The 109,795-nt window shown below is 41.6% G+C and overlaps 4 protein-coding genes across 8 annotated transcripts; 1 reads left to right on the plus strand and 3 right to left on the minus strand.

Annotated features, from left to right (window-relative positions):
• Positions 1-11,571: 11,571 nt before the first annotated feature.
• Positions 11,572-12,774, plus strand: LOC307139040 (uncharacterized protein; the record flags this gene model as incomplete). The annotated part of the gene is made up of 1 exon (XM_079837823.1): positions 11,572-12,774. One exon carries the CDS (start codon positions 11,572-11,574, stop codon positions 12,772-12,774), a length of 1,203 nt encoding a protein of 400 aa, XP_079693949.1.
• A 3,225-nt stretch (positions 12,775-15,999) lies between these two features.
• LOC307139238 (uncharacterized protein) lies at positions 16,000-21,709 on the minus strand (the record flags this gene model as incomplete). Its single annotated transcript, XM_079838127.1, has 6 exons — positions 16,000-17,308; positions 17,410-17,529; positions 18,988-19,188; positions 19,475-19,531; positions 21,373-21,435; positions 21,536-21,709. 6 exons carry the CDS (start codon positions 21,707-21,709, stop codon positions 17,231-17,233), a joined length of 693 nt encoding a protein of 230 aa, XP_079694253.1. The 3' UTR covers positions 16,000-17,230.
• Positions 21,710-28,958: 7,249 nt separating this feature from the next.
• On the minus strand, positions 28,959-33,917 carry LOC307138156 (uncharacterized protein). 3 transcript variants are annotated; one of them, XM_079836319.1, is made up of 8 exons: positions 33,824-33,914; positions 33,619-33,696; positions 33,195-33,419; positions 32,599-32,712; positions 32,438-32,494; positions 31,865-32,095; positions 29,724-29,843; positions 28,970-29,615 (listed from the first exon to the last, which is right to left on the minus strand). In XM_079836319.1, the coding sequence occupies exons 3-8, from the start codon at positions 33,366-33,368 to the stop codon at positions 29,559-29,561; spliced, it is 753 nt and encodes a 250-aa protein (XP_079692445.1). In that variant the 5' UTR covers positions 33,369-33,419; positions 33,619-33,696; positions 33,824-33,914; the 3' UTR covers positions 28,970-29,558. The 3 variants fall into 3 exon arrangements, with proteins under 3 accessions (XP_079692444.1, XP_079692445.1, XP_079692446.1); XM_079836320.1 differs by having other exon boundaries at positions 33,195-33,412; positions 33,824-33,896; XM_079836318.1 differs by lacking the exon at positions 33,619-33,696 and having other exon boundaries at positions 28,959-29,615; positions 33,824-33,917.
• Positions 33,918-37,291: 3,374 nt separating this feature from the next.
• LOC307138158 (1-phosphatidylinositol phosphodiesterase-like) lies at positions 37,292-70,118 on the minus strand. 3 transcript variants are annotated; one of them, XM_079836323.1, is made up of 8 exons: positions 70,024-70,104; positions 64,247-64,299; positions 49,028-49,252; positions 46,703-46,819; positions 45,669-45,725; positions 45,370-45,594; positions 38,121-38,240; positions 37,292-38,012 (listed from the first exon to the last, which is right to left on the minus strand). In XM_079836323.1, the coding sequence occupies exons 3-8, from the start codon at positions 49,199-49,201 to the stop codon at positions 37,956-37,958; spliced, it is 750 nt and encodes a 249-aa protein (XP_079692449.1). In that variant the 5' UTR covers positions 49,202-49,252; positions 64,247-64,299; positions 70,024-70,104; the 3' UTR covers positions 37,292-37,955. The 3 variants fall into 3 exon arrangements, with proteins under 3 accessions (XP_079692449.1, XP_079692450.1, XP_079692448.1); XM_079836324.1 differs by lacking the exons at positions 64,247-64,299; positions 70,024-70,104 and adding an exon at positions 49,785-49,827; XM_079836322.1 differs by lacking the exons at positions 37,292-38,012; positions 38,121-38,240; positions 45,370-45,594; ... (1 more) ...; positions 46,703-46,819; positions 49,028-49,252 and adding an exon at positions 50,440-51,952 and having other exon boundaries at positions 70,024-70,118.
• Between the last annotated feature and the right edge of the window lie 39,677 nt (positions 70,119-109,795).

Here is a 109,795-nt window from a genome sequence, read left to right on the forward strand (position 1 = left end):
AACACCGCTCATTATTTTCGTTCGGGCCGAAACAAGTGATTGGCTTGGGCGACTGTCACTCTCTCTCGCTACCATGGCTACCACCACTTTTGCTACAGGATCTGCCCACATGCGCGCACCCCAGTGTTGCCAAGTCGGGCTACTTCAAACACTGTTGCCGCGGGCTGTTTTTCATGTCCGCGGGTTGAAGCGACCCCAATTATATGATATTTTGCCCCGGGATTTGCGAATTTTAGCAGGCATCCCTACCAAAAAGACACATATTTTATCCCCCAAATTACCGGAGAAACACGATTGGGCTTGTTTTGGGCTAGTTTTGAGTAGCAATTGGGCGGATTTTTTTGTGAAAACCTGGCAACCCTGGCGCACCCGTTTGATTTGAGGAGTTCAAGAGGCTGTATTTCTGCTGGACAGGTAATCTTTCATTTTGATTATACATTTTTTTGGTTTATGTTTTCATGAAGCATGTCTCACTAGCACACGTAGCTGCCTAATATAGCTAACATAACATTACTTAGCATAAAGTTACAATGTTATACACTTAGCGAGCCATTAGTAGAGATGATAAATACTCAATATGCTTAGCTCAAGTTGATCGCTGTCGTGTTGAATTTGCAAAATGTAACTTTAGATAACAAAATGCATGTGTAAAAGCTAGTACACTGCATCCAGGAACTTTTTTTAGAACTAAGTTAGCTTTAGCTACTACCCTCTGTCTAAACTCTTTTACCATGTTCACCGGGAACTTTACCTGCACGTTTATTTCGGCCCTTAGTTTGTTTTTATATACTCTACCAATGTTTACTGATGTTTTTATCTTGTATCTGTGTGTGTTGTAGACACTGTGTTGTGTGTGTATTTTAAACTTTACCAGTATCGTTATTCTAGCTTGATAGTGAGTACTAAAATACATCTTATTTGTTTATATTCATTATGATAAAGTTAGATTTTTTATTACATGTGATTCTGACATGATGTCACTACATGCACTTCTCCGCTCGCCTCAGGTAAATAATGCGTCTTTCAGCTGAGCTGATCGTGGTCGGCGTAGCGCGTTCATGTGTTTTGGGGGCGTGGCTTTGGAAAGAGCCCAGAAGGGAGAAGGTGGAGTGAATGGAAATAATGAGCTGTCTTTAAAACAGACGTGAGAGGTCTACAGACACTCAATTTTTATACTTTCTTTTTCAGAGTACTTACATTTTAATTATGTATTGATATATAAAGAAAGTTTAAACAAATTTGGAAAAAAAGTTTTTTAACCAAATCTTACCCACCCTACCTTTAAGCAAACTAACCCTGGACACTGGAAACATGAGCTGCTCTGGAGTCCCTTACAAAAATTTACCATGGTTTTACTACAGTAAAAGTGTAGTAACCATGTTTTTTTGGCTAATTGTTTACCCTTTATATAACCACAGTTTTACCACAAATACCATGGTTAAACTATGGTAAGAGTAGCAAAGCCATGGTTAATTTGTGGTTACCATGGTTTAACTATAATAACCCTGTTTTTTTTGTGGTTTTATTTGTAGTAAAACGTCTCAGGTTATGTATGTAACCTCTGTTCCCTGAGAACAGGGAATGAGACAGGTGTCTGAATCTCTATCAAATCACGTCAATCCTGAATTGACTGGCGACAGCCTATGACGTCATCATTGTGCGAACAGGAAGAATATAATAGGGGCGCCGTGCAAACATGACACTATCTTTTTCGTCTGAAGGGACTGTTTGGCAGGCAGCCCGAGGCATGGCAAAGAGACGCAGTGTCTCGTTCCCTGTTCTCAGGGAACAGAGGTTACATACGTAACCTGATACGTGAAAACTCGCACTGCGTCCTAATGCATATGGGGAACGATATACCCACGCTGCCATGCTGAGTGGTGACTACTGTCAGGACAAGCAAATTCAACTGAAATGTCTGAACCACTCCCCCTCTGGTCACACTAGGCTATTAGTGACAGCATTCCCTACGGTCATAGCCCAAGCTATAAGCCTCAGGAGGAACCTTCACCACTTAGGTGCACCACTGGCCTGAGCGGGGCGCTCTCACGGACCAAGCCAGGTGGGCCATCAGAGTCTCACATCCGCTCATCACGGGCCCAGCCCGGCCTGATGTAAAAGATGTTCGACGGAGGTGCCGAAAAGTTCATAGGGTGAAACCGGGGCATCGAGGAGAAAGGACTTCTCTTTCTCCCTGATGTCCACCAGGTTCAGCCACAGATATCTCTCCGTGGCCACCATAGCCGCCATCAAATGACCGTTTGCTTGGTGGCCCGGAGAGCGAGATCTGTGGTGCGGCGGAGCTCGGCCATCACATTAGGGGGTTGGCCCTCCCCCTGATCGAGCTCCTTCAGCCGATCAGCCTGGTAGGCCTGCAGCACCGCCATGGTGTGCAAAGCCGCCACAGCCTGACCCGCTGATGTGTACGCCCTGCCGCTAAGAAGAGAGGTCGTCTCGACAGCAGGGTGGGAGCCCTCAGTGTCGTGGCCGCCCAGACGCGAGATAGTTCGCAAACGTCTCGTCGACCGGCGGCATGGACATATACCCAGCATCGGCCAACCCCTCGACATCAGCGAAGTAAGACCGCTGATATCGATGGATACGGGTCAAGTACGGGTTCTTTCATGCCCCCGCAATCTGCTCGTGGAGATCGGGGAGGAATGGAAGGCTCCCAGGAGCTGGGCGGTCATGGCCGGAGAGAAACCGATCATCAAGACGGTTTGTACGAGCAGTCTCTCTCCTAACGCGCTGCCACGAGGCAGGATGGCTGAGAGGATTCGGCCTCGGCCGGATCATCACCACCCTCCTCAGCCATCCTTTGCTCATGCGGAAGAGCCGCGGCTGTTGATGAGATCCGACTCCTCCCCCGGCAACCGCCTCTCATGATCTGGATAATCATCCGAGAGAACAATACCTCTCTCAAGACGATGAGCCAGATCCATCTGGGAGCCCCAAGACGAACGTCGCCGCTCAGCCTCGGCCTGAGCGGGATCGCTCCCAGATGCTGGGCCCTCTTCCCTCGAGAAGAGGGCCAGATGAAAGCAGAGCGTCCTTACCGGAAAACGCTCACAGTTTGCACAGGCGGCTCCCTCAAGAACCTCCCATGCGTGCTCTTTTCCCAGGCAGAAGACAGAGCGTGTGGGTGTCCTCAGGCGTGAGAAACCTGGGACACGGATCAGCGGATTTACAATAATTGCGCTTCTTCTCTGTGCATTTCATCTTAGCAGGATTGCGGATATTTCTATTCGACTGAGACAGAACAGTCCCTTCAGACGAAAAGGATAGTGTCATGTTTGACACTTATATATATACTTCCTGGTCGCACGACGATGACGTCATAGGCTGTCGCCGGTCAATAGGATTGACGTGATTTGATAGTAATTTAGACACCTGTCACGCTGGAGGTGTTCCCCACATGCGTTCTAGGACGCAGTGCTAGTTCCTTTCAAAAGGGAACCATGGTTCATTTTCGTAAGGGGTGAGCTTCTGTGGCTAATTACATACCCTGAAAGTTACCTCCGTTTTTGGAACTGAAACTTGAGGTTATCCGCTTACTTACTCTTAAACACCTGCTTTCTGGAATTATCCCAGTGCTCTGGAACAACCATTAACACAACACAGCAGCTTATTTACATTGGATATTTTCTCATTTGTAGATAGGCCTACATTAGATCTTGTTTGCCTCAGATGACAGAAGTAGCTCGTTGGCACATTTACAAAGAAGCATGCTCCAATTAAATATTTCGTCAGAACACACTTCAATTTGATAGCTAACACAAACCACATGATTAAGTTGTTCTTGGAAGACCCACCTGAATATTAATTTAGTTTCCGTTAAGAGGACAAACATTTCTGAATAGTTTCAATTTAACAGTTAGTCAACATGACCTGCAGCTAATTCCCACATAAAATATTTCCCACAGTTAACTTTTGCAATTTCCCAATAGCCATGCTTGTGTAAAATGTCATTGTCTGCTAACAAGGAATCTACATAAACCAAAGTGACATTTTGTGGCTACATACATAAACACTTTACTACTCAGTAAACATCACAGATTAGCATGATAAACACTACCAAGGTTTTACTAATACATGAAAAGGGTTTTGTATATAAGATAAGATAAAATAAAAAAAATCTTGTGGCATAAAAAGCTTATGATGTTGTGCTATTTAGTGGCTTTACTAAGGCAAGCAGCTCGTATCTGTTTTTCAAAACCCCTAACCGTAAGCAATAACTTGTGTTGGGCATAAATCACGCCTCAAATTTTGCATTTAATTCAACACTCAAATATTATTGCTGATAATTTCATCATGACGACATTGCAGTGAACTCTACTGCCCTTTTTTGCACACCTTGCATAACTGTCAAGCATTGTGATGACAGATTTGTTGTTGTTCAGATGAAATTAAAAGCCTAATCCATTTATTAACTTTAAATCATGACTCTGCCATGTAAAGTTGTGTGACGGAAATGACTAAGAAGCGTCGTGTCCCCAAGCGCTGTTTTCACACTAATTTCAGATTGGCAAGTGTTGCTTCCCCAAAGTCTCCTAAAAGGACAATTTAAAGACTACTTATTTATTTGCAATAATAATTTAGCTTTCTAATGCATGGTATCCACTACTGTTTGGGCCATTCAGAGTGTGATATATGCAAATTACTATGGGTAATTATCACACTTCTACAGTGCATCTTTATGTCACTGTAATTTGTATCTATGCCATCACAAATATAGCAACATTGCAACATTGTCTCGTGAGGTTTTTGGTTTTAGATCATTTCCTTGAACTCTTAGATTGTATATTCTTGTTTTCCTATTTTTGGGATAGTTCACTCAAAAACAAAACCTGCTTGACACGTAAGAACAAACCTCACAAACAAACCAACTGATTCTTGCACGTCAAGCAAACATGCTTGAGCTTCCGTTTACCACGACTGATGTCTGAGTTAATGAATGTTTATATATGAATGAAAGCCTAAATTCAATCTGTTCATCATAAAATTTGGACTAAACCGCTCAATTCATATGGATTAGTTTTACAATCTTTTTTTGAAGCGTCAAAGTTGTAGCTGTAGCTGTCAATAGAGGGACAGAAATCACTCAGATTTCATTAAAAAGATCTTCATTTGTGTTCTGAAGATGAACGAAAGTCTTACGGGTTTGGAATGACATGAGGATCCAGCATGCCAGTAGATGTAAATGATGACAGAATTTTCATTTTAGACTGAACTATCCCTTTAATAATTTCTACAGGTGCCTGCTACATGACAAACGTGGCATTTATTATTTATATATACAACTAAATGCTGATTTTCTCAAAGAAGGAATGTTTACAGGATGTAATCTGTCCCTGTCACTCATCTCTTCAGGGGCTTCAGAGGAATACCTGCAGGGGATGGAGTTAATCGGAAGGGGGAGTGCCGCAGAGGAGACTATATATATATACACCTGTGGACCCTGGGAGACTACAGCTTTTAGGCACAGTTGGACACTGTCGGAACACTAGAGAACACCTCTATACATTTCAGCAGACTAACGGTGAGTCTCCTTTTTTTGCTCTTTGTCTATTTACATTTACTATCCCTCCCTTTCTCTTTTTTCATCTTTTGTTATTTTTTCTGCACAACTTCAAAAACGTAATATAATCAAGGATGAAAAGGCACAAAGATATATATTTTTTAAATTACACAATTAAAAATAGTTGGTCTGTGAGCTATGCTTTTTATTAACATTTGGCACGAACAGTTGGAGATGACACTTGATGAAGGAAAAAAAAAGGACGTTTACACGGCACCCCTGCTCTCGTCAGTTTTTGTTTCTTTATTAGATTGTCATAGGTCACTCTGTGTTTAATTTTCAAGTGGTTAAAGGGTTAGTTCACCCAAAAATGAAAATTCTGTCATTAATTACTTACCCTCATGTCGTTCGACACCCGTCAGACCTCTGTTCATCTTCGGAACAGAAATGAAGATATTTTAGTTGAAATCTGATGGCTCTGAAAGGCCTCCGTTGGCACAATGGCACAGTTCACTATCAAGACCCTTAAAAGGTACTAAAGACGTCGTTACAAAGTCCATCTCACTACAGTGGTTCTAAAATCACTTTATGAATCGGCGATAATAGTTTTTGTGCGCAAAAAAACCCCTAAATAACGACTTACATAGTGATGACGATTTCAAAACACGGCATCATGAAGCTTCGAAGCGTTATGAATCAACGAGTAGATTCAGTGGTTTGAATCGCCAAATTTCAGCAGTTTGGCGGTTTGACACACGATCCGAATCATCATTCGGCTCAATGATTCATAACGCTTCGAAGCTTCATGATGCCTTGTTTTGAAATCGTCATCACTATGTAAGTCGTTATTTAGGTTTTTTTGTGTTTTTGCGTGCGCGTTTCATTCAGAACGCAAGACAAAATAAGAGTGTTCTTGCAGAACTGAACATGGCAAAATAATCGTTTTTTCTCGATTGTACTATTTTAGTGATCGTTGGGAGCCAAAATCGAAATTGAAATCGAAATTCAATTAATTGCACAGCCCTAATCTATCCATCATATAACTGCTCCACATGGCTTAATAAAGCCCTTCTGAAGGGAAGTGGTGTGTTTGTGTGAGAAAAATATCCTTATTTAAAACTTTATAGACTAAAATAACCAACTTCCGGCGGATTGCCGTACGCATTGTTACGTAGCGCCATTGTTACATGTACTTACCATAGTAATAACAGCAATAACTAAGTCAAACCCTTCTCCTGTCCTAACCCTATAGTAAGTACATGTAGTTAATTAATATTACTCAGTACTTAAACAAATAATTACACTTTAAAGGTCCCATGGCATGAAATTTTCATTTTATGCGTTTTTTTTAACATTACTATGAGTTCACCTATAGCCTGTATATGGTCCCCAAGTGGCTAGAAATGTTGATAGGTGTAAACCGAGTTCTGACTGTCCTGCTCTGCCTTTGACAAAATGAAAGCTCAGACGAGCCGATCTGGAATCTTCCCTGTATGTCGTCATACGGGGAACGGTTACCTCCCCTTCCTCTGCTTTGCCAGCCCAGAGAATTTGGAGAAAATGGATTCAGTTTATCAGTCACGATGTCAGCACAGGCTTTACAAACAGACTTTTACCATATGGATTCGACAGCACCGCCACAAACAGTGAGTAACAGTGTCCATTAATGCCTGATGTCCATTAATGATTTCTGATGCATAGCTAATCATTCGAGTTCACACAGACTTTCTTTTTCAATCGTTTAATACTGTCAGTCCCACCGCTGGCCGTCTTGATGCCCTAAGCGTAATGCATCAGTGAATCAAGCCAGTGACTAAAACAATAAACTTCACATAGTTTCTGTTAGTAGTATGAAACAAATCCGTTATTAAACTACAGCGAGCGATCGAAGAACACTGTCTTTATAATGTTCGGAGCTGTCAATCACACGTCACTAATGTATCTGCACACTTGCCCAAACTGCCGTTATAATGAATGACGATGCAAAACAAAGCTCTTACTGTATTCATGTCGATGTCGTGTTTGCTGTTAGTTGTGGTCAAAGCATTTTGTGAGAGAAATAACGTTGCAATGATGAGATCACTGCATTCACGTGATCAACAGACCATCTGTCTACTCAATGCTCAATACTGCAGCTTTTCATGTGATGGGGAAAGATCTAAAAATAAAGCTATAATCAACACTTTCACGATTCGATCATCTTGATGGCTGTGATGGTAAAAAAAAAAGTAGTAAAAGTATTCGAGAGGGGTTCCACACGTTACAAAGTTCGTGGAATAAGAAGGAAGAAGACCGGGTTGGCGTGACTGGGACTCGTGTTTATTCAGAACTCTCAGATACAAACAAAATAAACTTGCGCTCACAGCGCTCTCAACGACTCAGTACTATATAACTTTCTCAGCTATCTTTCTCCAGCTCTTCGTCTTTCTGGTCTACGAGTGCCCCGTCCGTCTCTCTCTGGACTGGCAGTGCTTGCACTCATTTCAAATGCAAAGATGTCAGCCAATTACCAGGCCCTGATTAAGAACATGTAGGGCCCTGGGGCTATGACAAACCCAAGGGCCCCCATAGTAGCTGATCTTAGTGCCACAACGTTTTCTACCACAGAAACAATTAGTATTTTTCAAAAACTAAATCTTCAAAGCACAGAGATACAATGAGTATATACTGTCTGAATTTTCCATTTTAATATTCAAAAGGCCTTATATATAAATATTCCAGGCTGCAACACATTAACAGCATAAATGCATTAACTCCAGATATGAGGTCAAAGTAAACCGGTTTCCAGAAAAAGCAACAACTTTTGAGTATATACAACTGCCTTAAGGAGTTTTAAGACCTGTGAGGTCCCAAATAAGAGGTATTTTGGGGGGTTTGGGGGGCATGGTCCCCCAAGAAAATTTTGATTTCTCTGATCTATATATGTGCATTTTAAGATGTTTGAAGGCTAAAATGTAATAATAAATAGCTTTCAAAACCATGTTAGTGGGCAGTAGATTATCTGTCATATACCCATAGTTGCCAAGTCTGCGTATAACAAGCGACTTTGGGCTTCTTTTTATGGCAGGTCGTGTAAAAAAAATTCACGTGTTGCAGTTTTTTGGGCTTATTTTAAAAAATGTGGTTGCTTGTTAGGAAAATATGACAAGCAACTTCGTTTCTTTACATTTATGGTCGCTGTTTTGTCCAATACATTGACTGACACTGTCTTCTCTCAGCTAATAGCCAATCAGTGCAATGATACAAGTGCTGTAGTAATTTGACCTCACATCCTGCCTCCTTCTCCCCCTCATTGAAGAAAAATTGCGTTCAACGTGCAGGCATGTGACGTTATAAATTCACGTAATGATAGTTAGTAGACGTAAATAGACGTATACATTTCCACAAACAATGCCACCAGGAGAGATGCACAGAGATGGAGAGGAAACAGGGAGGACAGGCACCTCATTTAATTTTTTAAATATTTGTGTAACATATTTATCATTACAGGCTATAATAAAAATAAAACAAGTATACTAACAGTAGGTATGGTTCCAAATTATTTTATTATAAATATGTGGCTATATTGCAGCACTCCCTTAGTGCTTGCATGCATCCCAATGTGCATACTATCCATCCTGAATAGCATGTGACATTAGTAATTTTCAATACTATTTAGGGCAGATAGTATATGCACATTGAGATGCAGGGCTTGTCTTTTTCACGGTTTGCAGTGCGTGTTCACTACTCTGCACCTATGTGTGCACTAACTCGGAGTTAGTCGGAGGATATTTTGTGCCCTTTATTGCAATTTGATGATTTTTGTAAAATCACATCTGTTTTCAAACTCAGAGAGGTTTCAGTTTAATATGTTGCAGGCTCATTTATTGATAAAAAATAATTGATAATAAATGATATTGATGATAATAAATAATATAATAATATTGGGCTTGTTTTTGAAGCTGTGGTTGCTTATTTGTCTTGCGAGCGTTGGCAACACTGGTCATACCTGCTCTCTCCTCATTTCATCACTCTCTCATTCTCATTTCCATTACTCTTTCTTTTTCTCTCAGTCTCCTTCTCTTGCCCTCTCTCTTCCCCTCCTAAAGCTGAGCTCTGGCTGATAGTCTTTTCCTTGTTTAACATTTCTATCCTAAAACAGCTGTCAAATATGAAATGTTTAGTTTAGCTACTTAGCCTACATCTCACACCGTTTACTGAAGCGTCGCGTGACTCCCGCAGCAGCTTCTGTGTACATAAAGCACTCTATTGGTGGTCAATTATTTCACAACATTTATTAGCTATGCAGCCTACTGCTCGGAAAAATACAAAGGTCCGGACCTCGGAGATCTCATAGCTGGCTACGGCCATCGTGTAGACAGCCTATATTTACCTCAACACTTCAGACATGGTCGGAGCTTTTCAGTCTGGTTCAGCCAGTTTCACCACAGAGCCTTTACTGTACACATGATGTTGAGCTTGTATCAAATTCAAATGGATAAAGCGACTGCCTGGTGCTCGTTATGACTTCAAAAGAGCGGCGAAAGCGCCAAACGAGTTCGTCAGCGCTGTGCGTGAGACGACCCAGCTGCTCTCGCGCTGCGACTGCTGGATGCGCACACGGTTTATTCAGCGCCGTTTCTTCACCTGGCTTTTGATTTTCCCATGCACTCGCAGCACTCCAGTAGCCTAAATAATATAACAGCGCTTAATATGTGGGGGCGTGGTGTGGTTTAGCGAGCGGCCCAAAAGGAAAACTTTAGGTGCTCCCGATCGATTGTCAATCATTTCCTCGGCCAATCACGGGCCCCTTCCGTGCTCGGGCCCTGGGGCTTCAGCCCCACCTAGCCCTTATGTTAATCCGGCCCTGAGTGGGCGTTTTCACTGAAGTCTTACATCAGACACGCCCCTTGAAACAGAGCATTCACGCCAGAGGGCTAATATCAAGACATAGAAAAAATGCCTTTTATTTCTAAATTATGACTTTTTTTATGTAAACACCATACTAATAATATAAGTACACCTCAGGAAACATTATAAAATAATAAATAAATAAATGCCATGGGACCTTTAACAATGACACCTTACAATAAAGTGAACCCAAAAGTAGTTTACGCTTTATTTTGATGTGTCCTTGTTACAGTGTAATTATACATTTGAGTACCGAGTAATATTAATGAACTACATGTACTTACTATAGGGTTTGGTTTAGGTTTACTTGCATGTAACAACATAATTTACTGTTATTACTGTAGTAAGTGTATGTAACGTGTAACAAGGATACTATATATGTATATGCAGTGATACAACTAACAACACTTAGCAATGATTGACAGAATGAACAGGCTTATATAGGGTGAGCTAAAAAGGTAAATGAGGAAATCAGGAAAGATATGTCCAGGCAGTGAGTATTGTGGGTAATGTAGTCTGTGGTAATATGGTAATAGTTGAGGTGGAGTGCCCTGTGGTGGACTTTTTTTTATATGCAACAATTTTGTTTTAGTTTGCACACTATGCAATTTGAATTAAAATAGATATTGAAAAAATATTGAATCTGGCTTTAAAGGATTAGTTCTCTTTAAAATGAAAATTAGCCCATGATTTACTCACCCTCAAGCCATCCTAGGTATATGACTTTCTTCTTTCGGATGAACACAATCTGAGTTAAATTAATAAATATCCTGATGCTTCCAGGTGTTATTATTGCAGTGACGGGGTGACGTTTTCTTTTTAATTTTTAATTTTACTTTATAAAGGTTTAAGTATGGATATTTTTCTTATAAAAATCCACCGATTTGCTTCAGAAGGCCTTTATTAACCCACTGAAGTACTTGGAGTACTTTTTTGAGCTTCAAACTCAAGCCCCGTTAACTGCCATTATAAAGCTTGGAAGCATCAGGATATTTATTAATATAACTCCGATTGTGTTCATCAGAAAGAAGATAGTCATATACTTATGATGGCTTGAGAGTGAGTAAATCATGGAGTAATTTTCATTTTAAAGTCAACTAATCCTTTAATAGTAAAATAAATAAAAAAAATGTTGTTGTAATTGCTTTTCTTTGTTTATAGAAATGTCCAGTCCACTAGAGAGGCTTGTAGCCCAGAAGAAGGGGGCCATTGAAGCAGTAATGGAGATGTTTGCGAAAGGAGCCGAGGTGCTGGCCAGCAATGTTGGAGGACTGTGTCCTCTGTTTGAAGCTTCTGCACCAGTTTTGGCGCTGGTCTTGGACAATGTGGAAAGCGAGGAGATCACATATGTCAAAGATCAGTTTCTAGTTGTTAGGAGCAAACTGGATGTCCTCTCATCTCAAATGGCGGACATCATCTGTGAGATTAAAAAGGGACGCTTGGATTCTCAGTTCTTCAAGGTGGAGGAAGATCTATGCAACCAGTTTAGAAAATACATTGATATTCTGGAGGTCCAATCGGGGAATAAAGAGGTCAAACAGGGGTGTAAAGAGGCCAGAAAATGCATGTTCTTGCGGCATTTTTTCAAAACAGGAGAAGAGAAGAACCTCAACATGCTTTATGATGCTGTGATGGGGAACAGCACTTTTGGGGAGCCAATCCTGGAGGTTGTGGAACAATACGAGGGCAGAAACAGAAGAGTCCTGGAAGACTTCTGCGTCAGGATGAAGGAGCTGCTCTGCCTGGGAATAATCGCTCTGCTGGGATATTGTTTCCTTACTCAGGGCGAAGAGGCTGTGCAGAAGAAGATTCAAGATTGGACCGCAAAGATCCAAAAAATTGAGATTAAAATGAAAGAAATGATAGAGAAATGTGTGCATTCGTTTCCAGAGCAAGCTGAACTGGACATCAAGAGGCTTGTGAAGGAGAGAGAGGACGGGAACCTCCAGGAAATGGCCATGGAACTGCTGGACTTCCTGGTGAAGAAGTACGACTGGGTGAGCTGGTCCATCAGAGTTGTTAGTAACTTGGGCACAATTAGAGACTTCATAGCTGGACAGAACTTTCAGTGTGTGGCCGGACAGAGTTACTTTGAAGTATCTCAAGGAAATGACATAAACCTGGTGGTCTCGTTCTGCAGCGCCCCTCAGCCTGTGCCCAATGAAACCATAAAACAGATGATGGACGGTCCTGCAAAGAAGGGAGATGCCAAAGCTGTCGTGGAGCTTCTGGAGAAGCAGTTATCCGGGTTTCTGGTTCATGCTGTCAGTCGTCACAAGGAGAGCTTTGCTGTGTCGAGTTTTCCAGAAGAATGTCATTACTGGGACAAACACAAGGACGGCAATGTCTGTGTGCATGCAGAGTAACTTGTTAGCCTGCACCACCGCTTTAAAAAAAAGAAATGACATACCGGGACTAAAAGTCAAAATGTATTGTCATTAGGGGTGTAACGGTACACAAAATTGACGGTTTGGTACGTACCTCGGTTTTGAAGTCACAGTTCGGTACGGGTTCGGTACAGCAGTTTTACAAAATTCCTTTTTATTTATTTTTATTAAACAGTGGTTTACTGGAAAAAAAAGTGTCTGTCCTTGAATTAATTAAATGACAACTAAAAGTTTATTGAAGATATTGCTGTAAATAGGGAACCCTCACTTGCACATTAATATTAAAGGTTAACAACAGAGCCCAAACTATTAGCCTAAATTCAGTTGCTATTTATTTATAATAAATCAACACTCAAATAACACCGTATGCAAACATGTAAACTTCACATTAGGCAGTTTTTGCATTAACTTCTAAATCTAATTATGAAATAGTTTTTTTCTCCAATTTGTTGCTGAAATATAATCATTTATACACAGTGGCTGTCATTTTCATGATTTATTTAAACATACATGAAATAATCAAGACATCACTAAGTAGAATACAGTTAAGTAGAATATAATGAATATAAAGGCTAATATAGAGCATATATTTAGTGAAAGAGTTGATTTCTCTAGTGAATAAAATTCTGTGGACACTGAATGACTGCCTGAGGTCATGTGATGCTGACATTGTTTAGTTTACATCAGTTATATTGAGGTCTTTCCGCCATTGAAACACTGATTTAGCAATTACACCACATTTGATACTTTGACAGTAAGTTGAAATTTTTCCTCAACACACCTTCAGATGTTCATTCATGTTTATTCTATAGGATGAGATGATCGATCGCGTTCACGTGCGCGTCGCGCAGCCACTTGAACTGTGACCAGTCGCCACATTAAAGAGCGTCAAAACGGCATTTATTGTTTGAATTTCAAGATAAAATGGACTGGATAGATACTTAATATGTTTGTGTGGGAACCTGGATTGAAGGTTGTCCCGCTCTTAAAACAAGCCGACTGTGAACTGTTAAAGTTTGCACTCGGAAACCGCACTGAACCGAAAGCCCTGTACCGAAATGGTTCGGTACGAATCCGTGTACCTTTACTCCCCTAATTGTCATTGAAAGGTGATTCTGAAATCCACTGCCGCTTCATTATAATTATATATGTATAATCTGGATTAAATTCATAATCAAAGCCTTAATCAATATTGATATTTCTATATTATTATAACGATTTTTAATGATTCTTTCCAGTTATGATTTTGCTCAATCAACAGGACCATTGATTGTTTCTTCCTTTATATTTTCTAAAGTTTGTATTTGGTCTCTGAGTGGTGCCTGAGGGTCTGTCCTAGTGGTGTGTGATGTGTCACTACACACTTGATTTCAGTCATGTGTTTGGATTTTGGAGGTATCACACACCCCTAACCAGACAGGAGTGCAGTAACAGTGTTTGCTCACTTAGCCCGGCTTCCAGATATGAAATATGGATTTGTCTTTCTATTTTATTTTTTATTTCATTTTATATTTCCTTTTACTGAAACCCTAAAGTATGAATATGGCCTGTACTACTGTCTGTACCTCTCACTGAGAGAAAGCACGTTATCAGTTTGTTTTGGGAAACTTTTTCTTGTCAGCACTAGAGCTCACCAACTCCAACCTTGGAGAGACTGTGTGTGTGCGCAGTATTCTTTGTTACAGATCACTATTGGATGTGGATTACGGGCATCCTAAGAGATGGGTGGACTCTGTGTGCCTAATTCCGGGGTGAAAGCGTCAACAAGTGATATATGTACGCGCAAATCTGATTAACTGACAATGTGTGGAAATTTACCATGACTTTTCATTTTCTCTGAGCCAATCAGAATCATTCAACCTGCAGTAATGATGTGGCTAGACCTTGAAAACAGTATAACTGTTGAGAAATTGTATGTACGATAGGCGGGTAGAGAGGGAGCGGAGCCTACGAACTCCTTGTGAGACTTGAAGCTGGCTTCTGCTGATGAAACTGCAAACTATTCTTCAGTAAATTTCTCTTTAATTAATTGCACCCCTGACTCTTGGTCTTCATTTTTCACTACTGGTCCTGGGTCCTAAGCTGTTATCCCAACATCATAATGATACAAATTGTTATAATAAGCTTCAAATTTTTGTAAAGTTATTAGAAATTTACTTTTGTTAAATATCTTTCTGAAAATAAAATTGGAAGATGGCCTTCTAGAAATACACTGCAGCTGAAGCCACATGACCATGTTATATTTCAATTCTGAAGATGATAAGTCTAAAACTCTCAATTTTATTAAATGTTTTTCAAGATCATATCGTTACTATAGGGTTAGGAAAGGATTAGGGTTTGGTTGAGGGTTAGTTTTATGTAATTATGCATAATTTAGTGTTGTTGCTATGGTAAGTACATATGTAACAAGGACACTGTAAAATAAAGTAAAAATAAAAAACTTACTGTAGTAACCATGTGTCCAAAATTAAAGCACAAAACTTCAATTATTTTAAAATAACAACAAAAAGTTTGTTGTTATTGTCAAATGAGTTTCTTTATTGGGAAACTATGGTTACTGTGGTAAATTCTAAAGAATACAGGACAATACTTCAGTCATTCTCTTAACAAAAATTGTACTATGGTATTTTGGTGTAAATTTTGTAAGAGTTAAAGGAAAACACTTAAATATTTCTCTTATACCATAAACAAAACATATACACTGGAATTTTATCCACTGGTATAGGTGGATAAATATTGATTAATGATTTGATTATAATTAGGATATATAGGTATATTGAAGCGGCAGTGGATTTCAGAATCCGCACCCTTCAATGAAGATTGAAATGGCTCATTCTAAGGTAATAAAAACAACGGTTCATAATGTAAGGTTTTTATACTCCACTAAAAACATAGTTATGTAAATTATATTGCATTTCTGTCAATAGATCCAATAAATATTACACACTGCACCTTTAACAAAAACTATAAAATATTAAAGTAATTTCTTTTAAAGACCACAAGCAAACTATTACACAAAAAGTAGTTTTAAATAAAACAATATACTGTTTAAAGTTTTTGGATACTTTCTGGTCAACTGATGAATTACATGTGGCTACTCTACCTAAATGTTCAAAGAGAAGGTTTGATCTTTAAAAGAATAAAAAAAGATTAAGATATAAAACAGGATGTGTAATCTACAAAAGAAAGATAAAAGTAATTGTGCGTAGTTAAAAGTAGTTATGCTCAAAGTCATTTATTTCAAAAAGCAGCCATTTTCTTTCTAAAAGTACAAAATATATTTGTGAAAAGACTATAATAACTTCACATCTATGGTGCAGATAGTAACATAAATCATTTCACTTTCCATTACCAAAGCAAAGAAAATGTGTTCAAATAAAAACAAGTGTTTATCTTGTCTTTCAGGAGCGGCTTGTGAAGTTCAGGATCCTTATCCGACTGTTGATTATCAGTTGAAAACGTTTGTTAGAAATGTAGAAAAGTAACCAAAAAGTAATCAAATGTAATCAGTTACATTACTTTATGTGTACTTTATTGTCCTTTTCAGGAAATTTGTTTTGGACTCAAAGTTGCAATAATACACAACATACATTCGCACAACATTAAAGAAAGAAATAAAAAAAACATTCAAAGGAATTCATACCAATGACTACATCTTGCTGTTTAAAATATTAATAGATGCAGGTATAAATGATTTTTTGTAACGGTTGCTCTTACAAAGTGGGACACTACAATGTTTCCCTGATGGCAGGAGTTGACAAATCTGAAATAGAACGTGGCTTGAATCACTCACTATTGTCTGTGCATTCTTAAGAACCGACGACTCATAAATGAATTGAAGTGATGGGTACTCTCGTACACATATAAATGTCATTTGGCATTTATATGTGTTTATATGAGGGGCACCAATACTAATAGATTTGACATCAGAACGTCTATTATTTACTTTAACATATTGAGTATGATTGGTTAAAAAATTTAAAGAGCCACTAAATAATAAAAAGGTTAACATTACTCTTTACAAGCTTTCCCAGGAGTAACTGTGGCTGAAGCGTGTTAAAAGCGGAGCTAAAATCTACAAAAAGTAGTCGTGCATAAGCATTAGAGGTTTCTAAAAGCTGACGAGTCGAATGAGTGACAGTATAAACATCATCAACAGTCCCTCATAATCTGTAACCTATTACATTTGCAAAGTAACCTTCCTAACACTGAATATATATCATGATTCCTGCAAAGGATGTCATTGTAATTGTTAGGTTTAGTGAGAAACAATATTACAACTGTAAATTGGGATTTTTTCCCCCCTAAAAGCAGCCCTTTTCTTTCTAAAAGTGCCAAATATATTTGTGAAAAGACTATAATATGTAACTGAAAGATGTGAATCTATGGTGCAGATGGCAACAAAAATCACAAAAACAAAGATAAAAATACATGTTTAAGTGCTCATCTTGTCATGCAGCACCAAAATGGCGTCCTCCAGGAGCGGCTTGTGAAGTTCTGGATCCTCCACCGACTGCAAAACAAACATGAACACACAGAGCAGCTCTCAGAATCTGTCATGATCACAGTGGATTTGACTGATTGATTGATGTGATTGTGGTGATGATACAGTACCTTTTCTTCCTCATCCTTCTTGCACAAAGCTTTCCTGGTCAAAATGCAGAAACTGATCGTCACACAGAGCAGAAAGACAGACAACACGATCATCATGACATCTAGTCCTATGATGATCATCTAGAGGTGGGTAAAGATCAGAGTCACTTGAGGAAGAAATAGTCAATACAGTCTATAAGAAATATAGTAGTAACACCAGCTCTAATCCAATTTGAAATATAATTCATTCAATAATAATTCATTCAACAACCCTCACTGTTTTTGATCAATTGCTCTGAATATTGCTCTGATTGAATTGACCTATCGGTAAGCCCCGCCCCCCTTAGTTACTGTCGCTAACTCGGACAAACAAACGGAGTTACTAACAGTCTTACAATGACAGCTGTCAGTGTGAAAACCTTATCCCAAGATGTTTTTGGACACAGAATGTAGCGGACCCCGTCTGAATGATGTCCAAACTTTACTGATGGTTTATGAAGTTTATTACATCATTTTTTACTCCAGAAAAATCACCGCAAGAGCTGAACAAACAAAGCATAGTGCGCATTAACGTCTCATACACAAACTATCTCTCTCCGTTGCATTATCATTAACATACACAGCAAATTATACAAAACACTCATACAACTAACAATAAACAAACATATACAGACCGTGTGCCTTTTCGGGGGTGCTAATAAACTGTAAACTTTGTATCTGAAAACAACTTCGATAAACTGCTAGCTCTCCCTTTCACTAACTGTAGACTATAATACCCATCAAGATAGGAGTCCTCCTTAGTAAAACAGATAATGCAGACCCTAAACATATCTAAACTCACAGAAATATAAAAAATATATACAAAAACAAATTAGACGATACATCACAAAGTCTGTCTGCATTCAAGTGGGACTTAAATATATAAAAGATTTTAAAATAAATATAGTGGGAGATTAATTTGGAAGCTAGGGTTTACATATCTCAACGTAAGTGGGAGAAGCCTCATTACAGTCGTCACAATCACAGATGACAACATCCAGGATCAACCCTGTTCTATCGCAGGGTAAGATTACATTCATTTACATTTAAGCAGTTTAATATGGAGAGGCACTGAAACGTAGACCTTCGCTTATGTGTTTTTGACCTACACTGTTAACGTTACATGACGTGAGCGTTAGTTATTTCGGTTCGTATGTAACTTAATGAGAGTATGACAGCCATAAAATCCTCTCAGGATACAGGCACATCGTTTTACCATTTTTGTAGCATAAACACCATCAAACCGATGAGAGCTTTGGATTTTCCAATGTTTCTCTATGGCGCTGAAACCTAAAAATGTCTCAGTTCCGGTCTCAGCGCAACTGATGCTCAACTGCAATTGGCTCATCTGCGTTCGAGGGGCGGGGCTTACTGATAGGTCAATAGTAAATATAATCCTATAGTTATACATTTTCAAATATAATACTTTGAGTGGGTGAAGAGGTAAATCTAATTACTTTTTCAAACTACTTTAGCTTGTTAAATTACGAGCTTCCCCAAGACTGAAATTTTGATCTTACACCATTTAATAAATAAAACAAATATAATAATTATAATTACATGAACAAGATAACTGTAGTGCATGCAGATCTCCATGCTCCTCTCCTGTTCAGGGGAAGGCATTGCAGGTTCACCGTAAGATGAATAATAATCAGGATTGCAGTATGGACTATATCCCTTAACCAGGTCCACTGAATACAGCACAACAGCTGTGATGGCCATTGCAGCGCTGATGATGTTCAGAAACATTGCCATAACCAGCTATAAAACACAAGAAATATGAGGGTCAATGACATGGCGTGTCAATTCTGGTGTCCAATGCATATTCATAATATAAAAATAATAATAATAATAATAAATAAATATATATATATATATATATGAGGATTGTAATCCTGAAAAATATTGCAGAATGTCATACACAACACTCTATTCTTTCACATTTTAAAATCCTTATCCGTCATTCACCCATGAACTGGTGATGCTCAAAATAATTTAAATAGTTCAAAAACACAGATAAAATTATATGGCTTTGATAGACACTTACCAGACAAGGACTGGGAAACTTGGCTGCAATAATAGTCACGATTCCAACTACAAGGACCTAAAAAGCAAACAAATAAAAATGCATCCAAACATAGTCATTCAAATGAAGGTGAAATTTAGGTTTAGTGACCCATCAGATCTTCATGTTATCCTGAACAAAATCATAAAAATGCATCGCATCCACCAACACTTGCAATGAAAACTCCCAGCCGGGTCAATAACTCAACACTAATTTACTACCAGTATCTAAGTTCTTCATAAATAATAGAAAATGTAATTCAATCAATGACTCAAATATCCAAAAACCACTAGAACAGTTATATATTTTGTTGACTTGTGTACTTACATTATCACAAATGTTTCCAAGAATGTTTAAATCCAGAGAAATAAGCAATTTTAACCAGGACACGTACCGTGTCCGTGCGTCGCCCATCAATTATAATAATAATAATAATAATTTGTTACATTTATATAGCGCTTTTCTGGGTACTCAAAGCGCTTTACATGGAAGGGGTGAATCTCCTCAACCACCACCAATGTGCAGCATCCACCTGGATGATACGACGGCAGCCATATTGTGCCAGAACGCCCACCACACACCAGCTCACCACCAGAGGAGACGAAGCCAATCAGTATATATGGGGATGATTAGGAGGCTATGATGGACAGAGGCCAATGGGCAAATTTGGCCAGGATGCAGGGCTTACAACCAAGCGGCAACCTCCCGCAGTTTCTCTTGAAGCCAATACGGAAGTGCCTTAAACTGCAATTCATCGACTGGCCGCTAGGGACAGGCTCCAGAAGGGAGCAGAATCTCATTGAGCCCCATGTTAAAATGCCCAACTTTACAGCAGATTAAAACATGTTTACGGCCTGGTACAAATTGTGGTTTTGGTCTGTAAGGCTAATTTTGCACTTCATGACAACTGTGAGGTGGGTGAATTTTTTATAACTCATTCGTTTACATTATATAAAGCATTAAAGTTCTGCATAATTAAGAGAGTGGCCACTTCGAGTGACAGGTGGATAGCCATTTATCTGCTGTCTGTTAGTCATCGCGCCACTTCAGCTCCGTCCATTTTCTGTTATCCGGGAGTGACGCGCGATGACGCGCTGCCAAGATGGCAACGGCCAGCTCGTCTCTACTTTGCGCTTCAGAACGGCTCATCAGAATCCTATGGGTGACGTCACGGACACTACGTCCATATTTTTTTACAGTCTATAGTTACAACCCTACTTTTATCGAAGGACATCCTGGGATTTTTAATGACCACAGAGTGTCAGGACCACGGTTTAACGTCTCAGCCGAAGGATGGTGCTTCTTACAGTATAGTGTCCCCATCACTATACTGGGGTGTTATGACCCACACAGACCCCCTGATGGCCTCACTAACCCCCGCGAAATCAAGGCGTCATCAAGCTACGGCTTTGTTTTGAATAAGCGACCTCTAATGGCAAAAAAAATACATATTGTGGCTTTAAATATGCTATCGTGCTTTTTGTGTTTGAAATGTACTTAATTGTGTGTGTATTTTTGAGGAAAAATATGATGTTTGAAAATGTGCAAACTGCAAAGATGTTTACACACTGACACATGTAAGGTGTAAGGAAAGTATTTTAGACATTCTTAATTAAATCTAATGTTTTTCAAAACACATGACAAATATGAACTAATATGAATATAAAAATGCCATTTCAAATATCAAAAAAGTCTGCACATGTATTTTAAAATGGATTTCTCCTTTTCATCATCTCAAACATACTTAATTGTTACAAAGTCATTTATTTTTTTTTGAATGTACCAACTAATTTTACTAGAAACATAAGGATGAGCAAAATAATTCTTACCACACCACCGATTCAAAAAGCAGCTGCACACTCTGAAATGAGGTTCCATACCCAAAATCTGCGGAGCAAAATCCCCAACACAATGTTGATGACTCCAACCATTATCTGCATAATCTATGGGGAAAAAAAAAAAAACAATTTAGTTTGCACCACCTCAACTAAAAAAACAACTTTACATGCAAAAGTCTTCAAAAGAAAATATTGTTTCACTCACCCCAAGAGCTGTGTGGATGTTCGTCAGCTTTCTTTTCATACTCTGAGATACGAAACACACTGGACTGCAGCACAAAAAACCCAGAATCTGACACAGAATGGGCCATTTGCTCTTTGGGTTTGAGGTGACGGTGATGACCGTCAAACCCTCACCCTGAGACACTGTCAGAGACATGCTGCAGACCGAGGTGATGGACCTCAACAGGTGATAAAGGCCAAACTTCCTGTGTAAAGACAAGCAAATCATCATTCTAGTTAGTACATCATATTTGGGTCAATACATCAATTCAAATCAAGTGTCAGAGGAGAAACAAAGAAGCTTGTTCTCCCAAAAGGCACCTTAAAGCCCAGGACAAAAAGATACAGTTCAGTTAACAAATGATGGCATAGCGGGGCATGTCACAACAGGCCTTTTTATGATAAAGTGTCATAACGCTCTTTATTGTTGACACTTTTTGAAAATATCTCCTTTACGTGGGATAGTTCACCCAAAAATGAAAATTCTGACATATTTTACTCACCCTCAAATTGTTCCAAAACTGTATGAGTTTCTTTCTTTCTTTTTATTTTCATTTTTGGGTGAACTAACGTTATGCCTTTAAAATTTAAACAGGAAAACAATTCAGATTTTAAAAAAATCGGGTGATCACAATTTGTCCAACATAACTTTAAAAAAATAAACTATAATAAACTGTACTGTAACTTAGTTTGTTTATTAGCAGAAACTGGAACTGCATACTTCAACCGTGACGCAAAATGTACTTTTCATATAACGTTATTATTTCAGAGAGCTCTTAAGAAACAACTCAGACTTACCCTGTGACAGACAGTCAAAAGTTCAGGAACTCGATTTTAGGGAAATGTCGAAATTGAACTAACTGTTCGACAGCATAAATTAATTCCGCTAACCTGGGACTGGCCTAAACAGCGGTGTCGGTGAATCGTTCTTTTGAGTCGGATATTTTAAATGAATCTCCTGAACCAGTTCGATAGTGTCCAGCCAAAGATTCGTTCACGCATCAAACTGAATCTGATCGAGCGGTTCTCACAACACTCTCACTGAACCGAGAAGAGTCGTTTATTGCAATTTATTTTAACACAAGAACAAAACGATTTTCATCCAATAGATGTACTATTAATTTGATCATTGTTTAATGTGAATACAAATTATATTTAGGTTCTAACTGACTTTATGTTTTGATGCAATGTGAGATGTCATTGATCACGTGGTGACGCATTACGCGATGACATAAATTAATCACTGAATCAATTTTGTGAGCCGGTTCTTTAAAACGAACTGTTCTTTAAAACGAACTTCCCATGACACCCTTTCCCGTCAAAGGCGGAGCTGTTCTCCTGCCAGTGTTGTAACATGTTTTTGCTTGTGTCGGTAATAAAAAACACTACGCCTAAATGCTGCAGGAAAAATAAAGAAATAATAATAGCTACAGGTCGTATATGATTTGAAAAGGTGGTTTAGACACACAATTACCTTTGAACATTTTAGCTCAAGGTTCTGAGTGGACTGCTGGTGCTCCTTCCTCTCATCCCTGTCGTCATGCCTTTCTGCCTCTATATCTCCATTTTTTCCTTAAAAATAAAGAAATTCTATTTTTTTTTTAATGTTTTCATTGGTCCTATTTCCTGTATCTGTCCGTCTGTCTCCCTGTCTGTCCCTGAAGAAATAATACTACATTTTTCTGTTGCTTAGTCAAGTCACAAAATATTTTTTTCTAAAGCTGAATATTGTCACTAAAGACAACAACAACAACAACAACAACAACAACAACAAAAAAACACTGTTGACATTAACAAATATTACGTCTTTTTAAAGTAGGACACGTCTAAAAACACATGATCGATGCATTTCTGTTCAATCACTTGTGCGTTCTTTTTCATCATCTCATGTTCAAGATCCCCCTAGGGGAAGGGCATCCGTACCTGACCTCTGCAGAAGCATCCAATTGCACCAAGTCTGACAAGACAGGCAGGATCACGCAGCCAATGCCCGGTAAGGGCATATATAGCCTGCATGTGCTACTGTACAGCAGTTGGCATTCGCTTTTTGCGATCTCTGCATTGACAGAGCTCGGTCGAATTTGCGCTGCTCACTTATTGTCTGCAAGAGGAAATATCTTCAGATCAGCCTCCGCCAGGCGTGACAGTTTCTATTCTGCCAGCTTCTCTGTGTCTGCTCTCGGAGCCGCCCGCGCTCTCGCTCGTCTTTCCTGTTCCACGGCTGCCGCCATGGATTTTTCTGAGTTCTTCGCCGGTGTGCCGTTCTCTATTCCTGCTTCTTCCGGCACTAGCTTATCACGGGCCTGCCCGGCCGCGTGTGGTGCTCTTATCGCCGCTACGGATCTTCACCCGTTCTGTGTGGTTTGCTTGGGCCTCAAGCACGCAGAAGAGGCCATAGAGAATCCGGAGAACTGCAGTCACTGCCTGGTGCTGCCTAATAAACTTCTGCGACGCCGCCTTAAAGTTGCTGCCAGTGCAGCAAGCTCGATTTTTCAGACTCTGATGTGGGACACAACGGTGACGACAGCCCACCACCAGGGACCTCCTGGGGCGCGACTGCTCTTGTCTGGGCTGACCAGCCCAATCCTGAGTTCCCCGAAGAGGACATCTTCGCGGGCAACCCCCCGCTCGCCGACGATCCGGCCGGGTCCGGTGATGACGACGACGCGGGCCTTCTCGGGGTCTCAGAGGACGAGGAGGCCATCCCGCCCTCTGGTATTCCCCCGCGGCCTTGCCTTAATCCATCCTCCTGGATGTGTGTGAGCGAACGGCCACTCGTCTCAACATTGAGTGGCCAGCTCCACAGAGCGCCACCGACCAGGAGAGGGATATTTACGAAAGTGCTGGGAACTCCCCCTGGCCCGAGGAAACAACTCTTTTCTGTTTTTCCAGGGTGCGCTAAGCACATGAGGCTCTACTGGAGCGACCTGCTCGACTTTAAACATGGTCTCGCGGGTCTGGAGGTTAAGGATATGGTGGCTCACGGCATGGGTGAACCGCCCGCTATTGAGCCCTTGATCGCCAGGCACCTCAACCAAGTCCAGGGAGGGCTGCTCGCCCCCCTAAGCCGGTCCTTCCTAACAAGATGAACCGTTTTTCTGCCTCGCTGCACCAGGCCGCTTATAAATCCTCGGCCTTGGCTGTTAGGGCCCTTAACGTCTCCTCCCTCCTCTCCGCTTACCAGGCGGAAATTCTGGATGACCTGGGCCAACAGCTGGACAAGGGATCTCTCTCTCCTGCATTATGGAAGGAGATCATCACAGTTAACGACCTTGTTCTCCTTAACGCTCGTCAGGCCGTCTAAACCTGCGGGCGCTCCATGGCGCTTTCCGTGGTAGGAAAGTGCGCGCTCTGGCTCAATCTGTCGGGCCTCCTGGATAGCGAGAAAAGACGTATCGCAGGCGCCCCGGTAAAGCCCGGCCGGGCTCTCTTTGGCCCCACCGTCGCGCTGATGCAACAACGATGCGACGACAAGAAGGAGGACGTGGCCTTCAAGTTGTGTCTTCCTAGGAAGGCAGCCCCACGCCAGGCGCCCCCTGCGCGTTTGCCTAATCCCCTGGCCCCGGGAACTTTCATCAAAGCAAGGAAAGGCCCTGCAACAAGCCCAGCCCATGTGTTTAGTGGACGATGTGTGTTTCCCCCCGTTCAGGGGGACTGTTGTGAGGAAAAGTGCAAAAGCAGTGTCACCACAACCGCTCCACACGTCTCTCTTTCTGATAGCGCCCAGGTGGCCCAAAGCACCATGGCTGGTGGAGATAATCCCTCTGTTACATGCCCAGCCATGGCGCCTCCCCCTCCTCACAGACTTATTGTCTCAAGCGAACGGGGAGATTTGTCACCCACACCTGGACAGGGTACCTCTCTAGCGCGTTAGGGCTTCCCCCGCGCGTGGTGTCTACTATACAGATTGCTAGGGCCGTTTTTACGCGGCCCTTATATAGCTGGAAGTGGCAAGTGTTCGATGAGTGGCGTGAGGGGCGGGGTCTCACTTCATATCAGTGCGCAGTTTCTGATATTTTGTGTTTCTTCCAATACCTTATGGATAAGGGCAGGTCCTTTTCCACTATTAAGGTCTATCTGGCCATCATATGGACTTTGAGGGCTCAACGGTTGGGCAGCATCCTCTAATCCACAGATTTTTGAAGGAATGCCCGTCACTCTTTGCCAGTCATTAGGAGAACGATCCCTGAATGGGACCTCTCCATGGTGCTGGAAGCTCTGTCTCAATTCCCTTTTGAGCCTCCGGGGAATATTTCCCTAAAGTTGCTGTCCTTCAAGACAGCCTTGCACTTGGCCTTGGCGTCAGCCAAACGTGTCAGTGAGTTACATGCACTCTCGGGTCACCCCTCGTGCATTAAATTATCTCTAGGTGGAGAGATCAACTCTTTGTTTCATGGGCTCCTCCCCACAAAGGGGATCCACTGTCTAAGCAAAGCCTTTCACATTGACTTGTGGACGCTATCATTTTTGGCTTGCAAAAGGAGTACAACCTTCAGGGGACATTAGAGCTCATTCCACGAGGGGCTTAGCCGCCTCTTGGGCTCTGTTCAGGGGAGTATCACTGCAGGATATCTGCTCTGCTGTCAGTTGGGCTTCTCACCATACGTTTGTGCGTTACTACAGGTTGTATGTCACCAGAATCTCAGTAGCACATTCGGTTTTGGGGGTGGGGTCTTCCTAACCCTGCCTTCTGTTGTGTGTGCCACACACGTTTCATGTCCTGCTTTCACACCGCAGTTACGTGTCTACGTCGGTGTGGCGGGTTCATGATTATGAGACGTGTTAAGCACCGCCCCTTCTGGTGACCGTCTTTTTCTGGCTAGCAGGACCTCACTGTGAGTGTATTGGGCAATCGGGGAGTTGTCCCGTGTCTCTCCCATAGGTGGATTTCGAACACGAGATGATGAAAGAGAACAATAGGTTACTGTCGTAACCCCGGTTCTCGGAAAAATCGAGTGGAGAGATCCACCAGCTTTGCTCTGCTTGCCATACGAGAAGCGAATATACTTACTGATGTACAGTAGCGCATGCAGGCTATATATGCCCTATATGCTATATGCTATATATGTAAGGGGTGTGGCCTTGCCGGGCATTGGCTGCACGCTCTTGCCTGTCTTGTCAGACTTGGTGCATTTGGATGCTTCTGCAGAGGTCAGGTACGGATGCCCTTCCCATAGGTGATTTCTAAGCAATTTTGTTTAATTTATGTAGCCTACTTGTTGGGTAATGTTTGGACTGTTTATTGGGATTGTACAGAGCCCCTTATGATATGATGATGGGGAAAATATGAGATGGGAGGAAAACTGATAAGCATAGGCTATTTCAATAAAATTTTGCGAAACTTTGTCGTTGTCTCTAGCAAAAGAAAGGCATTGTTTTTTCCTCCCATCTCTTATTATTTCCATCACAAAAGTTTTTCAAGCGAACACAAAGTTTTTACTGACATCGACCGTCGATGACGTCACACAGAGTAGTACAACCATAGCCTACTCCAAAATACATGACAGGGGGGACACAAAAGTTTTGCGAAAGAAAGCCCTCAAATATCATATTTCCTCCCATCTGCTAGAAACAGTCCCTCTGTTTAGAAACATTTAGAATTTCCAGGCTTTCTGGCAGTTTTAAATTTGATGAACCAGGAGGTGGCGCTGTTGTCGATGCTCCAAGGCATTCATGATGCTTTATTCCCCACACTGTCCTGGAATTATTTAGTTAATTACAGGGTTTAAACCCACACAACCACCCTTTTCTCCCGCATGTTTTTTTTATTAAAAAATAAGTGCATCTACTCAATGTTTTGTCTTGCCCAGGCTACAAATAAATGGTTACATCCTACTATTACTAGAATAAACTACAATTAAGGTAATCAGTTACTTTTAGGTAATCCTGTCACTATTAATACAAATCTGGTTTATGTTTAGGTCAAGACAAGATATTTAGAAGAATGTTTTTATCCATACAATGTTAGAGTCCAAAACAACATTATATATTGTTGACTTTCCAGATGAAAGAAATTCATACAAGTTTTGAATGATATGGGGGTGGGTAAATGATGACATGTAAATAATGAATCACCCTTTTGAGCTCCAATGTTTTAATTGATTGTGCCAATCAAAATGTGACTTTGTTAAACTGTCCTTAACAATATTTTTCCTATAGTGGCCTAATATTAACGTTAGACAGCCTATCCACTTGGCAATTGTGTTTATTTAAATAGTCTATTCAGTTTCACCATTTAAATCTATTTTGACATGTATCTTGACTGAGGGGGCAGGATATAGTCTGGGTGAGAATTTCAGCCTCAAATAAAAATTGAGGTTGACTTTTTTCTGTATGGACAGAAACTATATCTTTTTCTTATTCAACAGAATAAAGGTTTGGAACATTTGGAATCATACATTTGGATTTGGAATCATATTAATAAATAATGACAGACTTTAAATTTTTGGGTGATCCATCCCTTTGAATTAGTTTGTGCTCAGAGACTTGATAATTTTGACTAGGAGGTAGGCCAATGCTATACTGGTTGCTTTGATTTGATCAAAGGAGGGATATATTTGATCAAAACTTAGGACTTTGGGTCTGAACAGTTCCCTGTGCAGCTGGATTCTGGATTTCTTGACAGAAAGACAGCAGGTGATCAGAGTCGGTAGAAACATCTCCTCCCCACTGACCCTTAACATCGGAGCTCCACAGGGCTGAGTCCTCAGTCCACTCCTAAACTCCCTGTACACGCAGGATTGTCTCCAATGTCATTGTTAAATTTGCAGATGACACAATGGTGGTAGGCCTGATCACTGACAACAACGAGTCAGCCTACAGAGAAGAGGTGCACACTTTGACATACTCTTGCCATGATAACAACCTCTCTCTGAACATTAGTAAGACCAAGGAGCTGGTGATGGACTTCAGGAAACAGAAGAGTGTTCACCCCTCCATCATCATTGACGGGACGTCAGTGCAGCAGGTAGTGTTCATATCAACAAGGACATCACCTGGTCGGTTCATACGGAATCAGTCGTGAGGAAAGCCCATCAGCGTCTTTTCTTCCTCAGGTGATTGAAGAAATTTGGTATGAGAGCATCCTTACTGGTTGTATCATCTCCTGGTATGGGAATTGCACTGCTCTCAACCGAAAAGCCCTGCAGAGAGTGGTTTGGACGGCTCAGCACATTGTTGGAGGTGAGCTTCCCTCCCTCCAGGATATTTACACCCAGCGATGTGTGAGGAAAGCACAAAAGATCAATCGAGACTCCAGCCATCCGAGCCATGATCTGCTTTTACTGCTGCCGTCTATCAGATGGTATCTCAGCATTAGGGGCCGTACCAGTAGACTTCGATACAGTTTTTTCGCACAGGCCATTAGACTGCTGAACTATAGCAATACATCGTAGAACACTTCACTTACCCTCTCACTGCACTTTATTAAATGTTTTTATTGTTATTTATATTGTTAATTGATCATACTGCCATGTAAGAGAGACATTTGTAAGAGCATTTCACTGCCAGTACACTTGTGTATATGATATGTGAAAATAAAAGAGAATTGAAATTGAATTGAATTGAGGTACTAGACTTTAGATATCCTTGAAAGGGACTTTGGTGGTACTTGGCCTGAAAAGTTTGCAAACCAATGCTTTAGATAAATAAATAAATATATTTTAATTGTTCTACAAAGTTGTAAAAAAATATATGTAAAGGGTTGATGCCAAACTGCTCCACTCATTTATTTGGAAAAAAAACAGCCCCAAAGATCACAACAAAATTGAAAAAAGGCAATAAAAAGTAACACCCATTAATCTATATATAGAAAGATCAACTATTGTTAAATTGTAATTGTTACCGGGAAAAAATAAGTGTAATTAAGCATGTAATTTAATGAGTACAGTGTTGCAGATGGAGGGCATCTGCTTTAAGTCATTTCATTACAATATTGAGACATGAAATGCCATTCCATTACAAAAAAAAGAATAACTGTTTTTTTTGTGTGTGTTAATCTTGTCTCTCTAACATTCAGGAGCGACAATGGCGTCCTCCATGAGTGGCTTGTGAAGTTCTGGATCCTGCAAAACCACAAACAAACATGAACACACAGAGCAGCTCTCAGAATCTGTCATGATCACAGTGGATTTGACTGATTGATTGATGTGATTGTGGTGATGATACAGTACCTTTTCATCCTCAGCCTTCTTGCACAAAGCTTTCCCGGTCAAAACACAGAAACTGATCGTCACACAGAGCTGAAGGACCGACAACACTATCAACATGACATCTAGTCCTTTGAAGGCCATCTAGAGGTGGGTAAATACATACTATTTTAGATATACAAAGAGTGCAACATGCAATATGGAGCCAGTTGCCAATTGGTAAAGTCATTGTGTTACTGCAGCTAAAAGCTACAGTTACTAGAAACAGTAGTTGTTTCCCAAATTACGCACTATACACTGTGCACTTATGCACTATGTACTCAATCATGTAGTGTATGAATTTTATAAGGTAATTTTTCATCCAGCATTGGAGTCTGATAGCCCCTCCCCCTCTGCTACATAATTAAAGCCAACAGTCCACACTTCGTTTTTCAGTTAACTACATGCATCAACTGGGTATTTAAAGTGCACTTTTTCATTTTGGAATTTTCAGTGAACACATTATTTGTACTATTTATACTACAAAATGGCATAGAGTGCATAAGTATGCAAATTGGGACGCATCTAGTCAAGCTTGAGACGCGTGCATGTGCGCATTGGCTGGTCTAGCCTGAAAAAGAAGCATTTTTAACACTATTTGAGCAAGAGAAACCACATCTAAATGACAGTTTGTGTCAGATTTAGTTGCGGATTTGAAGGGCTGCAACTAACAATTCTTTTGATAATCGACAAAGAAATTCCTTTTTGCCTTTTTGGAAAAAAAATGTCTCGGGTCACAACTGTAACCCTGGTTCCCTGAGACACTTGGGAACGCCTCAGCATGACTGGTATCTGAAGCAACTGTAAAATCATGGCAATCGGCGACAGCCTATGACGTCACTACTAGCACGACCAGTTTGTCATGATCCTGTCTCTCCCTCTCTTTCCCCCCCTGCTGGTCATTTTCACACTCACGCTTCCCTCCGGGTACTTGCATTCATTCATTCATTCACAGGCTCATTCATTCCACACCTGTCCCTCCTTTCCCCTCTGATTAGCGTCTCTATTTCTAGTTCTTGTCTATCTTTTGTTCTCTGCCAGATTATTAATTCTGTTTGCAGATGTGTCGCCTCGCTATCTTCCTCTCGTACTCTGTCTTGTCCTGTCTGGCACACGCTGATATCGAACCGATCTAACCAACTACTGGTGCTTACGTTAAGTCTATGCTCTACCCAGCTCGCCTGCCGTTGAATGCTGTGACCAGGACTCTCAGTGGGCATCACTATCTACGGCCGTCAACCACCTGTTTTGGATTTGTTTGAGAAAGACTTTATGTTTGACGGCTCAGCGGCCGACTTGCTTATTTACTATTAAAAGACTGTTAACTTGCCTTCGCCTTTGGATCCTTTCTCTCGTCTCGTGACACAGTTAGTATATAAGGGGCGCTTAGAGAACATGTCATCCACTTCACCATCTGAAAGGACTGTTCAGGAGGCAGCCCAGAGGTATGGCATGGAGACGCAGTGTGGCACCCTGGGGAGCAGGACTCAGCATAGTGCTTTCCAAACACTTACAAACAAGGGGAGTTACTCTGCTCGGCCCTGGACCTACAGAGCGCTTCTTTTTCAAAGCACTATGGAGCACCAGCTCTATCAGGAGCTGATCTACGAAGGGGGTTCACAAGAATCTCTCGACCTTTCAGACCAAACTCGGGGATCAAGGTTCTCTATAGGACGATCCTCTCAAACGAGGGAGTACCTACATCTCTAAAAAGAGGCCTGATATCGGGGCGGCCCAAAAATGGAGGGCTGGGCACACACGCATTTATGACCTTCCTGGAGCTCAGTGGAGCGGTGGTTTCAGCCTAATGACTCTCTAAGCAAGAGGCCGACTCACTCACTTCAGGGGAACTGTCCACCTGGAGTTCTGTGAAGCGGCGGTCTCAGCATAACAACTCTCTAAGCGGGAGGAGACCAGCTCACTCACCCCAGGGAAATTACCAACGTCGCCTTACCACAGGCCCGCGCTTGAGAACATCATCCACCTGGAGCTCAGTGGAACGGTATTACATATAACGGAATTCAGCGAATTCCCTTTCAAAAGGGAACTAATCCTTAAACTGAATATGTTTGGAAAAAAGTTTGATAAACAGTAGCTTGTCTTACCACCATCCAAAGAATCATTACCTCAGTGAGATTCTTGTAGTACAGACAGGTCTCCGTTGCCCTTCTCTCTTCAGGGGAAGGCGTTCTGTAACGATCATAACTATCATAGCCTGAATAATAATAATTGCTGCTTCCGGGACAAGGATTGTAGTAGCGTCCAATATAATAACTTGCAAAGTCCAATGAATACAGCACAACACCCGTGATAGCCAGTGCTGCACAGACTACATGCAGAATCATTCCGATGGCCAGCTGTAAAACACAAACAATATTTATACAGATATATATATATATATATATATATATATATATATATATATATTATATTATATTATATTATATTATATTATAATATAATATAATATAATATAATATAATATAATATAATATAATAAAATATAATATAATATATATATATATATATATATATATATATATATATATATATATATATATATATATATATATATATATATATATATATATATATATATATATATATATATATATATATATATATATATATATATATATGTATGTAAACTTGCAAAACTGGAACTGACAAAAACACAGATGCCTTTGATAGAAACTTACCAGACAAGAGGTGGGAAACTTAGCTCCAAGAATACACACAATTCCAGTTACAAGGAACTAAAAGACAAAAGAAAAAATATCTGTGCATTTTTTTTCTTTCAAATTTTTGCTTTAGATTTGAAGAATCAAACGAATGATACAGAATGAGATCCAAGTTTTACCATACTACCGAGCCAAAAGGGTCCCATGGCCATCATATATATGTTCCATGACCCAAGGCATAGAAACATGATCCCCACCACAATATTGAGGACACCAACTATCATCTGCACAATCTACGGAACAAGAGAACAATATTTTTTATGCCACCAGCTATCAAGAATCTTAAAATAAGAATATGCCTAGCTGGCACTATGACATTGTAAGCAAACCAATAAAATTTTGGCTTTCAGTGTGGACAGACTTTAGGTGTTTTTAAAATGTTTAAAAAGACATTGTACTGACAAAACCAACTGCAACCAAACTGTGAAATATTGTAAAAAAAAAAATGTAAGCATCTGAAATCTTAAACCTAGTCCCAGACTAAAATGCCTGTTTGCGTTGTCTTAACTGAAAACAACTTGAGTCGACAAATCTTAAAATATATTGGTGCCATTTTGTTCCAAGGTGCAAACAAGTGATGTTTTTTTATGCACATTTAAAATGCTACTTAAATGCCCTAATCCCTGTTTAAATTAAATCTATCCAAAGTAGTCTAAAATGACAAGGCCTGAAAATCAAAAAGGTTTTTTGCAATTAAAGTAAGTTTCTGACTCACCCCAAGAGCTGTGTGGATGTTTGTCAGCTTTCCTTTCATAGCCTGAGATATTGAACACACTGGACTGTGGCACAGAAAACCCAGAATCTGACACAGTACGGGCCATTTGCTCTTTGGGTTTGAGGTGACGGTGATGACCGTCAAACCCTCACCCTGAGACACTGTCAGAGGCATGCTGGAGATGGAAGTCTTCCCACAGCTAACAATGGCTGATCCTCCTGTTTACTGCATTAAACAATAAGGACAACAAAAGATTACAACTCATCATTTTTGAATGTAAATAAATTCATTATATCAGGTTTGGAGGATACAAAGCATTGACATTTATCACTTTAAATAGACTCACTAAATATTTTAAATTATAATGATAGTATGTAAATACAACAGATGATGAATATGTTTAATTATCGAAACAAATTTAGACCTGAATCAACGTTAGGAGGAGGAAACTGCAAAAATCCAACTGCTTATGTTTCCAATAAGGAAGTTGTGGTACTGCAGGCTGTTTAACCATACACAGTTTGTTCATTAATATTAAAATTGTCTTTTCATTTGTTGTTTTTTATGTTCATTATATTATTGTTAATTATCTTAAGAAACACAGTGTTAACTCAAAGTCTCAAACTCACCTTGTATGGCACGTCTATGTGATTCTTAGTCCAGAATAAAGATGGCACAACTCTCTGCAGGGTTTTTTCGAAGGCAGTTGTTTTTCCTGTCAGTAACTTCCTCAAGTTCAAACAGGTATAACAGGAATTTGTTCATGATGACGTGTCACGTGATACATGTTATTCTCACTCCACAATGTTGAATCATATAAGAGAAAGATTTAATGGATTTAGGGTGAATTTGAAATGCACTGATATAAAATAATTGATTTTATATATATCTGCTGTTTATTGCTACGGTAGTAGAGTGAGACTGGGGATTCACGTGTAATGTTTCCAAGTGGTCAAAATAGCTTAAATTTACAAATTACTACTACATTTCAGATTATCTATGAACATGTTAAGTGTCACAGTTATATTCAGATTGTTTTAGTTTTCATGGACATTCAGTTTGTTTTATTAATAGTTTTATTAGTTGTTTATTGATTAATAGTCACATGTATTCCTCTGTTCTATCTTGTTTAGGATTGCGCATTAGCTTTGTCCAGACTGAAAAATGTTTTTTTTTTTGTCACGATTCAAGCATTTAGAAACAACATTTATGAGACAGTTGTTGTCAGATTTCATTGGTGACTTTTAAATATGAAATTTAATCGTAAGCTTGGTGAAAAGTTTTGGAGAATTTGATGTTTTCTTCATTCAAAGAGAGAGGAGCTTCACTTGCATGCCTGCGTGGCATTTCAAAGATGGCCGAATATAGAATAAAGCACCCAGGGATGCAGACGCTTCTACAAACATTTGTGAAAGAATGGGTCGCTCGCTCTCAGGAGCTCAGTGAATTCAGGTGTGGTACCGTGTAGGTTGCCACCTGTCCATTTGTGTAATTTCCTCACCACTAAATATTCCACGGTCAACTGTTAGTATTATAACATAGTGGAAGCAATTGGGAACAACAGCAACTCCGCCACAAAGTGGTAGGCCACGTAAAATCATAGAGCGGGGTCAGCGCATGCTGAGGTGCACAGTACGCAGAAGTTGCCAAATTTCTGCAGAGTCAATGGCTACAGCATCCAAACTTTGTGTGGCCTTCAGATTAGCTCAAGAACAGTGTGTAGAGAGCTTCATGAAATGGGTTTCCATGGCTGAGCAGCTGCATCCAATCCTTACATCACTAAGTGCAATGCAAAGCATTGGATGCAGTGGTGTAAAGCACGCCGCTACTGGACTCTAGAGCAGTGGAGACGTGTTCTCTGAAGTGACCAATCACACTTCTCTGTCTGGCAATCTGATGGATGAGTCTGGGTTCGCGGTTGCCAGGAAAACGGTACTTGCCTGATTGCATTGTGCCAAGTGTAAAGTTTAGTGTGAGGGTGGATTAAGGTGTGGGGTTGTATTTTAGAGGTTGGGCTTGGCCTCGTAGTTCCAGTGAAAGGAACTCTTAATGCTTCAGCATACCAAGACATTTTGGACAATTTCATGCTCCCAACTTTGTGGGAAAAGTTTGGGGATGGCCCCTTCCTGTTCCAACATGACTGCGCACCAGTGCACAAAGTAAGGTCTATAAAGACATGGATGAGCGAGTTTGGTGTGGAGGAACTTGACTGTCCTGGTCACTTGACTGAGTAGTGACCTCAACCCGATAGAATTACTTTGGGATGAATTAGAGCGGCGACTGCGAGCCAGGCCTTCTCGTACAACATCAGTGCCTGACCTCACAAATGCACTTATAGAAAATGGTCAAAAATTCCCATAAACACACCCCTAAACCTTGTGGAAAGCCTTCCTAGAAGAGTTGAAGCAGTTATAACTGCAAAGGTTGTGCCAACTCCATATTAAACCCTACGGATAAAGAATGGATGTCCACTAACTGCCCAGTTTGACCTCCATGCCCAGCGGTGAGGACCATCCAACTCCGTCCTAAAATTACTCCGTAAAGGTGACGAGTGGAAAACCCCCTTTGTGACCCCCACAGGGCACTATGAATATCAGGTAATGCCCTATGGCCTGTCCAACTCTCCAGCCATCTTCCAAAACTACATGAAGTCTTCTGAGATTTCCTCCAGAAATTTGTCATAGTATATATTGACGACATCCACTCCAGAACGCTGGCCGAGCACCATCAACAAGTTAAACAAGTTCTTCACCGTCTGCATCAGCACCAGCTTTATCTAAAGCTTGAGAAAGTGTTCCACACCCCCTCCGTCCAGTTCCTGGGGTACATCATTGACCAGAGTGGCATGAAGATGGACCAGAGGAAGGTGATCCACAATCAAAGAGCTCCAAAGATTTCTCAGCTTCGCCAATTTCTACCGCCGCTTCATCAAGAACTGCAGTATCCTCAGTGCACCCCTCACTTCTCTCTTGAAAAACCGGCCCAAGTCTCTGTCCTGGACACCAGTGGTCACCAACACCATCACAAAGCCACAAAGCTGCATTCGTCTCCGCCTAGTCCTTCATCATCCCAATCCTGACCTGCCCTTCGTCGTAGAAGTCGATGCCTCATCCACGGTGGTCGGAATGGTGCTCTCCCAATGGCAGGGTGATCCTCCACGACTCCATCCATGTGCCTTCTTCTCCAAGAAGCGGTCCCTGGCGTAGCAAAATTATGAGATCCTAGCCATCAAACTAGCTCTTGAAGAGTGGATGACCCTGGACCTAAACTGAAATCACCAGTTTGAAGTCTTCAATACTTACGCGAGGCCAAGCAACTCAACCCAGGTCAAGCAAAATGGGCATTATTCTTCACCCAGTTTAAATCCCTAGTCACATACCGTCCAGGACACAAGAACTGTAAAGCTGACACGCTCTCTCGTCTTCACACACCTGATCCTGAATCTTCCATCCCTGAACCCATCCTCCAGCCATTATAGCTAGTCCCATCCAGTGTGGTTACCTCGTTTTTCAAATAGCCTACATTTTCTGAATGTTATTTATATATAAAATCATTTATGTTATTCAAGTAACGTCTTTAATGGGAACTTATTTTTATCATTAGTTACGTGAGGCAAAAGTAGTTAGAATGAAGAATAAACTGAAAAGCGCGGCATTTCAACAACTTACGATAAAATAATTTCCTCTTTGCTTTCATCTGACCGTTCTGGCATACTGGCACAGCAGCTGTCCACCAAGTTGAAATATTAAGGTTTAAACAGTCTGAACATTCTTTTTAAACAGCAACGGTGTTGACTGATGAATTTGCACATGGTTTCTCTTTGTCGCGTATTAAAACACCACATAGACATAGACAAACAACATTGAAAAACTTGATTTTCACCTTCTTTAAGATCCAGCAGATGGCGCTGTTGTCTATGCTCTGTGGCTTTGAAAATCTGGTTCATGTTTGGAAAGATAATATATTTATAAGAATGTTTTTATCCATACAATGTTAGTGGAGTCCAAAACAACATTCTCTATAGGGTTGACTTTCATTGTATGGGAAAAACAAACAAAAAAACCCACTAATACTTTTTTATTTTTATATCTTCTTTTGAATTCCAGTTGAAAGAAATTCACACAAGTTTTGAGCGACATGAGGGTGACATGACAGACTTTTCATTTTTGGGTGAACTATCCTTTTAAGTTTACACTCAAAGGTTTTACTTGGTTGCCATGATTTGATTGAAGGTGGTACCAGAAGAGGTGTTGTGCTGAATTTGGAATTAAATTAGTTAATAATTAAGGGCTTTTAATTTTTGGGTGATCTATCCCTTTAAGTTTGTACTTGGCCTGACAAGTTTGTGCACCACTGCTTTAGATGACATGTATCTGCTAAATTAATACATGTATGTTTGTCTGGGAGTTGTTTTTTTGTTTGTTTTTTTAAGTTGAAATAAATACACAAAAAGGATTGATGCCAAAGTGTTCTAGTCATTTATTTAAAAAAATAACAAATAAAAACAGCCCCAAAGATCACAACAAAATTGAAAAGGGCAATACAAGGTAAGACCCATTATTCTATATATAGAGAGAGAAAGATCAACTTTTTTAAAGGGAACAAAAAATAAGTGTAATTAAGCATGTAATTTAATGAGTACAGTGTTGCAGATGGAGGGCATCTGCTTTAAGTCATTTCATTACAATATTGAGACATGAAATGCCATTCCATTACAAAAAAAAGAAGAACTGTTTTTTTGTGTGTGTTAATCTTGTCTCTCTAACATTCAGGAGCGACAATGGCGTCCTCCATGAGTGGCTTGTGAAGTTCTGGATCCTGCAAAACCACAAACAAACATGAACACACAGAGCAGCTCTCAGAATCTGTCATGATCACAGTGGATTTGACTGATTGATTGATGCGACTGTGGTGATGATACAGTACCTTTTCATCCTCAGCCTTCTTACACAAAGCTTTCCCGGTCAAAACACAGAAACTGATCGTCACACAGAGCTGAAGGACCGACAACACTATCATCATGACATCTAGTCCTTTGAAGGCCATCTAGAGGTGGGTAAATACAATGATTTTAGATAAACAAAGACAGTGCACTCATATTATTTATGAATAAAGTGCAACATGGAGCCAATTGTCCCAATGACGCACTATACACTATGCATATATGCACTATGTACTCAGCCTTGTAGTGTATGAATTTTATAAGGTTATTTTTTCATCCAGCATTGGAATCTGATAGCCCCTCCCCCTCTGCTACATAATTAAAGCAACAGTCCACACTTCGTTTTTCAGTTAACTTAAAGTTAAAGTGCACTTTTTCTTTTGGGAATTTTCAGCACACTACTCGCAATATTTATATTACAGAATCGCATATAATAGTGCATAAGTATGCAAATTAGGACACATCTAGTCAAGCTTCTGAGACGCGTGCTTAGGACTGCATGTGCACATTGGCTGGTCTAGCCAGAAACAACCAATTTTTTAAACACTATTTGAGCACAAGAAACAACATTTATGGGACAGTTCATGTCAGATTCCCCTATTCAAGTAGATACGACTTGGTCTTAGATTCCCCAAATAGAGTGCAACCATCGGGTTCCGGAAGTAAAAACTCCATTCATTTTCTCCATAGGGCAATCAAGATTTTTAACAATAACTTATAAACCTTGAAAGACAGACCTAATGTGAGCTACAAGGTTGTCAATCGGTGGTATTTGCGTCTGTTGAAGACATTACACTGCATTATTTCAACTTATTTTTAAAGTAATCGTGTTTAACAGATGAATTAGTGGTGAAAAACTACATTACCCATAATGCTGTACAGCAGTGGCTCTCAAATTGGGGAACGTACCCTTGGGGTATACGTGAGGTGACGGGGTACGCAAACAAAATGCTGAGTTTCGCTGTTCATTTAATTCTACCCCACCTTAAAATAACATTAAAACGGAGCATGTTTTCTAGCAGATAATAGGCCATAAATACATGACATCCAATCAAATTACCTCATCTTTGGTGATCAAAACCAATAGGTTGCGTGCACATTATGATGCCTTGGCAAATCGCGCTACATTACTTTGTAAAAGTGGGGATTTAACACTTACTAGAATGAAGAACAATTATAGAAACAGAACGAATCTGCGACTTTGAACAAATTGAGAGAAACAATGATTAAATGACCCATTCCTAAATACAGCCACTTGCTTCACTACTGAATGAATGAATGATTCGATGATGATGACTCACTCATAAATGACATGAGGCAAGTGACTTGCCGCCACCTACTGGCGGTTCATTTAATATTTAAGAGTATCACTTAGTTTTTACCATCATTGCATATTTCTCTATTGGACATTTTTAAATGCACTGAAAAAATCTATTTAAGGGGGGAAATAGTGTTCCTTAATGAAAAAGGTGTGACTGAGGGAAGAGAGGGGGTATGCAGAAAGATGAGAACTGAAAAATTCCACCAATCAGAGAGTCGAAACAAGCAGCTTCACTTAATCGGTCTTGTAAATATTTGTGTAAATATAGCATATTTTGCAAATAAACTTAAAATATATTGTTTTTATTTATATAAATCAACATTATGTTTTGTGACGTGTCCACCCAGAGGAATCAGCGTCGCCCTGGCAACAACACACCTGCACGTCATCACCATGGGCTGATCGGTCACAGCTGCACCGCATCAGCTCGGAGACACAAAAGCAGCTACGGCTGAGCATACAGACAGACTCTGGTCTCGAGCTGAATGTACTGCTGGACTAACCTCTCTCTTTGTTCTCCTAGAAAGCAGCGAGTGACCGACAGCCCACTTCACTGGAGCACGTTTGGGACACCCACTTTCACCAGGATCGAGCACCACACGGGACGAGGATTCACCAGCCATCACACACCGGCTCACGAACTGTTTTCACGTTTATCACGAGCACTGTAAATAAAACCCACCCTCCGGGGCCTTTTCACTCCACCTGCCTTGTCGTGTGATTCCTCACCCCGTGACAGTGGTGGAGAATGCGGGCAGAAGCGTGAGGAATCACCGACAAGTTCACCGCACCCAAATCCTAATCTTCTCTGTTTGTTTTTTTTTTTCTGCACGCCAGGACCCGGAAGTAGCGCGCTCGCTCCCCGAAGATGGAGGAAGTGTTGCAGCGCCTCACGGAGGTGAGCATCCGCCAGCAACAAATCGCGGAACACCTCGCCACCCGCCAGGGCAGGACGGAAGATGAACTGACCGCCATCCGTCTTGCCGCTGCCCAGCGCGTTCCGCTACCTGATCCGCGTGCCCAAGCCACCCGCCTACTGCCGAAGATGACGGCGGATGATGACGTGGAGGCTTTTCTGCAGGTCTTCGAGACCACTGCCCGGAGCGAAGAGTGGCCAGAGGGCGATTGGGCACGCGCGCTGGCACCTTTGCTGACTGGAGAAGCCCAGCGGGCTTATTTCTCACTTCCCCGTGCGATCGCTGAGGATTATGACGAAGTCAAGCGGGAAATCCTGGCGAGGTTGGGGCTCTCATCTATCTGTGCCGCCCAACAGTTTCATGAATGGGAATTCAAGCCTCGTGTGCCAGCCCGTGCCCAAGCAGCCGACCTGAAACGCATCGCGCATCACTGGCTGATGAAAGGAAGTCCTACGGCAGCTCAGGTAGCGGAACGGGTGGTGGTCGATCGCCTCCTCCGTGCTCTTCCCCGTTCCATCCGGCAGGCGGTCGGAATGAAAAACCCGGCCACCACCACGGACCTCGTGGAGGCGATCGAGCTGGCGGATGCCATCCACCACCGTGAGGCAGGGGAGCAAGCGTTGCCGTTTCCCCGGAGGGTGCTCCAGGAGCGACGGCCGTTCGAGGGCACCTCGCGACCAGTAAGCAGGCCGACGGTTCCCCCGCCGCGAGACGAGCCCATGCCCAGCGCCGAACCCATACCGCCTCCGCGTGCGTGGCTGGCAGGCTGCATCGTCCACCAGCGGATGCCATCGGGAGCCCCGGAAGCAGACGTGGTGATCGAGGGAAGACACTTCCGAGCCCTGCTGGACTCTGGCAGTACGGTCACCCTCCTCCAGTCAAGAGTGTGTGGGCCTCGAAGAGGCGAGAAGAGCTTCCTCCCCATTACGTGTGTGCATGGAGACACTCGCCAAGTGCCAGCCCGTCGAGTCACCATCTCTTCGCCCCAAGGGACCTGGCCGGTGGAAGTCGGCCTGGTAGAGGACCTTCCGGTGGCCGTACGGCTGGGAAGAGACTGGCCGGGCTTCGACGCCCTGCTCACCGCCGCCACTCAGCCTGTCAGCCAGGAGGGGAACCGTCGAAGACGGAGACGGCCGCGAGGACCCCGCCGCCGACCAGCGCTACTAGCCTCCGACAGCGGGAGAGATGGTGAGTCCCCCTCCCAATCTACTAATCCGTTCTTTGATGTGTATCAGCAGGCTGCCGGAGGGGGCTCATTCGCCAAGGAACAACGGGAGGACGATCGCCTGAAGCACTGCTGGTCCCAAGTGCGGATCATCGACGGGAAAGACGTCCTCCCACGGCCCCATCCTCTCCCGCATTTTGTAGTTGAGAAGGGCCTGCTATACTGTGTCGCACAGCGAAGGGGGGAGGAGAAAAAATTACTGGTTGTTCCTCGGACCAAGACCGAAACCATCCTGGAGTTGGCGCACTCCCATCCGATGGCAGGTCACCTCGGGGCAGCTAACACCACGCAGCGTATCCGCGACCGGTTCCACTGGCCGGGACAGGAGGCCGAGGTGAAGCGGTTCTGCCAGGCCTGCCCGACCTGCCAAGTGACGTCGCCCAGGACTCCTCCTCCCAGCCCACTCATTCCGCTGCCTATCATCGAGGTGCCCTTCGAACGGATTGGGATGGACATAGTGGGGCCGTTGCCGAAGTCTGCCCGTGGCCACGAACACATCCTGGTCATCGTCGACTATGCCACCCGGTACCCCGAAGCGATTCCCCTCCGCAAGGCCACCGCGAAGAACATCGCCCAGGAGTTGTTCCTGCTGGCCAGCCGGGTTGGCATACCAGCGGAGATACTGACTGACCAGGGTACCCCGTTCATGTCCCGGCTAATGGCGGATCTCTGCAGGCTGCTGCGGGTGAAGCAGTTGAGGACCACAGTCTACCACCCACAGACGGACGGGCTGGTAGAAAGGTTCAACCAGACCCTCAAGCAGATGCTGAGATGCGTGGCGGCGGAGGATAAGCGGGATTGGGACCTCATGATTCCTTATGTGCTCTTCGGGATCCGCGAAGTACCCCAGGCCTCAACTGGCTTCACCCCCTTCGAGCTTCTCTTCGGCCGCCAACCACGAGGGCTCCTGGACATCGCCCGAGAAGCTTGGGAGCAGCAGCCTGCCCCTCATCGCACCCTCATCGAGCACGTCCGCCAGATGAGGGACCGGATCGACCGGGTGATGCCATTAGTCCGGGAACACCTCAGCAAGGCTCAACAGGCGCAGCAACGCCGGTACGACCGGGCAGCCCAACCACGGGAGTTCCAGCCGGGAGACCGCGTCATGGTCCTGGTCCCCAGCTCTGCCTGCAAGTTCCTGGCCACCTGGAAGGGACCCTATACCGTGATTGAAAGGATTGGGCCAGTCACCTATCGTCTGAGGCAGCCGGGACGGCGGCAGGCAGAGCAACTCTACCACATAAACCTCCTGAAGAAGTGGGTGGGGACCCGGGACCAGGTAGCAGCCTTGTGTATCACCGATCCCGTGGTTGTAGACGTCAACCCCCACCTTTCGGCTGCCCAGAAGGCGGAGCTGCAACACCTGGTCAGTCAGTTCCAGGATGTGTTCTCGACCCAGCCCGGGCAGACCAACGTGGTACAGCACGACGTCCGAACCTCGCCAGGAGTCATCGTCCGGCAACGGCCCTACCGTGTCCCGGAGGCACGTCGGCAGGCTATTGAGGAAGAGATCCAACAAATGCTGAAGTTGGGGGTAATCGAACCATCCCGGAGCCCGTGGTCCAGCCCCATCGTGATGGTCCCAAAGCCGGATGGCACCCTCCGCTTTTGCAACGACTTCCGACGCCTGAACGAAGTCTCCGAATTCGACGGGTACCCCATGCCTCGGGTCGACGAGCTGCTGGACCGGTTGGGGAGGGCCCGGTACATCAGCACCTTGGACCTCACCAAAGGCTATTGGCAGGTACCACTCTCTGAATCCGCTAAACCCAAGACTGCTTTCTCGACCCCCAGTGGCCACTGGCAGTACCGGACCCTTCCCTTCGGCCTGCACGGGGCCCCAGCGACCTTCCAGCGGATGATGGACATCATCTTACGGCCCCACCAGGCCTACGCGGCGGCCTACATAGATGATGTCGTCATCCATTCCGAGGCATGGGAAGACCACCTGGAACGTCTGCGGAGGGTGCTTTCGGAGCTCCGGCGGGCTGGACTCACTGCCAACCCCCGCAAATGTCACCTCGCCCTCTCCGAGGCCAAGTACCTGGGTTTCCGAGTCGGAAGGGGTCTCATCCAGCCCCAGGAGAAGAAAGTTGAGGCCATCCACTCCGCCCCAAGACCGCAGACGAAGACCCAGGTACGGGCCTTTTTGGGGTTGGCAGGGTATTACCGATGCTTTATCCCCAACTTCTCCTCTCTAGCCGCCCCCCTGACAGACCTGACCAGGAAGGGGCAGCCGGAGAAAGTCTGCTGGACCCCAACCCTCGAAGAGGCTTTCGCCCGGGTCAAGACAGCCCTGACGTCGTCGCCGGTACTCCGCGCTCCAGACTTCGGTTGCCCCTTCCTGCTGCAGACGGATGCTTCCGACACAGGACTGGGAGCCGTCCTGTCCCAAATCCAGGAAGGCGAGGAGCATCCGATCGTCTACATCAGCAGGAAGCTGTCCCCGGCTGAGACGAGGTACGCCGCCGTCGAGAGAGAGGCCCTGGCCATCAAGTGGGCAGTCCTGGAGCTGAGGTACTATCTGCTAGGCCGCAAGTTCACCCTGGTCACCGACCATGCGCCCCTACAGTGGATGGCCCGCGCCAAGGACACCAACGCCAGGGTGACTCGCTGGTTCCTAGCGCTCCAGGACTTCCACTTTGAGGTACGTCATCGGGCCGGGGCCGCCAACGCGAACGCCGACGGCCTCTCGAGGATATGGACAGCTTATGCAGGTCTGTCAGGGGTCATTCCCCACCCTCCCTTTGTTTCACCCCTACTGTCTCCATATGTCCACAGGACCAGATCGACGCTTAGGGGGGGGGAATGTGACGTGTCCACCCAGAGGAATCAGCGTCGCCCTGGCAACAACACACCTGCACGTCATCACCATGGGCTGATCGGTCACAGCTGCACCGCATCAGCTCGGAGACACAAAAGCAGCTACGGCTGAGCATACAGACAGACTCTGGTCTCGAGCTGAATGTACTGCTGGACTAACCTCTCTCTTTGTTCTCCTAGAAAGCAGCGAGTGACCGACAGCCCACTTCACTGGAGCACGTTTGGGACACCCACTTTCACCAGGATCGAGCACCACACGGGACGAGGATTCACCAGCCATCACACACCGGCTCACGAACTGTTTTCACGTTTATCACGAGCACTGTAAATAAAACCCACCCTCCGGGGCCTTTTCACTCCACCTGCCTTGTCGTGTGATTCCTCACCCCGTGACAGTTTATATTTCTCCATTGTTTTTCATTTGATCATGCTGCTCTCAATGCTTCATGGGATTGTAGTTCTTTCCCTCACTAAAGACGTTAAGTCTTGTACCTTTGTACTTTTGTATGCTTTTCAAATACATGATTCATGGCTTTATAACGCTTTAACAAACACTTTTTAAAAATCAATATGTGAGAAATGAAAGGAAAAAAATACTTCTGGAGCTAGCGCCACTGAAAAAGTGAACAGGCACTGTTGCTCTCTATAGTTGCTCAGAGTTACTAATATGGCCACCGAGTAAACAGACTTTCCTTGAAAGGGACTTTGGACTTTTTTGTGTCTACTTATTAAAAGGAAAATCATCCATAAAGACTGCAAAATTCCCAAAACCTGGATTATAGCGCATCATATATGAGGCACTTTTATGGTGTGTTTTGTCATTTTGGAACTTGGCATTGCATGGAAAGAAGTGACCAAACATTTTATTTTTGCCTTTTTTGGAAATACGTTTGGAAGAATATTTGATGAACAGTAACTTGTCTTACTACCATCTAAAGAATCATTACCTCAGTGAGATTCTTGTAGTACAGACAGGTCTCCGTTGCCCTTCTCTCTTCAGGGGAAGGCGTTCTAGAACGATCATTGCGTGAATAGCCTGAATAATAATTGTAGCGCTCGGAACAATCCATGTAGTATCCATCATGATCCTTTGCAAGGTCCAATGAATACAACACAACACCCGTGATAGCCAGTGCTGCACAGACTACATGCAGAATTATTCCGATGACCAGCTGTAAAACACAAACAATATAACTATACCGCATATATTGTAAAAAGTATAAAGATCTCTTTGATAGAAACTTACCAGACAAGAAGTGGGAAACTTAGCTGCGAGAATACACACGATTCCAGTTACAAGGAACTAAAAGACAAACAAACAAAAACATGTATTGTCTTTCAAATGGCATCGGCCGATACAAGGGTGCTGCGTTCACCAATATTTTTTTCCCTGCATTATTTACAGACAGGCGTCCACAAGCAGCTCTCGCCGTCTTCAAACTGTCTTGCTCTCCCTCCCTCGCGCATATTAATCAAAATCAATTGAGAATTGACACGATGGTAAAAGGTCGAAAGACTGAAGTTTCACGTGGAGCATTGGGAGATTTTTTCCTGAATTACCGCTGGTGAGATTAAGTTAAGTGCACCTACACTCTAAAAAATGCTGGGTTAAAAATAACCCAAGTTGGGTTGAAAATGGACTAACACATCAATTGGGTTTTTTTAACCCAGCAATTGGGTTGTTTTAAGCAAACATTTAACCCAACCACTGGGTCAAAACAACCCAGTTGCTGGGTTAGTCCATATTCAACCCAACTTGGGTTATTTTTAACATGGCATTTTTTAGAGTGTAACCATTAAATGACTAGGTTGCAAATAGTTTTAAAATTAAGTATAGTACAGTCAGTGTGCACTTTATTATGCTGCTTGCTTGTTGATACTGTGTGCAATAGTGTAATTATTTTATTTATGCTTAAATATTTATTTTCAGAATTTATTTTCACCACTGAACTCTTTTTTTCTTGTTCTACCTCACCTGTTTTTACTATTTTTTAAATATAGTTTTTTTTAGTTCAATAAATGTTCCTTTTTTTAAATTGTAAATTTTAAATTGTTATCATCATGATCATTGTCATTGTTATGATGTAAATTGAGGGAGCAAGAGCAGTATCGGCTCCAAATATCGGCTCAAGAAAATCGGCAGCCCGTATCGGTCATCGGCTAAGGCTGATGAAAAAAAAATCTGTATCGGCATCGGCACTAAAAAATCCATATTGGTCGATCCCTAGTTAGATGTGTAATAAATCAAATGAATGATACAAAATGAGACCCAAGACTTACCATACTACCGAGCCAAAAGGGTCCCATGGCCATCATATACATGTTCCAGCCTAACTCAAGGCACATAAACATGATCCCCACCACAATATTGAGGACACCAACTATCATCTGCACAGTCTACGGAACAAGAGAACAATATTTTTATGCCACCAGCTATCAAGAATCTTAAAATAAGAATATACCTAGCTGGCACTATGACATTGTAAGCAAACCAATCAAATTTTGGCTTTCAGTGTGGACAGCTTCACAACTTTTCCAAAATAATGTATATTGTTTGAATAAATTTAATTTGCTTGTGTAAGACTGGATAAACTGGAAGAACCGAAAAAGAGGGCTACTCTCTGAGAAAACAAAGAAAATGAACATTTGAACTCTCTTGGGCAAAATTAGCATCCCCATCCGAGACGCAATCACACCTCAATATTGTCTTAATGTACATCTCATTCCCTTCACCCCATCTCTCCTCTCCACATGTTGAGATTACCTGAAATTCACCCAAAATCTATATATGGATTAATGTGAACAAGTACTAGGATATTCAGTATTATACATGTTGGGTATCATTTGAAATGTGTGACAGGTACAAAGGTCCCATCCCCACAGAAGTAAACCAAAAGGTGATAAATGTTTTAAGAGTTTAGATACTTTGCTAACTGTGGTGTGTGTGTCCCTTTTCACGGGGTCTTTCGTGCAAATGATCTTCTGTCCTCAGTAAGATATAAACTACCCAGATCTGGAAACTTGAGTAATGCAAATTCCCATTGCTAGCCCATGTTTCCATTTGAAAGAGGTTTCTGTCTTGGTCTGAGTATTTAAAGAGATGTTGCAGGAGGCTCAGGGCGCGATTTGTTGTCAGATCATGTCTTTCAGATACTCAGCATTATGTATACTTGCTCATTTATATATGCTCATTATCTCTGAGCATTTGATGTTATTATTATGTAATTGGCACGATACATTTACCTGACTAATAATAAATTGTTTCACTTGATTCAGCAGACTTACTCTGAAATTATTGACTTTAGTAGATTACGTTGTTTCCATTGTTACAGCAATTCAGCATCAGGTTAGTAACGGACTAAAGTCCAGTTTTGAATGGAGCCTATGGGCACGCCCACTGAGATAACACTTGGCATTATAAAGGGAATTTCCATTTAGGACAAAAGGATGTTGCTTGATCAATGTGAGCCTTACCTTTGTTTAAGGTAATGTTACTCTATCTAAGTGTATGTGGGAAACCATGGCATGACCAAACCAAAACTACTATCAAAGAAAGCAATGTTGGTCGGCTTATATCTGTAGTAGTGGCCATGACCTCTGACTAGAGATAATGTTACTTTAATTAAAGTGCATACAGATCTATGGGGACTAAACAAAATAATTTTAGAGAAGAGCAAGCATGAGAGTGGCCCACTAAGCAGTATTGTCAATTACCTCTGTCCAATGACCAAGACTGTCGAGTTTGTGATTGTGGGATCTGCGTAAAACGGCCGGCGTGAGACCCTAAGCGACATTAGTATCCGAATGAGTGTCTACAATAAGAGTAAAGAGTTAAATAGAATAATCAAATGTCTAGATAATTTATCATATAAATGACCAATAACCAATTGGCATTCCAACCTACATTCGAGGTTTACTTTGCCACGCTGAAAAGACAGAACGCACAAGAAACCTTCACCTAATCGGAAACCGCCGTTGGGCCGATTGGGTGGGCCTTACACTTGCATAAATATATTTGCAACTAAAATGTAACTTTTCTAAATATTGTAGCTTGGTACTTATAATTTTGATCTGCATGTCATGTTTTCGTTAGATATAGTGGTTTTTAAAATGTTTCTAATACATTGTAATGACAAAACCAAATGCAACCAAATTGTGAAATGTTGTAAAACATTTTTAAGCATCTTAAATCTTACGTATCTTTTCTACCCCCAGCTTTACAGACAACTCAGATTGTGTTCAGCTGAAATAAGAAAGTCATATACACCTAGGATGGCTTGGGGTGAGTAAATCCCCCATATAAGTTTCATTTTTGGGTGAACTATCGCTTTAAGCCTAGTCCCAGACTAAAATGCATGTTTGAGTTGTCTTAACTGAAACAATTTGCATTGACCAATCTTAAAATATATTAGTGCCATTGCTCACCAGTAATGTTTTTTTTTTCTAATGCACATTTAAAAAGCTACTAAAATGCCCTACTTGAACTAAGGCCTAATCCTGGCTCATTCTAAATAAAAATTAAAATAAAATCTATCCAAAGTAGCCTAAAATGACAGCCTGAAAATCACACAGATGTTTTGCAATTAAAGTAAGTTTCTGACTCACCCCAAGAGCTGTATGGATGTTTGTCAGCTTTCCTTTCATACCCTGAGATACTGAACACGCTGGACTGTAGCACAGAAAACCCAGAATCTGACACAGAATGGGCCATTTGCTCTTTGGGTTTGAGGTGACGGTGATGACCGTCAAACCCTCACCCTGAGACACTGTCAGAGACATGCTGGAGATAGAAGTCTTCCCACAGGTAACAATGGCTGATCCTCCTGTTTACTGCATTAAACAATAAGGGAAACAAAAGATTACAACTCATCATTTTTGAATGTACATAAATTCATTATATCAGGTTAGGAGGATACAAAGCATTGACATTTATCACTTTAAATAGACTCAACTAAATATTATATAATTTATAATGATAGTATGTAAATACACTAGATATATGTGTTTAATTACTGAAACTAATTTAGACCTGAATCAACATTAGGAGGAGGAAACCGCAAAAGTCCAACAGCTTATGTTTCCTATAAGGAAGTTGTGGTGGTACTGCAGGCTGTTTAACCATACACCGTTTGTTCATTAATATTAAAATGGTCTTTGTTTTTAAGTTCATTATATTATTGTTAATTATCTTAAGAAACACAGTGTTAACACAAAGTCTCAAACTCACCTTAGCCTATATGGCACGTCTATGTGAGTCTTTTCATTAATATTAAAATAATTGTCCTTATTATGATTATATCATTATATCACTGTTAATTATGTATATGTAGGCTATATAAATGCTGTGTTAACTCAAACTCACCTTGTATGGCACGTCTATGAGAGTCTCAATCCAGAATAAAGATGGCACAACTCTCTGCGTTTTTTTTAAGGCGGAGTTTTGTTTTGTTTTTCCGGCAGTGACTTCCTCATGGCGTTCAACTTTAAGTAACGTTAGGCATATAACAGGAATGTTGTTCATGATGACTTAAATAATAAGTGTTTAATATGGGAGATGTAGGCTAAGCAATGTTGTTATTGTTAATAGTGACAAATGTTACTCTCACTCCACAATGTTTAATCATAAAAGAAAAATGTAATGGTTTTAGGGCGAATTTGAAATGCACTGTAAATAATTGATTATTGTATACGTTCAAACAGCGCCATCTAGCCTATCTGATGTTTATTGCTATTAGGCTATGTAACGTTTCCAAGTTGTCAAAATAGCTTAAATTTATACATTGGTACTACATTGCAAATTATGAACGTGTTAAGAAACTTTTTTCATGTATTTGGAGTCGAATGCATCCTGTTTATTTATTATAAATATTGCTCTGTTCACCTAATTATGAGTTCATGCTGACTTGAAGCTAATTAGCCAAGCATTGCAATTTAGTTGAGAAATAATTATCGTACACATCAGTCAGTTAAGAGTATTAAAATGACCCACAGTAATTGACATCGTATGCCATTATTTTCCAGATTTTGTGTTTATACGTTTATTGATGTAAAGAAGTGACAGCTGGGACGGCTTCCCGTTGCTGTAGGCTATACAAATCAAACAATAAAAGCATATGCACATTACAACAGTTCAGCACACCTTACATTATCAACACATGTATTCAACTTCTTTGCATAGCAATGACTATAAACATGGACAACTTCAAACATTTTCCATATGCAGTATTTTCAAATGACAGTGACAATCAAATCTTGTATTCTTTACAAGCAGAATAAGATTAAGAAAAAGAAAAAAAAATTGTACAAACGTAGCTAAACAACTTGTAGGCCTATTCAATATATCACATTAACAGCTGTTGTTGGGGGTTGTTTTTGTGAAGAAAGAAATTATGAAGAAAAACATTAATCAAAAAAAAATTAATTAGATCATAAATTAATCACAAATTAAACAATATTGAAACTTCTGGTAGTTGTTGAGCCATAGATGTTTTGCCCATGCCTAATTTTGTTTTTACCCCAAAATTAAAAAAATTGTCATAATTTACTTGTGCTAATGTTGTTCCAAACCTATAAGACAATAAAATGTTGCTTTTATATAATTTGCCAGTTTAAAATTTCTCAATTATCTAATGAAAGCAATGAGAACATTAATTTCTTGATAAACCCATGGGAGGGGGAAAGTTGGGACTGAAGGTATTGAATTTGATGACCATTTCAATCAACTTAATTCCTGGAAAGTCCATGGCTATGATCCCAAAACAAGGCTTGGGATTCTTTTTTAATTCCTCTTCAAGATGACCATACAACCAAGGATTTATTTTCTCTGCCAATTGTTTTGGTAATAAACGAAAAATCATATATGTTCCTAAGCTCGTGCCACTTGAGTAGCTCAGACTAAGAGCAGCACCTGTTCTACATTTCTTAGCAGCTTCTTCCAGGTGCCGTTTAATCCTTTCCTCTTTGACTGTAACTTTAGCTACTTTATAGTCTCCTTTTTTGTCAGTTTCAGACAAAGTAATACCCAGCTTAAAGCTGTTTTTCTGAACAAAAACTATCTTTCCTCTTACATCCTTAATCTTTGGAATTGACGGCTTAACCCAGATATCGTTATTATTATTTTTAATCATGTTTTCAACTAAATTCTGAACTTTTTCCTTCGGGAAAATGGGCTTAATTCTGACAAGCACTACCTCATTTTGGAATTTAGCTTTTTTCAGAAATTTCCTGATTGTGCTGAGAACTTCTGGCAATGATGTAAATTGGTAAATCGGTCCATGCATAATTATTAATTCAAAGCCAGACACTCTCAAGTCGAAGTAGCGTATCCCGGCCATTAACTGGTCCTCTAGTGACCATTCCTGACATTCTGCTAATGGTCCTCCATGAAGAGCCAAGGAGTCATGGGTACCAGGAATAGTGATGTCAGAAATTAATGTGTCATCATTCAGAGTTTTCATCCAGGCATTTTCAGGGATCTCGAGTGTCTCCTCATCATTAAACACTTGTTTTTGTTGACTACTCGTGTGCAGTCTGTGGAACAAAATCAGAATATCAGTTCTTCATCACCAACTATGGGCCAGATTTATTAAACACATGGGGGTGGAAATTTCTGCACATGATCTACTGATGACACGCAAATTAAAGGGGGGGACTAATACTATTTCATGCATTCTGACTTGTTTACACTGTTAAAGAGTTGGATTCTCATGCTAAACATGGACAAAATTTTAAAAAATTTGTTGGACTTATGACAGAATATTTCTGTGCCAAATACACTTCTTCAGGATTCGAACCAGTTTCAGAAAGGTTTTTTTTTTTTTTCGAGTATAGCCCTGTATGACGTCATAAAGGGCAGAATTCCTTGTATGGGCTCTTCTCCCGGATGGATGTGTGCTGCCCATGCCACTAAAGAAGTGTGTTTTTGGTTGTGAGGGAAAGATAACCTTGTTCAGCTTCCCAAATAACCCAGTGTTAAGGAAACAGTGGATGCAGTTTGTTTTTCCGGAGCAGTAATGGAGTTCTGCAAGTGTGTTTGTTTGTTCCCGGTAACGAGTCGAAACCGCAGGCGGTGAGTGAAACTACATTAAATGTCTGTGTTTTTTTGGCAATCGGCGAGTAAGTGCATAATGTAAACAACACGAACGTATAGTGAATCGAAAGTTATCCAGGGATAATGCCATGATGTATTGAGTGTGTGTGTTTCATAGGTGTGCATTTGCTCGTGACTCTTTAGCTCCACCCACTACACACCTCCAAGAGTTCGGCTGTTTTCGGAAATAATTGGTACAGCGTATCTGTCTTTTATAAATATGATAAAACTAAAGACTCTTCGGATGTTGGCTGGCTTTGATGTTGGTATTCAATCATGTTTAAAGGTCCCATGGCATGAAATTTTCATTTTATGAGGTTTTTCAACATTAATATGAGTTCCCCTAGCCTGAATATTGTCACCAAGTGGCTAGAAATTTTGATCGGTGTAAACCGAGTTCTGGCTGTCTTTCTCTGCCTTTGAGAAAATGACAACTCAGACGAGCTGATCTTGAATTTTCCTGTTATGACATCATAACAGGAATGGTTACCTCCTTTTCCTCCGCCCAGAGAATTTGGCACGCCCATACGAGCGCCATATTTGTTTGTCCTTGAGAGATCATGGCTTGTGAACGAGTGAATGCTGGCAGTTTCTCAGTGTTTGGAAGTCTTTTTTCAGTTCCTTCTGATCTGTGATCAGTGATTTCTGATGTGTAGATAATTATTCAAGTTTACACAGAACTTTATTATTCGTGCACACGCTGCGGCTTCTCTCTCTCCCGACAGAACGGTGTTTTCGTGTTTTCTATCTTGTGAGTCAGTGTTTTTGTACGTCCTCGTCACGTCTATCTGTTCTACAATGTGCATACAGTCATGAGTTTCTGCTCAACATCGGCAGAGCCACATCGTTAGAGATAAACCTCACGCACACTGAAGCTCGGGCTGCACTGACCGGTCGGCCTTCAACATCACCGACCCCCAGTACTGCATGTGGCCCAAAGCGGAAGATTAAGCAGAAGGGGGGTAAGCGTGAGGGTATCCGGGCTAGGCTAGCCAGCTATCCCCACAATAAACTGGATTACATTCGATTACTGCTGTTGTGTCTTTGTTTGCGCTGTGTACTCAATGCGCGTCACTGACGCTTTTCATATGATAGGAAAATATCTAAAAATAATGCTATAATTAACACTTACTCATAACTCGTTCATCTCGACAGCTGTAATGGTACATTACATGTGTTACAAAGTTGGTAGAATAAGGAGGAAGACGGGCTCGGCATGACTGGTACTCGTGTTTATTCAGAACTCTCAGATACAAACAAAATAAACTTATGCTGACAGCGCTCTCACAACTCAGTAGTTACAATATAACTTTGTTAGCAATCGCTCCGTCTCTGGTCCATTAGTGATGTCCTGTTTGCGAATGAATCGTTCTTTTGAACTGGTTCTTTTTAGTGAACCGGTCGAACCAATTCACCAACAAAATCGGACTGAATTGTTCTAAATGGTTCGCGTCTCGAGTCAGCGCTGATCCATAATTTACTAAAGTTACTAACTTTGTGACATGAGTGACAGTCCCTCCGACTAGAAATAAACGAATAACCTGAAGTATATGCTAGTAACTACAACAGTTCAGCAAAAACGCGTAAAGATGGCGCCGGTGTGTGTGGCATGCCGTCTACTCTCTGTGTTATCTGTCATGTTTTTATCGTTTTTATTGTTTCCTGCGTCACACTACTGCCACTCTCTTATTGTTTATGACCGTCAACAATTGATCGACATTTACCAATCTATGCCCAAGCATGTGACTTCCTCTGAAACTGATAATTTTAATTTTTACTCACAACCGGACTCCTCTTGCCTCCCTGAATATCGGAGGTGGCAAATCTTCAATGTCTTAAGCCCTATTCGGACGGGATTAGTTTAACATGGGGAGGTGGGGGTAAAGTAATTTTACCTCAGGACGTCTGTAATGTTAATGGCCAATTCGCACGGGATAAGACATCTCAGTAAAACTAGCAGAAGTGGGAGGGGTAACTCGCTTTACGTACCACAGTAACCTCCTTGTCATATGACGTTGCTTCCTGTTATCACGTGAGCAAACACGCCAACAAGAAAAACGCGAAACTGGAGCAGGGAGGAAACGCTGTGTTTAATCTCGGAATATTAAAAAAATCTTAAATAACATTTTTATATTATATGAATATTAAAAAATATTCTAAAGTAATGCTAAAAGAAGTGTTGTGCCTCTTATAAGTGCTTTCAATCTTCTTTTTGGTTTAAATGGTATGCGGAAAATACTGGAGGTTTGCCACAGAGTTGTCCCACCACCTACAACGCAACCGAGTGCTGTTTGAAGCGGCTCCATGCTTGCAAAATGCGTCAAAAACTACTTTTAAACAGAAAATGACGGAATTTTACCGTACATTTTTACAGCGGGTCTATTCGAACGGGATTAGTATTACCCGAGGTCATTTTTCCGGACCTTTTTACAGAAGGTAAAAGTCTCCGTAATCTATACTGACATTGTCCGTAATGATTACCGAGATGGCACATTCGGACGGGACTAAAATCACAGAGAACCTCTGGTAATAATTACTTTACCCCCACCTCCCCATGTTAAACTAATCCCGTCCGAATAGGGCTTAAGGCAGACGACGCCGAAGAAGACGTGGGAAAAGGGCAGGTGTCGCCGCGAGGATAAAGTTAGCTTTGGCTGCGGGCTGCCCTCCCCGTTCTGTGCTGGATTATTATGCACCAGAAGCGGAATGGAGACTATGGATGGGACAGCGAACGGGGGATTCTACTATGGATGTTCAGCCAAACTCGCCAGACTCCTCAGCCATCTCTCCTCGATGTAATTCACCTCGGATTCGGCGAAGGAAAGCCGAGTATGTTAATCTGCGCTCATTTGGCAGATCGTCTCAAGTTCAACGAGAATCACCGCAGCTCAGGATGGCTCTAGCGAATGTTCGCTCCCTGGTTAACAAAACTTTTATTTGTAATGATTTTATTGTTTCAAATGATCTAAACTTCTTCTTTGTGACTGAGTCCTGGATAAAATCAGGGGATTTAAGCCCTTTCTCTGAAATAGTACCCCCTGATTTTGCATTTTTTAACACCCCTCGTCCTATTGGTCGAGGAGGAGGGCTCGTGACAGTTTTTAAAAATAACCTCCAATGCAGACTGTTATCCACCACTAGTCCTGCTAGCTTTGAAGTCCAAGTAATTCATTTGAATTCTTCCAGCCCTGTACTGGTCATTTTAATATATCGACCACCTTTATCAAATAATTTTAATGAAGAATTTGCTGATTTTTTAGGAGACATTTTGACTTATCATGATAACATCTTGATTTTGGGTGATTTTAATATTCATGTTTGTTGTGCAGCTAATGCTTTAGCAAAGAACCTTTTAAATCTTATATCCTCCTTGAACTTTGTGCAATGGGTAAACGGTCCCACTCACTGTCTTGGTCATACATTAGATTTGATATTGACTTATGGCTTATCAGCTACTGATATTGCCATCAGTGATACTCCCTTCTCTGATCATAAACCGGTGCTGTTTAACACTATCCTTCCTTCTCTACCCAGTACTATACCAACTCGAGCATGTTGGTCTCGTACTCTAACTGCTCAATCTTGTGATGCATTTTCTAATATGTATCTGGAGGAATATCAACCCTTTACTTCAGACTCTGATTCTTCCCATTTGAATGTCGATGAGCAGGTGCAACTGTTCAACAACAGATGTTGTAATATTTTAGATGTTATTGCACCCCGAAAGCTTGTAAAACTGAAACGCAAATCCCAACCATGGATGAATGGTGATATTCGGGCACTGAGACAGAAATGTCGCCAATGTAAGCGTAAGTGGAAGAAGGATGGACTACAAGTATCCTATGGCATGCTAAAAGACTCACTGCATAACTTTCAAAAGGCTGTCAAGACGGTAAAGATGAAGTGTCTATCTGAAATTATTGCCAAAAATTCTCATTGTTTTAAAATTTTATTTTCGACTATTGATTCTGTTTTAAATCCCCCGGTGCAGACATTCCCAGAGACTTCCACCTTAATTTGTGAAAGCTTTCTTAAGCACTTTCTAGATAAAGTTAATAATGCCAGGGCTCAATTCTCTGCAATGACGAATTATACAACAGACACCATTTTATCCACTACTCACTGGAGTGAATTTGAATTGGTTTCATTGCATACTTGTAAAGAAATCACTATAAAACTAAAATCCACCTTTTCTCCCCATGATGTGTTACCCTCGCGATTTATAAAACAAATCTTTGATACTATAGGTCTAGATTTGGTGAACATTTTAAATAACTGTATTTTGACAGGGACAGTCCCGGATGACTTCAAATTTGCCTCGGTGTCACCGATCCCAAAGAAGCCTTCTCCTGACCCCACAATTTATTCAAATTTTAGACTGATCTCCAACCTACCATTTTTATCTGAAATTTTAGAAAAAATTGTATTTATGCAGCTACAAAACTATTTGAATAGGAATGGTATATCAGATATTTTTCAGTCTGGTTTTAAAACACTACACAGCACTGAGACCACCCTTTTGAAAGTCTTTAACAACATTTTAATGTCCACTGATGCGGTAATACCACAGCTTTATGTCAGGGTCCTGCCCTGTCAGTCTTGTCTGTCTTGTGTCTGTTCAATGTTTCTTTGTTTGTCTTGTGTCTGACCACATGGTTCTGTCTTTGTTTGTGTTGGCCATGTGCTCCTCTCGTCCCACCTCCTTGTTTCCCTTTACCACGCCCCCTTGTTTAGTCCTCGTCTAGTCCTTGTTTGATTCATTGTGTTCACCTGATCCTCATGTGCTCTTCCCTTTTATATTGAGCTCATTTCCCTCTTGTCCTTGCTGGTTCGTTGTGTGCTTTTGTTGTATGCCTCGTGTCTAGCTAACCTTGTCCTGGTGATAGTAGTTTATCTCGTCTAGTATAGTTTTTGGTTACTTTTTCCCTATCCTTATTTTCTCTCTCTAGTTTCCTGCAACGTTACAGATTTAGTTTCTAGTTCCAGTTATTTATTTTTAGTTTTTATTTATTTTGCCTTTTCTCTCTTTTGAGAAATCTTTCTTCTGTTTTGGATTCTAGTTACTTTGTTGGCATTTATTCCTATTCTTAGTTTTTGCTTTTTGCTCATGTTTGTTTCTCTTGTTGTCTCGTCTTGAGTCTTGTGTGTTGTCTTGTGGTGTTTCCCGTCCTGCATCCTGTTCCACCCTGGTCACCCTGGACTCTCCTGGCCTGGCAACCAGTCTGGTTTCACAGCAAGTCACATCACCTACTGTCAAGCCTGGTTCCTCGAGCTGCTGCCTCGTCTCCATCATTGGCCATCCCATCCCTGCTGTCTCTACCCTGACCAGCCACTTCTCCCATTGTGTCCTGCCCCTATTGTTTGGACTTTGTTCCTGTCTCACCAGTCTTGTCCTGTGTCAAATATTGTTAATAAATTTCACCCCCTGCTCATTCTGCATCTGGGTCCTCACTCTCAGTATCCTGACAGAACGAACCAGCCACGACAGGACCCAGCAATGAGCATCCGTGTTTCTCCCCCTGCGACTGCCCAAGAGAGACTGGCATTCCAGAAGGGATTGTTATCGCTTCGCCAGGAGGACCGGGAGGTACGGTCCTTTGCCCAGTTTTTCTGGACCTTGGCAAGGGGCCTGAAGTACCCTGACTCAACCCTTAAAGCGGCATTCAATCTCTGCTTGAATGATCCCCTACCACAATGGGAGATGGATCAGCTAGCGGTACTGGACTATTGGAATTTTGCTAATTACCTGCACCACCGCAAAGACTGGCAGATCCTTACGCCCCCGGAGTCTGATCACAGTGGCCAACCCGCTCTCCCACCCTCGTCGAGTCAAGTCCCAGATCATCATCTGAGTCCTACTGAGCAGCGACGGTTGAGAAGGAAGAGGGCGGCTCGGACTGCTGCATCTGTCTCTTGTTCCACCAAGTCAGTTCCGGCCATTCCTGCCCGTCCAGAGACCGTCGAGTCTGACGCTGCAGCCAGTCCAGAGCCAGTCGAGTCCTCCGCTCCTGCCAGTCCAGAGTCCGCTCCTGCCAGTCCAGAGTCCGCTCCTGCCAGTCCTCAGAAGCGGAGGAGAAGGAAGGCCAATGTTGACAAGTCAGATGCCCTTCTAGAGGCCCCTAACCTGTTGGTCCAGGAGGGCCTGAATCAAGAGGCTCCGGCCCCAGAGACCAGTCCAGTGTCGGCTCCAGCCCCAGAGACCAGTCCAGTGTCGGCTCCAGCCCCAGAGACCAGTCCAGTGTCGGCTCCAGCCCCAGAGACCAGTCCAGTGTCGGCTCCAGCCCCAGAGACCAGTCCAGTGTCGGCTCCAGCCCCAGAGACCAGTCCAGTGTCGGCTCCAGCCCCAGAGACCAGTCCAGTGTCGGCTCCAGCCCCAGAGACCAGTCCAGTGTCGGCTCCAGCCCCAGAGACCAGTCCAGTGTCGGCTCCAGCCCCAGAGACCAGTCCAGTGTCGGCTCCAGCCCCAGAGACCAGTCCAGTGTCGGCTCCAGCCCCAGAGACCAGTCCAGTGTCGGCTCCAGCCCCAGAGACCAGTCCAGTGTCGGCTCCAGCCCCAGAGACCAGTCCAGTGTCGGCTCCAGCCCCAGAGACCAGTCCAGTGTCGGCTCCAGCCCCAGAGACCAGTCCAGTGTCGGCTCCAGCCCCAGAGACCAGTCCAGTGTCGGCTCCAGCCCCAGAGACCAGTCCAGTGTCGGCTCCAGCCCCAGAGACCAGTCCAGTGTCGGCTCCAGCCCCAGAGACCAGTCCAGTGTCGGCTCCAGCCCCAGAGACCAGTCCAGTGTCGGCTCCAGCCCCAGAGACCAGTCCAGTGTCGGCTCCAGCCCCAGAGACCAGTCCAGTGTCGGCTCCAGCCCCAGAGACCAGTCCAGTGTCGGCTCCAGCCCCAGAGACCAGTCCAGTGTCGGCTCCAGCCCCAGAGACCAGTCCAGTGTCGGCTCCAGCCCCAGAGACCAGTCCAGTGTCGGCTCCAGCCCCAGAGACCAGTCCAGTGTCGGCTCCAGCCCCAGAGACCAGTCCAGTGTCGGCTCCAGCCCCAGAGACCAGTCCAGTGTCGGCTCCAGCCCCAGAGACCAGTCCAGTGTCGGCTCCAGCCCCAGAGACCAGTCCAGTGTCGGCTCCAGCCCCAGAGACCAGTCCAGTGTCGGCTCCAGCCCCAGAGACCAGTCCAGTGTCGGCTCCAGCCCCAGAGACCAGTCCAGTGTCGGCTCCAGCCCCAGAGACCAGTCCAGTGTCGGCTCCAGCCCCTGTGCCAAGTCCAGTGTCGGCTCCAGCCCCTGTGCCAAGTCCAGAATCTGTCAAGTCAGCTCCTGCCCAGGAGTTCACTCAAGTCCTCCCACAGTCGATTGAGACGGTTGCAGTCACACCAGAAGCGGCCAGTCATGCGCGGTTCTGCCCCCAGAGGAGAGGGCATGTTGTGCAGTCAAATGCCCTTTTGGAGATCCTAGACCCACTGGTCCAGGAGGGTCCGGTTTCAGCGGTCTCTAATCAAATGGCCCAGGAAGACCCAACCCTGTTGGATCTGTATCCAGTGATTTCAGAGGCATTTAGTCTGGTTGAACCAAACCCTAAGCCACCTACTTCACCAGCTATTCCTGTGCTGAAGGAACCTGTGACTGCGCAGCCTGAATCACTTACCAGTCCTGTCATGGCCAAGCTGGGCATTCAAATCAACACCGCTACCTCAACGGAAACTGTTCCTGACCTGGCCATGGAGGCTACCTCAGAACAGCTAGCAAGCCCATTTGAGCCCTCAGAAACTGATGTCTGTCATGTAATGTTCTCAGAGACCATTCCTGTTTGTAATGTCATGTCCCTTGAAACCGTTCCTGTTCCAGCCACAGAGGCTTCTCCAGAGCATCCATGTCTTCCTGTTAAAGTCACGAGGACCGTCTCAGGGATATTATCCAGTGAAGTCATGCCCACAGAGACTGACCCTGTCAGTCCTGTTATTTCTCCTGATTCTGCTTCTGACCTGGTCACGGAGGCCATTTCAGGGCATCTTTCTCTGCCCGTTATAGCCACGGAGGCCACCTCTGAGCTGCTCACCAGCAATGATTCGCCTAATGAAAGACTTCCTGCCAGTCTCGTCATGCCCACTGAGATTGTTTCTGCCACTCTCGACTCAGCCAAGAGGTCTGCTTCAGCCCTAAAGTCTTCAGCAGGGTGTATTTCTTCTAAATCTGATAAAGCCCTTGAAGCTGTTCCTGACATCACGTTTGTCCGGGAGTCGTCAAAACAGTCGTCATTACCAGCCAGTGCCGTTATGGCTCCTGAATTCATTCCCAAGCATTTCCCTAATCAAGAGACTTTCCCTGCATCTGTTCCTGACCCCAAACCCTGCTGGAGGTCCCCACCAGTGAAGTGGCCCTCGATCTCTAGAAGTGCCACTAATCAGTTTCCCGTCCCTCCCATTCCGTCTTTGGTGTTGCCTGGCCGTCATGTTCCTCCAAAGCCAGCACCTCCATGGGCAGTTCCTAACCATACCGCTGGATTGACTCCTACCCTCCCTGCTCCACCCCCTCTGTTTCCTGGCTGTTATGGGACGCCGATGTTTACACCCCTCCTGCCCTCCCAGTTGCTACCCCCTTTGCCTCGTGTGGACGCCTGGAGGCGTCCATTGGGGGAGGGGTACTGTCAGGGTCCTGCCCTGTCAGTCTTGTCTGTCTTGTGTCTGTTCAATGTTTCTTTGTTTGTCTTGTGTCTGACCACATGGTTCTGTCTTTGTTTGTGTTGGCCATGTGCTCCTCTCGTCCCACCTCCTTGTTTCCCTTTACCACGCCCCCTTGTTTAGTCCTCGTCTAGTCCTTGTTTGATTCATTGTGTTCACCTGATCCTCATGTGCTCTTCCCTTTTATATTGAGCTCATTTCCCTCTTGTCCTTGCTGGTTCGTTGTGTGCTTTTGTTGTATGCCTCGTGTCTAGCTAACCTTGTCCTGGTGATAGTAGTTTATCTCGTCTAGTATAGTTTTTGGTTACTTTTTCCCTATCCTTATTTTCTCTCTCTAGTTTCCTGCAACGTTACAGATTTAGTTTCTAGTTCCAGTTATTTATTTTTAGTTTTTATTTATTTTGCCTTTTCTCTCTTTTGAGAAATCTATCTTCTGTTTTCTGTTTTGGATTCTAGTTACTTTGTTGGCATTTATTCCTATTCTTAGTTTTTGCTTTTTGCTCATGTTTGTTTCTCTTGTTGTCTCGTCTTGAGTCTTGTGTGTTGTCTTGTGGTGTATCCCGTCCTGCATCCTGTTCCACCCTGGACTCTCCTGGCCTGGCAACCAGTCTGGTTTCACAGCAAGTCACATCACCTACTGTCAAGCCTGGTTCCTCGAGCTGCTGCCTCGTCTCCATCATTGGCCATCCCATCCCTGCTGTCTCTACCCTGACCAGCCACTTCTCCCATTGTGTCCTGCCCCTATTGTTTGGACTTTGTTCCTGTCTCACCAGTCTTGTCCTGTGTCAAATATTGTTAATAAATTTCACCCCCTGCTCATTCTGCATCTGGGTCCTCACTCTCAGTATCCTGACACTTTAATGTTATTAGATCTCAGCTCTGCATTTGATTTTGTTTACCACGGTATCTTGCTATCTCGCTTAGAGCACTGCATAGGTGTTAGAGGCACCGTACTTGGCTGGTTTAGATCATTTCTGTCCAATAGAAGATTCTCAGTAAACATAGGGATGCACACTTCTTCTGTTGCCCATGCTTCATGTGGTGTCCCCCAGGGTTCAACTTTGGTGCCATTACTCTTTTCTTTGTATATGCTACCTATTGGATCGATATTTAGGAAATTCGGGGTATCCTATCATTGCTATGCCGATGATACGCAATTGTATGTACCATTTAAGCACAACAACAGGTCGGCTATAAATCAATTAATTGACTGTTTTCAAGAGTTAAAAACGTGGCTATCCGATAATTTTCTGCACCTGAACGAGGATAAAACACAAATTGTCCTGTTTGGCCCCACTGAAAAAACAGATCTGAGCACTGTTGATTTGGGCTCTCTCACTCCGTATCGCTCTTTTGTGGCTAAAGATCTGGGTTTTATTTTAGACAGCGGATTAAAACTGAACAAACAAATAAATTTTGTCAGTTCCAGCTTTTACCATCTACGAAGATTAGCGAAAGTTAAACCCTTCCTAAGTAGGAAGAGTTTTGAGATAGTAATGCATGCTTTTATATCATCATGGCTTGATTACTGCAATTCGCTGTATCACGGGCTGCCTGTCTCGTCTATTCATAGACTTCAACTGGTCCAAAATGCTGCTGCCCGTTTTCTCACGGGCAGTCGAAAAAGGGACCACATTACGCCAATTTTACATTCATTGCACTGGTTACCGATTCAATATCGTATTGAATTTAAAATCTTATTATTTGTCTACAAAGACAAATTTGTCTTGCTCCTCAATACCTGTCAGATTTGTTTACTGCGCACAATCCACTCAGAGCACTCAGATCACAGACTAGTCACCTATTACGGGTACCCAGATCTAGACTGAGATGCAGGGGGGACAGAGCCCTGGCTGTAGCTGGCCCAAAGTTATGGAACAAACTGCCTTTATCGATCAAAACTGCACCCACAGTATCTGAGTTCAAAAGTCTTTTGAAAACCTATCTATTTTCTTGTGCGTTTAATGTCTTGTGAATGTCTATTTTTTTGTTTTTTTGTTTTAAATTTCAGTAATGGACATAGGTAACTTCTGTACAGCACTTTGGTCAACTAAGGTTGTTTTAAATGTGCTCTATAAATATAATAAACTTGAAACTTGAAACTTCACTGAACTGAGACGTGCTGAGAGAACTGATGAGAAGGGAACTCAGGTCCATCCGTCTCTCTGGCAGGCTCGTGCCTCGTAGACCTCGTTAAACCACGCCCCCTCCGCTACAAGATCTAATACTCATTTCAAATGCAAAGATGTCAGCCAATCACAACAGTGGGCGTTTTTACTTGAAACAGGGCATTCAGCCAGAGGGCAAACATCAGTTTGGAAAAAAGGCCTTTTATTTCTAAATTATGACATTTTATGATGTAAAAATCATACTAACAATATAAGTACACCTATACATTATAAAATAAAATAAAAAATCCATGCCATGGGACCTTTAACAATGCTTTGCTCAGGGTATAAGAAGGAAATGTAACTGTTTTAACCCTGCCACTCCCGCACACTGGTGCGTAACCTCATTCTACAAGAAAGGCTTTTATGGCCTCTTCTGCAGAGCAGTGCGTTATTTGTTATAGCTATGATTTTTCTATACAGTATATTGTTCCATTATACTGTCTCTATATTTAATTAACTTAATAAATAACATTGCCTGTTTTAAAGGCTTTGAGAATCTTTCATTTTACACTGATAATGTTGATAGCTAAATTGATAACTTTCGTCATCCAAGTGTTCAAGTTAAATCCTACATTTTCCTATCAGTTCTAAGGAAGACATTTACCTTTAAAGAATAAGAGGTTAAAGAATAACAACAACTTTAATGGCGTCAGATAAAGAACTGTATGCACGTCATCCTTCAACTGCTTTTTGTTCCGATTATTGGTTCAAAATAGCAACGTAAGCTTCTATCCTTACAATATTAAATTCCTTATTGAGCCCTTGTGGTGATCAATATTCAATATAAATATAAAATAGCATTCATTTTGTTGTAGTTTTGTAGTTTAACTAAACCCCAATTACCTACCCAGTTTTAGCAAGTAAAAAATACATTAATTTAGTGATTCTATACTCACAGCAACATCAGGATGCACAGAATTTTCACAGGAACTCCCATCTTCTAAACTGTCTGAGCACAGAATAAAACAATACATTAGTACAAAACTGTATGAGTTATTTTACAATTTACTGCATGGTACAGAGGTGTATTTAGAAATTATAGTGGGAGGAAACAAATGATTATTATTTATTTATTTTTACAAAAGTTACATTATTGACAGATAAAATAAAAATGGCAAACTATATTGTTTAAGATATTTCAAGACTTTTTATGGCTTTAAATGTAAAACTACATTAAATTTAGCTGACCTTTTCAAACAATTGTTATTGTTACAACAACAACAAAAAAAGAAAATAATCTTGATGAACACCCAGAAACAAGTGGCGAACACAGCAGCGTTTTGAGTTCAGGTAACAGTAGAGTTCTGTCTGGAGCTATAAGACCTCATTGATATCATGCGATTGGCCATTTGCTTGATGTACAGTATATTTGCATGTAAAATGGCCCCTAAATATTTGTACATTTAAGCCACACTTGAAGTTTACGAATTTCCTTGCATTATTTAACCAAATATACATTATATTGCCAAAAGTTTTGGGACGTCTGCCTTTACATGCACATGAACTTTAATGACATCCCATTCTTAATTCGTAGGGTTTAATATGAATTTGGCCCACCCTTTGCAGCTAAAACTGCTTCAACTCTTCTGGGAAGGCTTTCCACAAGGTTTAGGAATGTGTTTTCCCCACAGCATAATTCCCCCTCCACCAAACTTTACACTTGGCACAATGGAGTCAGGCAAGTACCGTTCTCCTGGCAACCGCCAAACCCAGACTCGTCCATCGGATTGCCAGACAGAGAAGTGTGATTGGTCACTCCAGAGAACACGTCTCCACTGCTCTAGAGTCCAGTGGTGGCGTGCTTTAAACCACTGCATCCGACACTTTGCATTGCACTTGGTGATGTAAGGCTTGGATGAGCTGCTCGGCCATGGAAACCCATTCCATGAAGCTCTACACACTGTTCTTGAGCTAATCTGAAGGCCACACAAAGTTTAGAGTCTGTAGCTATTGACTGAAAGTTGAAAAGTTGACGACTTATGCGCATTGTGCGCCTCAGCATGCGCCCTCCTCGCTTTTATACACCTTTGGCCAGGGGTCTCCACACTCGGTCCTGGAGGGCCGCTGTCCTGCAGAGTTTAGCTCCAACCTCAAATAAACACACCTGAACCTGCTAATCAGTGTCTTACAAGGCCCTAGTTAGACATTGATAAGCTGGTTCAGGTGTGTTTAATTCGGGTTGGAGCTAAACTCTGCAGGACCGAGTGTGGAGACCCCTGCCTTTGGCAATGAAAGTGATTGGAACACCTGAATTCCTTGATTTGGAGGGGTGTCCCAATACTTTTGGCAATATATTGTATCAAACAAAGTATCCTTATTATTTTAAAGAGCTCAAGCAAACCATTTCACAAAAGCAAGTGTGCAAGGTTTGATCATGGTACGGAACACTCTATATTTATTGAAGCACATACAAAAGACCTTAACCGGAAGTGATGAGAACTGTTTTACAGAATACAGAAGTTTGTTGCGCATAACTCCCATTGAGCTGACATGACATGGTGATGATTACTAGCCCAGGGGAAATATGGCATCATGTCAAAATATATACGTGCATGCAAAGTAAAGCATAGATTTACTAGTAGATTCATAGAAACTCATAGATTACTAGAAAAAAAATTATTCATATCCATATATTTTTTAAATTACATTTGAAATAATTGTAAAAGTAATGTATTCACTGTAATCACTGTACATTGCTATTGTTGCAAAACATTACATCTGAACTTTACTGGAGAACTCACACTCATTTTACATACTCAGTGATTTGTCCACCTTACAGTAAAATTAATATCTGAAATTTTAGTAAATTTGAAGCTAAAGTTCAAATAAATGTTTATTTGTCCAATTGACAGTGAAATTAACATTTATGACTCTGAAAACCCATTAACCCATGTATGACTCTGTTGTTTGTTATGATGCATAAATGTCAGTTTTAACAATGGCAAGCAATATACAGACAGTGATGCATGTGCAACAATGCTCATAGTTCTGATTTACTGTCTTAAAATAATAAATCTTATTTGTAATCATAATATGGTTAGTTTCTATTGATATCGAAGTGTATAGGCTTAATATGTAGTTCTATTTGACAAATTTTGTATCAAATGTCCCTGCTCCATGTCTCTATCGCCTATGGGGTCCTTGCCCTGAAAAACGTTGAAGACCCCTGCATTAAACTGACATTAAACAAAAAAAGGGAAATTGCTTAACTTATTTTGATGACTGTTAAAGTAATGTAAATATGTTGTCATGACTTATTGATCATATCATTTTTTACAGTGTACACTTTGAAGTATACTCTCAGTAAACTACTAGTTTTATACGGCAAGTATACTTGTAAGATAACGTCATACTTATAGTTTACTCTTTATATATTATTTTTTATACTTGCCTTTAGCTGTAAGTAGATTTGAAGTAAATTCCTACACTTCCAATGGACTCTATACAAAAATGCACATACTAGGAATAGGCTATATCTGTTTTCTTTGTAAATCAATATTTTAAAACAATGTAAGTTTATAAGGCGTGTGTTTAAAACTATGTAAAACAGTATTTAACAGGCTACTTAATCAAAAGAGTAAACACAACTAAGTCAAGTGGCTACTTAAAATACTTAATTATACTTAATCTCGATCAAAAGACTGAGTACAAATATAAGCCAAACACTTAGACTTTTCTGTCAGTATAAGTCAAGAATATTTATGTATGCATTTATACTTAATACTTAATAGTAGCTACACGGCAGTGATGGAGTAGCCTACTCGAGTCCTGGACTCGGACTCGAGAGTCCGACTCGAGTACTTATTCTCTGGACTCGAGTCCAACTCAAGACTCCGTTCTCTGGACTCGTGACTCGTCTTGGACTCGCGGACTGATGACTCGTACTTGGACTCGAGTCTCGAGGATATATAAAAATATATAAAATCGCACTTGAGCATTCATCAAATTAATTACGTTGTTTCTGACTAAATAAGTTATCAAAATTTGATATAAGATGTTACACTTTTACTGTTTCGGGCTCCCAAGACCGGCCGTGATCTATTTTTTCCCCTCACAGACACTGCTACCGCTCGCTCTCCTTGCTTGACAACACACTCACTGACTGACGTCACTCACTTTACGTCGAATTCTTGTGCATTATTTGCGGGCTAAATGTTGACATTTGTTGTGAAGTTCGCCTACACGGATTTTGCATCTAATGCTGAAAAGAGCAGCGCTAAATGTTGTGTGTGTAATCGCACAATTGAGGAAAAGACTGGGACAACTTCAAACTGTAACAGACATCTGTCACGGATGCACCCAGAAAAGTAAGTAAAATGCTTTCCATTGGCTAACATTAGCTTAAAAAAAAAACTATTATTGACTAATGCATATATGATAATAAACAGAGGAAGCTAGGGTTGGGCGATGTCTGCCTATTTGGCATCAGACGTCGGCGATGTCTACGTACAGTGAAACGAATGTACAGTGACAATAACTGCCAGATTCAAACTGTGCTTTCTGCAATGGCTGGCGCTGAGCCAAAGATGGAGGCGCTCAGCGCTTAATCCCGCTTATGTTTATTTTAGATTTCAGATATATAAATACATATAATTTATAGCAAAACAATACATTTATAGTTTGTAAAATACACAGTGGTGTCTATGGAAGCAGCAATAAACAATCCTTTCAAATATATTTGCCGACATGACATACACTACAGGCCAAAAGCTTGGACACATTAGCTACTATTTGTAATGTTTTTGAAAGAAATTTCTTCTGCTCATCAAGCCTGCATTTATTTGATCAAAAATACAGAAAAAAAATAATATTGTGATATATTAGCCTATTACAATTTAAAATATTTGGTTTTCAATTTATTATACTTTAAATTATCATTTATTTCTGTGATGCAAAGCAGAATTTTCAGGATCAAACTCCAGTCTTCAGTGTCACATGATCCTTCAGAAATCATTCTAATATTCTGATTTATTATGAGTGTTGGAAACAGTTCTGCTGCCTAATATATTTGATGAATAAAAGGTTCAAAAGAACTGCATTTATTCAAAATAAAAACATATTTTCAAATAATATAAATCTCCTTTACTATCACTTTTTATCAATTTAACACATCTTTGCTGAATAAAATTATTGATTTATTTCAAAAAAAGAAAGAAAAAAAATTACTTACCAGTAGTGTATATTGTTGTTACAAAAGATTTTTTTTATCAAAGTATCCTAAAAAAGTATCACAGGTTATGAAAAAATATTAAGCAGCAAAACTGTTTCCAACACTCATAATAAATCAGAATATTAGAATGATTTCTGAAGGATCATGTGACACTGAAGACTGGAGTAATGATCCTGAAAATTCAGCTTTGCATCACAGAAATAAATGATAATTTAAAGTATAATAAATTGAAAACCAAATATTGTAAATTGTAATAATATATCACAATATTACATTTTTTTTCTGTATTTTTTCTGTATTCTCGAACACGGGACTCGACTCGGACTCGAACTCAGGTAATGGTGACTCGACTCGGACTCTTCTTTGGTGACTCGGACTCGGAACACTGGGACTCGAGACTCAACTCGGACTCGACAGATGGTGACTCGACTACAACACTGGTACACGGCATACTTAAAGGTATACTTAAAGGTACACGGCATCTAGTGGTGAGGTTGTGAATTGCAACCGCTCACCCCTCCCTTTTGAAGCACACAGAGAAGCTACAGTGGCCAACACAGGACAAAGATGTCGTCTGAGACAGCAGAGAGTCACTCTAAAAAATGCTGGGTTAAAAATAACCCAAGTTGGGTTGAAAATGGACTAACCCAGCAATTGGGTTGTTTTTTAACCCAGCGGTTGGGTCGCTGGGTTAAAACAACCCAATTGCTGGGTTAGTAGCTAGCACTCTGTAGAGCAGTTTGTCCGTTTAGGGCTACTGTAGAAACATGACGGCGCAAAATGGTGATTTCACTGTAAGGGGACCTGCGGTGTATGTCGATAGAAATGGCTCATTCTAAGGTAATATAAACATAACGGTTCATTATGTAAGGTCTTAATACACCACTGAAAACATAGTTATGCATATTATATTGCATTTCTGTCAATAGATCCTCATAAATATTACACACTGCACCTTTAAGTATAAGTACATAAAAAGCAGACTGAAAGTATACTTTTCTATTTCAAGTTTAAAATAAGTACACTGATAGCACACTTAATAATAAACCTCTTTTCTTTTCTTTTCTTCAGCAAACTGCTAGGACACCATGTGTGAACTGAAGGAAATCTTTTTGTATTTCATATTGTTAAATATATATAATCAGTTAAGTCGCTCTCATGGTTGCTTTTGTTTTTCTCAGTGGCTTTGGTACTTTTCTCAATCACAATTTGAAATTCTCAAAAAACTTCTTGTTCAACCTCCATACCATCTAGTCACTTGTTCACATCAAAAGCAATTTCTCATTCTTTTGAACAAATTGCCAATTCTTTGGTACATTCATGAAATGGATTATGCAAATTGTCTGCTGTTTCCTAAACATTATGTCATGTTGATCAAAAAATATTATTCTGGATATATGTTAAATAGTCTTCTGGGGTCGGAAATTCGACATATCAATGGCATCAGTTAATTTGCCTGATCAATTCTGTGGACCAGAAAATACAATTACAGATTAAGCTTACCCTCGTCTGTGTGTCTCTAGATGCCAGGTGTCTGGTGTAACAGCGCTGGTTTCTTCTTCTTGCTGCTCGCTGAGATGCTTGTATGCTCTTCTCTCACATTAAAGAAAGCACCTCTTCTTATAGTCAGTGTAAGTGAGGTGCTGACACACACTTGCCCTAATTTTTCACACATATCTATATTTACACTTGTTATATCTGTTTACGTCAATCCACTTCCTGTTTGCATGAAATGGTAATACACTTTTTTTTTTCTTTTTTTATTGCACATTTTACCTAGACATTTAATTCCTAACTCTCTACATACTTTCATTTGGCAGTTTACAAGCACAGTGATAGGGTCCTGCCACTTTGCTTGGTCTTGTCCAGGAGTATTCAAAGGTCCAAGAGGTCTGGTCTGTATATTTCCTTGCCAGTGGAGGTCCGGACAATAAATTTTTTGGAATAGTTACATTTCCGTCTGGGTAGCAGTAATACTTTATAAAAGAAAAAAATCCTAAACAGTCAAAATATTGGATATTGGGGGACGAGAGCCAAAGAAGTAGTCTCTGAGAATTTATTATCCTATGATGCCGGGTTTTGCCAACTCATTCAGTGCCCCAGTTACTCCAACAGTATACTGAACTGAGAACAGTACGGACATGTCTGACATGCTGAGAACTGACTGCCAGGGGTTTCATAAAGGGGACAAAATGTATGTTTCTGATGTATTTGCTGAAAAGCATAAAGTATAACAAATAAAACTTAATAAAAAATCTAACAGTGATCCTATACACTTACCGACCACTTTATTACGTACCCCAGGACCGGTATGGACCCCCTTTTGCCTTCAGAACTGCCGTAATTATTCATGTCATAGAACAAAGTGCTGGAAACATTCCTCAGATATTTTGATACATATGACATGATAGTATCACACAGTTGCTGCAGATTAGTCGGCTGCATAGCCATGATTTTGGTGTCCCGTGCTAATTTGCCTTAGTTTCCTGTTCTTATCTGACAGGAGTGTCACTCAGTGTGTCTTCTGCTGCTGTAGCTCATCTGCTTCGAGGTTTGACGTGTTGTGTGTTCACAGATGCTCTTCTGCAGACCTCGGTTTGGTTGTAACGTGTGGTTATTTGAGTAACTGTTGCCTTTCTATCAGCTCAAACCAGTCTGGTCATTCTTTTCTGACCTCTGGTATCAACAAGGCATTTTCACACACAGAACTGCCACTCACTGGATATTTTCACTTTTTCGGAGCATTCTCCGTAAACCCAAATGATTGTGTGTGAATATCCCAGTAGATCAGCCGTTTCTGAAATACTGCGTATGATATCAGCGTATGATATCAAAATACTGCATGAGCGATTCAAAGGCATAAGGAGTCGAATGCTCTCGTTGTACTTTGATGTCATACGGTGATCGGTCTGCACAGCGCCGATGCATCTCGAACAAGCCTTCCATCAACAATGGCGAACGTTGCGTTACTATTGCTGCACATGGCTTTACGATCCGACATCGGCATCAAAACAGCGAATCCAACGCATTCGTGCAGCTCACCGTGATTTGTATAGACGGAGATTACAATCTAGCATCTATTAGCTCGATTAGCAGCTAATTCAAAAATGGCGGTCACAAGTTTCTGTTCGTCTTGTTGGCCACGGTAACCCCGCCCCCTGCCGCTGACGCAAGTGGTTCTTACTTCTAGAGCAATGATTTGGTGCTACTTAAGAACCACTTTTCCTGGTTCTGAGCTATTGCTTTGGGTGTGGAAAGACAAAGAACCGATTTGAAACCAGGCTCTGGCTCCGCACCAGCACTGCCTTGGTGGAAAAGGGGTATCAGACCAGCCCGTCTGGCACCAACAATCACACCACGTTTAAAGTCTCTTAAATCACATTTCTTCAACATTCTGATGCTCAGTTTGAACTTCAGCAGATCTCCTTGATCATGTCTACATGCCTAAATGCATCGAGTTTCTGCAATGTGATTGGCTGATTAGATATTTGTGTTAACAAGCAGTTGAACAGATGTACCTAATAAAGTGGCCAGTGAGTGTATAAAAGGAATGTAAGATAATGTAAACAAAATAGTTAATTGTAATAAGCTGTCTGAAAAAAAAACCTACATTATTTGTAGCATGCAAATTTAATGAACAAGTAAGAAATTACACATCACTGGCATTTTCACAGTTATTTGCACTTGGGTGGCCACTCACAGCCTATAACCACAAACACTCTTCAGCACAATGGTAACCACAAACACTTCAAGTTCAACATAACGGAAACTCTTTTGAATGTCAAACATAACTGAACATTGAACACCAAAAAGTATTTTGCTTTACTAAAAACATAAAATAGCTCTTCATTTTTTCATCTAGTCCTCTGAAGATAATCTACAGGTGGGTAAAGATCAGAGTGTCAATTTAGTCAAATAAAAATTACATATTTTTTCTTTAGTTAACTATCAAAATATTTGTTGTAAGAATATTTTCAATATTTGTTTGGTGTCTTACACCATATAAACAGATTTCCATCCTCTGTTTCTCTGTTATGGAAGGCGATTCACTGTAATGATATACAGGAAATAATAATTGTAGGAGTTGCAGTACTATTTTCCATTGCCAGGTTCACTGAATACAGCACAACAGCTGTGATAGCCAGTACAGAAATGACTCATTATAATGACCAGCTGTAAAACACACAAAAAAAAAACAGAACCAGAAATACATTATATTGCCAAAAGCATTGTGGAGACGTGTTCTCTGGTGTGACCAATCACACTTCTCTGTCTGGCAATCCGATGGACGATGAGTCTGGGTTTGGCAGTTGCCAGGAGAACGGTACTTGCCTGACTCCATTGTGCCAAGTGTAAAGTTTGGAGGAGGGGGGATTATGGTGTGGGGTTGTTTTTCAGGGGTTGGGCTTGGCCTTGTAGTTCCAGTGAAAGGAACTCTTAATGCTTCAGCATACCAAGACATTTTGGACCATTTCATGCTCCCAACTTTGTGGGAACAGTTTGGGGACAGCCCCTTCCTGTTCCAACATGACAGCGCACCAGTGCACAAAGCAAGGCCCATAAAGACATGGATGAGCGAGTTTTGTGTGGAGGAACTTGACTGGCCTACACAGAGTACTGACCTCAACCCAATAGAACACCTTTGGGATAAATTAGAGCGGAGACTGCGAGCCAGGCCTTCTCGTCCAATGCCTGACCTCACTAATGCGCTTCTAGAAGAATGGTCAAAAATTCCCATAAACACACTCCTAAACCTCGTGGAAAGCCTTCCCAGAAGAGTTGAAGCCCAGTCATGGGCTACAGACTGATATGGCTGCGTTTTCCTCATACGTGGTCAGAAATAAAGAATCCTTTTTTAGATGTCCGGCTGTGTTTGAGTGTTTTTAGAGCAAACTCATTATCATGGCCACATCTTAAAATATATCCTTACGCTTCCAAGCTTTATAAGGGCAGTGACGGGTTCCATTGAGTTTGAAGCTCAAAAAAATGCATCCATCCTTCCGTATTCAACTTACACAGAAAGTGTAACGCATCTTGCAGTTCAAAACGCTTACACTACGTCCAACGCCATGCGTCGTGTGGAGTACGTTTATGAAGGATGGATGTACTTTTTTACTGTTATGATAGTATGTAAATTAAGTAGTAGTATGGACACAGTAGCAGGCCTACGTATATGAAGACAAGACACTTGATTATCAATAACACTTGAAGAGATATTGCTGATAGTTTTGTTGCCTGCGTAAAAGTCTTTGTAGGAGGAAACAGTCTTTTGTTTTAAAGTTCATTACATTGTTAATTATCTTAAGAAGCATTGTGTTAACTCAAACTCACCTTGTATGGTACGCCTATGTCAGATGAGTGAAGATGGTACGACTCTCTGGAGTTTTGATTTCTCAACTATAAACAAGTGTAACAGTCTTGAATTACTGTTCACTGACTGGAGATGTAAGCAACGTTGTTAATAATAACGAATATTACTTACCTTCATACCACAAAATTATTTGAAATGTAAATGATTGATTACTGTATACGTGTAAGCAGCGCCATCTACCTGTTGTTTATTGGTATTGCGGTAACAGAGTGAGACTGGGTTCATATAGGCCTTCATACAGCGTAACGTTTCTAAGTGGTCAAAATATACCATACACTAGGCTACTACTACATATTATTTTATATGAACGTGTTAAGAAGCTACTGTCATGTATTTTGGAGGTGAAGGCATCCTGTATTTATTTATAAATTATTGTTAATTTTATATTGTATTCTTAAAGTGTATTATTTTGTGTTTCATGTAGGACTGGTTAAAATTTACACCACAACATTCCCCATCGTGCAGATCAGTCTTCATTTATGTTTGAACCCTCCTGTTGTTCTCAAAAACTGTGAACTTGTGTTGTGACACATTGGTTTGTATGCAATTTGCCAAAAATTGAGACCATGAAAAACTCTAAAGATTCATGTAAAAACAGCATACATCTATTGTATCGCACACCCACACACAATCCTTCAATCCATCTTAACTCTTCTTTTAATTGACCATTTGCACAGTTACTGATTTTCGATAAACCAGCTTGGGCATTTCCGGTGAAGCTGTCATTCTGTACATCGACACAAAACCATCAATGGTTGACTTTTTAATGTTGTATTTATGTTTTAATGCAGTTATCACACTTACCCAATTTTCCTATAAACCAGTATCAAATCAAGACTTGCACTAGCTTCATGACGCACTTCCGTTTTGAAATAGTAGCTACATCTATTTTCAATGTATTCTGTAGTCGTTGAGTTGAATAAACGGCACCTAAAATGTCCTCAATAAGATTTAAAAATCTGGACATTTTCAGAGACAGGAGAAGAGATATTCTGATGATTAGGCCTACTATGTACAGAATTTTCCAAACTCAACGAAACATTAAGTTTTAATCGAACCAAACCGATCTGAGAAAGCAGCAGCTGGTAAACATACAGCATTATTTCACAGAAGGGTGTCAATGCTCGTCTAAACTAGTTAATGAGAGGCGAGCACTGGACTGCTGCAGGATATATGGGGAAATATATTTATTATGTAGAATGCACAGAAAATATATTTAAAGGAACATTTTAGGAGGCTCAAGATATTCATGTTAATGCAGAGAACATAATTAATTGTTTTAATCAATTGGCAGCCATAAAACGTAGTAATAATCTGCATTTTCATGTATGTAGATGCGCTAAAAGCTGTTACCGGAAACTTCTGAGATGTAATAAGGAGAACGTGGAAGTAGTTGTGCAAGTAGTCCATTGGCACCTTTTGTGTAACATGAATAAAAACAAAAACCACTAAGACTTTTTATTTTTATATCTTCTTTTGAATTCCAGTTGAAAGAAATTCACACAAGTTTTGAGCAACATGAGGGTGTCATGATGACAGACTTTTCATTTTTGGGTGAACTATCCTTTTAAGTTTACGCTCAAAGGTTTTACTTGGTTGAAGGTGGTACCAGAAGAGGTGTTGTGCTGAATTTGGAATTAAATTAATTAATAATTAAGGGCTTTTAATTCTTGGGTGATCTATCCCTTTAACCCTTTAAGACATAAGGGTATTTTTACAATTAATTTTCCGCCTGGTGTTATTTACTAAAAAAGCTTGTAAAACATCAACCCTGTTGTGCACAGACAATTGACACACCTCTTTTTTTTTCAAGACAAGTTGCACTGTCAGTATATTTGTGTTGCATTGATGTCACCTGAATGTAAAATAAGTTATGGGACCATAAAGACAAATGAAAACATAAAACGGAAATTGAATCACTCAAATATTTATTGAAAACACACACAAATAAATAAAAGCTAAGCATATTTCCTCTGGAAAACAGTTTGTTCAAGTCTTTGGAGTCCTGGAACTCAGGAATAAACATGATAACTTATACAGAACCAAAACTATTTACATTTTTCCAAAAAAAGTCCAGGCGCTTTTGGCCTCTTTGGATTTTGGATTATTTACAATGTATTTGCGTCTGTTGAAGACATTACCCTGCATTATTTCAATTTATTTTTAAAGTAATCGTGTTTAACAGATGAATTAGTGGTGGAAAACGTCTCCGGTTACGTATGTAACCTAGGTTCCCTGAGAACAGGGAACGAGACGCTGCGTCAGCTTGACGCTACGGGGAACGCCTCCAGCGTGACAGGTGTCTGAACTACTATCGAATCACGGCAATCCTATTGACCGGCGACAGCCTATGATGTCATCAAGGTGCGACCAGGAAGTATAAAAGGGCGCCTTGCCAACATGACACCGCCCTTCGTCTGAAGGGACTGTTTGGCAGGCAAACCCTGAGGCATGGCAAAGCGACGCAGCGTCTCGTTCCCTGTTCTCAGGGAACCTAGGTTACATACGTAACCGGAGACGTTCCCTTTCGAAAGGGAACTCGCGCTGCGTCAGCTTGACGCTACGGGGAACGAAATACCAACGCCGCCATGCCGAGGGGAGTGCATGCCTACTGGCAGTGACAACTGTCAGAACAAGCAAATTCAATTGAAATGCCTGAACCACTCCCCCTCTGGTCACATAAGGCTGTCAGTGACAGCATTCCCTACGGTCATAGCCCAAGCTATAAGCCTGAGTAGGAAGCTTCGAACACTTAGAGAAGTTCTACCCTGGCCGCTCAAAGGCCTGGATCCAACCCATTCGAAAGAAGGGGGCTCCTTTAAGGGAATGTGGCTAGGGGGCCCTAGGGCGCCCCAGCCAGCCACTACCGCCACCAAGGAGGCCTAGCTTGGTGCCTTTTTTAACGGGCACTTCAGCCGGGCCATCCCTGTCTGTTCGATAACAGAGCCTCTGGACACTCGCCTCCTGAAGAGGCATCCAGTCCCAGGGACTGCAGAATGGCAGTGGCCTCCTCGGACTGGATCTCAGAGACGGGAATCCCGGAGAGCAGCACTCAGCATAGCGCTTTCTACCCTTGCCAGCGAGGGGAGTAATCTGCTCAATCCTAGGATCTACTGAGCTATTATCAGATAGAAACACTCAGGAGGCCAGACTGGCCTACTACCTGAAGGTCAAGCTACACCAGCTAGCCGAGTATCCTGACTCGGGAACTCGCCCTCAGGGAGGCCTAGTGAGGCCTACTACCTGATAGCAAGCCTTAGGGAGGCCTGGAGGGGCCTACTACCTGATAGCAAGCTATGCTAGCTACCCGAGCATCCTAACTCAGGAACTCCCCTCAAGGGAGGCCTAGTGAGGCCTACTACCTGATAGCGGGCCTGCAGGGAGGCCCAGTGCGGCCTGCTACCTGCTAGCGACTCGTGCTAGCTGTTTCTCAGGTGACTGGAGCCCAGGAACATGCCCTTAGGGAGGCCCGGTGAGGCCTACTACCTTACGACCAGTCTTCAGGGAGGCCTAGTGCGGCCTACTACCCAGCAACAGCCTAGCAACTCCTGTGCTAGCTGACACGGCGACTGGCAAACAGGAGCCCTCCTTCAGGGAGGCCTGGTGAGGCCTACTACCTGCCAGCAGTTCATCACAACCTGCCAAGTGACTGAACCCAAGAATGCGTCCTCAAGGGAGGCCTGGTGAGGCCTGCTACCTCATGCCGAGTCTTCAGGGAGGCCTGGTGCGGCCTACCACCCATCAACAGCTTAGCAGCCCATGCTAGCTGACACAGCGACTGGCGAATGAGAGCCTGCTTTCAGGGAGGCCTAATGGGGCCTACCATCTCACAGCAGGCCTGCAGGGACGGCTTCCTGGTGACAGGAGTGAAAAACTGTGATGTTATAACCTTGGGCTGACAGTAGCTTCTCTGCTGGCTGACAAAAATTAACATCCAACTGCTGACAAGGGTTATAGTTGGGAAAAACTGCTACTTGAAAGCCGACATCGTTGGGGAGTAATATATACCGCAATACACAAGGGGCCGAACTTTGCAGAGGCCTACCAAGGCTGACTACCTATGTTCAAGGTTGCAGCTATTAATTTGCCAACCTCCCCAAACGTCGGGACTCACTCGCAAGGAGGCCTAAATCTGAGGCCTACCACCTGACCTGGAGTCTACTGCCAAGACTGCCCCAGCTGGCTACCCACAGCCAGCTGGCCTAAAAAATCATCCCAGCCTAGCTGGGTGACCCATCCCGGAGGCCTCCAATTCCTTCTGGAGCCAACTGTACAATGGTGCAGTCTTATCGGCAGCGCCTACAAACACTGGAACCTAATCACATTGTCCATAGCAGGGTACTCGGCAAACCAAACGCCTTGTACCCCCTAAGCGGGGGGAGTACCACATACGCCACCCACCTCATGAAGGTCCTAGCTTTAATAGCGCCTATCATACCGTGTGAGGGCGTCAGCCATGGCAATGCTCTGGCTACAAGGGAGCTCACGACCAAACCTACATAAACCAAAAGGTTGTGAAGTGCTGCTCAACCCGAGCCATGGGTGAGGCAGAATGATACAGAGCTGGATGTGGAGGTACTCAGATCTACCCTGCCTTGTCAGGGGAGTACGACCAACTGGCCAGGGCATATACTGATGGCTTCATGCAGCCATCAGTAAACAACAGACTGATCACCCGGAAGCTGCTTTTATTGTTGCAGGTGACTTTAATCATTCAAACTTAAAGTCAGTGCTACCCAAGTTTCACCCGCATGTTTCCTGCCACACCAGAGGAAACAAAACCTTAGACCACGTGTACACAAACATGGCGGGAGCTTACGTTGCGACACCCCTCCCCCACCTGGGACAGTCAGACCACCTCTCTTTGTTCCTCATCCCCAAATATTCACCCCTCATCAACCGTGTGAAGCCATCAGTGAAGACCATCAAGGTGTGGCCTGCGGGGGTTGATTCCACACTCCAGGAAAGGTTTCTACACACAGACTGGAGTATGTTTGCTTCTCAAGCCACCAGTGGCGCTCACACGGACATTGACTCCTACACCTCCTCTGTATTGGATCATATCAATACCACCATTGACAGTGTTACAACCCAGAAACAGATCACCACATACCCAAATCAGAAGCCATGGATGAACAGGGAAGTGCGACTCCTGCTGAAGTCACGCAATACTGCCTTCAGATCAGGAGATGCACAAGCCTACAGCGCATCCAGAGCAAACCTGAAGAGGGGCATCAAAAAGGCCAAGCACTGCTACAAGCTAAAGATAGAGGGTCACTTTTCCAACTCTGACCCTCGACGCATGTGGCAGGGCATCCAGGCCATCAGTGACTACAAACCCACCCACTCCACCCCCGCAGCCACTGATGTCAACTTCCTGAACGAGCTAAATCACTTTTACGCTCGTTTTGAAAGAGACAACAGAGAAACTGCCACCAAGCTCAAACCCTCAGCTGACCCACCAATCACACTCTCCTCCACAGATGTCTGCAAGTCACTGAGCCGGATCAGCGCGCACAAGGCTGCTGGACCAGACAACATCCCTGGTCGTGTTCTCAGGGCATGTGCGGAGCAGCTCGCTGAGGTTTTTACAGACATTTTCAACCTGTCTCTTGCCCAAGCAGCTGTACCTTCATGCTTTAAACGCACGTCCATTGTGCCAGTGCCAAAACACTCTAACCCGAGGTGCCCTAATGACTACCGCCCTGTAGCACTCACACCCATCGTCATGAAGTGCTTTGAGCGGCTGGTCCTGGAACACCTAAAAGACTCTCTACCATCCACATTGGACTCACACCAGTTTGCCTACCGCAGCAATAGGAGCACAGAGGATGCCGTTTCCATGGCACTGCACTCTGTGCTCACTCACCTGGACAATAAGAACACTTACGCACGCATGCTGTTTGTTGACTTCAGCTCAGCATTCAACACTGTCATCCCAACCAAGTTAATAGCCAAACTTGGAGACCTGGGCATCAATACCTCAATGTGCAACTGGATTTTGGACTTCCTAACTGACAGACCCCAGAATGTTCGTTCAGGATCCACCTGCTCCACATCCATCACACTCAACACTGGTGTACCACAGGGCTGTGTGCTAAGTCCGTTTCTCTACTCCCTCTTCACCGCCGACTGCAAGCCTGTGTATGGATCTAATTCTATCGTCAAGTTTGCGGACGACACAACGGTGATTGGTCTCATCAGCAACAACGATGAGACTGCCTATAGGGAGGAGATCCAGCACCTGGCCACATGGTGCGCTGATAATAAACTGCTCCTCAACACCACCAAAACGAAGGAGCTCATCGTGGACTTCAGGAAGGAGTCAAGAGGCACACACGACACCATCCACATCAATGGAATGGCTGTTGAACGTGTCTCCAGTTTCAAGTTCCTGGGGATCCACATCTCGGCGGACATGTCGTGGACGACCAACACCTCCAGCCTGGTCAAGAAGGCTCACCAGCGCCTCTTCTTCCTGAGGACACTGAGGAAGAATCAGCTCTCCTCGGCTATCCTGGTGAACTTCTATCGCTGCGCAATAGAAAGCATCCTGACCAACTGTGTGGCAGTGTGGTATGGGAGCTGCTCTGTTGCGGAGCGCAAGGCACTGCAGCGGGTGGTGAAAACTGCCCAGCGCATCACAGGGACTCCACTGCCTGCCATCGAACACATCCAGAGGAAACGCTGTCTGCATCGAGCTCGCAGCATCCTCAAGGACTCCTCGCACCCAGCCCACAGACTGTTTTCTCTCCTGCCCTCCGGCAGGCGTTTCAGGATCCACCGGACCAGGACCAGCAGACTTAAGAACAGTTTTTTCCCCAGAGCTGTCTCCTTACTGAACTCAAACCCCCGCTGATCCACTCCCCTCATATACTGATAACTCTCCTACCTCACATCCACCTTCACTTTGTTATTTGCACTACCGACTCTTTATTACAGTAACAACTGTTTACTTATTCATTTTGCACTACCACACCGTAACTGGATTATGCTCATTTGCACTGCCGACTGTTATTTACAGTACCTACTGTTTACATTTGTATTTTGCACCGTACTTCTAACTGTAATATGCAATCACTTCCACTGCACTTTTACACTTTTTTTCGGATAGCTTCTGTCCATAATTTATTGCACTACCTTAATCCACTGCCATATTCCTCATTTTAGCCTAACATATCATTGTATACCTCTATCTGTAAAATTCTGTTTATAGTAATAGCCATCTGTATATTATATTATATTCATAGTACATATCCACCTGTAAATTCTGTTTATAGTATTAACCATCTGTATATTATTCACTGTACATATTCACCTGTAAATTCTGTTTATAGTAATAACCATCTCTCTATTTATAGACATATTTATATATACTCAGTACATATCCATGTCCTGCACTTATGCAAACGTTGTATATCCTGCACTTGCTGCTATTGCACTTCTGGTTAGACCTAAACTGCATTTCGTTGCCTTGTACTTGTACTTGTGTAATGACAATAAAGTTGAATCTAATCTAATCTAATCTAAATATACAAGAAAGGCCAGCGCCTGCCAAAAAAACTGGCGGCCTCTAGAACTAGCTCTGGAGGGCCGGGTTGAGCTATGCATACGGAATTTTCGTACTTGCATGAAAAACGCCTTAACCCTGCCCCACGACTACTGGCTAAGTCGCTATCAATTCTGCACAGCACCAACCTGCATTACTAGCAAAGGCCCCAGAACGCAGGTAAGGGGGTGGGCTTGGCCGGACTACTCTGCATAAGAGGAGGCTACATTAGGGACAAATAATAAAGCTAAGTTCAAAAAATTGAACAGCTACCCGGAGCGCGACCGCTTCTTGGCGTGCGACTCCGTAATCCCCAGAAAGCCTAGGCCAATCTAGATCTATACCCGAGGTCCAAGAAAGGGCCGCTACTATTGCACCATGCAAAAGGGGCACTCGGGTAGAAGTGCCAGTCGTTAAATAGATCTGGCTCTAGATCTAACTGTAGTTCTAGCATGGTCTGATCCTGTATCCTCCAGAAATTTACACTGAGAGAAGATACAGACCGCCTTACCCTGAGGCGGCTACCAGCCCGCAGGAAATGAGTGGCATTCCCAGCGCTAATTCTAGCGCATTTTAGCTTTTTAGGTCTGGGAATAAAAAAGGGCTGTACAGCTCTCACAGCGTGTACCATATATAGTGTTTGCTGGCTTCCACTAGCAATACTAGCTCACTTATACCAAGCTTAAGCAACTGGTAAATAATATTTTATCGTTCTAGCCAACCTAACAGGGGAACTACAGGCCCTAGGAAATATCCAACGATCCACAGCGACCCCCGAAGCCCTCCACAGGGAGCATAAGTCAGAAAATATAAATATTTTTCCCTCTTATAGGGGACTTACCCGCTCGACTGCGGCGCGCCATGATATCCACCCACAAGCTTAATTCACATGTATGCTTAGGTGTACCACTACCACGGGCCTGAGGGGGCGCACTCACAAACCAGCCAGGCGGGCCCTAGCACATCATCGTGGACCCACCTAGGCCGGATGTAAGAAGCGCCTGGGGAAATGATGAAGAAGAGGAGTGAGGGTCAATGTAATTTCTCATCTCACCCTTAGGGAGGAGATCCATCATGAACGCTGACTGCGTTTTGTGATACACAGCTCCTACTTCTCCCGGGAGTCCGCCTCTCTGTGCCCCACCCCCGACTGTGGGGGCGCACGAGAGGCAATGCTGGCCATTGGGCCCTGTCTCCGGTCCTCGGACCGTGACGCCTCCCGCCTGCCTGGGACCCGGATCTCAGTGGCATGCAGTACCTCAGACGCTGCCAAATGTTCGCTATTCCTCTGCGATGCTGGCCCTCAGGCCCAGACTCCGCCTGTTGCGCAACCACCGCATCAGGAAAAAACCTTCCCTGATCGAGATCCCTCAGCAAACCGGCCTGGTGCACATGAAACACCGCCATGGTGTAAGAAGTAGCACCGGGCTGACCCGCTGCTGTGTATGCCCTGCCATTAAAAAGACACATCGTTTAAGTGGCAGGGTTGGAGCGCTCAGCTTCCCAGAGATAAACATCCCATTAATCGGAGGCAATCGGAGGCTCCAACCCTGCCACTTAAACACATACCCATATTCTACCATCCTCCCGACATCAGCGGCATAATGCTGATGTCATACCGCTGATATCAGTGAACATGAACCGAACATAGGTTATTCCATGCCCTCTCGATCTAATTAGGAAGATCAGGAAGGAATGAAAGCCCAACTGAGCCAATGATTATGGCTGGGGAGAGATCGATCGTTTATTCCAACATGAGCGATCTCTCCTCTAACGCAACAACACAGCGGCTGCAGCCCGCCTGCAGCGCGTTTCATAACATTCAACGGCTCAGCATACACAGTCCTTGGAAACAAGTCTCGTCAGCCGCCAGATCGTCAAAGGGAAGAATGCCTTCCCGTGACGATTCAGCGAGCTCTATCCAGGAAACCATGACGTGAGTCCGCGCTCAGCCTCGGCATGAACGGGGACCGCATCATCAGTCTCGGATGCCAAACCCTCTTCCCTCAGGAAGAGAATCAGACGAGAGCAGAGCGATCTCAGATTGACAAACGCTCACATTAAACATTCTTTCAACAAACAGACAACTCGATAAGAGCTGATTGTGCATGCTCTTGATCCCAGGCAGAAACACACAGCTTGTGTGTATACAATAATGAATTTGGATTACCTTACTCAAAGCAATTCAGACAAAACAGTCCCTGAAGACGAAGAAGCGGTGTCATGTTGGCAAGGCGCCCTTTTATACTTCCTGGTCGCACCTTGATGACATCATAGGCTGTCGCCGGTCAATAGGATTGCCGTGATTCGATAGTAGTTCAGACACCTGTCATGCTGGAGGCGTTCCCCGTAGCGTCAAGCTGACGCAGCGCGAGTTCCCTTTCGAAAGGGAACTACATTACCCATGATGCTGTACAGTACGCAAACAAAATGCTGAGTTTCGCTGTTCATTTAATTCTACCCCACCTTAAAATAACATTAAAACGGAACATGTTTTCTAGCAGATAATAGGCCATAAATACATGACATCCAATCAAATTACCTCATCTTTGGTGGTCAAAACCAATAGGTTGCGTGCACAATATGATGCCTTGGCAAATCGCGCTACATTACTTTGTAAAAGTGGGGATTTAACACTTACTAGAATGAAGAACAATTATAGAAACAGAACGAATCTGCGACTTTGAACAAATTGAGAGAATCGATGATTAAATGACCCATTCCTAAATACAGCCACTTGCTTCACTACTGAATGAATGAATGACTCGATGATGATGACTCACTCATAAATGACATGTGGCAAGTGACTTGCCGCCACCTACTGGCGGTTCATTTAATATTTAAGAGTATCACTTAGTTTTTACCATCATTGCATATTTCTCTATTGGACATTTTTAAATGCACTGAAAAAAATCAGTGAAAATAGGGAAAATAGTGTTCCTTAATGAAAAAGGTGTGACTGAGGGAAGAGAGGGGGTATGCAGAAAGATGAGAACTGAAAAATTCCACCAATCAGAGAGTCGAAACAAGCAGCTTCACTTAAAGGAGCTGTATGTAGGACTGTGGCCAAAACTGGTACTGCAATCACTTTCAAATTACTGTAGAGCAGTGTATCCCCTCTCCCCCTCCCCCTGACTCGAGGTTGCCAGATGGGCTGCAGGATCCAGCAGGAACGTAGGCTGCTACACGGAGCTTTCAATGGCAAGTGACGAGTCCTACACAGCAAGTTTTTTTTCTTTCTGTTAATTATGTTTATGCTTCAAGAGCGATGTTTTGTGAAGTAATTATGAATCGCAAAAATGTATTTATGGCGATTAGCCAAATATAATCGTAAATATGAACGCTCGTATGTGACAGTGCATTCCCACATGAAAAAATACTATAGTATATTATAGTAAAATTACAGCAAAGCTAAATAACATTAGCAATGGTCATACAGGTCAACTTGCAGCATGTTTTGTCCACTATATATTTGAAGAACGAATGAGGAATAATTTTTACCGAGGTAACGTTAGGCTACTGTCTCAAATACGTTTTCACATTGCCATAATAGGCGTGCTAATGTTGATTTCCTCAGCGTCCCAGCATAATGACAGAGAAACGGGCTCTGATAATGCATTACTAATGTTAGCAATGACGACTCGCCGTTTTTATTTACCAAACAATTCCTTAACGTTACCTTTTCAATTCAATGACCCACCTCCTCCATCTGCGCTAACCTAACATTACTTTGCACGAACATGCATAACTTTGTTCGACTGTCATGAATATTTGAAATGTCCATTTACATTAAGTACAAGTTAGCCAAACATGAACCTTACCTGTCCAGGAGAAAATTAGCAACGTTGGCATCAGTCTTCAAATTATTCTCCATTTTCAGCCGTCTCCAGCTTTCAAAGGCATCTCTTATACAAATCCTTGTTTTATTTCGGACTCTGTCACGATGTTTTTCTGATTCATAACGAGGTCATTTAGGTTTCGTAAAGTTAGACATTGTTTATCCAAAAAGTTTATAGCTGCAGCTGTGGTAACTAGAGCATAGCTGGCAACCCGAATGCAGAAACACTACTGACTTCGTGATTGGTAGATAGGTGGAGGGTGGCACTTCAGGCCAAAACACAACATGTCAACATCAACATCAGTTGAGGGCTGCAACTTCACTTTTAAAATGACAATATCTTGGCCGGACAACCGTTGTCAGTGATATAAGTATTTGAAATTAACATGATTTCTTAATGTCTAGTGACATATCAGGGCCATTTTATGATTAATTGAAATACATTTCTTACATAAAGTTCCTTTAATCGGTCTTGTAAATATTTGTGTATATATAGCATATTTTGCAAATAAACTTAAAATATATTGTTTTTATTTATATAAATCAACATTATGTTTATATTTCTCCATTGTTTTTCATTTGATCATGCTGCTCTCAATGCTTCATGGGATTGTAGTTCTTTCCCTCACTAAAGACGTCAAGTCTTGTACCTTTGTACTTTTGTCTGCTTTTCAAATACATGATTCATGGCTTTATAACGCTTTAACAAACACTTTTTAAAAATCAATATGTGAGAAATGAAAGGAAAAAAATACTTCTGGAGCTAGCGCCACTGAAAAAGTGAACAGGCACTGTTGCTCTCTATAGTTGCTCAGAGTTGCTAATATGGCCACCGAGTAAACAGACTTTCCTTGAAAAGGACTTTGGACTTTTTTGTGTCTACTTATTAAAAGGAAAATCATCCATAAAGACTGCAAAATTCCCAAAACCTGGATTATAGCGCATCATATATGAGGCACTTTTATGGTGTGTTTTGTCATTTTGGAGCTTGGCATTGCATGGAAAGAAGTGACCAAACATTTTATTTTTGCCTTTTTTGTAAATACATTTGGAAGAATATTTGATGAACAGTAACTTGTCTTACCACCATCTAAAGAATCATTACCTCAGTGAGATTCTTGTAGTACAGACAGGTCTCCGTTGCCCTTCTCTCTTCAGGGGAAGGCGTTCTAGAACGATCATTGCGTGAATAGCCTGAATAAAAATTGTAGCGCTCGGAACAATCCATGTAGTATCCATCATGATCCTTTGCAAGGTCCAATGAATACAACACAACACCTGTGATAGCCAGTGCTGCACAGACTACATGCAGAATTATTCCGATGACCAGCTGTAAAACACAAACAATATAACTATACTTGTATATATTGTAAAAAATATAAAGATGCCTTTGATAGAAACTTACCAGACAAGAAGTGGGAAACTTAGCTGCGAGAATACACACAATTCCAGTTACAAGGAACTAAAAGACAAACAAACAAAAACATGTATTGTCTTTCAAATGCGTTAGATGTGTAATAAATCAAATGAATGATACAAAATGAGACCCAAGACTTACCATACTACCGAGCCAAAAGGGTCCCATGGCCATCATATACATGTTCCAGCCTAACTCAAGGCACATAAACATGATCCCCACCACAATATTGAGGACACCAACTATCATCTGCACAATCTACGGAACAAGAGAACAATATTTTTATGCCACCAGCTATCAAGAATCTTAAAATAAGAATATACCTAGCTGGCACTATGACATTGTAAGCCAACCAATCAAATTTTGGCTTTCAGTGTGGACAGCTTCACAACTTTTCCAATATATTTTATATTGTTTGAATAAATTTTATTTGCTTGTGTAAGACTGGATAAACTGGAAGAACCGAAAAAGAGGGCTACTCTCTGAGAAAACAAAGGAAATGAACATTTGAACTCTCTTGGGCAAAATTAGCATCCCCATCCGAGACGCAATCACACCTCAATATTGTCTTAATGTACATCTCATTCCCTTCACCCCATCTCGCCTCTCCACATGTTGAGATGACCTGAAATTCACCCAAAATCTATATATGGGTTAATGTGAACAAGTACTAGGATATACAGTATTATACATGTTGGGTATCATTTGAAATGTGTGACAGGTACAAAGGTCCCATCCCCACAGAAGTAAACCAAAAGGTGATAAATGTTTTAAGAGTTTAGATACTTTGCTAACTGTGGTGTGTGTGTCCCTTTTCACAGGGTCTTTCGTGCAAATGATCTTCTGTCCTCAGTAAGATATAAACTATACCCAGATCTGGAGACTTGAGTAAAGCAAATTCCCATTGCTAGCCCATTTTCCATTTGAAAGAGGTTTCTGTCTTGGTTTGAGTATTTAAAGAGATGTTGCAGGAGGCTCAGGGCACGATTTGTTGTCAGATCATGTCTTTCCGATACTCAGCATTATGTATACTTGCATATACTTGCAACATTTTCCTATTTACATGTTGTGATGTGTATAGTCACAGAATGTGCAAATAATAAGGTTACATGAGACACAGCCATCTTATAAACGTATACATACTGGGGACTATATCCTCAGAAGGCGCAGCACTGCTCTACTTCTGGGGAGGGAATTGTTCGCAGCTCCTGAGAAGCAACGCGGTGAGGAGGAGAGTTCGCTCAGAGTTGGAGTAATAGAGTCAGCAATTACTAGATCTACAATCATGGATGTTCGCTGTATTGTAAAGAACTGCGACAATAAACGGGAGACAGGTAATACAATGATATTTCAAAGAATTCCAATCCAAAACGCTGACCTGATGAAACGATGGCTACTTGCTCTGATATAGATCCAAACACACCTGTAGCCATCATCAAGCACCATCGCATTTGCTCTGAACATTTCACAGAGGACAACTATTTTGAAAAAATGGAATTTGCCACACAGACCATGAAATGTGTTCTGAAGGATACGGCCATCCCATCGATAGTACAGACGGGACAAAGCGGATCACCCGCGGCTGCGGTAAGTGTTCCGTTATGTTTTTAGATGACTAGCCTACTGTAACTACCATTAGCTAGATCTAATGTAACGTTTGTGACACTGTTACATGAATAGGGTGGTCACTACTGTATTTCACTTTTTCCCGTGCTCCATGTATCCCCTGTAATGTTAGTATTGTGTTGTCACGAACGGGCTCTGTCACAGTAACAAATGAGCGGTGCTAGAGGTAATTCTCTTAGCATTTACCTTGCTAATGAATTGGAGGGGGGATGGGCAGTTTTAATTTTTGTCTGTGGGTTCATTGTGCAAAAACAGCTACCTAATCACGCTGGTTTTGTTGACGGAAGTAACAATGCTGCTTCTCAGGTGCTGCGAGCAAATCCCACCCCAGAAGTAGAGCAGTGCTGCTCCTTCTGAGGATATAGTCCCCAGTATGTATACATTTATAAGATGGCTGTGTCTCATGTAACCTTGTTATTTGTACACGCTGTGACTATACACATCACAACTAGGGGTGCACCGATCCGACTTTTTCAGTCCCGATACCGATACCGATGCCTGGGCTTTGTGTATCTGTCGATACCCGATACCGATCCGATATATTGTTGAATTAATAATAAACTGTATATCTTCCACCTTATACCTTCCTTGAAGAGACTAAAGGCACCAGACTTTACTAACTAAACATAACTAAGACAAAATAACAGATGTATGTAAGGTGTTGAATTCTTATTTATTTAAAAAACAATTGTGCATTCAAATCTAAAATAGAATGTAATCTAACTTCTTTAAATAAATAAAATGTAGCAGTGGAAACAAAAAACAGTGTATTGGTCAAACATACAATAGTAATCTGACAGTTACCAAACATTTTTTACACTACAGATAATTGTTTTGGTATATAATCATATCAATATTAAAAAGTAGCATTACAAATTAACAAATAGTCTAATTTTCTACCATATGCAATTTAATAAAAATGTTCAGCTAGCTAATAACAACTTTGTTCTGGTTTCACCTCACTCCAGATTAAATGATTGTAGGCTCGGCCTATTTATTTTACTACACATTGTCAACAGAAATAAGATGAAATACTGTTGATAATTAAAAATAATTCTTACTACCCACTCTTGCTAAAATGGGTAAGCACACTTGTGTTCTCATTTCAGTTGCGTTCTGAGTAAATTAATAAACTGAGTTCATGAGTTCAGTGTTGGACAGATCAGTTGTTCTGGCCAGTCGTTAAAATGATTCGGTTCAAAGGAGTCATTAGGTCACGAATCGGACATTAGCAGACGCGCTGTGTGTGAATCCCGTCTGTTAGAACATCGCGAAAGATGTCAACACACAGAAAACACTTCATAACTGGATATAATTTGTCTTATTGAAAGTATGCTTTATGTCAGCTGGTCAGAGAAGAGTCAATGGTTTTTGAGCGCAATTCACACCCAGTGATAATTCAAGGACAAAATTGTCCGAATGTGTCACGTGCAACATGGTTTCGGTCTTCCGAGCTTTTGATTTGGATTAATATGTGAAATATGAGAGCGAACACTGATTATTTTGAAGACCCAGAGAGCGCGCGCGGGGGAGGAGCTCTCAGATCGGTCTCTCTGTCACTCAGTCACGAGCGCAGCATCTGTTCTACATCACTCGTAAATCACAATAACTCATCAAATTAGGCTTTGGCCGTCAAAAAAATGTCAATGCAGGAAAGACCCTGACTTTGCAGTAATACCCTCGAAACAGCGACGAACTAGTTGGCGTGGCAAGCGTGAAATATCTCCTCCACACAGCCGACTCTCTGGCTCGCTCCCTTCTAGCATGCGACACACGTGAAGCTGACGAATGACGTAGGTTCTGCTGCGACGGAAAAAAACACCTATTTTGTCAGTATCGACTAACAGCTATTTTGTCAGTATCGCGGCCGATATCCGATCCTAATATCGGATCGGTGCACCCCTAATCACAACATGTAAATAGGAAAATGTTGGCGTTATTTTGTCACTTATTGAGCAGTAGGCTAGCTGGAGCCATATACCTCCAGTCTTTGTGCTAAGCTAGGCTAGCGCGGGGGTGCGTCAGGCAGAGTTATGGCACGCACGGAGATGAGAATGGTATATATGGACTTATCTAACTCTGGGGAATACAGTTAATAAGCCAAAGTCCCAAAAAGTTGCCGTGTACCTTTAAGAATAGAGCAAAACAAAACACCGGTCTTGAATTTGAAGTCTAAAAAAATAATTTTTAAAGAGATGTCGGAGGATTTCAATATAAGAGAAGAGGAGTTTGAGGTTTTTTTTAACCAGTCCTATTTGTTTAAACCGCAAGAGGTGTCAAAGCTTACGCTACTCCTACATCCTACGTCGTACATCACGACACAAGTTACTCTTTTAACGTAAGTCGACTTGCGTAGGCTATCTGTCCTGAAGCTAGTTTGTTTATAAAGTTTTAAATATGGATATTTTTCTTACAAAAACTCATCGCTTTGCTTCAGAAGGCCTTTATTAACCCACTGGAGTCTTATGGATTATTTTAAGATGAATGCGCTTTTTTTGGGCTTCAAAATCTCAGGTACCATTCACTCCCATTATAAAGCTTGGAAGAGCAATGTTATTTTTTAATATAACTCAGATTGTGTTCAGCTGAAAGAAGAAAGTCATATACACCTAGGATGGCTTGAGGGTGAGTAAATCATGGGGTAATTTTCATTTTTGGGTGAACTAACCCTTTAAGCCTAGTTCCAGACTAAAATGCATTGTTTGATTTGTCTTAACTGAAACAAATTGCATTGTCAAATCTTAAAATATATTTATTTTGCCATTGCTCATCACCAGTAATGTTTTTTCTAATGCACATTTAAAAAGCTACTTAAATGCCCTAATCCTGGCTCATCCCAAGCTCTGTCTGTGAAACCGGGCCATAGTGTTCAAATTAAATATACCTAAAGTAGCCTAAAATGACAAGGCCTGAAAATCAAAAAGATGTTTTGCTATTAATGTGTCTGACTCACCCCAAGAGCTGTGTGGATGTTTGTCAGCTTTCCTTTCATACCCTGAGATATTGAACACACTGGACTGTAGCACAGAAAACCCAGAATCTGACACAGAATGGGCCATTTGCTCTTTGGGTTTGAGGTGACTGTGATGACCGTCAAACCCTCACCCTGAGACACTGTCAGAGACATGCTGCAGATGGAAGTCTTCCCACAGGTAACAATGGCTGATCCTCCTGTTTACTGCATTAAACAATAAGGACAACAAAAGATTACAACTCATCATTTTGAATCTACGTAAATTCATTATATCAGGTTTGGAGGATACAAAGCATAGACATTTATCACTTTAAATAGACTCACTAAATATTTTAAATTATAATGATAGTATGTAAATACAACAGATGATGAATATGTTTAATTATCGAAACAAATTTCGACCTGAATCAACGTTAGGAGGAGGAAACTGCAAAAATCCAACTGCTTATGTTTCCAATAAGGAAGTTGTGGTACTGCAGGCTGTTTAACCAATAACCATACACGGTTTGTTCATTAATATTAAAATTGATTTTGTCCTTTAGATGATTGTCTTTTTTTCAAGTTCATTATTGTTAATTATCTTAAGACACACTGACTGTGTTAACTCAAACTCACCTTGTATGTCAAAATAGCTTACATGAATAAATTGGTAGCTACTGCATTGCAACTAACGTGTTAAGATGCAATTTTCATGTAGGCCTATTTGGAGTCGAATTCATCCTGTTTAATAGGCTATGTATTATTTATTGCTCTGTTCACACACTATGTATTTAGTGTGGATTAGGTCTATTGTTTTGGGTAAGACTCATTAATATGCTCCAATGTACATATCATGCAAGAAATTCAGAACTGTCAGATTTGTATACATTTTAACTGTTCTTAACTTGAAATGTTTGAGTACACTAATTCATAGGGGGAGAATGGGGCACACACAAACACTTTTTGTGCATTTTCTCAGTTTGTGTAAATCCACTCAGGTTCAGATAATTATTTACATTACATTAATTTCACACATGTCTAGCACAATTAGGCTATGTGGTTTTGTTCCATTAATACAGTATATACTTTTTTCTGGATTTAACCCAAAAGAATAGAAGTGAAATGTGACAACATGCCCCATCGGTGGCACATTAATTATTTTTAGCATTTACTTTCCCTTCCTAGTGCCAAGGGCAAAGCATGCTGGGAAATAGAAATCCCAGCCCAGTTTCAGTTAAACTTAATTTTGTCTAAATTAAAATAAATAATTTCCTAAAACTCAAAACAACGAAACAGTTCAGTTCAGTATATCAGTTCTGTTAACTTGAAAGAAAAAGAAAGTGCTAAATACTCATAAAAGTTAATTTGACTGAACTAATTTGTTTAATTTAAGTTTGTCCAACTCAAATCAATTAATTATTTTGAGCGTTAGGGTTTACAGTGTGTGTTTATATGTTTCTTGATGTAGAAAAGAATTATAATATAGGAAAGAATGCTGATAAGCAAACAATAAAAGCATATGCATATATAGTTCAGCACATTACATTATCAACACATGTATAACTTCTTTGCATAGTAATGACTGGCTAGACATAAACAACTTCAAACATTTTAAGCAGTATTTTCAAATGACAGAGTGACACTCAAATCACATATTTTACTTAAACATAAGCAATGAAACATAATGAATTCAAAGAAATTGTACAAACATGAATATCACTTGTATTCAACAATGACAGCTATAGATTCCAGCTTTTTTTTTTTTTTTTTTTTTTGCTTTGTTTTTGTAAAGATATTATTTAAAAATATTAAAATATTTCTCACCAGTATATCAAAATGCATTGCTGAAAACAAAAATACATCACCAATTAATCAAAACCAAAACTTCTGGTGGTTGTTTAGCCGTAGATTTTTTGTTTACCAAAATGAAAATTGTCATCATTTACTCATGCTAATGTAAAACAACAAAGAATTCTTATTATTGACATAACATAACACACATGAAATATTGATTATATAATTTGTCCATTTAAAAACTCTCAATTATCTGCTGAAAGCAACAAGAACATTAATTTCTTGATAAACCCAGTAAAGACTAAAACAATCTTAGGTAGGCATATTGAATTTGATGACCTTTTGAATCAAGTCAAAGCCTGGAAAGTCCATGGCTATGATCCCAAAACAAGGCTTGGGATTCTTTTTTAATTCCTCTTCAAGATGATCATACAACCAAGGATTGATTTCCTCTGCCAATGATTTTGGCAATAAATGAAACCTCATATATACTAAGCTTGTGCCACTTGAGTAGATCAGACTCGGACCAGCACCTGTTCTACAGTTCTCAGCAGCTTTTTCCAGATGCTTTTGAATCTTTTCCTCTTTGACTGTAACTTTAGTTACTTTATAGTCTCCTTTTTTGTCAGTTTCAATCAAAATAATTCCCAGCTTAAAGCTGTTTTTCTGAACAAAAACTATCTTTCCTCTTACTTCACCAATCCTCGGAATTGACTGATTAATCCAGATATCTGTAGCATTTCTAATCAAGTTTTCAACTAAATTCTGAACTTTTTCTTTTTTAAGGAAACAGGGCTTAACTCTGACAAGCACTATCTCACTTCTGAATGTAGTTAAAAATGTCCTGATTGTGCTGAGAACTCTTGGCAATGATGTTTTTTGATCAATCAGTCCATGCTTAATTTTTAATTTATAGCCAGACACTCTCAAGTCGAAGTAGCGTATCCCAGCCTTTAACTGGTTCTCTAGTCTCCATGCCTGACATTCTGCTAATGGTCCTCCACAACGAGCCAAGGATTCATGGGTACCAGGAATAGTGATTTTAGAAATGAACGTCTCATTATTCAGAGTTTCCATCCAGCCAGTTGTATAATTTGCAGGGAGATTGAGTTCCGTCTGATTATTAAACACTTGTTGTTGACTACTCTTGTGCAGTCTGTGGAAAAAAATCAGAATATCAGGTGACAAGTTGCGCTGTAAGCTGTAAGTTGCTTTGGATAAGTGTCTGCCAACTGAATAAATGCAATGGGAAATAACAGACTTCAGTTAAGAGTCAAATCAAATTCAGATTGGCAGGCTGGCTCTTCCAAAACTTTCAAATAACATTCCTTTTGTTGTAGTTTTTTAATAACCAAACCCCAATAACATAAGTTTTAGCACATAATAAATACATTTATTTAGTGATTTCATACTCACAGCAGCATCAGGATACACAGAATGTCCCCAGGAACTCCCATCTTCTAAACTGTCTGAGGTTAGCACAGAATAAAACAATACATTAGTACAAAACTGCTCTTACAAAAAGGTTTTAATGCAAAACAGATAAATGTATTTACATAGCTATTGTAGTTGGGGGATACAATAATTAAATGTTATTATTAATATTTTTTTCTTCCCACTAATGTAACATTTTTGACAGATAAAAACTGCAAACTGTTGTTCAGGGTTAGTTCACCTAAAAATTAAAATTCTGTCATTTATTACTCACCCTCAGACACCACCCTCCATTGACAGCTACGCAACTACCACTTTGACGCTTCAAAAAGTTCATAAAGAGATTGTAAAACTAATGCATATGAATTCAGCGGTTTAGTTCCAATTTCCTGAAGAGACTTGATCGCTTTATATACTGAATAGATTGAATTTAGGCTTTTATTCACATTTAAACATTGATCTCTCAGATTTCATCAAAAAGATCTTCATGTTCTGAAGATGAATGAAAGTCTTAAGGCATGAGGGTGAGTAATTAATGACAGAATTTTCATTTTTGGGTGAACCCGTTTCATCCAATTTCAAGACTTTTTATGGCTTTTAATTTTAGACTATACAATTTAGCTTACGTTTTTACAGCAACAAAAAAAGATAAAATAATCTTGATTATTAAAAAAGTGTCGATCACAGCAGCGTTTTTAGTTCTGGTACAGGTAGAGTTCTGTCTTGGGAGCTATAAGAACTCATTGACATCATGTGACTGGCTATTGGGTTGATGTATATTTGAATATAAAATGACCCCTAAATATATATATATATATATATATATTATATATATATATTTTTTTTTTTTTTTTTTTTTTTTTGGGTGTGTGTGTGCAAGGTTTTAAATTATACAACAATAGACACTGTTCAAACTGAAGACAAGAAGTATTTGGACTTTCTGATTGTCAAACATTAGTGGAATATTTTCAAAGTTAACGTGACAAACTGTGGCTACAAAAAAATAAGTATACTTCAAGTTCAATTTATTCAAGTATATTTTTAAGTATACTTTATGTATAGTAAACAATTATCAATGTACTAGTATACTTGTAAGTGTACTTTTGCAATACTACTTGGGACTAAATTGACCCACTTTTACTGTATAAAAGTATAGTACACTCTAAAATATTATATGATCAATAAGTCATGACAACATATGTTTTTACATTGTTTTAACTCATCAAAATAAGTTAAGCAATTTTCAACTTATACAAAATTCAACACATTTTTTAAGTTAGTTTGATGTAATTTAAGCTGAAACGACTTAAACATTGAAGATTATTGTACTTAAAAATTTAAGACAGTAACTTTTTTTACAGTATAAATGTATAAGTGTAGTATAAGTGTAACAGCAGTACACTAGTTAACAACTGTTTTTACTGCAACTTTACTACAAGTGAACTTATAGGCAGTGTTGGGGAAAGTTACTTTGAAAAGTAATGCATTACAATATTGCGTTACTCCCTTAAAAAGCGTTACATTACTTTTGCATAACTTTTTTCACCTGGGCTGGGCTTGTTTTTTTGTTTGTTTTTATAACAAATAATTTCTATTTTTGAGCAAATGTAAAGACCCTTTCACACCAAAAGTGAAATAATAATCCTCAGGCTAAAGAAAATGGCAATTTCACTGTAAGGGGACTCACAGTGTATGTAAATAGAAATGGCTCATTCTAAGGTAATAAAAATATAATGGCTCATTATGTAAGGTCTTTATACACCACTGAAAACATAGTTATGTATATTATATTGCATTTCTGACAATAGATCCTCATAAATATTACACTGCACCTTTAAATATAATTTTAAGTATACATAAAAAGTAGACTTTTATTTTAAGTTTAAAAGAAGTACATAGCACGTACAAGTACATGATAGCCCACTTGAATAACTTATTTTTTGTAAGAGTAAACTGCTAGGACTCCATGTGTGAACTGAAGGAAATCTGATTGTATTTTTGTATTTCATATTGTTAAATATAATCAGAGTTAAGTTGCTCTCGTGGTTGCTTTTGTTGGCTTAACAGTTTTTCTCAGTGCCTTTGGTACTTTTCTCAGATCACAATTTGAAATTCTCAATTTTCAAAAACTTCTTGTTCAACCTCCATACCATCTAGTCACTTGTTCACATCAAAAGCAAGTTCTCATTCTTTTGAACAAACTGCATTACATTCATGAAATGAATTATGTATGTTGTCTGCCGTTTCCTATACATGTTGATCAAAACATATTATTCTGGTTCTATGATGAAGAGTCTTCTGGGTTCGGAAATTCAACATATCAATGGCATCCTTTAATTTGCCTGATCAATTCCGTGGACCAGAAAATACAATTACAGATTAAGCTTACCCTCGTCTGTGTGTCTCTAGATGCCAGGTGTCTGGTGTATCAGCGCTGGTTTCTTCTTCCTGCTGCTCGCTGAGATGCTTGTGTGCTCTTCTCTCACATTAAAGAAAGCACCTCTTCTTATAGTCAGTGTAAGTGAGGTGGTGACAGACACCTGCCCTAATTTTTCACACATAATATCTATATTTACACTTGTGATTTCTGTCTGCGTCAATCCTCTTCCTGTTTATGAAATGATGAAATGATAATACACTTTTTTTCTTTTTGCACATTTTATAGACATTTCATCCATAATGCTTTGTTCATTTGGCAGTTTACAAGCACAGCAATGGGGTCCTGTCACTTCGCTTGATCTTAAAAGGTCCAAGAGATCCGTTATTTCCTTCCCAGTTGAGGTGAAATTTCCACTTGGGTAGCAGTTGTACTTCATAAAAGAAAAAATTCTAAACAGTCAAAATCCAAATGAGGATATTGGACCCCGAGAGCCATCCAATGATGTCAGTTTTTGCCAACTCAGTGCTCCAATTACTCCAACAGTACACTGAAGATCAGAGCAGATCTAAACGGATCGTCCTCGCGCCGGAGGGATTTCGATTTATCACTCCCTGTCTCTCAACCTCTTTCACCCAGACAGCCTTAACAAAATAGAAAATAATAAAAAGTAAAAAGTATAATTAAAAATAAAAACAGGGTTAAATTGAAACACATAATTAAAGTACAAGCAGTTCAGACAAAGCACAGAGCTCATTCAGTAAATGCATAAGATAAGGTGCAATCAGTCGAACGTACAGTGGCACAGCTCATTCAGTAAATGCACAGCTAAACAGATGTGTTTTTAGTCTGGATTTGAAAGTGGCTACTGTTGGAGCACATCTGATCTGTTCAGGAAGCTGGTTCCAGCTACGGCTGGCATAATAGCTAAAAGCAGACTCTCCTTGCTTTGAGTGAACCCTTGGTTTTTCTAACTGACTTGATCCAGATGATCTGAGTGATCTGTTGGGTTTGTATTTAATCAGCATATCTGGAATGTATTTAGGTCCTAGGTCATTGAGTGATTTATATACAAGTAATAGCACTTTAAAATCGATCCTAAATGTAACTGGAAGCCAGTGTAAAGACCTGAGGACTGGTGTGATATGGTCATATTTTCTGGTTCTGGTCAGGATCCTGGCAGCAGCGTTCTGTATGAACTGCAGCAGTCTAGTGGTCTTTTTGGGAAGGCCGGTGAGGAGACCATTACAATAGTCCACCCTGCTGGTGATAAAAGCATGAACGAGTTTCTCTAAGTCTTGCCTGGAAACAAAGCATCTAATTCTTGCAATATTTTTCAGATGATAGTAAGCCCGTTTAGTTATTGCTTTGACATGACTACTGAAACTCAGGTCTGACTCCAGAATCACACCAAGATTCCTGATTTTTTGTTATTAGACCTTTAGCCTCAAGATATGCGTTCACCTTGAGAATTTCACCTTTGTTTCCAAAAATAGTGATTTCAGTTTTGTCTTTGTTTAACTGAAGAAAGTTGTGGCACATCCAACTGTTAACTTCATCAATGCATTTACATAGAGAGTCAATGGGGCTGTAGTCATTAGGTGATAGGGCTAAGTAGATCTGGGTGTCGTCAGCAACTGTGGTAAGCAATTTTATTATTATTCATTATTTGGCTCAGTGGCAGCATATACAGGTTGAATAGGAGTGGTGCAAGTATTGACCCTTGTGGGACTGTCATGGATGTCCACTCAGACTTATGGTCACCAATGTTCACATAATAACCTCTCCCATCTAAGTATGACCTGACATAACAGAAACTATATTGAATGTCAAACAGAACTGAACATTGAACACTAACAAGTCTTTTACAACTAAAAACACATAAAAGGCAAGGCAAGTTTATTAAGCACATTTCATACACAATGGTAATTCAAAGTGCTTTACGTGAAAAGGAAAGAGGATGCATAAAATCTTGATATAAAATGCATTAAACAAAATTTAAAATAAGAAAATAAAAATAAGAAAAATAATTTCTTAAAGCAGCACTAGGTAACTTTTCAACCTTCATAATATATTTTCAAAACTCTTGTGATGATACATCGACTTACAATAGGTTGAATGACACGTCTGCCATAGCCTGACGGGGTCTGTATCGTTTTTAATCGTACTTTTAAACTTCGGGTTTCGGGTAGTAACCCGAGAACAAAAAGAACTACAAAATTAGACTGCTTTACGGCATATACGTCACTTCCACCACCATCCCCACTTCCTTAAATTCGGACGTGCGTGAAAAAATCGCTCGCAAATCATTTGTTTGCCGAATGTTATAGTCATGGCCGAAGCAGCACAGAAAAATAAGAAAGCAAAGGTTTTGTCTGAGGAAAGCAAAAAGAGAAAACGAGAAAGTGATGGGATTAAAGGCAGGACGAGGATCAACATTGGGCCAGCGTTTGCTCGTTGGCGTGAGCTGAAGGAGGAGGGGCTTCATTCTTGCAAGTAAATACGTAATACATACAAAATCATATTTTAGGATACCTAACATGTCTGTGATATTGGTTTATTTGTCTTTCCTCAAGCTTTAATGCAAATCGATTTTTCGAATTTGCAGATTCATCTATGGTAGCTTGATATTATAATATTGACGATATATGGTTATTACCTACCACTCAAACATTGAATTGAAGTATCATATAGATTCTGTAAAACGGGAACCAATAGACTAGGCTACTATAATGACGCTGGCTTGTAAACGTGAGCATCGCGATCATTTGGCGTTTGAAAAAAATAAAACCCATGAAATTGTATTCATATGACATGCTGAAACATATGCCACTGTACCTGGGATGAAGACATTTCACACGCGACGCAAGCAGAACACCTGCATGTGAACTCCTGCAGTGTTCAGGGCTATCATAGTTGTCATGTCAACAAATGCACGTGCGATGCATCCCCTGATGTAGAGTGACCGTTTACGACAGTAGTAGAGGACAATACTGTTTCACAACTGTAGGGGGAGCCCGAGAGCAAAAGTTACCTAGTGCGGCTTTAATAGTCTTTATAGATGTTATAATGGACAACAAGTTTTGTCTTCCCCCATGCACATGCGCTCAGCTTTTCTGCATTGTCTTTTCAAATTTTGCACTGCTGTTTAGTTTCTCAAAAGTTTCATCAATTACACACTCTTCTAGCCACGTTTCAGTTAAAAACATAAAATCCAGGTTGTTTGTGGTTATTAAGTCATTGACTAGAAGATTAGATGGGTTTGCTATACGGCTTGAGAAGCCCTTAGACTATCATGTAATGGAACAGAAATAGAGAACAACATAAGGCGTTTCTCAATGTCAAGGAAGGATCCTCGGAAGCCAGAATTCCGAGGATGCTACGTCATCGACGTCCGTCGAAGGGCTGTTCCAATGTCGAGGATCCTCGGAATTTCAACCAAGCTCTGAGTCCTTCGTTCGAAAGATATGCCATATACAGGAAAGGATGCTTACGAGTAGACTTCGCGCACTTAGCGTTCTCAAATCACCCACAATCCTATGCGCGCAGCTTTGCTATCTTTTTCAAAAAATACAAAATATCGGACGTTGGCGGAGTGTTAACGGGGCAATATGCTTTCAAGTGTAAGTATTTACGTTACCAAACATTAGTTATAACCGTAGTAAATGTAAGTAAAGTTTAACTTTTAAATGCCAGTACAAATTACAACCGTTATACAAATGACGTTATTGATGGCTAACGGATCTTTTCACTGACGTAATGAGGCTGACGCGCACTTGCTAGCCTGTTCCATTTACCTGTTCTCCGAAGGCTAAAGAGGAGCCTCGCCTAGCCTCTGAAGGAAGTGACTTGGAAGGACCAGTCCTGCAGAGGAAGGATCCTTGACATTGAGAAACACCTATAGTCTCCTGGTCAAGCCCTATGCAAAGCATTCTGGGAATTAGAAATCCATGTCAATACAACAAAAATCATTCATGTAGTTCCAACACAAATGGATTGAGCTAACTTTACATTTTACAAATTACATTCCATGTGATGTAATAAAATAAAGGAACATTTCAAAATTAAAGATTTTTGTTGCTTTAGCTCATTCAACTAAAATCAAACACCTAAAATAAGTTATGGGTATAGAATTGTTGCAATATTACAAATAAAAAGACCACAAATAAATTAAAAAAGTTTCACAAAAATTAATACAATTCACAAATAAATGTATTTATAAAAATATATTTATAAATGTGTTTTGAAACATGGAAAACTAGTGTGTGTGTGCGTGTGTGTGTGTGTGTGTGTGTGTGTGTGTGTGTGTGTGTGTGTGTGTGTGTGTGTGTGTGTGTGTGTGTGTGTGTGTGTGTGTGTGTGTGTGTGTGTGTGTGTGTGTGTGTGTGTGTGTGTACAGGGGCGTCGGACTGGGGGTAAAGCCAGTACTGATTACCAGGGCCCCAAGGGGAGAGAGGGCCCTTGAAAAGTCTCGAATATATTTTGTATTCGAAATGTCTATTCACACCAAGTACAAGCGTGCCTTGTTGGCAAGTGCTATTCGCACTAGCTCTTCCTAAAAAAAACATACACGCATATCAATGTCACAAGCACACTAGGCTCCACCCTCTCCCAGACACAACGTGCACCTTCACCTGAATACTGATCACACGCACCTGCACGTCATCACCACTGCAATCACTGCCTGCACTTAAGCCCCACGCATTCACTCAGTCACTGTCTTGTTTGCATATGCTCACGCTACTGCTTGCTTCTACGGACTCACCTGCCTTACCTACCTGTTCCCACGTATCTCCCAGTCTCCTAAGTGTTCCCTCGTCTTGTCTCCTGGCTCCTTCGTCTCCATCGTCCTGATCCCCGACTCATCCTGCAATCAAGAGTACAGTATCACCCATCTACATTGACATTCAGCTGGATTTGCACTTCTGACACTCACCTTATCCGCTCACTTGCAGGTTCTGCTAATAAACTCTGTTTACTACTTCCATCAGTTCTCCATGTCACCTCTGTTTGTAACGGAAGACCGGACCCACACCGCACAGCACCAGGATGAGCACCCTGGATCCTTTCAAGGAGCTCGTCGATGCCGTTCGGAGAGCTCTTCCCTCCAGCCCACCTGCACCTTCACCAGCGAGCACTTCCGGGAACAACACCACCGCTTCTTCGCCCCCTACATCCGTCCGTCCACTTCCCCTGCTGCTTCTTCTTCGTGGCAAAAAAGGACGGAGGCTTGCGGCCCTGCATCGATTACCGTGCTCTCAACAACATCACCATAAAGTTCCGTTATCCCCTTCCTCTCGTCCCAGCTGCCCTGGAACATCTCTGTGGTGCCACTGTTCACGAAGCTGGACCTCCGCAGCGCGTATGACCTCATCCGAATACGTGAGGGGGACGAGTGGAAGACCGCCTTCATCACGCCCACCGGCCACTACGAGTACCTCGTGATGCCTTATGGACTTGCCAACCGTATTCCAGGATTTTATCCATGAGGCGCTCCGGGAGTTTCTCCATAAGTTCGTGCTGGTCTACATCAATGATATCCTGATCTACTCCCGGAGCCAGGCCGAACATCGCCACCACGTTTCGGAGGTCCTTCAACACCCGAGGAGCTTCCAGCTATTCCTAAAGGCAGATAAATGCTCATTCCATCAGCCCTCAGTGCAGTTCCTCGGATATAACATCGATCGCAGTGGCATCCGGATGGATGAGGGGAAGGTGGAAGCCATCCGTTCCTGGCCAATTCCCTCCACCATTAAAGAGCTCCAAAGATTCCTCGGCTTCGCCAATTTCTATTGTCGATTCATCCAAAGTTACAGTTCCATCTCCAGTCCACTCACCAGCCTCCTTCAAAATAAGCCCAAGTCTCTGTTCTGGACACCATCTGCCACTGAGGCCTTCCAGACGCTCAAGACCACCTTCACCACCGCTCCCCTCCTCGTCCACCCCGACCCAGAGCTGCCTTTCGTTGTGGAGGTGGATGCCTCGACCACCGGAGTGGGAGCGTTCCTGTCTCAGCAGCAGGGGAACCCCAGTCGTCTTCACCCATGTGCCTTCTTCTCCCGCAAGCTCAACCCGGCGGAAGTCAATTATGACATCGCAACCGCGAACTCCTCGCCATCAAGCTAACCCTGGAGGAGTGGAGGCACTGGCTAGAGGGCGCAAAACATCCATTCTTGGTACTTACCGACCACAAGAACCTGGGTTACCTCAGAAGCTAAGCGCCTGAATCCCCGCCAAGCTAGGTGGGCGCTGTTCTTTACCCGTTTCCATTTTACCATCTCCTACCAGCCAGGTTCCAAGAATGTCAAGGCGGACGCCCTTTCCCGCATCCACAGTCCAGAAGAGAGACCCGAAAATACTGAGCCTATTCTCCCGACACTGCTGTTCGTTAATCCCATCATCTGATCTGAAGAAACCCTGCCCTCTGCCAATGCCTCCGCCAGCGTTCCGTTACGAAGTTTGCCCACTGCCAGGGAAACCGCAGAGCTCATGTTCAATCACATATTCCGGTACTATGGCATCCCTGAAGACATCGTGTCGGATAGGGGTCCCCAGTTTATCTCCAAGGTATGGAAGGCCTTTTTCTCCCTCCTAGGTGTGACCGTCAGCCTCTCATCCGGTTACCATCCCCAATCGAACGGGCAGACGGAACACAAGATCCAGGAGATTGGCCGTTTCCTCCGTACCTTCTGTCACAGCCACCAGGACTCCTGGAAACAGTTCCTTGGATGGGCCGAGTACACACAGAACTCTTTACGTCAACCTACCGCCGGCCTCACTCTGTTCCAGTGCGTACTCGGCTATCAACCTACCCTATTCCCGTGGTCAGGGGATCCTTCCGACGTCCCTGCAGTCGACTACTGGTTCCGGGAGAGTGAGAGGGTCTGAGACTCTGCACATCACCAACTCCAACGGGCCCTCCGCAGACGCATGATGGCACCAGACCCGCTCAGAGACTCCCACATTCCAGGTTGGGCAGAAGATCTGGCTGTCAACCCGGGACATCAGACTGCGTCTGCAGTGAAGGAAGTTGAGTCCCAGATTCGTTGGCCCCTTCACCATCCTGCAGCAGATCAATCCCGTCACCTACAAGCTCCAACTCCTACCACAGTATCGGATTCACCCCACTTTCCATGTGTCTCTCCTTAAGCCTCACCACACTTCTGTTTCTGTCTCCCCAGAGCCTGGCGTTACCCCGGAGTCCCCTCCTCCACTTCTCCTTGAAGATGGCGCAGCCTACCAGGTCCAGGATATCTTGGACTCCTGGCGTCGTGGTGTTCAGCTACAGTATCTCGTGGACTGGGAAGGTTACGGCCCAGAGGAACGATCGTGGGTACCCAGACATGACATCCTTGACCCGAATCTGCTTGAGACCTTCCATTCTTCCCGCCCTGACAGACCGCCGCCTCGGGGTAGAGGTCGACCACCACGACGTTGGGGTCCTCGGCCCTCAGGAGCGGGCTGTGGGGGGGGGGTAAATGTCACAAGCACGCCAGGCTCCACCCTCTCCCAGACACAACGTGCACCTTCACCTGAGTACTGATCACACGCACCTGCACGTCATCACAACTGCAATCACTGCCTGCACTTAAGCCCCACGCATTCACTCAGTCACTGTCCGGTCTCGTTTGCACATGCTCACGCTACTGCTTGCTTCTACGGACTCACCTGCCTTACCTACCTGTTCCCAAGTATCTCCCAGTCTCCTGAGTGTTCCCTCGTCTTGTCTCCTGGCTCCTTCGTCTCCATCGTCCTGATCCCCGACTCATCCTGCAATCAAGAGTACAGTATCACCCATCTACATTGACATTAAGCTGGACTTGCACTTCTGACACTCACCTTATCCGCTCACTTGCAGGTTCTGCTAATAAACTCTGTTTACCATTTCCATCAGTTCTCCGTGTCACCTCTGTTTGTAACAATCAACTTCTTATACTCATGCACCACGCATATCAGTGGTGCAATCAGTAGATTTGTTGTGTTCAGGCTAATGTTAGCTAACTAGCAATGCTATCATGCCGCAAATGGCATATCGGTGCAAAGATGATGCTTATGTGAAACATATTACACATGTGTGTGTAATAGATTGATATTTTATGTATTAAGTTGTATTTATATTACATGGAATAGGTTGTAATTATATCCGGCTTGCAGATAATACAAACACAGACTACACAATTGCAATATAGGAATATGCAGTATTCATAGCTCTGTCTGTCTGTGAATGCATTAGCAAATGCTTTCCTGTAGCTCAAACAGTAGAGCATGGCGCTAGCAACGCCAAGGTCATGGGTTTGATTCCCAGGGAAAGCAAGAATTGACAAAAAATGCGTACCTTGAATGCAATGTAAGTCGCTTTGGATAAAAGCGTCTGCCAAATGCATAAATGTAATGTAAATGTAAATGTAATTAGTGGGATGTAAAATAACTTATATTATTTGCTATTTTTTTTTTCATAATCACAGGATGGGAGCGACGCAAGCTCATTCCTCATCCTCCATTGCTTTGGCTGTTGTGGGACCTCCAGCCAACCACAACAACACTGACCAACTATCAAGATGTAGCCCCCATCACCAGCCAAGTCATCCGTCCCCCCAGTCATCTCTTCCGTCCCCCAGCCCAAGGATGGCACAGCAAAGGAAGAGGAAGGAACAAGATGACTGGATCCAAATGTAGGTGTCCGTTTGGATGCTCAGTTGGAGGAACGGCGGGTGGAGTTGCGACAGAGACTGAGTCAAGGAAATTATGAGAGTGACCGGCACACTGTTGCGGAGGGTGTCAGAGGAGCACAGGGCGCAAGTAATGTTTTCTGTGTCCAAGGTCTTGTTTGAGTGGCAGAAGAAGAAATAAACAGTCATACCCACTTCAACAACTTTGCCCACACTTTAACAACTCTGCCCACACTTCAACAACTTTGCACACACTTCAACAATTTTGCCCACACTTCAACAACTTTGCACACGTCAACAACTTTGCCCACACTTCAACAACTTTGCACACGTCAACAACTTTGCCCACACTTCAACAACTTTGCACACACGTCAACAACTTTGCCCACACTTCAACAACTTTGCACACACTTCAACAATTTTGCACACACTTCAATGACTTTGCACCTTTTAATTCTGTGCACTCTGAACATTTGTTGCATTTTTGCATCTTTTAATATTTTGTATGTTTGCAGTTTGCACTTTTTGCTCCATATATTTTTTCTTTTTGCACAGATTGTGCAGGTTATTGTTTGCATTTCTTGCTGCTTTTACAGTTTTTCTCTATTGGTTTGGCTCATTTCTTGAAACAGAAATTACATTCTCAAAATTGTAAGATCATTTGGCAAAGCAGTCTTACAGTTCAGTACAACATTATAGCTCACTTGCAAAAGCTAATATCTCCCCCAAAACTGTTCACTCATGCTTCAGAACTAAATTCCTTTCCCATATATAAATAGTCAGTGCCATCAAAATGGCAAAGATCCTTCTCAATTGCTTTGGCTCATTTCTTGAAACAGACCAGACGTTCTCATCACTCTTGGTGCTTTTGCCAAAATAACGTTGATGGTTTGGCACAACACCATGGTTCACCTGCAAAAGCTCATACCTCTCCCAAAACAGTTCACTCATGTGTCAAAACTAAATTTCCTTCTCATTTAAACAGTCAGTGCCCCTAAAATGCTTCGTCCTTGGCATTGTGTAAGCAAGTCAAAATGTTTAGATGTTTTGTCACTATATGGCAGAGGACCATTGAAATATCCCTCATGTCCACCTTTCAGTCTTAGCCCAGTCCTTCATTTTTGTCTAGCTAACAGAATACAATTGTGTATAAAACTGAAAAAAAGAAATAGGATTTTAGGGTAAGAGTAGCCTCCAAGGTTTGATATCACACATTGCACTCATACTGCCAAGGAAATTGTAACCATTATCATTCACACACATAAAGTAACTTCCATACATCAGAGTAAAAAGAAAATGTATACAGCTTAATATACTGTAATATAACGCACAAACAAAAAAACAATTAAAATTACCGTCCTCACCCTCCTGGCCATCCACACGCTGCTATTCTCAATCTTACTGTAAACACCTGTAATATTGTAAAATTTCTACTTTTCTAATGATATAATCTGGGTTTGATTTTTTTCAGAGATATTGTTAGAGTAAAGTATATGAATATATTGACCAAACAGTACACACAAGACCAGTACTGCATATTGATGAAAATATTTATTTCTCTCCACATTTGTAAAATCATTTGATTCATTCATGCATTTTCAAACGTTTGTTTTTTGTTGCTGAATTCTCTGTCCAGCCTCTCTCAATGTCAACCCATGGGTACTCAGTAGAATCGCATTTGATAAATTTGGTCCCCGTCTTCTTTGGCCACATATACTCCAGGTCTACCTCTTCCTACCCCCCTCTTCCCCTTCCCCTCTCTTCCACTCTCTTCCACTCTCTTCCCCTCTCTACCCCTCTCTTCCCCTCTCTACCCCTCTCCCACCCCTCTATCCCTCTTCCTCCACAGGCTCCCCCTCTCATCCTCACTCTTCCTCTTCCTCAAGCAGGCAGTTGCCCTTGTTCTTTTACTTGGCCATGGTGCCTCCATGTTCAGAAATTGAAACTGCATAAAAGTCTTTGTAGGAGGAAACAGTCTTTTGTTTTAAAGTTCATTACATTGTTAATTATCTTAAGAAGCATTGTGTTAACTCAAACTCACCTTGTATGGTACGCCTATGTCAGATGAGTGAAGATGGTACGACTCTGGAGTTTTGATTTCTCAACTATAAACAAGTGTAACAGGAATGTTTTTCATGTCTTGAATTACTGTTCACTGACTGAAGATGTAGCCTAAGCAACGTTGTTAATAATAACGAATGCTAAACTTAGCCTATATGAAATGTAAATGATTGATTAGGCTACTGTATACGTGTAAGCAGCGCCATCTATCTGTTGTTTATTGGTATTGCAGTAAGAGTGAGACTGGGTTCATATAGGCCTTCATACAGTCGCTATAACGTTTCTAAGTGATCATATTATTTAGCTATGAACGTGTTAAGAAGATACTGTCATGTATTTTGGAGGTGAAGGCATCCTGTATTTATAAGAAATTATTTCTCTTCACATAAGGTGTTCTTAAAGTGTATTATTTTGTGTTTAATGTGGGTCTGATTCAAATCTGCACCACAACATTCCACATTCCAACATTCGTTCAGATCAGTCTTCATTTATGTTTGAACCCTCCTGTTGTTTCAAAAACTGGGAACTTGTGTTGTGCCACATTGGTTTGTATGCAATTTGCCAAAAATTGAGACCATGAAAAACTCTAAAGATTCAAAATTTAAAAATAGAATACTTCATTGTATCACACACAAACACACACACACACACACACACACACACACACACACACACACACACACACACACACACACACACACAATCCTTCAATCCATCATTTCTCTTCTTTTAATTGACCATTTGCACAATTACTGGTTTTCGATAAGCCAGTTTGGGCATTTCCGGTGAAGCTGTCATTCTGTACTTGCTGTACATCCACGCAAAACCATCAATGGTTGACTTTTTAATGTTGTATTTATGTTTTAATGCAGTTATCATTACCAAATTTGCCTATAAACCAGTAACAAATCAGGACGCACTATTTTCTATGTAGCCCACTGTAGTCATTGAGTTGAATAAACGGCACCTAAAATGAGTGTCCGCAAGAAGATTTAAAAATCTGAACATTTTCAGAGACAAGAGAAGAGATATTCTGATGATTAGCCTACTATGTACAGAATTTTCCAAACTCAACTGAACATGATGTTTTAATCTGATCTGAGAAAGCTGCGGCTGGTAAACATACAGCATTATTTCACATCAGGGTGTCAATGCTCGTCTAAACTAGTGATCGCGATACTGAAGTGTGTGTACACCTGATGAATACGAACCTTTATTTGTTTGTATTCAGTATTTGAATCACTGTTCTGTAATTTTTCATTGTCAATCATTTTACTGTATGTTACTAGTACATGTTTATGCCCAAAATGCTTAAAGCGGTGTTTGATTGCCCCTTTTTACAAGATGTAAAATAAGTCTCTGATGTCCCCGAGTGTGTATGTGAAGTTTTAGCTCAAAATACCCCACAGATCTTTTTTATAGCATGTTAAAATTGTCACTTTTTGAGGTTGAGCAAAAACTTGCCGTTTTTGTGTGTCCTTTTAAAATGAGCGCCTGCTCATGGGGCGGAGCTTCAAGAACTCCAGTTAGCAGCTCTAAAAACCTCATGCAGATGAAACCGTTCAGCCTTTTATGTTCAAACCAGAGTTGGACGATGATGGAGAGAGTCAAGAAGAAGTGAACACATGTAGAATGCAACAATATGTTCCTGAATGGTTAGCTGATGTGGCGTTAACTATTCTGTCATGATAATCTCACCCCCTTTGTTGCGTGTGCTCGGGGGCGGGGTTTATGTATATTTCAGGGTTAGGTATGTCACTAACCCGGGAGGAAGCTTGTGTAGTCCCTACCAGCCGTTCGTTGTAGTCCTTAAAAAGCGTTTTCTTTAAAAGAAAATATCTCCCTTTGCTTTGAACTTTGAGCGTCGTAACTTTGCAGATGTTGTTCATGCTCAAACAGCAACATTACACAATAACTAAAGTTTAAAAAGTCAAATCATAATCAACCAGCCCTTTAATTAATATTCAAAGTAGGTCTAGTTGACTGTCATTCTCCTCTACTGTGTGTGTTACTGTTTAAGATTAATTAAATATGTAACATTGTTACATTTATGTAAGGTAAATACAGAGCATTCATTCATTCATTCATTCAACTTTTTTAAAAGACATGGGGAAAAAATGAAACAGCACACAAGCAATCCTTTATATTAGTCAAATTCATTTAAAAATTTAAACTTAACTGCATAA

The sequence above is a fragment of the Gobio gobio genome (assembly GCF_949357685.1).
Source record: "Gobio gobio genome assembly, chromosome: 15".
Taxonomy (NCBI): Eukaryota; Metazoa; Chordata; class Actinopteri; order Cypriniformes; family Gobionidae; genus Gobio; species Gobio gobio.

What these genes read in the sequence shown, in the direction of transcription:
- LOC307138156 (XM_079836318.1), bottom strand. Translation starts at nt 33,368, where the DNA reads ATGCCTCTGACAGTGTCTCAGGGTGAGGGTTTGACGGTCATCACCGTC. An exon ending in AGTTTCCCACCTCTTGTCTG is followed by an intron (nt 32,096 to 32,437) that starts GTAAGTTTCTAT and finishes TGTGTTTTACAG; the next exon opens with CTGGCCATCGGAATGATTCT. An exon ending in ACTACAAGAATCTCACTGAG is followed by an intron (nt 29,844 to 31,864) that starts GTAATGATTCTT and finishes ACCCACCTCTAG; the next exon opens with ATGGCCTTCAAAGGACTAGA.
- LOC307138158 (XM_079836322.1), bottom strand. Translation starts at nt 64,287, where the DNA reads ATGGGAGTTCCTGTGAAAATTCTGTGCATCCTGATGTTGCT. An exon ending in CTGTGCATCCTGATGTTGCT is followed by an intron (nt 51,953 to 64,246) that starts GTGAGTATAGAA and finishes TTTGTTCCACAG; the next exon opens with ACTGCACACGAGTAGTCAAC.